This window comes from Oryzias latipes, chromosome 7, assembly GCF_053564925.1.
Source record: "Oryzias latipes strain Hd-rR chromosome 7, Olatipes_Hd-rR_3.1".
Lineage (NCBI taxonomy): Eukaryota > Metazoa > Chordata > Actinopteri > Beloniformes > Adrianichthyidae > Oryzias > Oryzias latipes.
The window spans coordinates 24,151,848-24,273,511 of record NC_136243.1 but is presented as its reverse complement, the minus strand read 5'-3'; the positions used below and the strand labels follow the sequence as shown (position 1 = coordinate 24,273,511).

The window sequence follows — 121,664 nt, the reverse complement described above, 5'->3', positions numbered from 1 at the left end:
GTAATGTGAACCCCCCCACCGTGCGGAGAGAGCACCGCCGGGCCCAGGAAGCCGCCACCCCGGGGACACGGCCGCCGTTACAAAGGGGCCCGTACCCCCCACCAGGGAAGAGGCAGGGGACAGATGGACCCAGGTCCCACCTTCCTTGCAAAATGTGTGTGCGTGTATGTGTGTTTGAGAGGGTGTGTGTGTGCATGTGTGTGTGTTTATGTTGGGATGTATATATTGAGGGGGGAGGGGTGTGTGTACTAAGGGGGGTGCAGTTAAAATTGGCGGGTAGGGCTATTCAGTTATTTTCTGTTCGGAAATTAACATGTATATTGACATTAATAACAATTAATTTCTTAATTGACATTAAACTTCAGATTTGTACAGTTTCCTCCAACTTCATACTAAACAGCAGTTCTTAAACTCTGACTCAGTTACTGTAATAAAATAGAAATAACCAGGTGACTATAAAGATATGGCTGTCAGTACATGTCTCACTTTTGTCTAACTTGAACACCTGGATTTGATTTATTGCTTTTACACAAAAGGATTTTTGATGTGAGTGGCAGTAATACTTGAGGGAAAAAAAACATACTGATAGCAATTGGTTTTATGATACAGAAGAAAAAAAAAAGGTACAGAACCTTCCAAATTCTTTAAATTTACAGTTCACATATTTTCAGAAACACATCTGTCACAAATAAATATCTAAATCAGGAATGCTTCCCTTTTATTTAACCTGACCACATTTAGAAAAAGTATTCCTGGGCAAGTGGGGAAAACAAAAAGGGGCCCTATTTCATAAATATACATTTTTTATATGGCAGCTTTAGCATTGGGTTATAAGATAGTTGGTGGAAAATGACGTTTTCTGGTTTTAAGTTACCTGAAATGGTGGAAATGGAGGGATGTAATGCCCTCTCACCCTTCAAAAAGGCAAACAATTCAGAGCAATTGAATGGCAAACAACATAAGAGTGGTTGAGTGTGTGTGAACAGCAAAACTCATTAGCGGTATGTGAAGCAGCATATGTGCACTGCACCCTAAAACGCATTTACACAGAACGTCATGGTTCTCTGACATAAATTAAAGAGTTATTGATTATTTTTGTCGACATAATCTCCATCACCAAACCCACATCCTGGCTGCTAAACTGCAGATATGTGGAATTTATCCATATTTTCCTCCAAAATAACCCGTTTCTCTGTCACCTTGAGCCTGCTTTGTCATGCTTGTGTGGTTGCTCTAAAGGTCACAGCTTGTAGCTACTGTCAGTAGCTGTCATTCTTGCACACTTCCTCCCTTTTTCCTGCTCCTCCTCTCCTTCAAGTCTTTTTTTGTCTCACATTTCTTTCTTTGGCTCTGGAGCAGGGATCCGAGTAGTATATTTTTTTTATTCTGGACTTTCAAAGGTTAAATAATAGAAAAGTAGTTCAGATGCAGTGTATATATATATTTATCTATATATGTATACATATATAGATATAGATATAATATAATTCATAGTTTTGATGCCTTCAGTGTGAATCTACAATTTTCATAGTCATTAAAATAAAGAAAACTCTTTGAATGAGAATGTGTGTCCAAACTTTTGGTCTGTACTATATATATATAGACATATACATATATATATATATATATATATATATATATATATATATATATATATATATATATATATATATATATATATATATATATATACACATACTATATATATAGAGAGAGAAAAAGAGAGAGAGAGAGAGAGTGAATCAAGTCAAGTTAGGACACAGTCTCTTTTCAATTACAACATTATCCGACAGTTTGTCTATTTGCTTTTTAAGGCAAGACCCATCACCCACCAGAGACCATGGATACACAATCTGTTTCAATTTAAGGTCAACTAATTAACAATGTTTACATTTTCAGTTAGAACGAATTAACTGCTTTAGGAAAAAGGAAAACAGGAGTAAATTTTGTTAATTTTCAAATTTTCCTTTAATGCCCATTGCAGAGCGTATAAAGAAGATTTGAGTATCAGTATGAGACAGGATAAATAATGAAACGTGCTGCATTTCACCACACAAAGAGAACGGCCTGACATGATTTCAGGGATCAGGTTTGAGTGAAAGGAAAGACAAAGAGAAGACTTACTAAAGAGACAGCAAACACAGGTGTGCCGTTTAATCTGTTGGGGAGGTGTGGGGTAATCATGGCAAACTTTAATCAGTTAAGATCAATTATTCATGGTCAGGGGCATAGCGAGCTGATTTCTAAAATGCCCCTTCTCCCTTTCTCCCTCTCTTCCTCTGACAGCCCTGTATGAATTATTCAAGCTGCATTTACAAAAAGAACTCCATCTCTGATACCTGATCAGTCAGTTAGAAACATTATGCAACAGGGATTGTCAATTAAAAAACTAGCACAAAGTATTTCCTTGTTTGTAAACAATAAAACAGAAAATGAAGCATCAATTAAAAAAAGTGACAGGAAAACCACAAAAATGTGCTTCAAAAAGGAAAAAATCTTCAGTCGACCAGGATTAGTCAGGATCATAATTGGTGTTTGTCAGCATGTCATCTCATCATCCATCGAGCCGAACCTATGGTGTGCTGGATCAGAGCAAGACTTTAAACACGACCCACTGCAATTCTTTTTAGTGTTCAGGTCATTTCTTGCTAAAACAAAAAATTATTCAGAATACGTATGGGTTTCATTTCTTTGTTGTCTGTTTACGCTCACTGCTCCATCACAGGGTGCTGCAAAACATTTACTGAATCTTCAAAGCACTATTAAAGGACCCCAAATCCATGACTGGAGAGAAATACATGTTTACAAGTACAGTACCTAATCTGACAAAAGATGGAATCTAACAATGATTTCTGCACTGAATTCAAAGGATATCTCATTGCTGACATCACTTAACAGAAACTGTTCGGTTTCCTTATTTCCATTTTATTCGTTAACACATTCTGACTTGTGGTTTTTCCTGTATTTTTTAATGCATTGCCTCCAAAAAACAGTTTATAGTCATATCTGGGTAAAGACAAGGAATATTTTTATTTTAGACATGCTTGCACATAATTAGAGATTGATCACCTCTGCCACGTCTCATGCTAGCACGTCACTTTGAGTCCTCCAGCTTTATTTACAGGATCCATGAGGTCTCACAGGTTCTCAAAGATTGAAACCACCAAGTGAAAAAGTAAGTCCCAAGAGTGACTTCTTCAAATACTATCTCCATGTTAAAAAAAAAAGAACTAAAAAAAACTGTGTTCACTTTGTGGTTAACCCTTGTGCTATCCTATGGGGTCCAGATGACCCGATCCTTACATTGATGTGTTATCCCTACATGACAAAGGTGGATAAAGGTGAAGAGGATTTCATTTAATACATGGGCACCAGTGAAGATCACATATCAATAAAGAAAAAAGGTTTAGCACTTGTGGGGTCCAGATGACCCTTCTCCCAACGTTAAAGTGCCTAGGATAGCACAAGTGTTAAAAATCAAATCCTAATTAACTGAGGGTCATGAAAGTGCTGACACTTTCAGTACATCTTATCTTTTCTATGCCAGAGAATGTTTTTTTGCTTGCCACTTTGTAAAATAATTGGCAATGCAGGCAAAAGCCACAAAGTGCCCTAATGTTGTTTCCGTATTGTGAACCATGTTTTCCGTTGCAAGTATGGGCATTTATCTTGGGGATTTTTATCTTACTTTAGACAAGTAGTTTAGGTTAATTTCTGCCTGTATAAATAGTTTAGCATTAGTATAAATGAATTCGTGGCTCATTTGAGCTCGAACCTCGCAGCATTTTAAGCAATACTTGAAGAAAACTCCCTCAGCCGAACCCACTATTGTACATTCACCCAAAGCCCCTTTGAAGCCCGTTGAGAGAACTGTGTTGTAAAACTGGGCTATATAAATAAAACTGAATTGAATTGAAATCAAAGAAAAAAACCTCTCTTGGGTGTTTGTTACCTACGGAGCCCGTGTCCTGACATTAAGATATAAAAATATATCTTGTTCCCACAGATTAATATCTTGTTCCCACAGATTATTATCTCGTTCGCACGAAATACTATTCCGTTCCCACAAGATACTATTGCGTTCCCTCAAAAAACTATTCCGTTCCCTCGAAATGATTAACTCGTGCGAACGCAATAATTATGTCGTTCGAACGCAATAATTAATCCGTTCGAACGCAATAATTATTCACATCATAAGTCATTCACGCGGATATGCTCTCTGTACGCCGGCAAAACTAAGCCGCTTTCAGCGGTAACTTCCGTGTCTCTGTGACCCATATTCGTTCAAAAAAGGAACATGAAAAACAAAAATGATCACTTTATTACCGTCTCAATGAATATAAGAAAAATATCAAAAGATTTATGATAACTAGGCTGCTTTGTCATACGATAGCCCCTGCTAGGCTACCACTAGCTCCGCCGCAGAGCTCTTTGATGTATGCCGGCATTTGGGCAACTGGCTGGTCTGTTGTCAGACAGCTGATATTGTAGTTTAGGGTCGAATAGGAATAATAATATTCAGGACTTGTCTTTTATTAACTTTAGCAGTCAGTTGCTTTACATTCGAAGGCTATAAGGATACATGCTAACTGACAAGCCGATCATTGATCCTGTTATTAATTTACGTCATAGATTTACAGCAGATACCTTCACATTTCTGTCTGTGTGTGTCTCATTACATTGCATTGAAGACACGGAGGATGTTTAGAGAACAGATTTATTTATTTTAAAAAGCACAGAAGCATCCATCGTATTCACGTTCACATCATCTGGTACGCCCTCCGGTCATCTTGCTGCAAAAGCCGCTTCCTGCCTCTACTTCCGTGTCTCTGTGAACATTCAATAGGGGTAAAAATAAAACGTTTCCCAGGATGCTTTGCTGCCAATCATTGGCCAATCACCGTGTCCCTGTGACCAAGGTCTAACAACAAGACCAATGATTCGCAGCAAAGCATTCTGGGAAACGTGACGTACTGCTATTGTTGTTATGCTACGAGCTAAAGGTAAGTGCTTTAGGCGAAGCAGCCAGCTTAATATGATATTTTTCAGATTTTCATTGAGACAATAACAGATCGACCATTCTTGCTTTTATTTTTACCCCTAAAGTGATCATTTTTGTTTTTCATGTTCCTTTTTTGAACGAATATGGGTCACAGAGACACGGAAGTTACCGCTGAAAGCGGCTTAGTTTTGCCGGCGTACAGAGAGCATATCCGCGTGAATGACGTATGACGTGAATAATTACTGCGTTCGAACGGATTAATTATTGCGTTCGAACGACATAATTATTGCGTTCGCACGAGTTAATCATTTCGAGGGAACGGAATAGTATTTTGAGGGAACGCAATAGTATCTTGTGGGAACGGAATAGTATTTCGTGCGAACGACATAATAACCTGTGGGAACAAGATATATTTTTATATCTTAATGTCAGGACACGGGCTCCGTAGTTACCTGTATCTGTGAAAGAGAAATGAATGAGGAGAAATGCCTGTTTTACATTTTTAGAGTTTTTGTAGTCAAGTTTTCTTTTCATCTGCTTGAGGCTGTGGCACAGCTGGGAAGCCAAAATGTTCTGTTGTTGGGTTCTGCTTGTTGCAATCCACTTTAAAAAACAAAAAAAAGAGAGCACACAGAAACCCATTCCTGATTTCGTTCCCGTTGGCTTTTTACAGTCAAATCAAGGACTGCAGTATTGCCATCAGACTAATTAAATAATCAGAAACAGTTACTGCCACTTATCCAAGAGACCTATAGGAATTATTATCCAGCAAGCTATCGTTTCTTTACATTTTCCATTCATCTTTTGATCTATTGCAGTTTTTAGGCAAAATAAATAAATAAATAAATAAAACCTGTGTCGTTTTCTAGGACATAGTGTCTGCAGAGCAGCAGTAGATCAGTAGAAATTCGCTTCTGAGTTTTGAGCGAGACTGTTGGTGCGGAGTAAGTCTGCCTTCATTTTGCGTGATCCCTTTGTTTACAGTTCCTCCTGCTAACTTACAACCCCTCACAACCCCAACCTAAAATTAACAGTGCATCAAAAACAGCGAGCATTATTTGAGCTAACAAGCTGTACAGGTCTGAGCTAGATGCCAGCTTGAATGAGGAAAACGAAGATGTACATGGAACTAGTCGACTACAAGTGGATGCATCAGAATGGAGTGGAGCAGGGAGATTGTGGCTTGGCGTTGTAGATCCTTCGTCACACCTACAAGCTTTTTCCAACAGCACTTTGCCTCTCCTCCTGATTCACAACAATCTGAGAAATACTCTGAAATGCAATTTTAGAAAAATGCCACAAGAACCCATAATTTCCATTGGAGTCGATCTTTCAGATGTTTTTGAAAGTTTGTTATGGCAGTTTCAGGAACAGTTTTATTCCTGTGCAGCTGTTACTAAAATAGCTTTTTGACCAAATAAATAGTGATTAAATCATTCATATTTCCAACATTAGAATATATCATTTTTAGTCAATAGAAAAGGACACATTAATTTTGTTTCTATGTTTTTGCATACTTTTTCCCCTTCACAATATAAGAATTAAACAATAAAATTTGTCACAAAAAAGGGCTTAAGGTGTAAGCACTGCTAGAGAAATGTAAAATATTTGCTTGTAGATTTGGGATCCTGAAAAAATCTTGCGTTAATACATAAAGTAATTTGGTGCCATCTTAAATGTTTGGTGTGTTATCTTCTACAAGTGTCTACTCAATGTTATTTTTTGTAAAAACCAGGCCTTTATTGGTTGTCACTAAACTCACATATGAATAAGATACTTTAGTCTGTCTACAGTTTCGTACCTTCCAAACCTTCTAGACAACCAGCTAAAAGACCGATACTGAAATTGTAACTGGCTGACATATGTTCTTACACCTTCCTTATTATAGGACTGCTGAAGGCAACCCTTAAAAGTCTGCCTGAAAACTCACTAGTGCAAGAAAAGACGAGAAAATGGAATAAGTGTTCAATAGAGTCTGGTCAAGCAGAAAGAGGCAGATAAACACTCAGCGGAGGAATGAGAAGGTGTAATACATGCTCTGTACATTTCATCAATCTGCGGCAGACAACCACCAAACATATTTCACCAAATGATCACTCACAGCCATCAGAGGGATTTCTCATGTCCTCCCCTCCCTCCCCCTGCCCTTGAAACACTCTCTGAAGGCTTGAGGTCAAACCACATGTTCGCTGACTCCCGAAGTTCTGGATGGTTGCAGTTTTACCAAACAGCAATTAACTGACCAATTGAATAAATGGACAGAAAGAGCAGAAAAAAATCAGTCTCTCAGTGACCCAGGACTGGATTGATGGCATTTCACAATTGACATCTCAATGAAAATCTCCTATTGCACTGCAAATGCACAATTTCAACTTTCAATCTTGTGTTCTTATAATATTTTCTATCTTTAGAGTTTGTGCTTTTTGTACTCGCATTGTGTCACCAAACTGGAAAAATAACACCAAATACCGGTAGGTTGGTTGATAAAACCTCTGCTGAGTAAAACAAATTTACAGATACACAGGTAGACAAATTAATAATTTAAACTCAATTTTTCTGGATGTATGAAAAAGGCTAAATATAATTGAAGTGAAGGAGGAACTGAGGGAGCCTGAAAGAAAAAAATGAGCCAGATAAATGTATAATCTCAAGCACAGCATATGTGTTTTGGTTGGGATAGCCAGACAATCCATTCGTCCTTGTCATGTTGCTGTCACAACCACACGGCAGACGAGTGATGACCACCCTTGTCAGACCAAGTGCAGTCAGTCCCTCTCTGAATGATGGAAATGTACCGATGGTGGGATCAATTCCTTTCACTCTGTCCTCTTCTTCTCAGTTTTTTTTAAATGAGTGTGATAGCTCCGTCTGTGGGAGATTTGTGTGGGATTTCGGTATTATCTAAATCTTGATCCATACATTGGTGAAGTTTTCAAACTGACACCTGTCTGTCCTGTGTGTCACTGTTCAACCTTTTACCTGTGTGAGTGTCCATCATCTCTTTTGTTTGTCTGACCATGTGTGCTATGTGGTTCTTTCACAGTATAGCACAGGAGAGCATTGTCTGCAGCTTGGGGATGCTCTGAAAATGTCATTGTTTGGTTGTGCTGTGCTTTATGACACAGTTTATACAGCACCAATGATTTCTCTTCCCCAGCGTGGCCTCCTGCTTTGTCTTCCTGGAATCATGAACGGTAAATAAGTGGTAATGGGAGTGCATGTAAGGAGAAGTCAGCCGACATCTTTCTGTCATCACTTTATAAGGTTGTGACCCTAAAGCATGGTGGCACAGAGCTGCTAAATTATTCAGGCTGTGTCTCAAGCTCCGATCTCTGGAGAAGACGGGCCTCTGATTGCTGTGAGCGAACTGACTGACATTTGCACATGAAAATCGCCTTTGTTTCCCCCCCAAACAGCAGTTCTGCTGGAAGAAAACAGTGGAGGGACCCCAGCTGAGTACAAGAAGAGCTGGTAAAAAGCTATTACACAGCGGTGGAGACACAGCTTTTCAGGATAAACTTGAGACAAAAAACTCTTACAAATTTAGCATAAAGAAAGTATTCTAGAGGAAAAAAATGACAAAATTTAGTTAATCAATATTCAAAAAATAACAATGTAACAAGAATAATTGTTGGAAATGGAAAGACAGACCAAGAATATGGTGATTGGCTGAATATTTAATCAAGTTTCCACGAAGATCGTAGGTCTTATCAGCGTATGACAATCAAGCTGGTTGTCTTTTTTTGTGCTTTTTTCTGTTTCTGGTCAGTGCTCATTTTGGACAATACTGCCCCCAGATGAGAAGTTGTTGTAACTGCATGATGATTCCACATCTGTCACAACAAGTTGAACTGAGTGTTCTAGCATAAAATCAATCGTACACGACAGCAAATTTTTTTTTTTGGATGAGGAAAGTCTGTGCATGTTCCTGAGGATCTCTGAAGACTATCCAACAAAACTGCTAAACTCACTCTTAGTGAAACAGTAAATCAGACAAGGTTTGGATTAGTTGTAAACTGTTACAGCTAGGGTAACAGTGAACAGAATCCAGACTGTTAATAGTTATTTTGGCACATTAATGCTGGAGAGCTTTCATTAATCAGTCTTTACGGAGTTCAGCTCAAGTATGGGCGTGAACAGAAAAACATATCTGTGTGCTGAACCATGTCTCTGGGCTTAGAACTGATGGAGCTCGCATTGAGGGTGGGAGGAGGTGGAGGTAGAAAGGTGCAGGGGGGTAACAGATCCTGTGGGGAAGAGGGGGGGGAACAAAAAACAAGGCAGGAAAAAGAGAAAGAGAGAGAAAGAGGGTGAGCAAAAGAGAGGAGGGGAGGGTTGAGCGTCAGACAGATGACAAATTGTGATTAATAAATGTGGTTCAGGACGGCAGTGTGGAGGGTTGTTATTAATAGAGAGAATTAGAGTGGCTGTGCAACTCAATCTGCACACTGTCACTCTGCATCAGGCCCCATAATCAGAGCCTAATGAAACAGCACCGCACCAGGATGTAGACACATTCAAACTCGTGTGGTCCACATATAAATCTGTACCCGGTGATACAGTAAACACACACCCTCAAGTTAAATGAAAGAAATGCAATTCTTATCAGAGTGGAGAATTTCTATAAGGATATTAAAAAAGAAAGTACAAACTTTTATAAATAGTGAGTATTAAAGAAGTTATTTTAAAGTCCCACTACGATTATCTTTTGATCTATTTTCAAATTTTTCCCAGTGTTTTTTTTTAAATTATGATTATGCCATTTTTAGGCCCTTTTGAAAAACCTGTGACAGTTTCTGCAGGAGTTTATCATAAATTTGTCTCTGAGTTGTGGAACTGCCTGCCTCCTTTTCCCATCAACCCTTTGTTCACACTCTCTGCCGCTACCTTACAGCTCATCACACCCGCAACCCAACGTTAGCGGTGGAACAAAAATGGCCAGGAACACTGGAGGTGTCCAGACGTGCAGTTTTGAGCCAGATGCAAGCTCAGACGTGGAAAACAAAGATGTGTATGGATCTATTTGTCTGCAAATGGATGCTTCGGCACAAAACAGAGTAGGAAGCTTGTGGCCTACCTGATATACCCTATGTCACTGCTACAAGCCTTTTCAGACAGTATTTTTGTACACTCCTGATGCAAGATGATTTAAATAAAGAAATACTCTGAAATGCAATTTTAAGCTTAATTTTTTTATATATGTCCTCCATTATGACAAAAATGCTACATGAACATGTTTAAAACACAAATTTCCATAGAGTTGGTCTTTAATAAATATTGCATACGTGATTGCATAGTTTTAAATCTGACGTGGACCACACAGTGCATTTCTTTTCTTTTCTTATGATTGCAGGCTCGCTCTGTAAATGCTGCTGTGGATGGCTGACCTGAAGAATTTGTGGTTTAAAAAGACCATGTAGGCAAAACAGTCATAGCACAAGAGAAATGGTCAGAGTAATGCGGCCATAAATAAGCTTGTGTTTGTCTTTCTCCTGTTCAAACAAAAGACAAGAGAGAAAAGCTAGAGCTAAAATTATGCAACCATGCGCACAAAAGAGATTTATTCCCAGTCTAACGTGCTACATCAAATTATTTTGGACAAAACTAATAATTCAAAAAGTTGAACATTTTCTCCCATTGGCCATTTACCATAGTCTGTTTCAGTCACACTAAATATGCAGGTTACACGAACAAGGGAATAGCAGTGAATGCAAACAAGGTGAATTTCATGAGCACAACACAACATATTTCGATGTAGGAATGTCTGAATTTTATAAGGAAAAAAATCCAGGATTAGATGGGGGGGCTAAAACAGACAGACAGACAGGCAGGTGAAATATATAAGCGATTTCAATATTAATCACCTCAGTAATATTTAAATAGGCTCTAAAAATTCAATCCAGAGCATATTGCCTGTGATGGTTTGCAGTAATTATCTGAGCCATGTTTTAAGAACCTCAGAAAACAATTTTAGTGAACCAGATTAAAAATCTACAAACTGAGGCTAACAGGTATTTCAACTTTTTTGTTGTATAATGAGCTACTACTAAAAGCTACACATTCCTTGATCATCTCGTATGGACTATTTGCATTTTTGAAGCCCTTGGAAAGTCACATTAAAGACTTGTATCTGCCTCTGCGAGTCTCTAGGGATTACTGTGGATGATTGCTACACTACCAGACGGTGGTCATCATAAATGATGAGAGAGGTCAAGAGGGAGGTGGATAATAAAAAGGGAATCATTAATATTGTATGGAGACCCTCCCCTTTGCTATTGTCATTAAACTTTAACACTGCAAATCTGCCAATTTGATGGTTAGAACAGTTGGTGTAAAACTTAACAGACTAAAGTATTTAAATGATACTGAACTAATATGAGTTTTGGTTTTGGTCCTTTTCACTCAAATCAGGGTAGTTCTATTAGTTTTGGTCTAATGGACTTTATACCAGGCTGTTTTAAATATTCTTATCCCCATAAACCCACTTTGTATGGTCAGGTTCCTTTTTCTTCCTTGGCCATCATAAACTATTCACAATATTGGCTTCTACAATAGTATTTTAAAGATCCTCCATGAAGAGCATGGCCCCAATATACATTTATATTGACTTTTGGGTGGTTGGCTCTTGCTTTCCTGCTTGTGTATTTGTTTTCCTCTGTTGTCTCATGTGTTTTTTCGTCCCCTTCACCCTCAGTCACCAAAGAGTCCTGGATGCCTCTCGTTAAGTCTAGAAGGGGTCAATGCACTCCACAAACGGTGTCTAAAGGGACTTTTAACGATGACATATGACCGATCTAGCACCTGCAGTGCACTGAGATCCAAAGACTCCTCATCACTCTCCAGATCCTTTTCCGCTTCTTCTCAAAAGGTTAGCACGTGCTTTCCCTACTCCAGCATCAGGATCTTTCTGTTTCACCTGATCCTTTGGTTACCAACCCTAAAAATCAATTTGGTTCCAAACAATCGTCGAACCTTCAGGCAAACCTTCTCTGCAGCATCTGTTCAGCCTAATGCTATGTTCACAACAGACATGCAATGCACATTCAATAACATCCTGAATGCGAGTTCTTTAATGCGTTTTTAGCACACGGTATTCACACAGGACTGTCGCTACCCGAAACTAGCGTATCCACTCACAGTCGGAAGAAGCTGCAAATCGTGTACGTCTTGCTCCAGGCTTTTTCTTTGACAGCTCTATTCTGATATATGAAAGACTTGGTATCATATAATTACAGCCAGACTAAAACCACAATTATTAATTTCTTCTTTATGATTACTTTTTAAGCGGTTGGCACTTCTGTAAATTAAAAAGGGCGCTCCCCCATGTAACTCACTACTTGATACGAGTCCCTGAATGGTCAAATATCAACTGGTTTAACAGATTTTCTGTGGCCACACAAGTAAAGCTCCAAAATAGTCTTAAAATTTGCCTAGTGACGCTTGAATGCAAGAGTTTTTAAACATGGAAGCCCAAAACATGCATATATGTGTATTTACACAGACTTTTCATTGGAAGTGGTCGCTTGCAGAGGCAACATACTTAGCATAACAGCTACCTAGTGAATCTGTCTGGCAGACAGAGGTGCTGCTTTGCAAAATTCAGAATGGGGACCTAGATGAGAGGGAGTCCCTTTAATGGGTGTCCTACTTTTTGGATTCCTGGTTAAAGTTTACCAATAAATGATCAGAAGTGGAACCAAGTTAGCTCATAAAGTAACTCAGGGTGTTTGGCCAGTCAACATTCACCTCTGTGTGAATTTGTACCTACTTAAAATTAAAAATATTAATTAATTGTAATTAATTTTTCCAGGCACAACATTAAACACACCTTTTTACTGTTCCCTGTCTATATCTGAAAATATATTTTTAGACTGACAGACAAGAACGTATAGAAATGGAAAATTCTAACCCTGACATCATGACAAATCCCCTAAAATCATGCAAATATCAGGATTTTGAAATACATGAAGTTTTGCACCACCGTGAGTCACAAATGCATGTCCTTTCTCACCTAATGGTCTGTCTAACGTGACTGTGCATGCATGTGTGTTTGCTCCAATGTGCAATCACTGCATGTGCTTGTGTGTAGGATTTTTTTAGGTGAAGAAACAAAAAGAGCTGCACAATGTCTGGGGCAGGGTGTCTCACTAATGAGGCTTTATAGCTGTGGGATGCGAGTCACACACAGAAAATGGTCTGGGGAACATTTAGCATCTCCTCTCCATTCCTCACACATCATGCCAAGGAAGCTTTTACTTAGAAACCCTCCTATGTCCTCCCTAGCCCGGCATACAGAAGATGAAAACAAAAAATTCTGTCTCCGTCTCACAATACGGAATCAAACATTTGGCTCGCTGGGAGTTTGTCTCTAACAACAGGTTGAATGTCAGGCTAACGAGATCCAGACAGGAGACATCTGTGAATTTTAGCCATTAGTTTACTCAGAAATAAATGTGAAGATTTCAAAAGCTAAACTTATTACCTCAAAAACTAATAAAGTGATTATAACAACCAGTAGACAGAAAAGAGAGACACTATTTGAACAAACTATGGGTTAAAGATCGGTGGGGAAAATATATCTGCTGATATGACATAGTGATATGAGAGAAGGAGAGACGGGGGAGAGAGGGAAGGAGGGTGCAGGGGGCTGGGGGTGGAGAGATCTAACAGGTGTAGACCGGGAGTGAGCGCGTGGACCAAACGCTTGGAGACGCGGAACAGCGGACAGACGCATCCCGGACTGCCGCGCTTTTCTTTCTGGAATTGAATCAAAAAGTGCTTCCCTGCATTTAGTCTCTATAAGATTAATTCCGAAGAAGTTCAAAACGTTGAGTCTTTATTTTCCTTGCGCAAAAAAACGATACGTTAGGCAGGAAAAATTAAGCGCATTGCGCTCTGATCACGCATCACTTTCTTGGCAACTCTTGCGCGTCCTGTTGGCTCTTCACAGGCATTTTTTTGGAGCGTGGAAAAAACTGAGTTATCCCTTTTTGGATTATTATTGAAGGAGGTAAGTTGCTTTCTTCTCCCAGAATAATGTCTACATAACTCGTTTTAAATACTTTATGAAGTTAGTTAATAGAAAATGATATAAATGTGAGATTAAATGATGTTTTTAATATTTTTTGTCTGATATAATTTAATTAAAAACCTTAATTTGATTTAATACAATCATGCACATTTTATCTTTTAAGTATTTTTAAGTAAAAAAAAGTACATTCATATGTTTATCTTAGACCTTTTTGTTATATTTTTCAGATTCTCTGGCCTGGGAGGAATTTTTCTGAAGTCCAGTTGAACAACCTTTTGAAAAAACAAAATCAGGACACCCGCCAATGATTCTGTCAGGAAAAGATTTCTGATTATCCTTTTTTTGCACTGTCACAGCACAAACCAAGACATTTTTATTAATTGAAGTTGGGAGCTCTGTAGTGAGACCTAAAGGGGTTTTTGTTTTGGAAAAAAGTAAACAAACATAAAGCAGTAAATTGATTGAGGGGCTGAGCTGAAACGGACTTCAAGTCTAAGTTCAAAAATATATTAACACATTTTAACACTTTTATTCTGAAACTTTGCAGAGTAATTCAAAACTGCAAAATCAAGACAAAACTTTGAAAATACATTTTTTGCTGTAGGTTTTCCATTAAACCTTTTTTTCAAAGTACATTCATTCCGATTAGATGACACTATTTTTAAAATTAGTTTGGGCCTATCGGACTTTTTCTTTTTTTAATTGACCCCTTGGATCTTCTCTTCCATTTATTTATATTTCTGACCATTTGCCCTTTTCTTCCACGCTTGTTCAAGAATCCTGCTGACCATCCCCATACTTCTTGTCAGCTTTTCATAACAAACTGATTCTCTGAGAGCCTTCATCCTGGCCGGCAGTATTCCCGTCAAGGGGGAAGAGGACTTCCTCACGCTGGCCGTGTCGCGGCTCAGCCAAAGGAAACGTGTCATAGGAGCTGCTGTAGGTGTAGCCATGGTTCTAATACTGTTGGTGGCCATTCCTCTGCTGGTCCACACAACCAAAGGGGGTACCGGAGGAAGTTCAGAGAGCCATTACGAAATGCTTGGAGACTGCAAGATGGTGTGCGATGCTTACCCTACATTCCAGCCAGGTCAGGAGCTGTCGGCTGTGTCTCCAGCTCCCCAGGATTACTCTGGAAAAAAGATAAGGTCTGGGCTTCGGGGGCCTCCAGGCATCCCTGGACCACCAGGAGAACGTGGACCCCCTGGAGAGCCAGGCAAACCAGGGCCACAGGGGCTCCCAGGTCCAGGCCCTGGAGGCTATTCTCCTTCAGTCTACACCCCCAAAATTGCTTTTTATGCAGGGCTACGAAAGCAGCACGAAGGCAATGAAGTACTGAAATTTGATGACGTGGTGACCAATGTAGGTAACTACTACGAACCGAGTACTGGAAAGTTCACCTGCCCGTTGCCTGGTATCTATTTCTTCACCTACCATGTTCTTATGAGAGGTGGGGACGGGACTAGCATGTGGGCAGACCTGAGGAAGAATGGACTGGTTAGTAAAAGTGAATATTTGTGAGTGAGTGAGTGCATGCATGAACGTCCATGGAAGATACCAGGTGTGTCAGCATACAAATATAACCATGTGGCCACGCAGCAGATTTTCGTCAAAGTTGATCATTCTGTTTCTTCATTGACTCACCTCTTCCACGTTGTATTCATAGCACATTCAGCCTCAAGGGTGGCAACATGACTGAAGAACGAAACAGCCGCCCTTTTATTCATTAAAGGGAATTCAAGCTATACAGACCAAAACTGCAGCACCAGATATTTGCACTCCCTCATGCACTGTGGCTACATGACAAGTGGTAGAATGCAGGCATAGCTTCAAAAAAAAAAAGAGCGGTCTAATTAGTAAGTATCATACACCCAGTTTGATTATCGCCTCAACAGAAGTGCAAAAGAGCACAGTAGAAAATGTCTGTCAGAATCTCAAGGAGTCAGTTTACACTTCAGCTAAATAAATAATGAATTCATATTGACAGTCCACTCATCCCCTCTCTCCATCCCCAGACACTAATTAAAGACAGAGGGGCTGCTGGTCGAAACAGGAATGAAGAGGTGTGATAAATCACAGGGTTTCATCAGAAGAGCCCAAATTCACCAGACATTCTTCTAGTGGCTTTTTTACACTCATTCATTCATCAAGGTCTCAAAATGCAAATGCTTTCTGCTTAAATCTCACTTTCTGGCCAAGCTGAGTGTAGGAATGCGCTCACAAATGTAACCTGAGCTCACGTAGTGAATCACCACGGTTACACAGACGCAGCCATGGATGTCATCAAAGCATGCAGATACATGTCAGGCTCCTGCCTTTTGTGCTGTGTTGTCATTCAAGTCAATTTTATTCTGCTAAATAATTTATTCATCTTAAATTGGATGCCCTGGATACCCGTGATACTTTCCTATCCAAACCCTATCCCAGCTTGTTCATTGATTCTCCGTTAATTATCTTTTTCCCTCTGCTCAATTATTCAATTTCATCTAGGTCCATATGACATCCGTCATGCAGCCCCTTTGAACGCCTCTGTTAAATAGAGTGCCCACTTAAAAGGGATCTATTTAAACAGAGGTGCTGGTTGATGAAAATGAGTGTAAATGAAATTCTGCAGAATGCCTGATCATGTTTGGAGTTATTGAAGCCCTAAGGCAGACAGGTACTCTGCCTGAGGCTAGTCAGTGGCTGGGGTTTACTAAATGGGGACTATGCTTGCATTTTTGACCAAAGAATCAAATAGAGTTTTTTTTTCTTTAATCATAGCCGCAGGTGCTCAGGCTTTATTAGATAGTTGGTCCCCCAGCTGTGATTTTTTTAAACCACTTTAAAAGGGTCATCAAAGGGTAAAGAAAGTAAAACAAAGATAATTCCTACTCCTTTGTTTATGTTGCAAAATAATTAATTTTTAAAACTTAAACAATTAATATTGTACTATTATAAGGAGCAAAATAATTTTAAATTGACTTGGTAAAGAGTATTCAACAAAAAAGATTGGACAGATATATGCAAAAAGGTTCTCCTGAAGATTCTCAAGGCAGAGCACTACAGGAGGACAGAGATTATTTCAAGACTGAGGTGGGGCAGAAGAAGACAGATGACTTAATGGAGGTTTGGAGGCAGTGGGCTGGTAGACGAGGCACCTGGGAGGCTGGCGTTGAAGGCTGAGATGAAAATGGGCAGGTCTTGGCTTGACAAATGATCAAGGTCAACCAGAGAAAAATATATTTTTTAAATCAATTTTCCATTCATCTGTTGAGTGAACAAAGGGGCTTCCTGAAGATATCTTAAAAGCAGTTGACTTGTTTGAAACAAAATCTTTTTTTTTTAACTCTAAATTTCTACCTCTGTGAAGCGAACGTTGCATGAAGCTGAGTCAAGATCTTAGGAGGAGGTGCTAACGGCAACAAAGCTTCCCTAGGATCTTATGGATCCAACATCCATTACTGACACTAAATCCCCACTTTGTAAAGCCCACCTTCTACCCCTCAATCTAATGTTCACAAATCATTGCAGCACAGCGTCGTACCAGAGCCAGGGGAGTCGTGATTGAATGCTGTTGCACTTCAGCTCTTTCCATCTTTATAATTGAGCTGTGGCATTTTGATTGACAGTCATATGATCTCCTTTGGCAGATTAACCACCTGTGTTACCTCTACTGAACATGCACAACTTTATTTGTGATCCGATTTGAAAAAAACGCTGGACATTTTTTTCCTCGTGATTCTTGTTGATGGATAGTTCACTTAGCCGTCCTTAAAATTAATCAATAGAAATATTTTTTGCTGTAATTGGAATTATAAATGCATTTAACCAGAGCATGCATCAATTGCAGTCATATATATGTGATTTGTGCACAGCTTCATATTCCAAAATGGTTATTATTACGGCAATGCTGGCCTGCATCTCTGGCTTTGAAGAGTGGTGATATGTCAGGTGTATCTTTTCTGCACATCATCTCCTGTAACTCTCATTAACTCATCATCAGGCTGCTCATCCAGTCATTTACATTTTTACCTTGCTCCTGTGTGTGCTAGGCATTCTCAATGCAGCATTCTATGTAGACAGATAGACTCGGCCTCAGCTCACTTTAATCTCTCCCATGATTTCTCACCTGTCCAAGTCTCCTTTTAATAGCTCAGCAAAAGGTCAAGTTATTTCACACAGTAATGTTAAAATGTCATCACTTGCTGTAATGACCTGTATTAACTTTCCCAGGAAGAAGACGTACTGTAGATGTGCTGCAGGTGAGATAGACGTATCTCTCAGAAAGGCAAAGTGTTAGATACACAGCAGACCTGTAGGAACAAGAAGCTTTTGTTTTTTATAAAGGTTCAGGACAGATGTAAATAAAAATGTGGGTGTTATTTTAGATGATAAGAGAAGCTAGTCTCTTCATGTTGCACACAGGTGTCATAGACGGCAGGCTTTAACTATGAATGTCAGGTAATAGCAATCTCAGGCATGGTTCAATGCTTAAGCTGGTGCTGCCATGTAATCCCTGGGCTCCCGAAGGATAGGGAAAACCTATTCAATAAATATTCTATTTCCACAACATCACCCCAACCCTTTCCCCTCCCTCCTGCCATGTGCTGGAGTCCCTTAGGTAAGTTTAACAGCTACTTTCCTATTGTCTCCACTCTAAGAGGTCAGTACATCACAGTGAATGAATCCTGTCAGTTTTATTACCACTGGAGCAAAGCACCCCAGATAAAAACAAGACTTCATATACCCCCACATCTCCTAGGTCTCACAAAATAGCTTCGCTTGATCAGTCTGTTACACTGGGGCCCCCCCACCTCTTTCTTCAACTCTTCCACTCCTGTTTACCCTCCCTTTTCTTCATTTTGTCTCCCCATGTCTGTCTTTTGCGTCGCGGCTTTGCTTGTAGACAAAACGACACAGCAGCTGCACCTCACACCACTTCTTGATTCTCCTCGCCTGTGGCCCTCTGCTCCCAGGCGTGTTAACAGGGGGCTGTATAATGAAAGGGCTAGGCAGAGACAGAGACAGCCACAGGCAAGCCCTGGGGGCCCTAGCCGCACGTCTCACAACCCTTTCCAACTGCAGGATCAGCGCTGTGTGCTGCCTGGTTCATGCGGATCAGTCGGTGTCCTCCAGCCGTATCCATCTCCTCTGTCTGCTTCCTGTCCTAATCCCGCCACGGCTCCCTCATGCCTCTCTGTCTGCTACCCGCATTAATGGATTGCTAGAATTATTTCTTCAAGCACACAAAGATCAGCTCAAGCATCAATTCATTTTGCAGATAAAGGAAAATAGGTAGGCCAAGAAGAGAAACGTAATGTTACAGCATGGAATAAAAAGCATTTTTGATAGGGCGGATCCTCTGCCATCTCTGTGGAGTTTGGCCAAAAGTAATGAATAGAGTATGTTTCCATGCTGTCAATAAAGAGTCACAACAATAACTTCTATGTCAGAAGCAGCCAAAGATGTAAATGTGATATTAGCTGTCACTACACATGTCAAGGACAACAACGTAACCTTTGCAAAAGCCAGTGCTCTGGGAATCTTCCTCAGGAACTAGTCTTTCAGCTTCATAACAAAAGAGTAGAGTAATTAAAAAAAAAAAAAAAAAAGCAAAGCAAACTACCAAGTTTTTTTATTTTTTATTTTCACTCTTACCTAAAGTAATTAATAAAAAAAAAGTTAGAAGCTATGCTCAAACCATCATTTTTAAAATAAAAAATTTCAATGAATCTAATTTTCATGTAAAAGTGTTCCCAACATAAGAGCAAATCAGAGCAAATCCTCAATACATAAAGGTAAAAAATGTTTGGTAGTCAAACTATAACTAGATAGCCCTTAATAGGGGTAAAAAGAAAACAATAATTCATTTTTTGGTTTGGAGGACAATTTGTAATGATATTGAACAGAAATTTACACTTAACAGTAGCAAGCTCACTGTTTTGAGTACAAATTACATATTAAAACATAAAGTTCATTCAACGTATCAACAATTCAGTTTTCAGTCTGCTCACTGAAAATATTAAATCCTTTCAGAAAACCGAACAGAATTAAAAACAGCCCTAACAAGCAAAAGTAAATTATTTAATAATGAAATCCGACAAAGGAATGTTCAATTACAAAAGCAGCCAGTTGCAGTAGTGAAACAAAAGCTGTGGTCAGTTTAATCGAGTAGCTTTTAAGCTTTTCACCCCTGGGAGACCTCATTCTGTTCTTAATTAAATGGGTAAGATGTGGAGAGGACTCAGGCCTGCCTAAACAACAGGCCACTATCAAGGCGTATATCTTAGAAAAAGCATCCAGTAGTTGTCTCTAAAACACCTTGAATATTGTCTCGACAAAAAAGGCTGAAAATGGTGGAGGTGGTGGTGGAGGGGGGGGGGGGTACTCCAGGGTAAATAAATGGTAAAACGATATGTCCAGACAAGGTAAAATGAATTTACCCGGAAGGTGGGTGAGCAAATTTTTTAGCTACAGTAATTCATGCTCTGCTGCTCAGCAATTGGCATTTTCAAACTGATGCACGCTCATTGGGGAGAAAGGCTTGTCAGGGACGTGGCTGACATGATGGTGGTTGAGTTGCAGATCATATTCAGGGGCTGTCAGGGAGAAATGGTGGCCTGCTCGAGCGCTGACATAGATTGAGTGCTCCCAGCGTGAACGGACACTGAGCCAGACACAAGGCCACTGATGGCTGACATATGCCTAATGATTAGAGCCGCTGCACCAGAATTATTGGCACATCCGATTCATTATTGTTTTTGTTAGTTATCATTATTCAAGTAATGTTTCTTGGTTTTAAAAAGTTGTTAGATTTTAAAAAACTACAATTTGAACAATTGAAATTCCTATTTTGTGCGAAAGCCCACTTGGCCTGATCACAATTAAAAACAAAAACAAACAAGAAAAGATTTACGGTAGTGTTGTTGAGTCAATACCACCAAACTCATGCAGAGCATGCATAAGTGAAACTGTCTCACTGTGGCACAGCCACTTAATATCATACATATTGAGTTGGCTCAGCATCAACAGCAACAGGTCGATGGGTGAGGTTGGCAGTGATGCTGCTTCTCGGCCGAGCTCACTAACCTGTTATCCCCTGGGAGCCTGCTTATCTCCACAAACCAATCAGGTGCTCCCCTCTCACGCCTCATCTCATCTTTAGCTGACCAGTGAGAACATGGCTTGCTGGAGTAGTTTTCTTCATTACAGGGGTCACATCTCCACTTTATGAGTTTAATTTGAAAGTGTGAAAGAGTTTCTTACTAATTAGTGCTTTTGAAGTATTCAGCTATTAAAGTTTTTTTTTTTTTTACAAAAAAATTAAATATGAAAAAATATGAACAGTTTTATCTTGCAACTTTGTCATTTTTCTTACAGTGTTTGTCCTCTCTTGGTGACAGGTACGAGCAAGTGCTATCGCTCAGGATGCTGATCAGAATTATGATTATGCCTCCAACAGTGTAATCTTGCATTTGGACGTGGGTGATGAGGTGTGTGTGCAGCTGGACGGAGGAAAGGTCCATGGAGGAAACAAGAACAAGTACAGCACCTTCTCTGGATTCCTCATCTACCCTGACTGAAATGGAAAAATAAGAAAAAAACAAAAAAAACCCTAATGTTTGTATGCAAACTACTGCTCATTTCCAGATGTGCAATCTATACACAAAAAGCATCAACACACAGGCATGCAAGCAAACATACAAACGACATCCAGGATGTGAGATCTCGATAGATTGCAAAAATGACAAGTAAACTGAGTAATACTGTATGAAATTGAGCCAACTCTTACGTGCAAGTTTGAATTTAATATGTACACTGTATGAGCAAATAATGAATTGCTAAGGCTTAAAAACATTTGAAATACAATCCATTTCATTTTTATGGAAATTGTTATCCCAAAAGTATCAGATGTGCCACAATACTTTGTTTTTATGCATTCGTTAAATTTCATCTACTTGGAAAACAAAATGGCAATTTACTCTTCACGTCAAATGCTTATATTTTTATCTTACAATGGGCTGCTGCTCTTCTGCAGTTTAATGTGTGACATGTGAATTACAATGCAAAATCAGAGTTTGATGGAGGACATTTGTTAAATGATTGTTATTTGTCTCTTATGTGTGTGTGTGTGTGAATGAGTGTATAAAGACTGTAAGATACAGGAGGAATAAAACTAATATATTACACATTTAAAATACCTTTTTAGTTAAGAGTTGCCTGAGAAATACTGTACATTACGGACATTTTACAACAATTTACACTGCCATGTGTATAGTACGTTTATTTTTGATGGAACCCGGCAAAGTGTCATAATGTGAACCAAACCCAGCAACTTTGAAATGGGTTGTCTGGCAAACAATAAGTGGTTGAGTGGCAACATTATTATTAAAACATCTACCGTGTACCAACCATTCTTGTGTACTTTCCTGTTGTTTTAAGAAGGTGAAGGTCACGCTGAACACATTGGGGAGAATTTTAATTGAAAGAAACATGCAGTCCCCGTGTTCTGTTTTATTTGACCACTTGAAGTGACGGGTGCATCGGATATAAGACACTTTGTAAGGTGAATGCACAGCTCAGATCGAAGATGACTGCAGCCACCGCCTGATATAACATGGATTTCCAATATTTCTTAGAGTCCTAGAAAAAAAAAAAAAAAAAAATATATATATATATATATATATATATATATATATATATATATATATATATATATATATATATATATATATATATATGGCCATGTAGAACTCCAATTACAAACAAATAAGTGAAATGTTTGCCAAAGCCAGGCATTGCGTTTTACAATTGCTTAAAAAAAACGTTAAATTGGAAAAAGTACTATTTTTGAAAGAACTGAACGATTTGAATATTAAAAAAATTACTAAATGATAAAATACATTATTGGAACCAAAATATCTTAACGCCTTGATGCCTGAATTTATTTCCCAAAAAATAAAAATAAAAAAATCTCTTGAGTTTTTGCTTTCAAGTAGATGCAAAATTATGGTAATTTAGCCGCCAAAGTGAACCATCAACAGGCAACAATGGGTTAAAAAGAAAATTATAGCAAATTGAGTCTAAATACGTTTTGAATTTGTTTTCTTTACAATCTTACAATTTAAAAATTATATTTGCTTTCAATTTTAAATAATTGGGATTGTTTCTTGCATTGAAGAACCAAGTTAAAGAGCTGATGTCATTCCAGATGTTAAGGATTGCTCCTGCGCAAAAAAAAAGAGCAGAGAAGCTGCATCGTAGCCGGGCCCAGCCTAAGGCTTTCTCTACTGGCAGATTCTGGCTGAAAGTTAATTGGACGGGGAGAGGTCTGAGACAGGATGCGTTGAGGCCCATTAGCGATTCCCCTGTCGAATGCAGAGCCACGAGGATCACAGACTCACAAATAGCAGGATTAAAATAATCAATAGCCTTGACATCTATCGACCACACACATATACACACACCCAGTAATTAGTGGACAACCTATTCAGGAGTGGACTACAACACCTTCCCTAACCCTACCTCACATATAAGCTCCACACTCCAATGGCTGAGGTGCCTAATGAGGGAAAATAGTTGTGACTGGTTGAGAGGAAAACGAAGGAAAAAAAGGTCAGGAAGCTGCTAAGCAGCGCTATACAGCATCTATGTCAATGCTGCCTTTATCCTCAAGACAAAGAAAGAAACCATCTACATTTTAAAGAAAACTTAAGGTTTTTAAAAAGAGTGATGCAAATCTAAGGAAAAAAAGTATTTTAAGTATTCTAGTAGCAATAAAAAATGACTCATAAGCCTGAAAAGAAGATCATGGGCTTTATTTTGACAGTGACATGGTGGCAGCAACAGTCAATTCCAGCAGCAACACTGCCCTCTTGTGTTGAAGGATATGACAGCAGGGAACCAGCACACCAGCTTCTCTCAATATATCAACAAAATTGCCATAAATTGTAACCATGGAGACTGATAACTCATCTGTAAAACTCTCAAAAGTATGGCTTTTGATACACAGATTTTATTTTTGATCAAAAACAAGTTTCTATTCTGCATAGGAATAGAATTGCTAATGACACAGATGGTGTTTTCTAAAGGGTTTTAAACATTTATTAAAGGTCTTATCCAATGCTGACAGTGATATCAGATCAATATTGTGACCACTGCTCTTTATTTGGGGGGGTGGGGGTGTAAAGGCACTTCTTAAATTAAAATAGCAGGACAAATTCATGGAAAGTTTTACATGGGTACTGAGAAAGCTAAATGCATAAAAAAAAATAAGCAAGAAAAGGAAAGAAGACAAAAACTTGAGTGTTCTTCCTCTTCACCCGCTCATAACCATTCTGACCAGTTCTGCAAGAAAGACAAGGAAAAAAAAAAGTGAGTTTCACTGTCAAAATCTAGGAGACCCACTCCAACTACAGCATGCGGGGCTAAGGTCCTTTCGTCTTCAAGCTTTGGTGAGCCTTGGTGGGAGATGCTGCATTTGGAGAAAGATCCCCCATATTCTGCTCAGACAGAGCAAAGGCGGTCAAGTTAAAAGGGATTCTGAGAAACAAGGGAGGCATTTATTTCTATTTCCCATTCAGCCAAAGCAGCTGGCCCTCTAAGATCCTTAGAAAGTTGGTTAGAGAAGCCATTCTCGCCGTTTGCCTTCCTCTAGCTGAGAAGCAGAGAAAAGGGAAGAGGATCAGTTGAGCTACAGTCCAGTCAGAGCGGCCAGCTAAAACTCTCCATCAGTACAGAGTAGAGAACAGTCTGCACATCTGTTAGTAGAAAAAGAGGACCGGTCCACTCTCTCAAATCTGGTGGGTTTTAGGCTATAAAATGTCTAAAAGCAAAACATCTGTAAAACGAACATTTATATTACCTCGGAAACCAGCATATATAAAATCTATGCACTATAACCAACAGCATGCATTAAGAATAACCAGCACTCCATGTTGACAGTGCCCACCCACCAGACATTCCCTGAATAAGACCGGAGTCCTCCCTGTGTGTCCACCGCCTCCCCCACTTAAACCAGGGGAGTCGGACACACGCAGAGACGCATGCTGCAGCAAGGCAGAGGCTGCAGGAGAGGGACAGCAGCAGGAGGCCAAACATGTGTCAAAGCCTCAGGTCTGAACGGGACGGAAAACACCAGGCTTTCCCACAGTAACAGCTAAAAATCTATGCCAACTACTTTACAAGGCCACATTGTTCCTGTTCACACGTGTGAACAACAGTACAAGACATGACAGAAATCAGGACTAATTTGTTTGGGTTATTTAGCAACAGCAGGAAAGCCTGGAGATGCCATCCAAAGGTAAGGTAACCGTTATCCTCGAGGGATAAGTTTGTTTACATGTTGCCCATACCGGCCCTTAGCCTGACAGGATGTGGCGCACAAATGCTGTGGAGGAAGAAGAGTTAATACACCGTCAGCAGCTTACACTAAATCACACCTTCTTAAAGGACACCATGAAACAGGACTGATTAGAAGAGGTTATTAAGACGCAGTCATGAAATGTAGTCAAAGGGTCTTGTTTGGTGTGGTGCTATAATTTCCTTTCTCTGTGATCTTTATTTCAGACAATATTGTGGTCAAGTTTGATGAAAAGAATTAGTAAAAAAATAAATAAAGACATCCAAAAATGAAATGACAGAAGATACCACAACTTTTGTGCAGTGATGTAGTTTCTTTTGTTTTTATAGAGATTCACCTCTTCTGTTAGAGTTTCTAGTACAGCTAGGCTAATTTAGCCCAAATATTTCATTTGTGTTAAGTAAAAGTGCTACCAACATACTAGAGCAGCTCAAATGTGTAATTCCAACAGCATTTCTGCACACAAACGCACAAAGAACGACATTTCATGTTTAGATGGTGTGTTGCTTTAAGTCAAACAAATATAGCCTGAAAATAGGCTTTGATTTTCCAGAAAGTGCAAAGATCGAGCTTTAGGAATGTAAAGTCCGGTTGATGGAATGACAAAGCAACAGGGGTGACCCGTCACGACGACCATCTTCTGTGTAAGCCTTGCGGGAGTGAGTGACAGCATGGATGTTGGGTTACCTTAAATGGTTATGTTTGATTTTTCCTGCTGTAACGACTGCAGCTATTTACCCTCCTAAAATAGAATCTTTTAGCAGGTTAATTTAGTAAAACTAAACTGACGCTAAAGGCACAGTTCTTGATGGAAGGATTCTTTAAATTGTCCACTGCTGTGCATGAATGATCACATCACTTTACTGTGTGGTTTAAATTCCAGATCTTTTCTTAATTAACAATCAAATGAGATGAGTTTTAGATCAATAAAACACTTCAGTTGAAAAATAAACAACTGCCTTTTGACCTACATGTTTTTTGTCCAAGATTTTTTTCTTTTCTTACATCAAGCAGTGAGTTTGTTTGCAAAAATCTTTTTTTCTTCATTCATGTTTAATATTAAGCAGCAAAACAACACTTGCATGGAAGGCCTTTAATAATTTTTCTTATCAGGGCAGATATGCTGAAAACAAAGAAAACAAGCCAAGCTGATGCTTGATTCTAGTCAAAACTCTCTTTTGTCATGTGTGCTTCCTTTAGTCCTCACCTTCATAATTGATGCATCCATTTGCATCTTCATGTCCTGCCAACAGCGTCTCAACTTCTTCCTCTGTCATTTTCTCACCTAAAAGCAAAGGGGACAAACCTCAATCAATAAAAAGATTTAAAACTTACTTAAATTACTTTAAACTATTGAGTATATTAAGTTTAACAATCATTAAATCTATGCAGTGTAAAAAAGTAAGTTCACGTTATTTCCTTGTGATTATTCTGGCAATCTTTACATGGAAACAAAAGTGGTAACTTGCCTAGTGTTGTGAGGACATGACGTAGTTCTGCTCCCATTACTGTGCCATTGCCTTCCTTGTCAAACACGCGAAGTCCCTCAACAAAATCCTCCATGGAGCCCTGATCTTTGTTCTTTGCAATGGCCTGGAACATGGGCAGGAACTGCTCAAAGTCCAGCATCTTGGTGTTCATCTCTGCATGTAAGAAAGGGTTTTTACATAAATGTAAAGTCACACCTGGTGTCAGCAGCATTTTAAGTATTAGTTTTAAATAGTGTTTTAAAGCTACATAAAACCTCAGTTTTCACCTTCAGCCTTTGGGTTGCCCAGGACTTTGAGCACCTCGGCGTTGACGGGGTTTTGTCCCAGGGCCCGCATTACATCCCCACACTGGCTGTAGCTGATCTTGCCATCTCCTGTTCTGTCAAACAGCAGGAACGCCTCCTTGAACTCTGGAACACCGACACATTTGACTAATTAGGGCAAAACAGCCTGATTTAGAGAAGAAACATCTCAGAACCACAATTAAATGGAATAATAAATGAAAACAGATTAGAAAAATGCATTTATCTTTTTAAAATAATAATTAATAAAGATTAATAAAGTTCATCTTGATCTTGAAATGATGAGGAAGGTTTTGAGAGTGAAGAAACACACCCAACAAAGCATTAGGGCCAAATAACAAAACTTACATTTTAAAATGTATACTTAACCACATTTGGAATATTTGCAGTAGGGCATGGCATAAAATGCATACAGTTTGTCGTTTCCTAATAACTGCCATTATGCTCAATCTCCTCTACTTCCTTAATTTAGTCAACGGACTTGTTAGTAATCTGACTTGTCGTTGCAATTAAACAGCTTCATATTAAGAACACATCATGCGTAGCTGTTTTGGATTTAAAGCACAACATGCCATGAGTTGTGTTTAAAAAACAACTAGTTTGTCTAGCTAGCAGAAAGAGCTCCGAGACATCTGACATATTACGTTCAACCAATCAGATTGCTTATTCCTTTACATTTTTTTAAACGTTCAAAAATCTGTTGAAACCCAACAACGTACAACTGTTGGACTCATTTTCAAAAAAACAAGATCAAAGGCAACAAATTATTTTCTCACTAATAAAATATAAATAATTATCAAGATTTATTTTAGCATTTTGATATACAGTACACAAAACAGACTAATATGCTGCAATAAGCAGATTTTTTCAAGATAAAATTTGATTAAGGCTTCAATCTTTTTAAAAGTTTTCTTTTCCAACTGTGCGATTTCTTTTTACAAATTTGAGCCTTTAAATAACCTAATCATTAACAGCAAGACAAGAGAATCTATTAATTGCAGTGTTATCGTCAAGTGAACTTTTAAAAGTCAAAACTATTGCACTGTAAAATCCCTCTATTGAAGTCATATGAATAAAGTGCTTTGCGTCTTACTAGGAGTAAGGGTGGGCATGAAGATGGATTATGCAATAACTAGGCAGCAGGGGTTTCCTAATGTTATGCAGTGAGCTGTTCACCAAAAAAGCTCAATAGCTGCTGGGAGTTTTGCTTTCCTGTTCTAAGGAATGTGCCTCTTCCTTTCAGGCTACTAGTCCTTTTCCCAACACCATATTTGGTATTAGAGGAGTGGAGCAAAGGAGGAGAGTGAAAGCAGCCATGGCCCATTATGTCAAAGAAGATTAAACAAAACAGCTGCATGATCCACCCCTTTATCTAGCACCAAAAATGGGCACGCTTCAAACCAACTGGAGGGAATAAAAACGTATTTGTGACAAAAGCAGGACTCTGGAAAAGCTCTGGTGGATCTAGACTTATTTAACAGAGAAGGACACAAGCTATGCTTAAGTTTATATAGACAATGGCCAGACATGGCATCAGAACAACACACGATTCCAGACTCATAATGCGCCTCGTTCGCGTTTTAAACAGGTTTTAATTCTGAAACTGACATGCAGAACACACCCTGCACACTCAGTCAGACCATCCTGTGTTTTTAGTGTACGACGACCCTGCCTCACCCACTTACCGTGAATTTGGTCCAGGTTAAATTCAATCTGAAAGGGATAAGCAGGAGCAAAGGGGGTAAAGAGATGAAACGTGTGGAAATAAAGAAGAAACCAGCCTAAACCACGACTTCTCTGCGACATGCAGATAACTAACAGCATACAGACAGTAGTAGAAACACAGGGCAAAGTCAGTGCCTTCACTGCTTCAGGAAAGAATGGGAGCCAAGCAAACAAAAGCCGGGTAAAATGGAGATGTCAAGAAAAAAGTTCAGAGAAAACATAACAACTTACCAATAATTTGGTCTTCCGAGAAGTCAGACTGTTCAGGAATAAAATGAAATGGGATGAAATGTCTGCGCTTATTTATCAATTAGATCGGTCAACTCAGCCAATACGGTTTTATTGTTAATTAAATGAACTATAGATGCTATAGTCTCTAATGGTGTTGGTCGTATAAACTGCGACTTTATTTCTAACGTAGTTTATCGTTACATCGCTATTATTATTCGCATAGAGTAAGCTAATGCTAGCTTAACAAAGTTGCACTTCCGCTTACTGGAGTCGCGAGCAAATTCGGACAATCGGGTCCATTTTGACGCATTTTACGAATTGATACGGTTTTCTTAAAACACGAACAACCATCTTCATGGCTGTGGCACTTCCGCCAAGTCAAACTGAACCTATAAACCCACCATTATTGCGTTCGTTGAGGTTCGCCCGGGACGAAGGGAAGCCAAAGAATGCACAGAGATGAAGAGAGAGGGCAGGGTTTAAAAAAATGAACTGCCGTGCGCCGTTACGTAAATGACGTAGCAAACGACGTCGGAGCTTCATGGCAGCCAGAACTGCTGCACTCCATATATAGAAACGAATGAGGTGTCCTTTGTGTTGCAGATTTTGTGCTTTGAACATACAAATTGTACACTTTTTGCTGAATAAAGCGAATATTCACATTGTGTCACAATTTAGTCTAATACTATTTTTGACCTCCACCTTTAAGAAAAAATATGCAATTAAGTGACTTTGCTACAGTTTTTCTTTAATAAAGTAAATTTTTGCTGAAAGTACGATTTAGTTGAAGGCAGTGAAACCATGAAATGAAGCAGATTTCTATTTTTTATTCCTCTGGAGGGAGGCAATGTTGGCCTATATAGCTTCTCACCACAAGCTAAGGAGGCCAGCCTGCAAAATGATGCAGTTAATCTAATGATCATGCAATGAAGGTGCAAGCAAAGCTGAAGTGCCAACAAAGCTGAAATAATGTTTATGTGGGGCATGGTCTTTGGTCAATGGGAAGGTAAAAAGCTTCTCATTCCTTTATATTTCACAAAAAAAATTAAAAATAAAAAAGTGATTTCTCATTATGACAGTGATCATTTTATGATACATTTTCCCTAAGACTTCATCTTTTTTAATTGTTGTCACTTAAAACTGATGATTTTAGAATAGCACCACATTGCTCTTTGTAATCAATGCAACTTCAGGAGCAGGCCAAGTAAAGATGAACCTGATTTCTAGAAATTGTTGGATCAGGCAACATCTTACTTTCTTTATGGAACACACTAACTTATAATTTCCAACAGTTTTGTAGAATCCTACACATTTTTTGCCCCATATGACATTGAGTCAATCTAATGTTAAAGCTGATGGAATTTCTGCTGGGTTTTTGTGCTTTTCTTTGCCTGTAGCAAATCATTTGATCTGACATGATAGGATTGCTCCTTATTGTTCTGAGAAACTCTAAAATCTTTTTGCTTTACTAATGTAAATACCGTGCATGCATCAATGCTGCTGGTATGAGCAGTGACCTAAAAACCACAGTGTAGTTACAAATAGTGAACCAAAGGTCTGAAAAATTGAGTATTTATTTACTATTTGTATTTTAAAAAAGTCTCATCTTGTTACACCAAGTACACATTAGTATATTTCCCTATAATTAGACTGTTCAGAGATTGTCTGGTAAACCAGAAAAATAACAACAATTGAAAGAAAATATTTGTACAGGATCATATTTATTTTTAAATAATTTATTTTTAGATCTTATATTATTTATTTTATATTCATATTACCACTTGTATTACATTTCTATTTACTTAATGTATTATTGTTTTATATTTCTATCATTATTTTACATTTATTTATTTCTACATCTTATTTATTTTCATTTGTCAAGTCTTCAGCCGTGAGACTCTTATAAAAAACATTTTTAGAGGACATATTACCGTACTCTTTTTCAGTCTGCTTGTGAGAATTTTGAAAAGATAATACTTTTTAGGAAATGGACAGCATTTCTCATGTTGGAAAAAATCAGTTTGAGCTTTAGTCTTTTCTCTCTTTGTAGAAAAGAAATGGCTCACACTGCAGAAGGAAATAACCCTTTTACAAAGCAGGTCAGTGACTGACAGACTGACAGCAGCTGCTCCCATTTCTACACTAAACTCTGCTGTATCTAAAATCTCTGCAAAAGGTTGACAGAGAAACTCCTCATCAATACCCATATTCTTGAATCTGCTTTATTTAATACCTTTCATAATAAAGCAAGCAAACAATTTTAGTTTAAGCACTAATAATCAAACATATTAGAATTGGTTATTCATAATTTCTGACTAAGACACGCATGTACATAGGCCAAGTAATGTGTTTTAACGCCATATTTAATAAATGCCCCACATGAACATCATTGGAAATGTAAACTTTAGATGAAACACTCACCTCCAAAGTGCTGGGGTCAAATGGTATATCTGAAGGACGCAACATCCTTGGTTTCTGCTCCTGAACTGGTTTTGGAGCTGTTGTGACTGCAGGCAGAGAGGGGAAAGGAGGACCGAGTCTGGGTTGGGTCACAGGTGAAGAATCCTTCTTAATGGAGGGTTCTCTTTTAGGAGCCATTTTCCATATTATGCGCGATTTGGAGTTAGTAACAGATCAGTGCAAAAGCTGCAAAAGTGTCTGCTACAAGGGGAAGTATCAAGCAACCAAAGTAAAGTATGTCAGCTGTGTGAATCCCATGGCGGGGAGGGGGAGGAGAGCAAAGCTGTGATACTGATGCTGCTCAGAGACTAGTCGGGTGGATGAGGCAGGGGTGGATGTATGGACTAGTGTGTGAGTGAAAGAGCTAGGCAAAGTGTGGGAGGAAGAGAGCAAGAGAACAGGACAAACCAGGGACAGATTTAGCCAGGTATACCCTACAAAATGTTGGGATTTGGTAGAAAATTTGTGTGGGGGTTTGTTTGGGATAAATGGGGGTGTGAGACGGATTAGAAGTTATTTTAGATCCACTCACATCTTACATCTTTTGTCTAGGTAAACGGCTCAGTGGAGAACCCAAGAACATTAAGTGCTTGGTCTTTTTGACAGACTCCACCTGAATAATCCCATAAACGATCAATGGTTGATATCAAGATTGTCCTGACCCACAGCAGTGATAAAACCTTTGCTTTGGTTTTTTGTTGCTTTGCTCTCTTGAAGACCTCTGATAGTTCTGAGCTTATACAGACATTCACTGTGACATGTAGTAATAATCTATTTGCTTTGGACCTACCACCCTTAGATTTTAGGCCTCATTATGTTTGAGTAATTTCCATTTACCTTCAACAGGAAACTATTACAACAAATCTACTAAATTTGAACATTCAGATGTCAAGAACATGTTTGGCTGGTTTAACCCTTGTGCTATAGATGACCCCCACCCTTGCATTGACGTGTTCTCCCTGCCATGACAAAAGTGGATAAACGTGGAAAGATTTCATGTAATCAATGGACACCAGTGAAGATCACAAATCATTGAAGAAAAAAGGTTCAGCGCACTGTCTAGTCAGTGGGTCTAGATGACGCAACTCCCAATGTTAAAGTGCCTAGGATAGTACAAGGGTTACTATCATTGCATTTCATTTAAATTAATTTGTAAATTGCTGGTTTACAACAGTGGTTGTCTCAAAGCGCCACACTAAAAGCAAAAACATCAGAAAGGGCTTTATTAATTCTTATTGTTATAATCCAAGACAGTTCAGATAATCTTGTTAAAAACAGATTATCCTTCTTGTATATTAATGGCCTATAAATGACCAACAGATTATTCAAAGAGGTTTACAGTGTAATTCCTATACATTATACAAGCAAAAGGCAAAATCTGTCTACTGCATAATTGCAACACCTGTAATAAAGTCTAAACATTGTCAAAAAAGATGTCGCCCCACTCCAAAAACTGAGCTATAATAAAAGATGAAGCTGGCTGCTCCATGCATTGTTTAGCTTTTCTAACTACTGTCTGTCCGTAAACAGGCAGAGGGCTGGTCCCAGATACAGCAGGTTTATTAGCTCATCTTAAAGTCCATAAAACTAAATCAGGGTCAGGCAGGCAGAGGTAAATAACAAGCATGGGAAAGGAAACTAGAGTCAGGACCCAGCAAAGATTCGGGGCACATGGCAGGGAAACAGAGTCAGAGGCAACAGGGGCAGGAAATCAGAAGATCTGATTCAGCTATAACAGGTGGTACTGCAGACAGAATGGTACAATTAATACTTCACACTGAGTGAGTCGCAGTGCAGTGCTTAAATGAAGTGTGGGTGATTGCACATGAGAGTTAGGTGTGTGCGCTTGGACTGCTGGGATATGTAGTATTTTAACTCTGGAGATAGTCACCGCCAATGACCAGAGGGGGAGACAAAGCTTTGACTATTTACAGAAACACACATTCATGGAACCAGGACATTATAATAATAGATTCGTGTTTTTATGAGAATTAAGTTTGGCGTGGCATCATAAACACCATTGCACTCTAGTTGTTGTTAGAAATTGAACTTGAAAATAAAAAAAATCCATCAAAATAGTTTAAGGTTTCTCACAGAAGGAGTTCAAGAACCAGAATAATGCTATCCCACCATATTGTGACTGTCATCTGTTTCTGTAAATTCTATTTATCTGATGCTTTGTGTAGATTAAATGTTTATAACTAAATACTAACAGGATATCTTGTCCTCCTGCTGAACCAAAAAAAAGTATTTTGCGTGGTTACCACTAGATGTCCCTGTCACACAACAAAAAGACTTAAGTATTATTCAAGCACTTCAACTCTATCTATCCATCTATCCATCCATCCATCCATCCATCCATCCATCCATCCATCCATCATTGATTGGATTAAAATTTTGTGAATGGTAAAGGACAGATTAACATCTTCCAGCGTGGTTCTGCTCCCTTGTTCAGTGCTTATTGATCCAGTCAGCAGATTCTGGGGACAATTCGTTGCTTGTTCAATCAGCCTTGACATAACCATGTAAGTGTGTTGTTGTGCCTTGAGACAATAGTGATCTAGGGCTCTTGCTGGGAGACTAACGGTGCTTCTGCTGGTAGCTCAGTATCGCAACCAGCAAAGTGTTGATTCAATTAATTAAAATGAAATAAAAGAAAATCTCTACCACTGTAGTGTGTGTTAGTCTGTCTGCAACTTTTGTATTTTTGCAGTTGACATAGCTGCTTGTAAGTCTGTTGAGTTGACAGCATAGTGTCCAACAGTTTAAGAGGATTAAGGGGACCTCACGTTTTCATCATCATTTCCAAATAATCCACCACAAAAGCCTAAAACCACAACAGGCTAGTTATGGGGCTATTCATGCCATCACCAGTTTCCCACAGACTTATTATGAAATTAGAACAATCTTCTGTTTGTGTATTTCCAAGTGTCTTTGTACAAATGTCTTAACTGAAACTTAATGAAATATTCAACATTTAAATAATTTCTCTGAGCAGTTCACATATTTTCACTTTGGTTGAAAGAACAGATTAAATTACTTCAACTTAAAGGAGATTTTTCAACAGACATTTGACTTTCCCAAAATGATTAATGAAATTATGGCAGCTCTCCCACTTAATGCCATTCAGACCCCCCCTTGCAACAGCAAATCTCCAAACCACCTGATTTATTTTTAATGATATTACACCCTCAGTCGGCTGTGTCATGGTAATAATCGAGGCTGCTCCAGCTGCCTCTAGATCACATTAGCCAGGCTTAATATTGACAGTGCCAGGCCCACTAAACAATGAAGCTATAGGAATAGGGAGCTTAGAGGCAGCCTAGCCAGTGGGTATTCTGCAGGAGGTAGAGGAGGTGTAGGCCAGGATGCTCCAGTTCCTTATGCCCTGGAGGATGGTTACCATCATTAAGCTTCTCTTATAGTTCTAGGGAGCTTTAAATCCACCTCTAACAGATCTAGGCCCCACCCAGTCAGACCCATAACATCAAAACCAAACCAATGGGGGACCATGAAACTAGTGGCAACTTGATTCCCTGCTATTATCTCACCGCGTGGTGAGACTTGCCAAGATGACAGCTCAGCCCCCCCACATGGCGTAGATTCATGCTGTGGCAAAATGTTTCAATACGGTTCAGGGAAAATGCAGACATCAGATTAAAGAAGCTATTTTTCTCACTCATGCGCTTAAAAAAATAATTTCAGTGTGCTCTAAAAAATCCCACTTCAGTGGTTGGAGCTGATTGGAGTTGTGCTTTTATGCCTTTGACAAATGTGCTTTACAGGCTGGTTCCTCTGTTTTGCATAATGGTCACACTGGGATTCAGACTTGGCCACTTGTGGGATACTTGCACCTGATCATGTATACCGTGGTTCTTGTAGACTATCACACCTTCACAGTTAATTTGCCCAATTAAAGATCACCTGTGTTTATCGCATCAGGTTGTTCATTAAGGAAAATGTCCTTCAACGGTGAGACTTTATCTTCTATGCCAAATTGTCGTTTGAGTCAGACAGGGTTTTGTATTGTGGCCCACAGATTAGCGTCGTTGATTAGTGGTTGGGTGTAATCCTTTCAGGCCCCCTCTCTCCAAAACACCCCTGGGATATGCCTATCTCCCTGAGGACTGGCAGCATGGCAGATGGATCCTCCTCCCCCCTCTTGTGCCCCCTCCAACAGCACACCCAAAAACAGTGTTGATGTCCTGGGATGTAGGTTGTAAAGTATCCTGAATATGAAACCACAGGCACCTTTGTTTAGTGGCTTTCTCCCCACTTAGTAAGAATTGCCCTCAGGCCAGATTTCTATTCTGCAGCCACATTTCTGCTCAACTGGAATGTTTTCCAAATGCATTAGCCCAAAGGAAGAGGAATAGGTGTCAGACAATCTGCTCTTATTGTCAAGATGTAATGCTTCCAAATTTTACCAGAATTCTTTGTGCAGTTGAATGTTGACTTAATACATGAATACACAATGAGTTTTTAAAACAAAAAGCTGTTGTTTCACAGTTGGAACAAATAAATACATTTATATCTGCAGTTTTTGTTGACTAGACTCAAACACAATCTTCTTTTTTTGTTTAAAAAAATTGCTTCTGATTAAAAAAACTAATGAACTGAGATTTGTTGTTCATTTTTAATTTTTATGTTTCTAATTGGATCAATAACTGTGTGTCTGTGATGCGCAACCATCCTTCAATTAGGAAAGCATGGAAACTAATCATATTCAGCATCAAGAACAACAAATGAAATGAAACACAACTTCCAAAGAAAAGCATACAATTTAAGCTCACTTGAACGTCTAATATATTTAACATTCATTAATAAAACAAGAACTATAAAATAAGGAAAATGCATTAATTCCACAGAGTCAAACTTTACCAAGTTAGTCTGACAACAATACAGTGTCAACTTTCCATTCTGTGTCACGTTGGCTCCTATGCCTCCGCACACCAACTTTTTGCACAAATCCAAGCTCAGTACATCTTTTGTGATCACTACAAGGGGCTCAGCTTTCTGAGGCACACCAAAGAGCCTGTGTGTAGAGGTTTAATTCCTATTGTTTTCATGCAGACTTGGTGTTTGTGAGTGTGTCTGTGTTTCAGCGAGAGGGAGAGGGAGATATAGATGAAGAAAAAGACAGAAACAAGGACCCATCTGTCAGCGTAGTTCACCAATCCCTCCCAATCCACTCGGAGTCCTTGGGGACAGCAGTGTGAGACAACTCACTTGTGGCACCACTTTTTTCTGATGCAAAAGGGTTTTCCTATTTGCAAAATAACTGCTAAATACAATACTGACACTCTTTTGGTATTTTTTTTAAACAAATGTGTTACAAAAATTCATGTGCAAGTTTCAGCACAATAACACCTTTAAAAACGTAGGAACCTTTAGCTGATGTCATGGTCGATTTGTTAAATTATTATGAAAAAAAATCCAAAATAGTTTAAACCACTTGATTTAAAATCATGCAAACTCATCACAAATAGTTTTAGAGGACATATTCACCATGACCTCTTTCACAACGTTGGTTATCTGTTACTGCTGAAAAATGGGAGCAGGCCAATTCCCTCTCCGTTACTCAGACAGTCATTTGGGAAACTGATGGTGACCGTGGGAGACAGGGAAGCTCCAATTCCCCATTCAGGTTGCAGGTGTGTTGAAGCCATTGGCGCACTCATGAGACAGGAGGTGTGTGTAGGATCCGTGTTTGGGGGTAGAAGTGCGCGTACCTGGGGACCTTTGGGCACATCATATAGCCACGCGCACACGTTTACGCGCCTAAGCACAAATGCAAAGGCTAATCTCTGCCCTGACCGAGAGCGACGGAGAGCTTCAGCCAAGTGGATAAATGTTGTTTCAGCACGTGATATCATCTTGTGCTGAAAGCGTGTGACGCTTGCTCATCCAAGCAACAGATGCCCCCCACCCCGCGCTTCCTATTTTGGACCATCTGTTCGGTTGTATGCTCAATAAATCTTTAGAAAAATGGTTTACCTGTTTTAGCACGTTTTATAAGACATGGAACTAGATTATAGTCTGAAGATCAATAGGAGACTCAGAACTTTGAAAAAAAAGCCTAAGCGCGTCTTTGCGTAATCGCGCGCACAATGGACTGATGCGGGGGCACGTGCGACTCGCGAGACCCCGGCTGTCAGTGGCCGGTTGTGACAATAGACTCCCACTGTGCACGAGGAATGGCGGGCTTTTATGAAACTCTAACATATGCAAAATAAGTTATGCGATCAACGTGGCTGCACAACCAGAGAAAAAAAGCAAAACAAAACAAATAAAAACTTCACAAGAACATTGAAAAACTGCATGCGTAAAAGTTCCAATTTGGGAAACTTTGTTTTCATTATTGCGCCCCTCGATTCAATAATCTGATTGTCCTTCGGGGCAGAAAATGACGCCAAAATGCAACACAGAAACTGCATGACCGGGTGAGTAACGCACACACCTGCTCTCTGCGCACCAAGCTGTCAGAATCACTTAGATGAGCACGCAGGGAAGAGCGTCTCTTAACTCGGAGAAGCGCATGCCTACACCGAGTTTAATTAAGTGGAACATTTCTAATCCAACCGCCTAATGACGAGATAGACAATCGATTAAAGTGGCTCTTTGTTAATGCACACCCCAACAAAACTGAGCAGTGGAACTTATTATGCTCGTGACAAAAGACCCAATCCGTTTTAAAGTTTTAACAGACGTAAAAGAAGATATTTAATTTTTTTCTTTTCGTTATTTATTTATTTATTTATTTGGATGGGAACAGTTTTTGTGATGCCCGTGGTTAACAAGGTAGAATAAAAAATAAAAAAAACAGACATAAATCATAAATTTGGAAGTCATTAAATACAATCATAGAGAAAAACAAACGTTGACACCTAATGCCTCCAGAGCAAATAAAGATGCTATCTTAGTTTATTAAATCTTCAAAAGATTTTAAATTTTATGATTACATTTGTTGTCCGATTACAAAACGTTTATTTTGTGTCTTGACAAACCTGGTGTGTCGTTTAACATTCGTAAAAAAAGCGAAATTGAATGTGCCTTCACCTGAAATCGGGAACATTTTTACATCAGTTAATCTATTAGATTTGAACAAAACATGCGATTCTAATCAAACAAAGACACAAAATGAAATGATTGGCAATTCATAATTAAAGTAATGTGGCGCGTGGCTTTTGTGGAAAAAACCCTTTGTAAAGAATGCGTTTCTTTTTGTATAATTTGTTTATGACTAATTTGTTTGTTCATTTTAATAGGACAGAAGAAGATAAGAAAACTTAACACAAACATAAAAAGTTTTAATAATTCAATATATGAATAATTACATCTAATTAAAAGGTGTTCATTTAAAAAATAAACTGCAGATTTAATGATTCATATATTGTGAATATGCAATGATCTGAAATGAAATGATCTGACGTTTTATTTTATCATTTTAAAATTTGGTAAGTCGACAAGGAAGACCCAGAACCCAATTCAACCTAAAACTACATCAAAGCATCAAATCATTCTTGAATAAAATCTTTCTAATTGTTTTTTTCCTCTAGTATTTTGCGACTGCCAACCCCTCAGTCAGTGCTCCCGCACCTCCATAAAGGAAGGAAGGCTCTGCGTGTGCCGGAGCCCTCTCCTCCTGTGTTCTGCAAACATTTGATGAGGTGGAACTCTTGGTCACGAGCCCGCCACGCGCTTTTTGATAAGTTGGAGATGGGTGGGCGGCACAGGGAGGGGCTTGCCCCTCTAAAGGCTGAGCAAACTCTGCCTGGACGAGCCAGTCAGATATGAAAGTTCTGCGCGCTCATGGCTTTCTGACAGAGCAGAACGGTTCGGGACAGAGGCGGATGTGCGCTGATACAACCCATCTTCTTTGGGATTACAACTCACTTTGCGGCTTTTCTAAAATCAAACCATTTATTTTGTTGGCAAATTGGAGCAAATCGACCACTGGACCCCAAAACAGGTGAGTTTGCACGTGTGCAAGTTTTAGGTTCAAGTTCGATGCAGACGAAAATACGAATTTTAGGAACTCATAGTCACACACATTTAACTTAACCACCGCGAAGATTCACACAAAAATATAAATCTACGAATCTAATTTCTTCCCCCAATTTAAATTAAGTTAAAATAGTTTAAGTATGGAGTTCATTCATTTCTTACATTTAAACGTCCAAATTGTTGTTGTATACTTTGTGCCCCATATTCGAACTATTCTAACAGCGCATAAAGCCTTAATCCACTTCTTTTAAGATTGAAACAACAAATTCAATACATTGAATGATCTGGTTCCCTTTTTTTTATTTTTTATTTTAGTAACAGTCCAAAAGAGACAACAATTAACTCTTGTTCTTTTATAACCCAAGTGGGCGTGATGTTACATGTTTTTTTGATTGTGTTCCAATTTAATCTCTGACCTTTGTATGCTGAGTAAATCCCGCCGTGTCCCAGATTGGCAGCGTCGCCTCAGCGTGCGCAGCAGCGGGGGACGAGCAATTCAGCACTCTCATCCCACCACAGCTCCAAATCCTTTTACATGAGAATGCCACTTTACTGCACAATAATTATCAAATGGATTCTTAAAAAATGTAGGGAAAAAAATCAGTGAGAAAAGAGCAGTGAGCTGTCCACACTGCAGTGCTGAAACAGGCGCTCTTTCCATTGCATCTGAGACTAAAAATGCGCAATATAGTAATAATAACAGATAAAATTGATTATTTTGGTTTCAGTTCAAATTTAAAACCAGTTTTTTTTTTAACTTTCAGATAAAATGATGACCAAACCCTTTGGAAAAAGTGGGGATATGAACGATCTTGTTAGCTCCCTTGGATGGCTGGAGGAGGATGGCAGCTCGCAAGATGGAGATGAAAGTCCAGAGATGAGGGGGCGCCATGGCCTGAATGTAGGGGGCCGTGTCCACTCCTGCACAGAACTGGGGAGTGAGGACATGGATGAAGAGGATGATGATGAAGAGGTGGGACCAAATGGTGAAAATGCTCCCAAAAGGAGAGGTCCGAAGAAAAAGAAGATGACTACAGCTAGAAAGGAGCGCTTTCGTGCCCGCAGGATCAAGGCCAATGCCAGAGAACGTTCTCGAATGCACGGACTGAATGATGCTCTGGATAATCTGCGCAGAGTCATGCCCTGCTACTCCAAAACACAAAAACTGTCCAAGATTGAGACTCTACGGCTGGCCCGCAACTACATCTGGGCTCTGTCTGAGGTGCTTGAGAGTGGTCAGTCCCCAGAAAGTCTTGGGTTTGTTGAGATGCTTTGTAAAGGTCTTTCACAGCCTACCAGTAATCTTGTGGCTGGTTGCCTGCACCTGGGGCCCACTCCAGTGATCCTTAACAAGCTGGAGGACAAGAGCGGAGGCCCAGGAATGGGTGGTGTGGTTGCTGGACATCCACTTAGCTACCCTTCCCCAGGCCTTCCCAGTCCACCTTACGGCTCCCTGGAGGCATCCCATCTCCTCCATATGAAGGGATACAAAGGCCCTGTTTACGACAACCCCTCACCAAATGAGTGCAGCTCTGGCACCCCTCCTTATGATGGGCCCCTCACTCCCCCCCTCAGCATCAGCAGTAACTTTGCCCTGAAGCAGGAGCCTTCTCCCCATGAATCCGAAAGGAACTTCACATCTCACTCTGGCCAGCATGCTCACTTCCTCCCATCCCACCATTATACCAACTGCACTGGCAGCCTACCAGGAGGGCCTCAAGGCCACCAAATCTTCCAGACATCACGATATGAGCTGCCTCTGGACGTGACCTTTGACTCCTTTCCTCCCTCTCACCTGGTCACTTCTCAGATGGGCACCATCTGAATGGGACAGGAACAGTGAGTGACTCTTTCAGAAGAGAAGAGAAGAGAAGAGAGGTGAAGAACTGATTGCTGATAACTGCTGTAAAAAGATTCTTTTATAGAGAAAACAGTTTGCATTCATGCTGTTTGGAACTCTGGGAGAGCTTAGAATGCTCAGAACGAGAGAGTCTCAGAATAATTTCAACTTAAACTACCTGCTGCAAACATGCACCCTTAAAATGTACGGTCTTATTTATTCTTATTTTTTATTGATATTATATTAGGATGTTGTTTTTAAAAAAAATTAAAGTAGCTCCCTCTGTTGTTTAAGAGTGGAACTGAGAATTAGTTGGATAAATTGTTTGGAGCAGCTTGAGTTCAAATATGAGAGCTTTGATACAACATTTGGAAGTTTACATATCAAAATGATCAAAAAGTGAATTGATTGAAACTGTGCACTGGGGTCAACTGTCAATGTCCTGATTTTAAGAAAGCAATGCATTATTTATAAATGTATTTATTATTTATTTCAACACCATTTAGATTCTTCTCAGCGCTGTTTTCATTTTACTGTCTTCTTTGTTTGTTACCATTCTTTTTGTAGCTTTTACTTTATTTAAGATATTTATTTGATGTATTTCAGGTACTTATTTTATTGATGTTTTCATTTTTGTCTCAGTGTACTGTCAAAACTTGGCTCTTTCGCACTTAATTGAATAAATATTCTTATACTATATGCTATTTCCATAGTAACAAATGCTTGCCACGAGTTTCAATACTTTCATCTAGTTTTTTCGGTAAATTTCAGCATAAATGCATCTTGGTCCCATTGTTAAAGTTACATTTTAAGTTACAACTTACTTTCTGCACACAATAAACTTGTTACACTGATCAAATGAATTAAATGAAAGACACCCCCCCCCCAGATGTTATTAAAAAGACAGAAAAAAGTCAGAAAAATAAAATTATAATTCAGTTTTTTGTATGAAATAATTGAATCAGATGTTGCACTAATTTTCTCTGATTTTTAATAGATGCAATAAATATAAAATGATTAATAGAATGATAGAAAAACACTAAAGAATTTAAATATTATGAAGCCAGAAAACAACCACACTAAACTTTTTCGAGTGATGGTGGAAGACTTTTCATACAGCTAAATTACATTAACTTCCATAAATTTGCTTTTAAAGCACAATTTTTTCAACACATTTACTTTAACTCACATTTTAAACTAAATCGATAAAACCTATAATGCTCTGAAGCTTTTAATTTAGCTTAAAACGAAAAGAAATTTCATTGTGTTGAAGGTGACTATTGCATGGTGTGTGCAGTCTGTGCATGATGCCATTTGAGGGCTTGCGAGGGGTTTATATGAGGTCATGCATGAGGCAGTTGTGGGCCATGGGAAAACAGCTCTGGGGAACAGGTGAATGTGTCACAGAGGCTTTTCTCGGTTTCTGTCGTTCACTTTCTCGTGCACATGTCCCATTTCCCCATTGAGCTCAAGCCAAAACACTGCAGGGCGAGGACTTGTTTTAAAATATCTCCATAATGGGTAGAAAATGTGTGGGTTTTCTGCTAAGAGGAAAAAATAGGCTTTTTTAAAGACAAGCTCTCTCCTGGAGATGTCTGAAATATGTATATCGGTCGACTATTTACCAAAGCATCGCTTTTGACTTCTGGGTTCTGAAAAAACATGATTGCACTTGAGAGGAAGAACATCACAGCAAAGTGCAAACACAGAGTCTTGAGAGTGAGAGCTGCTGTGTACCTATGTATTTTTTTTCCTTGTAGTCCTTCAGACAATTAAATGAAGTGCCCCCCCCCCCAAACTCTCCAAAAGGTTTGTCTTTTCCAGTTCTGGAAATAGTGCAGAAAGGCAATGAAAGAAAAGAAAATGATTGTTTTAGCGGGCGCCGCTGGCCCATTGTGAACGCAGCCTGTTCTTTCTCTTGACCTGTGACCCGTTTTGTTTTGCTCTTCTCGTGTGGGGAGGGCAGACAGCTGGGGGATCTGCAGGGGGCTGATGGACAGCTGGGCCAATTTGGGGAGAAAGAGGAGTGTAAGAGCATGAGAGAGGAGGATGAGAGAGGGAAAGGGGGACTGTGAGGTGGAGGGAACAGGAAAGGGCAGGCGAGGTGACAGAGTTCCATGCTCTTCATTCAAAAGTTTGTCCCAAGTGCTCCTGCATGTCAGCTTTGGGATGTGAATGAGACATAACGATACAGACGTTTGGTCTGTGAGAAAGTGCTGTCAGAGTTAGCTGGCACACAGCCTCTTTGTGCATATGCCACTTTGTTACAACAACCCTGGTGGGGGGCAGGGAATGTAAAATATCCACGAGAATTCAAAACACGAGTTGGTGGAGATCATCAATGGTTCCGACAAAATGCAGCGGCTAAATTCGGCTAAAATCTGTGGAACTAAGAAGTCTAGGCACTGAATACTTGATTTTTATTAAAATTCTTGTTTTTACTTTTAAAGTCCCACTCCAATCAACCTTTGATCTATCTTAAAAGCATTCCTAGTGGCTTTTTGGATCATGATTATGCAGTTTTTAGGCAAAAATAAAAACCTGTCTCGTTTCATAGGATATAGTTTCTGCAGAGCGGCAGTAGTTCATCAGAAAATTTGCTGTGGAAAGGACTGTTGGAGTAAGCCTGCGGTCATTTCCCATGATCCACTCTCTCCTGCTATCGTACAGTCCAGCAACGCCCCAATCTAACAATAGCGGTGCAACAAAAAAGGCGAGCAATATCTGAGTTATCTAGCCTTACAGTTTTGAGCCAAATGCCAGCTCAGATGAGAAAAATGAAGACACTCATGGATCTAGTCGTCTACAAGTGGATGAACCACAATGGAGCGGAGCAGGGAGCTTGTGGCCCGGCAACTGCAGTTTGTATGTACAAACTACAAACTTTATCAGACAGCATTTCTTCGTCTGCTCTTGATTCAACGCGATTTGAATAAAGAAATACTAAGAACATGTTTAAAAACACCAAATATACAATTTTCCTTGGAGGGGCTCTTTAAGTCACTCGCAGGTACTGCAATTTTCTAGTTTTCCTTTGAAATTTTTCTCCGGACTAGCTTGTGCCACTTGTTCCGAGAACCAAATGGAGGTTTGGCAACAAAACATTTAAATCCAAGATTGCAAAATACAAACAGGATATCATCATAAACTCAAGGTGAGTTGAAGTATGAATTTTGGGATGGGACAAGTGCTTCTTCTGTGATATAATGGAATAAGTTTCTTGTAATTTGAAGTCCTTCATGATGACATCTTGGCTGTGCCAGCGGGATGCAACTTGCTCACGTTTTTTAGAGTTCTGTTTGTTGGACCAAAAACCAAATAAAAAGATGACACTATTCTGAATCCCCGAAAAATCCTTTTAAAGGGTGCAAAAGCATAAAGTTTAGATGTTTGCATGAAACCACAGTATACCTTTTATTGAAGACAAGGCTGATACCACAAAGAGAAGACATAATTACAAATTCTAACCATGTTTAAAGCAGGATAAAGCTGGTGCTCTTTTCCTCTCATTCTCCTGTGTTTACGCTTTAGTTTCTGTGTACAGCAGACTTAATCCATGAGCCAAACAAGAGTGGCCCAGACTAAAATGAAAAAAGGGCCTGATCTGTAGGAGCTCGATGCAGGGATAAAGCATTGTGATTAAGACTGTATTAATGGGGCCATGGGAGGCTGGAAGGCTTTAATCAGTGTCTGTGTGCCGATAATCCCCCTGCCTTTAAGCTGGGGTGAACACAGCGATCCTCCCACCCTTGGGTCTCAGCATGGAGGCACACAACACTTGTGACTGGAGGGTGCATGGGGTCATGGGTGCCCAGGTTGAGAGGTGGAGCACCCTGGATAGGGAAAAGTCGCTGGTTGAAGATACATAAAAGACATGATGAAAGATGGCACTAAAAAGATGGCAAGGCTGGTGCTGAAAATGCGACTCTAAACCAGATTTATGTTGAAGTAATGGAAAAAATAAATACATACAACATTCCACAGTCCCACTTTTGGACAACTTTAAAAATACACATTTTCCTCAAACACGAAATTTAATCAAGACAAAAACCTATCAGTTAAAATAGAAACACATACGAAAATGAAACAGAAAGAATAAAAATAAAATAAAGAACAAAAATAGCAAAGTCAAAAGTGTGTTTTAAAATATAATAAAGGAGAAAAGAAATGAAGAATTCAAAATATTAGGTTTATTGTTGTCATTGTCAAGTACAACGAAATTTAAAAATGTTCTCTGGTCAGTCCATCATTCATTCTGTTTTTAAAACATAAAAACATAACTTATACCTAAGAGCTTTAGATTTAAGTAAAAAAAGATGTGTGATAAAATAGTCATTCAAAAAGATTTGCTTTCTCAAACAGTAGTTTGAATTTAGGCGTTAACTTTGTTGATTTCTAAGTTTCTTTTTTTTTTTTTAAACATGTGCTTCATTTGTAAATTGACTTTAGTTTGAAATACAGGTTTATATTTGATACAGCTTTCTTTTGCATATCCTAACCATTTTCAGGATGTTTTATTCTAAAAAATAGATATCTACTGTAGACGAAAGCACAAAACCGTTTGGCAATTTTATATGTACTTGGGAACGGACCGAATGGAAAGTCTTCCAGGTTCATTACCTGTGGAAGTGGGCGTTAAAGGTGATTACCTAAGGATAAAGGGGAGGGAGACCCTCCCCACTCAAAGTTCTTTCAAAGTATTAGGGTGTAGGAGTTAAAGAGCTTCTAATGGGATCTGGATGCTGACGTGTTTACCATGCCCCCCACCCTCTGCAAGCCCAGTGCATTGTGGTAGTTTCGGGGCTTTAGGACACCACAATGGGCCGAGTGAAGGGACAGATGGAGGTCTTTTTGGAGGAGGGCACACATGCACAAAAAACAGGGGGAAAAAAAATTCACAGAGGTAGGAGGGTCATGATGTCTGAGAGAACAGGCAGCCGGCATACCCAACTGCGGACATGGGAGAGCATTAGAGGTGAAGGGGGGGGGAACAAAAAACAATTTATCAGTAAACATATGACTTTGATATGTAGTCACTTTGAGAGTTCATCTGTCTGCCGACTGCCTTCAATTTTAAGCCAATATGCAGAATTTCTTGAGAAAAATTAAAGGCTGAAATTGAATTTTTAATATAAACAACCCTAAAAAGCTCATGTTCACTGCAAAATTCTACACAGTTTTTTCTGCAATTTTAATATGAATGCAGTAAAAAGCCATTTAACTTGAAAATATAGAAGGCATCAAGTGACTGACAGATTCTTGAGAGGAGACTCCAAGCCCTGGAGGAGGGTATAGAGGGAGGAACTGGCGGTAGGAGCAACAGATGGGGTCTGATGGATAGCTCAGGTTGTAAAGTTTCTGTTTGTAACATCTGTCCATTTGTCCATCTGCTACACTTGTGTATATTTTGTTTAGCTGAATCTCATTAATTAGAAAAGTACACTTAAGGTCATGATGTAAACTGTCATGTTTTATTAGATCGGAAGAGCCAAAAGTTCAATCGCGTTAGTTTAAAATTTTGACTCATTTCAGTTTTTATACCACTAAGTGTTTACCGTTAACCCATACCCATGGTTTAATGACACTGATGTCACCCATGGGGACATCCCATAGGTGACATCAGTGTAACAAAATAATCAGAAATGGATTCTGTGGCCCACTTGGTTTGTGGTAAAATACACAAGTCTATTTTTGAGAAAAAAAAAACACAATGGGTCTGGGTTCTTACGGGTTAAAACTGACAGGCCAATTACACAGCTATTTTCTATACAATGAAGTGGATTGGGGATTTATGTGATTACTACAAGACTTAAAAAATAAATTAAAATCCAGCTTTGCTTACTTGATCAGTTCTCTCAATCAAAAATGACATGTTAAATTTTCCCTTACATTGCATAATGCATTGTTGCTTTGCATTTACATCATGTATTAAACAGATTTTGCACCAAAATTCACCTTTAGAATGACGTTTCAAAATTGTTCAGTTTAAAAAAAAAAAAAGACAGTTTTATTAAAATTGTTGCATCACATAGGAGTATTTTACTTTTGTCTAAAAATATTCTCTTCAATCCCGTTTGCATTGAGCGGATAAAGGAGAATTAAGCAGCTGATCTAGGCTCAGTGGCCAGAGTGTTACATTAGACGTTAATCCAGAATAGAGGAACATTGGAGAAGGAACAGCATCTTTAATCAAGTACTTTATTCATTTAACTCATACATGACCTGAAGCCAAAATGGGGTTTCTGCTGCATTCAAAATACATTCTTCCATAGCTTTGGGAAAAAAAATTTAATGTTAAAAATTCAAAAACAAGTGTAGCAGCATGAATATTTGTTGCATTGTCAGCTGCCCAATCACTTCCAACGTTTATTTTTATTTTATTCTTAGGTGTTTATGAAGTGTCCGGGCAAGCTCTTGGTCCACACTGTCCTCTATATGTAACAGATGTTACTGGGGCAACAGTTGGTATTCAAAAGGAGGGGCTCCAGGCCATCTGTCCAGGGTCAAGGTTTGAAAAGACATTGTTGAGATGGTGGTACATTCATGAAAATGGTGAGTCTTTGGTTGGGAAAAAGGAGGAATATACCCTTCAGTGTAATCCCTCCCAATGTGAATTTTCGTTTTAGTTGGAATTAATTACAATTTTAAGTGAAACTGAGGACACCAAAGCCCTTTTAACGTGACCAGATTACAGTTCAAGATCTAAAGCACCATCTTGTGGTTACAGGTGGTACTACAAAAAATGAAGCAATGCTCTTTTTCGCTCAAAATAAATTCCTGCAGGATCAGGAGTTTCGTGAAGAAGAAAAAAAAAAAGAAATAGTAAAAATCATAGGGTTTCTAGCTGAGATTTCAGCCCTTCAAGAACATGATTCATGTCATCACGCAGTTGTGCCATCTTCTTGTGACAGACTTTCCTCTGGATAAAAAAAAAAAAGACAAAATAAAAAAAAAGTCATAATTTTCTAAACACTTACCATACTTATTTAAACTGCATACCAGTTTATAGGAAAGATTCTTACAATAAAGACTTTGAGCCTTTCTTTTTCCAGGATAAAAAATTCAGACACTGTCAGCTCATTGAAGATTTTCTTCATGGATAAGAATCCACAGTTTGGGGAGCGTTTTGCATGCTCAGTCCTGATGGCATATTAAGAATAAAAACTGTTCATACAAAAATGACCAAGGTTTGTTCTGTTTTGTTTTTGCACAGTTTAAATAAACAGTTATTTATAAACTCATCCCAACATGCTTCTTACCATGGATCGTCATCTGGTTCCCAGCCCTCCAGCTCGATCAGGCAGAAGAAGCAGCAGGCAACATCAGGTTCATTCTGACTGGGGCAGTGGACAAACCCAGCTTTAGCCATCTGTAAAGGCAACAATAAAGACATAGCATAGGGTATGAATGTTTCTCATTGCATTGTAATATTTCTGATGTACTTGGATATTGGCGGTCTCGTAATGACAGCAGCAGAAGATTCTGTGAATAATTGTTACCCTTTTTGATCATTTCCAAATTAAATTAATGAGTTGTGAACGATATTTCACTAAAAACAACTTATGTTTAGGCCACAACATAAGTTTAGACATATTTCATCATTCAGTTAGTAAGCAAATGTTGCTTTTATATTTAGAAAAATGAATCTTCAATATTTATGGCTGCCGATGCTAGTCACTATTCAGTCACTGAATATGAGTGGGGTGTTCGCTGCTGTAGACAAATCCCCAAACTAACCTGCAACTTATTCGTATATCATTTTTTAATCATCATGTCATGTTTTTGGTAGAGTGTGCGTGTGTTTTTATTTTGTGAAGTACTGTGTGTTACTATGCATGAAAAATGCTTTAGAAATAAAGTTTAATTTGATAAAGTTTAGAGGCCCGCTTACCTTTTCAGGTGTGCAGTTGCATTCTTCTCTGAAAGGCCAATCAGCAAAGCTTTGTTCCCTCAAGTCCTGACAGTACATTTTCTCATGTGTGGAGAATCTCTCTGTCAACACCTCTATGCTTGCCATCCTTTCACTCTACAAAAAACCCACACAACTCAACCCAACAAAAGTAAGTTTCACCACATCCCTCTGCTGACATTCAAGGCTGCAGGGAAATTCTTCACAGCATTTTCCAATTTTGGCTGATTGCACCCAGCCCAGCTTGAAGTTGCTGAAGCAAATGTAGAATCATGATTCAAATCTGTTGGTTGTTTTTTTTTCACAGAGTATGTACAGTAATGTAACAGTTTTATCTGAAACGTTCTGCTCTTAATAGTATTAATAATAATAGCATTCCTTTTGCCACAATACTTCAAAGACTATCAAAAGAATAATGTTTATTTTTATGCATCCTTAACAGAACAATAGCGAATCACCTTTTGAATTTAGGTATTTTACCCAGACAAAAAGCCATAAGGCGATTCAGTTATTTTTTCTAACTTGTTCCACTCAGCTGAGTGAGACAGGAGCTGAAAAAACGTTAATTCATTTATCTTCTAAACCTGTTTTGTCCCTTTTGGGATCACAGGGCTGCCAGAGCCTCTCCTGGCCGCTTGTGGGGGACATCTTGGACAGGTTACCAATCTGTTGCAGGGCTACAATCACACACCCATATTTACACCTATAGGGGCAAGTCAGAGTAACCAATTAACCACATTTTTAGACAGTGGGAGCAAGCCAGAGTTGTCAGAGAGAACCAACGCATGCACGGGGAGAATGTACAAACTCAACACAAAAATGTTCCCCATTGGTATCACCCAGGAGTTGAACCAGAGACCTTCTTGCTGTGAGCCAAGAGCGCTAACCACAGCTCCACAGTGTAGCTTCTCCTTAAAGAAAGAAAGAAAGAAAAAAAAAAAGCTGAGATAATAAAAAGCCAGAAATGTAACCTGAAATATACAAAAGCAACATGAAAATCTATTATTTATTTATTTATTTATTTTAAGTCGATTTTTTGTATTGCTTTTGTATTTTTCAGTTTAAAGTTCTGGCTTGTTATTAACTCCTTGGTTAGATTAACAATTCTCCAAGTAAATATTTAAATAAGCGTAATTTATTTTATATAACTATCAAGGCTGGACTTGTGGCATTTAAGTGGATGAGCAGGCTTGATGTGTATCATCAGTCGCCACCCATTATGAATAAGGAAGGGGTTTGATGAGATCATGTCTAGCCAAGATAGGAGTTTAAAAATGGTCTTTAATTCAAAGACAGTTTGACCTCACATTGAGTGATCTTTATAAATGCCCTCCAAGGAAGACACTATGTAAGGAATCATAAGGAGAGGAAAATACTTCCCAGAAATTACAAATGTCAGACATGCGTTAAATTTTTAATGCTTAAAATCTTCTTCTTTTACTTTTGGCTTTTCCATTCAGGGGTCGCCACATCGAATCTATGGAAGCAATTCTGTAGTATAATTAAAAATAAAAGTCAATACCAGAAATGCTTTTGAATTTTCAAAATGAAGCTGCATTTTTTGACTCAAAATTAAAATGAAAAAGCAATCACTCAAAATGATTTTCCTTTTCTACTTCAACACTGCTTATTCTGTCACTTAATTAAAATAATAAAGAAAATTGTATTTTATATTTCATTTTCAAAAAGTTCTCTGGTAAATGTGTAGCAAAATTCATGTAGAAATGTGTAATTTGACAATTTAATGTATTGACAGAAATGCTTTTTCATTTTCAAAATGTTACTGCATCAAATGACTCAAAATTAAAATGAAAAATCAATACCTCAAAATGCTTCTTCATTTTGTTCTTAAAAAAACGCTTATTCTGTGTCATAATTAAAACGAAAATGCAAAGAGGTGGTATTTGACATTTTATTTTCACATCCACCCTGGGAATAGTGTTGCATAATTCAATTTGACTTAGCATTTTCTCTCCTCTGGACATAATTTCCCCATAAAGATGTATTCCCCACTTATTTATGTGGATTTTGGATGTTTCTCTTTATAGTAGGTTAAACATCGAACAATGGGGCACTTGAAGTTATTATGATGACTAAACCACAATAGTAGTAGGTTTAAGGGCTGTCATCTAGACTTGGTTTTTACAGTTGAAGACATTTCACCTCTTATCCGAAAGGCTTTGTCAATTCTGTCAATTTGTCGAATTGACAAAGCCTTTTGCATAAGAGGTGAAACGTCTTCAACTTAAAAAACCAAGTCCAGATGACAGCCCTTAATCCTACTACAGTGATGGAATCAACCTGAAAGAATGAGAGTCTTCATAGACACATTTTAATGACAAAAGATAATTGATAAAATACGGTATGTAAAGGTAGTGGTATCACTAGTCAGGAGTGGAAAGAATTTGACTTGAAATTAATAGTCATTTTTTTACACTTATAAAACAAGTTAGGAAAACTGGAGCCAACCCAGCTACTGTTGAGTAAAGGCAGGGTACACTTTGAACAGGTTGCCAGTTGCCACACACTCACATTCCCAAATAGGTGAAATTTAGAGACACCTATTGACAAATGAAGCATCTTTTTGGACTGTGGAGGGAGCCAGAGTGCCTGGAGAAAATCTGCATAAGCACGAGGAGAACATACAAGCCCCACACAGGAAAGACCTAGCTGGGATTTGAACTCAGACTTTCTTACTGTGAGGCAAGCATGCTGACCACAACAACGCCGTGCAACTGGCTGCACAATACTGCATTGCTGGATCTCTCTTTTCCTGTATCTCTTTATTACTAAAAGATGTGTTACAAATCTTCGCTTATTTAACTACATCCAGTGCATCGAGACACAGCAATTTGTTTTAGTTCAGATTTTAAAGCACTAAGCTACAGAACTTTTGACAATTTTGAAGCTTTGTACTGAAAGAAAAATACAACATTTAAAACCGTGAAGAAACAATTTTTTTCCTTTAACTAAAATTGATCTGTTGGGGGAGCCGGTTTAGCTCGTGCTGGTTTGCGGCGCCTGCCGTCCGTGAAACCAGGGTTCGACTCCGGGCTACTCCCTGTTCCCTTCTCTACCTCTGCCGGTTCCAAGCCCGGTTTGAGAAGGTTGCGTCAGGAAGGGCATCCGGCGTAAAACATTGCCAAATCTACCATGCGACTCGTTCGCTGTGGCGACCCCTGATGGGAGAAGCCGAAAGTGGAAGAAGAAGAACTAAAATTGATCTGTTAAGGTCAAATTTTTTATTTGAAGTAAATATATTACTGGTACATTTATTTTGCTCATCCCAAGTGGGTTTCTCTGTAAAAAACAAACACTTTCAGATGTTGCCAAATGGATGTTTCTGATTTGCATTTCAGTTTTCAGATGCATCTTAGTAATTACTAGGACTGATGATTTCCAGAAAACCAATTCAGTCATTCAGTCAGATGCTGTGTTGAAACATTTCCCAGTGTGCTTATTACAGTGAGAAACGGGGACAGCCATGGTCTGCTGTGTGTCTCTGTAACACGACCCCCTTCTGGCTCCTGGGTGTTGAAATGTGCTCACAGCTGTACACTGCTGTCCCTTTTACCCTTCTAACCTTATTTTTCTGGAGACTTCCCACTGAGGTGCTGAAACTCACTGGAACTGCTTATAAGACAGAGAGAGCATGTTTGTTTGTCACACTTCCAGTGGCCAATACTTAAGGTGATGCAGAAAGAAAAGACTCACAGAACAGCACGTCTGAGGTGAGCCGACCATCTCAGCTCTGAGAAGCTTGTATGGTGGTGAGTGGCTGCCTATTGCAGACACTGCAGGTTCGCATTTATGCATGAACTTCGGCATGTGAGTGTTACTGTAGACAGTCTGCATTTTGTCAACATTTTCACAGTTTTTCTAATTTTTAGTTTGACATAGAGGCAAAGATCAGCTGTTCTTGCTCTATGAGAAGCAGCCCACATTCTAATAACTATAGAATATAACAAACATTTACTTTGCTAAAGTAAATATTTTTTTACGTTAGCTCATAAAACCTCATTTCACTTCTTATGCCACCTCTGACACTTGACTCCCTTTCTATTCCTCTTCACCTTCCTGTTACAAAAATAAATCTGCTCTTCTTTATTCTAACACAACTTTGTTCATTTATTAATGTCCACAAAGAGAAGCTTTTAGAATCTCTTGCCCCATCTCTGTTTTCACATGGACCTGTCAGGGAGCAGAAGCGAAAGAGGGGAGGAGAGATCCAGAGACGGGAGGGAACTGAAGCGATGTGCGCACAGTTTTATTCCTGCACTGCTCCTGACATTCTTTAGATGATTGTAACTGTAAGCGTTTTCCCCCCTTCTTCCAATAAAGAGGCTTGACCAGACCCAATGGTAGGAGAATTTCATAAAGGCTCCAATGGCACCTTGTAATGTTTGGAGTTGATTCAGTCGGTGAGAGAGGGAGCATTTCAGGTACAACTAAATGTGGAACACAGGTAAGTCATGTTTGAGTTATGAGTTATGTTTGCTTCCATTTAAAGTCCCTTTTATGTTGCCTTTGTGCAGATTATATTACAGGATCACATTTCTGTAAAAGTGTTTTAACAGTTAATGTATGAAATTCCCACAGTCTTGTGCAGCTATCAGGCTGGCACATCTGACTGTGTTAGTATGAGCTAGTCTGCCTTCTCACTGTGCATGCGCACATTTGCACCTTGAGCTGTGCAAATTGTGTTTAAGTTACAGCGCACCTTTTATAAGCTTATTTGTTTAAAACGTCATAAAAAAGAACGATAAGCTTTTTCGGAGGGAACACGTTTATTCAGCTGCAGAGATATGAGGCTTGTGTTTTTGCTGTGAGCTGAGAAATGCCTGAGCTTCAAATACAGATATGACAACAGAAAAGCTCTTTCAGTTTGTTAAATTCTAAACTGCAAAGCCAAATACAAGCTGCAGCAAAGGTTTTCAAAATGACCTCTCATCCCTGCAGTTGTGCTGCAAACGCGCTATTTGAGTATGTCTGGAGAGAACGACAGCCTCTCCTCTGTAGCTGCTGCAAAAATGTCAGGGGTGTGTGATAGTGTGACAGTCAACATCAACATTCTCCATCTGTGTAGGCAAGTGTGGATTCACAGGATAGACACACCCATCTGTGTACACACATCTACACATATCTGCACACCCATGCATGGGAAATTTTGCTTGTATACCAGTTAGACTAAAAACAAGTTACCTTGTAAATCAGCATTGTAAAGAGAAAAATTTCCTAAACTATTAACATCCCCTCTTCTTTTTTCATCTGTTATGAAAAACCTGTAGTGAGGAGAGCTCCAGTTTTATGAGTAATCATTATATCAGAGCATCCTGAGTGATCGATAGTTTACTAAAGGAGAACGTGAGCACAAGAAACACACTGCTGGCCACATTTCCTGCCCACGTTCACTGCGGATCAATACTCTAAATTTAGTGAGATGATTATCCCTCGCTGTGGCAAAATGATATTCTTGTCAGACTTGCAGGCTCAGGCCTGCTCAAGGGGAATGCAGAGGTCCTTGTGTTCAAGCTTAGCCGACCAACATGTTGCCTGGCCAAATGATCTTTGACCTTAATGGAGAGCCTCTAAATTCACCACCTCAGAGCCAGGAGACACCCAAACCTTAATAAATGGCTTTGGTGTTCTGGGATTTTTATTTTCACCGTGATTTAAATCTCCAAAATAAAATAAGGAGAGCTAAGTAACATGAAAATCTCGTGATTCTTCATGGTGAAAAATTGAAAAAAGTCAACTGATGCATTTTGAGAGTGATGTTAGTTCATTTTGAGAAGATGAGTTGTAATGTATTTGCTAAATTTCCCACCTGTAGATTTGCTTAGTTTCCCAACAAATTGAAAAAAAGCATACATCTTGAGCGTAAAATTTTGAATGGTAGAGCTTACAAATCTAATTTTTCATGTTTTTTTCACCCCTTGGGTTGGTGGAGCAAATATTAAGATTAATGCTTATAACTCTTTATACTCTCAATAAAAAGATCAATAAATGTTTTTCAGGAAGATTACCAGCCTTAACAACTTAATAACAGTTCCGTTGAATGGCTTAAATAAGGCCTTTTAGATACTGTCAGACAGACAATCAATACTGAAACCAGCCGTGTCTCATGCCAGTCAGGTCCTGTAAGTGTTGACATGGCTTCAAGAACAACCTTCTCAGTTTACATTCTGGCATCATTTTACATAGTGGAACCTTTCCAGGCGGCTTTCTGTGTCCACTGGGAGCTTTGAACAGAGCTGAGACAAATATCCTGTGTTGACAAGGCTATTCCAACAGAGGGCAGCAAAACTACTTACCACAAGCAAGTCTGAGTCTCCTTTGAATTCAGCTTCAATCTAATTTAAGGAAATGGATCTAGATTAAGTTTTTATTTTTGATTGAGAAGAAATTATGGTGTTAAGATCAACAGTTCAGCTTTTCTGAAACTCATGCTTGGCTACATAGTTGAAATCAAACTAGATTAAGTGCGAAACAGTGTAACATGCCGCTTATAAGGACAAAGATAAGGGTTTCTTGCCATTTGTACGTGTAAAACAAGTAACTTGGACTTTTTCACTGGCAGCTCTCAAGTCAGAGTGAATTACAGAAGGACCACAAAACAAAGAATAAATAAATAAATAAATAAATGAGGAATAAACTTTAAAAAACAGAGATGAGTAAAAAATATGAATGACTTGCAGAGAGACATAATGCATTCATGACCAAAGGTTACTGCAATGTCTCAACCTTTTTCTATATTGCACGTTTTGTCATGTTTGTGATATTGTGGTTCTTAATTGTTCATTGTTCACGTATTGTGGTTGTTAGTTGTTCATTATCTTTACTTTCAAATACTGCTATGTACAGTAAGAGGAGTGCAAGCACAACACCTCAATAAAAGCAAAGCCAAACATTTTGGAAACCATCTGTGCAACAAGAACATGTCAAAGTTCTTAGGATGATCTTTACTGTGCTGTTGCTGGAGAATAAAAACCTTATGCCATGTTCATATGGGGGCATTTCTGATTGCGTGTTTAGCCCATGGTGTTCACACTGGACAACTAGAGAGGGGCTTCACCTTCTTCTTGTGCCACTGTTCACTAGCACATGTATGCACCTGTAGTTAAAAGCGGCATGAAATGTCAAAGAGTAGCAAATATCCAGAATCTTGCTCCAGACTTTTTCTTTCACAGCTCTATTCCGATATATAAAAGACTTTGTGTCATGTATTTACGGCCGGGCACAAACCACAATTGTTAATTTTTTTTTAAATTTCAAACAGTTGTCACTTCCATGAATTAAGAGAGATGCTGTCCAAAAGTCTCTACAAGATCCGAGTCCCTAATTGGTCAAAGCTTGACCTGGTTTAACTTTAAAAACATGTTCAATGGTTGCACTTTTTGTATGTGGAGTCAAAAAAGAGTCTTAAAAATGTGCGCAGCCATATTTGAACTCGAGAGTTTTAAACATGAAAGCCGGAAACCAGCATGTACATAGACTTTTCATTGACATCCGCTTGAAAGCATATGTTAGCTTTAGATCCAAACAAAACCGAGAGCCGTTCATAACTACTGCTATCACTTGTTTTTGTAGGTTTTTTGTACATTCTGCCCGACGTTTAGTCAATTTTACCTTGAATTTATGTTTTTATTTTATAAAATGCAAACATTAAGCACACAATTTTTTCTCTAAGTTTCTAAGTTTCAGAAATAAAGTGTTTATTGATCAGATTCTATTTTATTATTTGTTAGGCTTCTCATACCTTTTCATTCTCAGTAAGTAACTAAAGTCACTAAACAGTCTTTTGTAAATAATTAGGGGCTTTACTAGTAGGCTATATTTTCAAGTCAGCATGCCAAAAACTGAATGGAAGAACTTCTTACTTTGTTCAGACACAAAAACAATTGCATAGGCTTCATATTTTACCTGAACAAAAAAAATGGGAAAAAAAATTCTAAATTGTCCAAATTATTAGACATTTTACATAAAGTCAAGTATTTTTTAAATACGGCTACATTGTATATTCTATATTGTTCCCTCCTAATGCCTTATTTGACCTATTGTTTAGAAATCTGGGGGCATAGTTACAAGTCAAATACAAAACCTATTTTTATTCAGCAAAAAAAGCAATTAGAATTGTAAATCACTCTTCATACAATCAATCCACAAAACAAATATTTCCAGAATTAAGGGCACTAAAATTTTTGGATTTAGTTGATCTTAGTACTGGAATTTTTATGTTTAAAGTTAAAAAACAATATGTACCTGCCAAAATACTGAGTTTGCTTGAAATTAAAGTTAATAATTATAATTTTCGGGGTAAAGATATATTTAAAAACAAAGTGGTCAGAACTAATGCAATTAGGAATAGTATTTTTGTTCAGGGGGTCAACATGTGGAATTTATTATCCGAAGATCTGAAGACTGCAAACTCTATAAATCAGTTTATGAAAATGTATACATTTAAAATATATCAAAAGTACCTTCTGGACTGAGAGACTCTTGTGGTTGGGAGGTAATTTTGAGAAGTGTTTTTGTTTGTTTTTTCCTTTTCTTTTTTTTTTTTTTAGGTTCTATCAATTTGTAGGTAGATGTTTGTAATCAGGAAATAAGCCTTGGCTTCACCCGACACATTTTTTGGTTAATTTTGTTCAATGTTTATGTTTGTGTGTTTAACATAACCGAAATAAATGTCTCTCTCTCTAAATTAAAGATAACACTTTTAAACATCCACTCCTTTGAAAATTGGGTTTTTGGTTTTTTATACATGTTCTTCTGGCATTTCCTCATGGTGGAGACATCTAAAGAAAATTAGGCCTACATTTTTGATTTTTTTTTAATTCAATTTGTGGTTAAACAGGAACAGATGAAAAGTGCAGTTTAAAAATTTTAGTAGTGACGTAGAAACTACAGTCAGTGGGTCACAAGGTCCCTGCTCTGCTCCATTCAAATTCATCCACTTGCAGACAAATAGATCCATGTACATCTTTGTTTTCCTTTAGAGCTGGATAGCTTAAATATTGCTCACCATTTTTGTAGCACCACTAATAGGTTGGAGGTGAGGGGCTGTGAGGCAGCAGGAGAGCGTCAAAAAAAAAGGATGATTGGAGGTCAGGGTGTAGGCTTACACCCGCCAACAGTTCCACCTACAACTCAGAGGTTCTAATGAACTACTGCTCCTCTGCAGAAACTATGTCAGATTAAAACACAGGTTGTTGTTTTTTTAATTTTGGCCAAAAACCGTATAATCATAATTACAAGACCACTGGGAACACTCTTACAAGAGATTAAAAGATGATTGGTTCTTTGAAGTAACTCTAAGCAACTGATAAAGTATTATCACTTTAAGTATCTTTAGAAATTCAAAATGTATAGTCAAAAGACACTGTCAGCTCATTATTCATGTACAATACATTTTGACCTGTCCTTTCTTCTTTTTTTCCAAAGGAGACAATGGTTGGCACATTATTTTATAGCTGAGTGGCTTTCCCTGGTGCTTTCTGTTCTACATTTGTCATCACCTTGGTGCTCATGTAGACATTTAATGTCATATTTCCTTTTTCAGAGGCTTTCATCTTCCCGTGTCCCTTCACTTCCCCCTCCCGTGTCTTTTCCTCCCTCCTTCTCAATGATACTGGACCTCGGTGCTTCAATTTCACCCTCTCATCATGACATCCATTAAAGTGGCGCTGGGCCCTGGGCCCCCGTTGGCCTGACAGCACATTAGCACTCGCTCCATTGAACGCCAACAAGGGCCAACTAAATTATTGATACCAACACAACTAATGAGGAAACCCTATCTCAACTTTTTTTTGCAGACAACCGTTTACACTAGCCGTTATGGAATGGCCAGAACATTAAGCCACTGTCTGTTAACGATAATTACTGTGAAATTTGCAAAAAGTAATATATTGGATCCACGGTTCATTTCCTGCAGACACTGCGTTCCTTTATGGTTGACTTCAGAACCTATGAGCTCCATCTCTTCTGTCTGTCCTCAATAACTAGTGTTTATTCTACAGTTGTAACTCCATTATTCTAGGCCTTAAGTTGTTTGCTTTTATTGTTGTTTAATGTGTCATACCTCTGTGACAGCTGTTAAAAAGGAAAGGTTTGTAAATCTCCATATGCTCCATAATACCAGCAGCGTTTTTCCAAAGGATTCTACACAATCTGTAAGAATCTGAGTAGGGATTTGTGATCTATGTCAGGCAGTGTTTACATACATTAGCTTGGATGTATGCATTGGAGTTGTGGTGCAGAGAGGTATTGGAGACGTCAGCCCACCTCCTTAGTATTCACTCCAACACTGTGTGACTCACAGCCTCAGCCTGAGAGCTTGAGAAGGGTGGTGGAGAGAAAGGACAAGAGGAGGCTCCATAAACATCAAGCCGTGTTTTCTGTAGCCTTGGGCTCACGTGGTTCTGTCTGCATGCAAGCATGCCCACCCCAGGGGATTAATTTCTTGACAGCTTTTTTAAGCCATCTCCTAAGCACTCCAGCTTCTCTAGAACATCATGGCTGTGTGATTTTTCAAAATGTCTCTCCCCAGCTATCCTGTCGTCCCTTTTTACAAGTGAAAGTAGAGGCAGACTTTAGCGTTGGAACATGACAGCAGACATTATTGGAGAGGTTCCTTCGTGTGGAGGAAGTGGACCATAAAGCAGCTGGCTGTGAAGCTCCTCTTTAATTAGTGACTCTGCAGCCCATCTCTTGCATGTGTCCACTTTTCTGTCCTTTTCTCGACACTCCATCCTTCTGGTTGTCTCGTCTCCTCACTCCATCTCGCTTTGTCCCTTTGCCAGTTTGTATTTAGTTTAATCTCCACCCCTCCTTCTTTTGCCTCCTCCGCTCTGTCGCTTTCCATTTCATCTCTCCTTTCGGTGCACACCCCCCACCAAAGCAAGTCTGACTTCCGTCCCTGTGATGAAAGCGCAAACATTGATAAAATGCGGAACTTTTCTTTGCAGGGTTGTGAGAGGCAAGGAGAGAAGGACAAAGTCACACCGATAAAAGGTTAATCCTATAACAAGTCCACATATATGTGGAGTCAAAGGACAGAGCAGGGGGGGGACAACAACAAGTGCACCCGTCGGATCTGCCTGATGGGTTTTTTGACAGAAAAGAAAAAAGAGGCGAGCATCTGTAATGAGAAACACTAACAGTGGTGTTGGAGACGGCATTTTCAGTCAAGCTGCATCCCTCCTTCATGACTTCCACTCTGCATGATGACAAGTGTCAGCTGCTGCTCCCATTGGTTGAGCCTGCCACCAATCAGAGCAGAGGCATGGAAGGCGCCTTTAGGTTATTCCCAAACCCCCCACTAAAAAAAGAAAAAAAGAAGAAGCAGAGAGAGGCAGACAAATCTTGAGTGGGAAAAAGAGCATGTGCTTTTAAAAGAAAGACCAAAGCAGCCACTGACTTGAATGCAAACTTCTGTTTAAAGCTTTCTGTGAAATGACATATTTTAGGTGACGCTGCTCATCAGCTGTTTGTTGGAGACCACTGCATTTCCTACTCCTGGCTGCTGTGGAGGAGATGATCTTGGCTGCATCCACCTTCCCCCCCCCACGCGAATGGCTGTCACACTTTAGGCTCCCCCTCCTCTCCCTTTCTCTCCTCTTGTGCTCTCACTCCTCTGCCTGCAAGCACCTCCATACTGTCCTCAGGCTTACCTGAGCCACCACTGCAGAAACACTGGATTCCCTCCTTCACACACACACACTTTCTCCTCCTCCTCCTCCTCCTCCTCTTAACACATAGTTTTTTACCTGGAGAGGGCAGGCACAAGGGACGGCATGTGCAACAGCCGCAGCAGAAACCTCTCCTCACATCAAACGCTGCTTCTCTGAGTTTCCTCTGTCTGGAGAGAAGAGGGGAACTCTAAATTTTGGATCATTGTCTTTTAGCCGTAGTTGGAGAGACGGGTGCAGTGAGGGAACACTTGTCTATCCAGAGACACCAAAGGCAACACACACACAGCATGATTTTGGGTGAGTTGTCGCTTTTTGTGGTGCATGGGATTTTGGAGAGGTCAGGCATGTTGTTGTATCACTAATCCCTACTTAAACTTGGCCAGCAGCAGCAGCTCCTGATTAATAATGCGCTCTGCTGAGTTTTTATTCCATGCAGACATCTGTCAGTGCGGAGCTCTGGGATGAACCTTTGCATGATGGTTACTGCTTGTAATGACTGCAATAATGTACCATTACTGGTAAGGTGTGAGTGATGACGAGGAAGGTCAAAGTGTTTGGAACTGGACTGTATTATTATGGGCTGTTTGGTCACATGACCAGACTCCACCATTCTAGGAGGTGTAGTGGCCTGGCTTATTCTTAACTTAATAGATGATGTGCATATTTACCTCAACGGTTCGTAAAAATGTACAAGTTAGCCATCAGATTCTGTCTAAAGCTTTGAGTAAGCTGCTCAAACAAATTCAATGATGTGAATAAGATTTGTGATTGTACGTTAGGCAAGTAAAGAAAAAGCTGCTCTGAGTCAGCTCCGGGTTTCTTCATTAGTATGCTGGTCTCATAGCAGTCATGGTCAAATGGGGGGATTCTGTGTACTCTGCAGTGTTAGTTTGCACATTTATATAGAAGAGGACTCCAGTGATGTGAACATGACCTGTGTGATGTGAGAAAAGCTTGTGTGTGTTCATAAAGCAGTACAGCACCTGTGACTGCATCCCAAAGTCCTTTGTTTGGGGCTGTTTCTCTGAGACTGTGAGTGTGTTTTTCTAGTAAATGTGCGTTTGAGTGTGTTGCTATGTGCTCTGCCAGAGAGCACGCTTTGTTTTAACGCATGCCTGGACTGATTCAGCCGCAGCTCGGCTCCTCTGCCCTCCTGGCAGGCATGTTTTTCAAGAAGACAACTTTAATGATTATAGGGAGTCGTGTAGTCTCAGTTGTGAGACTTTGAAATGTTTGTGACTATATGCCAGTAATGCTCACACTTAACATTACTGTTTAACTTCAAACCTTTAATGTAAAAGAAATATATATTTTTAAATCATGGTTTTAATGGGAATAGTCCACTGTTTAAAAAAAAAAAAATTTAGGTTGAGTTTCTTAAGGTGGTTAGAAGCGAACAATTACATGACTTGAGGCTCTTAAAGCAGTCAGGCAAGTACTGTCTTGAGTTTGTTGCAGGTGGTGGCAGCTGTTTTTAAATGATATTCGACCTGGACATGTTAACACCAACACAGCTCTACCAGTGTAATGGTTTTAGTTTAAGGTAGCGTGTGTCAGTTTCCTCTGTCTAATACTGCTGGCGCCTTGTGGGGAATACTAAAGAATGCAGCTCCTGAACTATGTGCAGAAACAGTGAATGCTTTCTAACATATATACTCTTTTTAATGACTTCAAACAATTATAGAGGGCTGAAGCATTAAAATAAGTCACATGTTTTGAAGAATGATACGTATTTCAATTTTTTTTAATCACATTTGCCAAGAAAAAAAAAAGCTGGCCTGGACCTCATTCTGTGAATTTGTTGCTAGTTTCTTTGGAAAGAATACATGTTTCCACCTTCTGTCACAATTTCTAGTTTTCCTGATGATGTGGCCAGTGACTGATACGGCATGTTGGTCTTTTTATCGTCTGAAAGTGGAAATGTTATTGCAATGACCTTTAGTGTTGTGGCACTGACGGATCTTGAGCTGCCACCGGCAAATTCCTTGATTTTAAGCTGATAGGTTCTAACTACGTGGTAAAGATATTTAAGTGTGTTTGTTCCGGTTGAGGATGCATGTGGAAACCGTATGCATCACCAACTCTGCTGCGTAGCTTCCAGTCTTTTCTTATCCTTTGTTCTCTGACCTTGACAGAATAACCATTACCCGTCCTGCTCTGTCCTGTCGTTGTGATCGGAAGTCAGTCGTAACTTGTATTGAAGGCATTATGAGGTCCTGACAGAGGACTGTGACTGCAATGACAGTGGTGACAGTATTGATGTAAATAATGGCAGTGGAAGTGTATTGGTGCTGCGCTTCACAAATCCATGTGTGCATCACCGAGGTTTGGCGCTGCTGCAGTTGAGAAGGATTTCAGTTAAAGTGTTTATGGCGCAGTAACAGACAATTTTATTGCTTGGCTTCTGTTAGCAACTGTCTTTCAACTCCCCTTAGAATTTCTGTGATCATCCAAGACACCATAAAAAATCATCTCACATGAGTAACCAAAATTTGGATAAATATTACTTTTTTGGGGCACTTCAGTCGTGTCTCATAAAGAGTTGTTTTGTGCTTCATCAGTCACATCCATTTGCGCTGAGGCTGACTTCCTGACCCCGGGGCCAAGCAGTCTGTGTCTTTGTCCTGGTAGATGTGGCTAAACTGGTCTCATCTGTCCTCAGAATGCCCATCTCTGTGTTGACTTGTCTGTATGGGTGTTAATCATTCCATTTACCTAACCTTCCAACTCCACATTCTTTAAAGTCTGCATACCTGGTTTCAGGGGTCAAATCAAGGAGACACAAAAGAGCAGCTTTCTGAACAAATCAGCAGTTTTCTATCTTCTCTAAGACTTAATTGCTCTCTTTTTTGCTTAAAGTGACAGGAAACTAACAGTCCCTTATAGTCCGATTCCGATCATCTTTTGATTTCATGTTAAAGTGTTTCCAGTGGTATTTTAATTATGATTATGCAGTTTTTAAGCAAAATCAGAAAACCTGTGTCATTTTCTAAGACAAAGTTTCTGCAGAGCAGCAGGGGTTCACCAGAAATTTGACCCTGAGTTGTTGAGAGTAAGCAAGCAATAGTCAAAAAATAGTCTGAAATGCCATTTTAACCTTATTTTTCATTAAATGTGTCCTACATCATAAGAAATATACTACTAAAACATGTTCAAAAAAACACCACAAACACAAATTTTATTTGTGTGGGTCTTTAAATTACAGATTTTGCATTTAAAAAAATGTGCAATTCTCTGCTTGTTTCAAGTTTGATGTTGTGATTTGTGCCTCAGGGCTCCAGAACTCCTGGCTTCAGGTATCTGCTTGTTTTTTCACAGATCTTTCTGGCTCTCTTCTATCAAAAGGGGTTGTAGCTATAATACAATAATGAGTTGCTTGCATGCTGCACTTGACCCACCTCACCCTGCAATCATTCCTCCGTGTAGAATGAAAAGACTTATTCCCGTGACTATAATTAAAATAGGTCACACATCTCAGGTGTGACCTAGAGTACAGAATTTATGTGGCCCTCCTCTGAGTGGAGATCCCCTTAAGTGCATTTGAAACCAGTGTCCTGTGCTCTTATTAATGAAGCACTCTTTTTCTCTTCATGTCCATCTGAATTTTAAGTTTGTGAACAGATTTCACAGTAAAAAAAACACTATAACAGCTCACTTCACTCATTCCCTTCCTTCCTTGCCCCACACTATTGCTCCATTTGTTTATGCTGCAGTGACTACATGTCAGCAGGCTGTCAATATTGCCTGTAAGAGTCTCTAATGAATAGGCCTGTTATTGGACTGGTGGGAAGGCAACCTATTGTGTCTGTGAGGGCATCAGTTTGTGTGTGTGTGGTCAACCCAGTGTGTGTAACACTGCAGAGCAGAGGGAGGAGGAGGTATGTGCTTCTCTGACGCCCACAGCTTCATTGCTTCACTGCAGTGTCCTCTGTCAAAGAGCATGCAATAAAACTAAAGGCAGCGTCATGCAGGAGATTCTCAGTGACTAAAACTTCCAACTTTTTTTTGCCATAAATAAACCAGAGTGCCAACATATTGAATGTTTTTGAATAAACTGGAATGTTTATGTATTCAAAACCAGGGCAGCCACCTGCCATCACCAGAAGAATGCCACCGCTGCTCCGTGAGGCACGGTGGTTCACCTGAGCGTGATTGTGTGTCACATTAGTGCATTCACAAAGGCAGCGGGGCTTATTACTGACTGGGAATCCCAGGGCTACAAGACACCTGGGAGTTAAAGCTTGGAAAATGTTCTGTATGCTTCAACAGTCTCTCTGATCACAAAGTGGAAAAAGAAACAGACGAGTCTTCTCACTGAGACGCCCTGCTCTTCACAAAGATGCACAGTTGTTTCTGTCATGTAGCTGTTTTTTCTTTCCTTCCTTGCATCTCTTCACTTTTAAAACTGTATTATTTTATTTAGACAATTTATCAAGATCTCTTTTTTTTTAGCACATATGTAACACCATCTGCTCTTTTATCCTAAAACTTTTGCACTTGAATTCATGTTGGAAGAATTAATTCTGTCAACTTTTGAACCACTTTAGCTTCAATATTTGCCTTGATGCTAAATGCTTTGTTGTTTTCACGGTGGCTTGGCCCCTATTCATATCCGAGATTTACTATTTTTTTAAGGTGCAGTACAAAAGCACGCTTTAGGTTATTTATTGTTTGTTCTTTGTCCACATATTTTATTTGCACAGTCTAAAGTCAGATGCATTTTTACAGAGATCCTGGTGTAGTAGACTAACAACAAACATTGTAGATGTACAAGACAGTAAGAAATAGACACCCTACAAAGAAATATGTTGATTTTATTCAGAGAGGGTACAGATCAAACTACCACCCTCCTAAAAATTGACGAATCAAAAAAGATAACTCAGTAATTCCATTCAAAGACGAAGACCCACAGCCTCCCAAATGACAGTCAAGTGTGAAAAGGTCATGGAAGCACATTTGGCAGCAACAAATGCTGCATTACTTGTGTCTGCTTTAATTCTGTAGGTTTAGAGGGGAAAAAAAGGCTGAAACCAGAGAGAAGAAGAGACACAGATAAAATGGAATGAGAAGTATCCTCACAAAAGAAAAGATACAGGTCACTCCTGTTCTACAAAGGGGAAGAGGAAATTCCTGTGAGTGCTGTTGAGATAAGGTTTCACACAAAGCCCGAATGAGAAATCAATTCACCTTGAGCCGCAGCAAGGTCAGTTTATACTTCCACGGCTATAGACGAGAGGCTAATGAGAATTGAACGGATAGAATAGGTGAATGGAGAGAGCAAAATGAACAAACAGTCACACAAAAAGGCTAGCAGTACCGGATTGCGAGGCATCTTAGCTGTAAATTGCTTACTTGCTCGCTTCCCTGCCTGCTTTGAGCACAAAATTCTTGGATTTGACTCATGCAGTCAGGAAATGCGAGCAGTGTGGTTGTGGCACTGGTTGGTTATTGTCCTCTTTTTACCTTAGCCACAACGGTTCGGTGCTCTGTGACCTTGTCAGCTTAAGCGACCACTGTTTAATTGCTATAGTAACAAAGTCATGCTTTCACTTCCAAGAAGCTCCAAGTTAGCTTTTAATCCTTTCTGTTACATAAAGGGCTCAAAATAGCTCAAATCTTAACCCTGAACACCCTCCTTTCCTCCAACTAATTCTCATGCAGTGTATTTTAATGGTCTAAATAACAACTTATAGAACGCCAAAAACTCTAGTGTTAAAAGGTGGCAGTAAGCGGAGCTCAGACTTGCCCACTGTGGTATCTTGCCCATAGATAACTACTGTAGCTGCAGCTTGCAGAAAGGATCGGAGTAGCTTTAGCTCAGTCTTGGAAGAGGGCCGGGGAAGCTGCAATTGTTGGTAGTTATGGGATCCGCGTGGCACTGGGATTAACGCAGGCGTCTGGTATGCACACCTGTCTTCAAACAAGCTCTCCATTTAACAAGCAACCCTACCCCACAGTTAGCGAGAAGCAGCAGGAGGAGCTTTGCCAGAACCTGCACTACAGCTCCCTGCCCTTGCCTGAGGGGGAACAGGTACAGAGAAGAAGGGGGTGGGGGGTGCCAGAGGTTTGATTATACAGATGTAAGGGACACAGAGGTAATAAGGTACCTCACCTCAGGTTTAACATTCATTTGTATATTGTGTACATTCTTTTCATGTAATTTGTCAAAGCGTTAAATATTTTTTTCGTTGAAAGATCAGAAATAGGAATGACTCGGTTTCACAAATATCTAGATGTTTAAAAATAAAAAATAAAATAATGCAATGGTCTTGAGTATAAAAGTTTGCTCTGGATGATTTGAAACTCTTATTTTTGTGTGTGCTTTGGAAAAAAAAAGATTTTTATTTTTTTATTTTTAAAGAAATCTGCAGTGTTGAAAGGATTAAAACAACACATTTCCATAAAATTAGCATTGTCACTATAGTGTGGTTGACCCTGTGAGACAGGAATAACAGCAAAAACATAAGAAGCTTCACATTGCATATTTCACATTCATCTTCTACTGTTCATTCCCTTTTTTATGCATGGGGCTGCCAGAGCCTATCCCAGCCACTTGTGGGTGAAGGCAGGGGGCAGGCACCAGTCTGTTGCAGGGTAGAGTGTCCACAATCACACACTGACACCTAGGGACAATTTAGATTAACCTATTAACCTATGAAGCATGTTGGGAGTAAGATGGAGTCCCTGGAGAAAGCCCATGCATGCACGGGGATAACATGCAAACTCCACACAGAAGGGTCCCCCATTGATGTTCTGGTTCCAGCCGGGACTTGAACTGGGGACCTTCTTGCTGTGAGGCAAGGGCAAGGGCACTGACCACTGCGCCACCATGCGGCCCTAATATTTGATATCCGGAAAAAATAAAAAATAAAAAACACATATTTCAGATGCATATTTTTCATCTGGAAAAAAATGTGTGTTGCCTTGTAGTGGTTTCTCCTTTCTAGTAGCACAGATGCCTTTTCAGCATGTGAAGGAGCAACATCTGCCAGCACAGAGTACATCAACATGGCTGGGTTTCTGTCGCCATCCTGAATTTTCTCATTTTGCCAGTGATGGCTTGTGCAAATGTGAGAGATTGTATTTACTGTTGCACTGAAGATGGTTTTTGTGCCTGTGCTGGGCCAATAATCACCAGCCAGCCCCTGCTACAAATCTTCATTAGGGGATTAGACTGCTGGGTGACAGCTTGTGTTCTTTTGCTTTAACTGGAGTCTGTACATCCAAGGCTTTCTGTCCGAGACTGTCTAAATGCCTGTGTCCTGAACTTGCGGGCATGGCGGCATCCAACCCATGTGTCAGAAATTCATTCTGTGGAATAGCAGCAAAGGTCTGACACTGTTCATCAGTGTTTTTGTTTCTGCGTTCTTTTTTAATTAGATGTGTTAGTGTTAAATTTCAACATATTTTTTTTCAGAAATCCTTAATCTAATTTTTTTTCAAACTGCTCTCTGTCTGCAGAAAAGGTTATTACTTGTGAAAATTGAGATTATAGGACATCTTATACCGTTGTAGTAACATTGCAAAGGACTCAAGTTTGTCATGCGACTAGAAGACAAAACACCTTTTTTTGACTAAACTTGACTTCTCCTTTAGAACTGGTAAGTCGTTAGTGAAGATTCAACCCTGGATCTAAATAGGAGTCTAAATGTACATTTTTTACACTAACAGAAGCAGTGACCCCAGTGACCCACCAGGCTTAATTTGAACATAAACACAAGTGGGACTTGACTGTAATGTTTTTTTAGGATTTACAATGTACCAAAAATTGTGCATGAAAAAAAATAAAAGGAAATAATAATATCCACTGTCAAGGGATTTTATTCAAGTTGCACACAGAAGTGCCAGAAAAACCTTGTGACTGATTGTTTTTTTTGTTTTTGTTTCTGTTAACATTGTCTAAATAGTAAAATAAATAGTCAAACCATGAAGGAGAGAAATGATTAACACACAAGACAAATAGCCCAACAAAAAACTAATGACAAAATTAAATTAAAAAATTGTATAAAACATTTTTCTAGTTGTTTTGCTTTATTAAAATGAGTTTAACAGTACAATCCATAGAGTGTTTGTTTTATTGTTTTTTTTTTACCTTTGGTACTCCCAGAAACTATATTCTTGTTAGGATTTATGTTCATTTTTTTGACTATTGGACACATTTTGATTTGCTGTTGTTAGGAGGATAAAGTTTATAGATAAAATATATATCAATATAAAGTGACTGTAATATGCATTGGTAATTCATGTTTGGTGGCCTTCATCATCATCATCATCAACTGTAAAAGACAGAAGGTTAAAAAAAGAATCCAGGAAATTACAGTGTTTGATTTTGAAATAACTAATTTGTATTATGGTGCAGACAGGTCAAATGTTTTGAGCTGGTTTTCACCAGGTTTGCAAACACTGTAGCTGCTATTTTTGCCTAGTATTGTTTTAAATAATTCTCTAACAGACATTCCTTTAAAAAAAAGTTTTTGCAAATGTCTAAAATGAGGTGGAAGAACTTGAGGCTGTTGGAGCGAATAATGCCCCCTCCTTGTAGGTTTTTGTTCACACCAAATGTATTCTCCTGTGCATAGTTTTATTTTTTCATTAAGCTTAAAGCAGAGCGTTTTAAGTATTCACATGCTGTCATCATTTTCCTTTGAGGTACATCGGCCGCCCGGTGGGAACTTACACTCAAGACAGAATAAATTAAGGTCACAGCGGGGAGAGCAGAGCCAGCAAAGGACAATGCAGTCTGCCAAGAGTGTCTGCTAGTGGGCATACTTTTTGTGTATTTTCTAACCTCTAAATAGTGGCATGACACCAAATTAGTCATTGTCAAATGGGGCGTGTAACACTCTAAACAAGTATGTTTGAAGGCTTTTGTGGCAGCATGTAATAGAAATGACATTTCTTCTTTTACCTTGTGTGTCATCTGGGCTTGTGTCATACCTAATACAGACAAACTTTCAGTGGTTGGGAATTGTTTTTCCATGTATAAATAAATTGATTACATACTTAATGAAGTTATTCAGATTTCACTTTTGTAAATGTATTGAGGTTCAATTTTCTTTTAATTTCAACAAAAAGCTTTTGTTTGAGACTTTAAAGTACCACTCCGATAATCTTTTTAACTATGTCAAAAGTGTTTCCAGTGGTCTTTTAATTATGGCTATGCAGTTTTTACCCAAAAAGCTGTCGTTTTGTACACCCTAGAAATTATTTACTTGACACTGAAAAAAACAAGGCAACATTTTCCAAGCACTTTTTGGTAGTCTACTGAACAAAGTGGTATTTTGAGTGACTGAAACTGAATATTATTGACTTTTTTCTAATAAATAATTTCAAGTTAGGTCAACATGAAAATTGAGAAAAAATGTTGGTACTTGTAAAACATTTATAAATTTGAGTAGGTATGACCTATTAAAACTAGGTTGTATGTAGCAATTTGTTTTTTTTTTAAGTAAAATTTTTATTAGAACTGAAAAGAATTTAAAAAATACTAAGATGTCCTCCAGGACATAGTTTCTGCAGAGCAATAGTGGTGCATTAGACTATTGTGGGGAGGGCTGTGGGAGTGGAGTAAGCCCACCCTGACTTCCCGTCACCCATCTTTTTCTCATTCTCCCACCAGCTAACAGCCTATCACATCCCCAACTAATAGTACCGGTGCAGCAAAAGTGGCGAGCGATATCAAAGCTATCCAGCAGTACAATTTTGAGCCAGATGCCAGCTCAGATGAGGAAAATGAAGACTCACATAAATCTGTTCGTCTACAGGTATATGAATCAGAATGGAGCGGAGCAGGGAGCTCGAGGCCTGCCAATTGTAACTTCTTCATGAGAGCTACAAGCCTTTTCCAATCTGTTCCTGATTCACAAAGATTTGAGTTAAGAAATACTCAAGAAACACAATTTTAAGCTTAATTTTGAATATATATTTACCTTATCATGAAAAATCGCCACAAGAACATGTTAAAAACAAAAAAACAACCCATCTAATTTTCCACATTTTGAAAATTGCTGCTCACCTCTCAAAACTAAGTCTTGGATTGATACCATTCTTTTTTATGGAAATGTCAAGAACATTTGGGCTTTCATGACCACTCAGCTTGGGAACCTTTAAGTCTTTCAGGAGTTCTGTGAAATTGTTTTAACCCTCTGTTTTCTTTGTTACAAGTTCAGGGTGAAACTGTTCGTATGCTTAAAAATGGATGTTTACTCAACACATTAATGATAAGGTGAAAGTGCTGAAAGCAGGCTGCGGGAAGAAAGCATTCAGAAAATGAGGATGTCATGATGCTTCGTCCACCTTTCTGCACTGTTGAGGCATCCATGTTGTCACTCTAGTTTAAATGGGTCCAGAATTTCAAGAGGGCTCCTCACCGTCAGCCTTGGCTATGGACCTCCCCTCAAGGGCAGTATCATATTTTGCCTGACTCTGCACGTTTGTGTAATCCATAGCTGCAGGGACAGTGACCTTCACAGCACGCAGTCCCTTAGCAGGCTGTGATGTAGTCAGAGGACAACTGGCCGAACAAAAAGGGTGCGTGAGCAGCAGACAGCTTTATCCAGACAATGAGCCTTTAATAAAGACTCTTAACCAGATACTTTATCGGATAACTTTACTGAAAAGTATTGATTTTGAGCATTTTATGTACATTTAAATAGTTTAAGTCTTTTACAAAGGTGAAACTAATGGATGTGCATAGTCACTGCAATATTACTTCAATAGGTCTTACCTTAAAAAAACATGGGTTGACAAAGGAAAATCAGTTTTTTTCTTTTGAAGTTAAATTTTTGGGATTCTAAGGGAATTAACTGTAATTTTGACGCAAACATTTGATCAGAAAAATTTACTTCTTGGTCACATTTTCCCAAGCATCCACTGCTCTGTTCGGGTATAGGAGAAAGAACCAGAAAAAGCTGTTGGCAGTTATGTGAGATGATGACGCAGCCAAATAAGTCGAGTCCTCGCTCATGAATGATGCATTTCCCTACTAGCCCTGATAGAGAAAGACGGAGAAGCTGGATGAGGGTGTCATGTGTGCATGGTGCAGAACAAGGTGAAGCTTTTTATGGTCTCTTGCACTCTCCCCCACCCACTTACTGCTTTTGATTCCATACTTTGATCTGTCCATGAACAAATCTGCACTGAATTATGGGTTATTCGTTGGGACAGTTGCACTTTCTAGTGTATTGGTAGCAAGTCTACCCATATAGTTGCTTAAAGCCTCTTTCTGCCTTTCCTCCACTCTTTTTTATGCTTTGTCATCACTCCAGCACCTATTCTCTGCTTTTGCAGTCCTTCTGCTTTTGTTAAAAACAATCACTGCAGTTTCCATTTCACTACCTGATGCAGCCGCAGTTTGAGACGTTGATCGCAGGATGTAAACTGAGAGTAAAGCGAGTGGGAGTTGGAAGCTGCAGCATGCAAGGCATTAACGGGAGAAGCTAATGGTTTGCTGAAGTTGTCACTGTAGCGTCACATCTGTTGATGTCTTTAAGCCTCAGCCAGCATGCCAACGCATCCTGTCAGCAAGACCATTTGAGTGGCCTCACAAATGCAGCATACAAACAAGTGTAGAAAGCTGCATCACAAAACATCACTGAAGCTGAGGGTCAGCAAAAGTATCCGCCACACCGTTTTTGATTTTATTTGCCATCAGTGCACAAAATATAGGGTGGAGCAGAAAGAAACAGAAAAATAATGTTTTTAAGTCTTCTGAAAACTGCTGTGCACCCACTGTTGTTGACACTCAAACCCTGCACTTAACAGCACCTTTGGGGACTGCTAATGCAGCATGTTTAATATAGCTTAACAATTTCAGGTGAAGTTTTGACGTAAACTTTTCTCTCATCTTTTGCTTACTTTGGCAGTAACTTTTTCATGTGTGGTCAGAATCAGCAGAAAATCAGCCATTCACGTTTATGCCACAGCTTTCAACTGGATGTTGATTACCTTATGGCAACATGCAGCGTACCTTATCAAAAGAATTTGCATTAAGGCTTTCCTTTTGAATTTATCGTTTGTCATAGCAACATCAGTTTTTGCCCGGGGATTGCATAGAGGATCATTAAATCTGAAACTCAGTTCTTTTTCATTTGTTTACCTCAAGACAACGGAGCGGGTGTATTAGTTGGAGGTTAATTGATCCGCATAAAGTGTTTGGTTAGGGGCAAAAGCCACTGTGATGGATTGCAACACTTTACCTATGAACCAAGCAGGCAGCTGAATAAAATGTTATGCATTTAACAATATTATTGGATAGGTCGCTAATGTAGTCAGCTGTGGTTAAAGGGTGTGCATCACTAAAGCAAACACATCATGTTAACTAAACTGATCCCATGGCACACCCACATGGACTCTCAATTACATCTTTTTCATTATATAAATGCATTCTTTTTGTTTGTGACAATAGGGAAACAGAAGTCATAACACATTAGTTATAGCCCTTGTATCACTGTAGAGATGTGTCGTTACGTCTCACTCTGCTTTGCTAATACAGCCCTGGATGTGGATCAGAGACGAACAAAAGATTACAGTGTTACAGAATGGGTTTTTTTTAGCAGAAAAGTTCGACCATTGACTGAAACTTGAGAACTGGACCAAGTAATCCATCCACTGTTAGATTCTGGAAGTACCCACCAGCTCCAACAAGCCAAAAAAACCATAGACTTCTATTGAGAAAATAAACAGCTATTACTCAGCTTTGATTTGTCAGAATAACCATTTTAGCTCCGGGTTTATGCAAATCATATTTATTTTTCTGTAGTGCAAGTTGTTCAAGATCTAAAGTGGGCAATCAGATGCCTTAATAAAAGCATGTGGTCTCATGTTATTCAAAGCGTTTGATTGACAGATTCTCCAAAGTCCATTTTCAAGTGGTAGGGGTGTAAACTTCCAAAAACCTCCCTCCTGATTGGCAAGAGTGGTTGCCATAGAAACCTTGTCTGAGACCGACTCAGACCAATCATTGCTTACTGACCACGTCTGGATCCAACGTCTATATCACGAAAAAATGGGGACTGAATTGGTTTAATTTTGTTGCCAGAAGGGAACCTTTTTCTAAAGGTGATGTCACACTCACTCACTCCATATGGCCCTCTACAGTAAAGTCAGTGAGCACCACAAAGTCACTTTAGAGTTGGACTTGAGCAGCTGCACAACAGGGAGTAAAGTTTCAAATGTCATCAAAAGTTCATATTGTGTTCTGGGAAAAAAAACAAGGAACATATAAAAGAAACAATTTACCACACAAAGATCTGGTGAGAGAGAAGCTGCTGCATAGTCATTAAGAAAATCAGCAAATGTGAAATTTGACCTTCAACTATAATTTGCATGTATACAGCTTAAGAATAAAAAAAGATAAGTCTTTATCAAAGACTTCCATTGACACACGTCTAAAGCGTCTGCAGAGAAGCAGACGCTGTTCATCCACCAATTTTACAACCATTAAGATGAAATATTATGCAAATGCATCCCGAATGTTAGTTTTATTGGTGCATTAGTGAAGTAGAAAGTGCCAGAGGGTGTAAGGACCGTGTGTGTGTGCATGTTTTGCACATGTGCGGGGTGCTTAATATTCAACTGCTATTCTTTTGTGGCAGAAAGCTGACTGTTTTTAATTCATGTCCCTTTTTTGTCATAATTGATGATACTTCTTTAGATACATATAAATATTTCTAAACGATCATGCAGAAATCATTTGCACATGGGATAAAAATATACTGAAAATTCTGGGCTGAAATTTGGGAATTTGAAGTTGAGAGAACTGTAATGTTTGTTCCCAAAAAGGCACAGAACCACACTTTCAGTCCTAATTATTTGCAAGATGGACATTACCTAGAATATATTCAACATGGCAGAAGAAGCTCATACACAATATGTGAAAAATGAGTCACGGATGTTTACTTTTGTCACAAAAATGAAATATCAGGCAAAAACAAATGTTGATCATAAAAGATCATAAAAGAATTGCTTTATAGTACAAAGCAATTCTTTTATGATCTCAAATGGATTTTTGAAATAACAAGTTAGCCTCAGAGATGAATGTAAAAATTTTTTACAGAAAGAGAAACATGTTTTTGTATTTACAGTTAAAAAGTTCAGCAATAATTCGCACCTTTAAGCTCCCTCCTTAAAAAAGTGCACATTTTGGATTATCGTTGCACCCAAAATTTACAATCTTGTTTTCTGAAACCAGAAAGTATGGTGACAAACCATTAAAGCTTGTAATGAGTACAGTAGCATGTGACTTACTGACAGTTATTGTCCATACAGTTCCAAAAATAATGAATTTTAAAATGACTGCAATATAAATAAAAAAAGAGGTTGTCTCTGCAGATACAGACACTTTATAACTCATAGTTCTGTAATAAGTGAAAAACATTGAGTCTTGCTTTAAATATTTTTTTGGAGGGGAGGGGGTATTTGTAAATTATTGTGAGGTTTATACAAAATTCCACTTGACTTATTTGCCACTTTTTCTGCATTGGAGCCCCTCAAAGGGCTTTATGTAACTAAATCAATAATATTAAAAAATAGTTGTTAAAAATAGCAACTGTAAAACATTAAAAAACCAGACCACTCATAGACATCCTGCAAAACAATCAGTCATTAAAACCAAATGTGGATATGTAAAAACTACTTAAAGGCTAAACTAAAAATTAAAGTCTCTTTTTTCTTCTTTTTCTAAAAAACCTCTAAAGTGAATTAAACCCTCACATTCTTCCACAGGTGAGGTCCACAGTGCTGAAATGTGGTGTCACTGTGTTTTTCTTCTGACTTTTGGGACCACCAGCAGACCTGCACCTGGGGACCTCAGGGTGATAACAGTAAAATCTGATAGAAATGAATGTCCAATCCCATTCAAACTTTTATAAACTAATAAAAGAAATTGGGAGCCATCAGTGCAAAGATTTCAAAATTAGAGTAATGAGCTCTTCGTTAAAAGGGGTGCAGCCAAGTGTTGAACAAGCTGCGGCGGATTAATAGTATTCTTCTTAACGCCAGAAAGAAGTGCATTACAATAATCTATTCTAGATGTTATAAAAGCATGTATTAATATTTCAGCACTGGCACCAGCACAGACATTCAGACTTTTAGGGTGATTTTTGTTTTTAATGTTTATCTCTATCTGAATATGGAAATATTAGTGCTTATAACATATTTTTTTATATATTTAAATTATTTAAAACATATCATATTAGGTTTTTGCAACCAGATTGTATATTACAATATAATAATATTTCTATGGTAAGAACTAATGTCTTTAGCAATTTGTTTGTAACAAAAAAATAGTGAGCAACTTTTTCTCTCAATGAGGATGTAAAACTGTGTACTAATGATCTTGTACTCTGTATCAAAAATATTGCAGAAAAATTGGTAATCATCCAGTATTAAGATACATCCTAAAAGTAGTTGGTATTCCAGACATGTTGCTGCTTGTAGTTTGTAACAATAAATTCATTATTTTGGCTTATTCTTGCCAAGTAAACTATTTGGTTCAGATGTACCCACGTTCTCAGCATCACCTTAGTTTTCCTATAAATGGACTTGTATTTCTTTCATGCACAGACACAGATGTTCACATGCAAGCATGCTGGCCTTAGAATATTAATTTAGGGCTGATGACGACGATGGTGCACCACCGTGGCACACTGTCGAGCAAGAAAAAATAATAAAAGCAAGGGAGACTGAGGTGGTTGGGATCAGATTTGGATGCATCAGAACACCCACCTTTCCTGCAGTTCTCCACCACCTTTTCTACTGCAGAGAAAGAGAGGGATGCAAGACTGAAAGCTTAACCAAATAACTGTTTAAATGCGTATGTGCTCAAATGGCTTTCACAAAAACATGGAAGCACAACAGACTCAAACTGCAGGAATACATATCAATAAATGTGTGGAGTATTGCTCTGCTGGTCCAAGACCTCTGTTATGAAACACTACTGGAGTTTCTGCTTTGATCGTTTTCCTGCATATTTAATGTGATTTAAGGAAATATACTAAATCAAACTCGATTTCCTGCTTGGCATGGGGTCTGAACTACACCAAATTCAGATATACAGAGATGTGTTCCAGTGCACCAGCACTCTTATTTATTTTCTCCCTGTTTCCAAAATCCTCACTTTTAAATCCTAATCCTGCACCAGTATCTTTTTGCACGTCGACTTCCACTTGCTTTATCTTCTCTGTCTTACTTACTCCCCCAACACCCCTCCGCTTTGTTTCCCTCCTTTTTTCCTCCTGCAAGCTTTTGGTCCAGTGTATGAAGCAATTACAGAGATGATATCCACTGTCAGTCAGCAGCTCACAGATGAAGCTGGGCCTCTTTAACATGCTAATGGAACGCCAGATTCAATCAGGGCTTTGTATGGCAGAAGGGAGGGCAATGCTGTTCATTAAGAAGGGAGATCATAACAATGAAGCCCAAGCTGCAAAAACATGCAGCACCTAGGTTGGTACATGAATCTCTTATACCTGCTTTTTCAAAAGACTCTACACCCGTCCAGTCCCCCTCTTCAGGTCTCGGGCTAAAAATGTAAATAGAAAATTGTGTTTTTGTTTTTGAAGATGATCAGAAATATGTAAGCGCAAAATTATCTGTGCTCGATGAAAAATGCAGTCAGTCACAAAATATTTTAGTTTAAGGAAGGAAAGCCCCCTCATTTACTGCTCTTAACATTGACTTTGCAGCGTGCAGTCTTGATTAGGGGTTTGTTTTCAAAATATGAGCTATTTATTACATTTTTACATTTTAATGGACCCAAAACAAGTTTGCCATTAGAATATTTCCATTGTAACAAAAATGTGCCACTAATGTTGCATTAGGTTTACAAAGCAGTTTAGGACTGCAGATGCATCGATCGGCCCAACAGGCTGAATATCCATGTGGTAGGTGTTAGAATGCCTGTTTACATTAGTTCTTATTGTGGAACACAGTCTTGAGTGATGATAAGTTGCTACCCAACAACTTCCTGAAATTAAACCACTGAGATGTTTCTCTCTTGACACTTATCCAACCAGTATTTGCTTTCCCATCTCATAAATTCCAGCCACTATATCCCCGTCCTCCGTTCTGCATGTCAGTGTCACACTAAGCGATTTCATCACAATAGTTATTGATCTGATGTAGTTCAACCTGTCTCACTCTTGGTCCAGTGAGTGGAGGCCATTACTCTCCTGCCTGCAGTCATACTCATGCTATATGTACAGAAAGTGTCTTTTGGTAAAAATTGAAGCTTATCTTTAGAAGAAAAAAAAAAACAATTCAAGTGGGTATACCTGTTTCTCAAAAATATGACTTAACTTTTCATCAATAACAATAAACTTACCAAATTAAGAAATAACTCCCAAAGATCTTGACACAAATACATCTTCATTTTTCACCCATTTACATTTTGGCTGCATCTGACATCACTGAACCCAAATCCAAAGATACATCAGTTATTTAAGAAATAAAGACAAATAATAAGGTGCAGTTCTGTAAGATATACTGAGATCAAAGTAAATATTTTTGAAGTCTGACAGTAAAAACGTCAGTTTGTTTTGTAGGTTTGAACTCTTCTGGACTGAATAGAGACTAAACTGCTTGACAAGCCTGGCGAATAGCTACTCGTTGACTTTACCTGGTTTTATTACTTTTGTTTTGGAACAAGTTGGGGACTTGAAGTTTCAAGAACTTCCCTTCCTTGACTGAGCTGACAATTTATTTTGTAAATCTATTTCTTTATCTAAAGGGGAAATAAAAACTTGGAAACATTTAGACAAACTGATTCTTCAAAAACGTTCTAAGTTCCACTAAAGCTTCAGAAAATTGTTTGTGAAATTAATGGAACAATTTTTCAAGCTGACTCCTGACTGTTCTGCTGATTCAGCTGCAGCGATGCATAATGCTTTGGCTGCAAACTGTCAGTCTTCAGCCGTCACCGTTAAATGTGGATTATTTTAGCAGCATGGCCAACTACTTAAAAGGGGGTCAGAAACCTGGGGGAATACTATTTTTTTCCAAAACTGTTTAGTTTCATAAAGGTTTCTCTGTGATGCAACACAGCTGTCCATTTTAACAAGCTTATTGCAGTATGTTTGGCTTCTGATATCCTCATTACTCTTATTACCATGATGCTTTGAATAGCATTTCAAAAGCCAAGCGCTTCTTTCATCCATGCTGTGCCTTGTTGAAGATCTCTCTATGGAGTTGTGATTCATGATCAGCTTATTCATTGTGCATCAGAACCGGAGAAGCCAGGATTCTGTGTGTTACAGTGATCGGTTTGTGCTTCATGCATCTACAGACCAGAGATTTAGTACAGCCTAGACCAACCAAGCTCACTGAATAATGCATCAGTAACTATCATGGAAAAATATGCTGAATATGCTTGGGCTGGCTTTCAAGGTACAGGAAGTTGTATGAAGAAGGATAAAGCTCGCTCTTGGCCTCAACAGCATGAATGAGACAACCAAATGAACATATTTCACTTCATTTGAACAAATAAGCTCAGCTTTAGTTCAAGGAGGTTTTCCTGCTTCATTAATAAACTATGAGATGAATATCAAAGGGAGAACTTTGTAAATCTTCATTGCTCCGACCCTGGCAGCCTTCTCCAGCCGAGCATTTTATCTAAATAAATTACTCATTGACTCTTAAAGGCTGCAAACTTTCATTGCTGCTCGGATTTTTCATACATGAGGTGAGGGACGCAGAAAAAAACGAACCATCATTTGTGGTGACATCAATGACAAGCGACATTATAGAGGACATCTCCCAGCACTTTAAGAGATTGGGCTTTAGATGAACAGACACTGATGCGTTAAAGGACATCCCAGTTTCAGTACACGCCATGTTCAAAGACAATAAACTGAGGACCTGATGTGAAAACAGCTTGTCAACCCCCATGACTCTTCCTTCCCCTCTCCACTAGACCAATTCTATAAAGCTCAAAACCCTCAAGATGGTAAAGAAGGCAAAGACATAAACTGGGAAAATAGCAGGAATGTCAAAAAGTGTTTTGGAGCACAGTTTCTTATGGTTTTTTTCTTCTTTAATCCTTTAACACATATTTCTTCGATGCCCCATGGCTCCCCTTTTAAGCTTCCCTTCAAGCTGGGGGTCTAATCTCACAAAGGATCTGTTTCCTTTGTTGCGCTCCTTCCAGGTGTAAATAGGCTGATCCACCAGTTTTTTTTTTTAAGTGATAGAATTTCATACCTGGGGCCACTGGCATGTGGGAGGTGCCTGGGAACAAAATCACCAGCCATTGTTGCACCTGGGTGTGTGATCAACAAGGGACAAAGATGAGAATATGGGGGAGAATTGTCTGCCTGGGTGGGGGCAGGGTGGAGGACATAAGTGGGAGCAGATTTGAACAGGCGGTGGGGAGGTAAACAATGCACAGCAGAGAACAGGTGGAAAGAGGAGGAGCGATGGAGAGATGGCACATAGTTTGTTGTGCTGTGTCCTTTTTGACAACCAAAGTCACCTTGTTCCTTCTACTTTTGTCTCCTTTCAGTTGTTTTTCCTCTTTACTTCTAAATTTTGTTGGAGTGAATTGTCCGTGTTCTTCTTCCACTCTAGAAATGAGTGAACCCTTCTTACTGTGGTGAATTCATTTGTCCTCATAGCAACCCCACAATCCATCTATCACTGACAAACATTGCCTACAGTCACCAATATTCTTGCACATTTAGGAACAAAAACTATGATCATCTTTCAGACCTTGGTACCTGTCAGCTAACTTGATAGCATTTATGTCAAAAGATAAGGACCAAAAAAGTTGGAAACTTGAGAGCAAAAAAGAGCAGAGAGTAGGAAAACTGAAGCAGACCAGAAAACAAAGAGGGATGGAATGTGAACTCTGTTGATCAGGTTTTAAGGTGTTCTTGTACAAACATGTACTGTTTAATAAAGTGAAAAATTAACCTTGTGATTTGCTTTCTTTTTTACTTTGAGCTGCAAGGTAGTGTAGTGAAGCACTGTTGTTTTACAGCAAGAGAGCCCTGGTTCAAACCCCAGCTGGGTTCTTTCTGTGTTGAATTTGCATGTTCTCTCCTTGTATGTGTTAGTTTTCTCCAAACACTCCAGCTTCCTCCCGTAGTCCAAAGAAATGCTTCAGAGGATAAATGGTGACCTTAAATTGTCTCTTAGGAATGGCCAAGTGTGTGCGGCCCTGCAATGGACACGTAAACTGTCCAGGGTGTACGCTGCCTTTGCCCTAAGGGAGCTAGGATAGGCTCCAGCAACCACCAAGACCCTGCAAAGGACATAGTGAGAATAGAAAATTGATGTTTTAGTTTTACTTCATAGGCATTAACACCATAATGGCCCGTTTTTAGAGTCTGAGCAACCTTCAATTATTTACAATTTGAAATATTTTCAGGATTTGATGTAGATTTATCACAGATGGAAAAAAAACTACAAAGGTTCACTCAAACTTGATTCAAGGCTGCTAGGACTGGGTAAAAAAAGGGTTGAACTGGGCATTAAAATGAAATACTGACAATAATGCAATGCTCTATGGGTGGACATAATTTAAATATATTTTGTTCAAAAAAATCAGATGTAGATCTCTTAAACATATTTTGTGCTTTAAACTTGCAGTTTACAGAAGTGTTGCCATTGATCTTTATATACAGTTCAGAGCTGCACTATTTGCCCATGACAGTTATGTATTGATAAATCCATACTGGACATACTGGATTTGATCATGTTTTTTTAGTTATGTTTTTCTAGTTTCTAGTTTGTGAGATGTTTCAAAACCATAGCTTTGTGTGCTTGACTATCCTCGCTGATAGTGATGATCAGGCAGGAGAGCAAATTTATTCCTTGAACTTGAACACAAATTTTCCATGGCAGCACTAGCAGAAAGGAGCCATACAACCTCAGATGGAACATTTAAAAATTTTGTAGACTTTTGTAGTTTTGTATTTCTTTCAGTGCACATATTTCTCTGTGGCTGTAATGAAACATGTCCTGGCAGGGATTACAATAATTACTAAAGGTTAAATTTGCTGTACCAATGGAAGTGTTGGCGCAAGTTTGCAGCAAGCCTAGGTCAAGTACTGACTTGGTTACCTGCAGAAGAATGTGTACACTTTCTTGTGTTTGTTTTATGCTCTGATTGTGACCCTAGCTCCATGTCTGCCTCTTCTGCCTGTGAGAAACAACACAGTCCTGTTGCTCTTCTGTCATCAGCAGGCCTCGCTGTCCCCTCCCATTACCACTGACAATTATTTATCTGTCATTCTTGACCTCAAAACAGCATAAACACTCACTGTCACCGTCCTTTACAAACTCACAGATGTCATACTTGCTGAGTCTTGCCCCACAAAATATTATTTGTACAAGCCTTGTACGTCAGACTTAAGACCTGATTTACTGAGATTCCTGATGAAAACCTCAAACGTGTGAGCAGAGAAAAATAAATGCTGTTAAATTAGGATTAGCACATAATCAAATTGCACAAAGGATAACAGGTGCTAATAGCAGCTTTTAAATCATAATTTAAAGTGTGCTATGGATTGCACACATTAAGTCAATGCCATAGAGTAGAGAAGATGGTCAAGGACTCCAATGCTGCTGAATCAAAACAAACGGTGTGCCGCCCCCGATGACTGTCTGGCATCTATTACAAGGCCCTGCAGTTTTCTGTGACACACGCTTTACTGTAGCCCAGACTCGACAGCCAGTCAGCCTGTGTCTGTGCTGATGATGGACAATGATGGCTTCAAAAGAAGGATCAAAGATGGAGCATAGGTGATGATGTCAGCTGCCCCAAAGCGCATCAAATGAAGCTTGGAGAAGGTTAAGAACAAAGGAGAGATGTGCAGCGGAGGAGACATTTGACTGAAATTAACGTCAACTTTAATCAGTACGACCAGTTCCACATCAGCCCTTGAGTCACCTGGAAATTCCAAGATCACAAAGCTCGAAATGCGATAGCCTTTGCCTCCCGCATTCCAAAAATTTTCAGATGAAAAGACAAGATGCGCCCTATGTTGTGCCAGTCTGCCTCTGTCTTTCAGAGGTACCAAATATAGATTTAAGGCAGAAGCTAAAACCCTGCTTAATTTTTGATAATGCTAAATAATCTATTTGCATCTTTTTCTTACGGTTGTAGGTGCATTCTGCTAGAAACTCCCTTTCTGCTTATTCAACAGAAGCAAACAAAATGGATTGTGTGAACTACTTTGCACATTTAACAGAAACGTTCTGGCTGGTAAATGAAGTGCAACCTTTATTGCATGTGCTGTCAAGTTTGCACATATTTTTAGCTCACAAACCTTTAGTAAATCAGGTCTTAAGTTATGCGTTACTTCTAAATCACTTAAAAGTCAAATGGGGACAAAAAACACATTGGAATGTCAAGAGTTAAAAGTCTATTCAAGCATCTTTTTGTCAAGTCTTACAATCCTTTATGTGCTGGTAAACATTCAGTTGTTCCATTATGGATTTATTATCATTTAATTGATTTAAGACAAAACAGTCACAGACAGTCGAAGTCAAGTGGAACGTGCCAGCTATGGGTTGTTTTATGCGCTTTTACTCCAGAGGTCCAAAGAAGGGAAAAAGAAGAATTCATGCTTGCAAGGCTGAATGAAAAAAGACAGAGATCAAGATCCTTCTGCCAGATGAGCATACATGTAGGTGCACGTCAATGTTTGAGTGCCAGTCTTTGCGAACATATATTCTCTAACTACACAAGAAACTAAAGTTCACTAACTGGATGTTTAGAAGCCAACCAGAGAATTATCTGGCGGATTAAAGAGGTGGTCATCTGCTGCCAGGTTTCAAACTTGTTTACCAACCAGCTTGTGTATATTCTGGAAAATTCTGTTTGAGGGTGTGTGTGTGCATGTTTGTGTAACGTCAGCGGTAGGTAGGGTATCAAAGGCAGACTATTTTCATCACATTCCAACCCATTATTTTTGCATTACACCTCCTCCCCTGGTGCTCATCTTTCTTCCCCCATCATTCAAAGAATCCACTATGTGTGTGTACATGCACGTGTCCACCAAACAGTCAGACTGGCAATTAAGTCTTCCTAGGCTTCTTAGAGGAGATCAAACCAGAATCTTTTGGGGGGTCTTTTAAGGCCTGCCGCTGTCATATTTCTTCACACAAGGGTGTCATTACCAACACATCCAATCTCTCATTGAAGGTAATGTTTCCCTTCTGGAAATTTGAAAACTCTTCCTCAAGTCTACCTTTTGTAACCTACTTCTACAATAATACCAACAAAAAAGTCAGTAAACCAAAAAGAAAGTCAAGAATATGTCAAGTATGAGCAAACAAGAAACACATGGACAAAAATAAAGAGTTACATAAGCCTAACAATCTAGTATGGAGACTTTTTTTACATGGGGCGAATGTGTTCTTGAATATCATATTTCAATCATGTTTGCAAAAGTTTGGGTGACCCACTTTTATTTTGTGTGATATTTAGTATATTCATCTTTCAAACCCATTGTACTCCAATCCACAGTGCTATAACAAAACTGCTCAAAGTGGAACCAAACATCTTAATCCATAGACAACAGAAATTTTACAGAACAAGCAACTGAGCAAAACTCACAATTTTCACCCAATGCTTTGCATATGTTGAAGTAACATTTGAAATCTCCTTGTTGTGCATACATTTGCATAAAGCTGCCACAAATCCAGAAAACATGGTGGAAGACTAAGGCACACAATTGAGTGTCATTTCTCAGTTACTAATCTCTCATAAAACTTTAGACTATTTACTGAAGCACACAGTTAGTTAAATAGTTACTTATGCAGTCAGAGAGGCCAATAATTATATTTAACAAACGAGTTTCAACTTTCCCAGCATTCCTCTGCATAACCAAACTACTAAAATGAAGCATAACACAAGCGTTTCCTGAAAGCAAATTAAACAGATCTTTATCTCAACCAACAGTCAAGTATGCATTTTTTTTAATGTTAAAGGGAAGCTAAAAAATTCACATATGATGATGGAAAAAGCAAGATAGAGTGAGCTTTTGTGCAAACTTCTCTTTTTTTTTTCTAACAATCATTTTAATGACCAGAAAATGGTTCAAAGAGCTCAGCAGCACACTCTTGTGGTTGCATGTTTTCAAATTGCTTGATGTTTTGTGGTTTAAAAATGGAAAAAACACGTGTTGCTTTGTGGTTTCTCTAATGAGCCACATCCCTACCTGAGAAAGAGTCTTAATGGGATGCTTCGTACCTCGGGGAGAACAGGACAGCTGTTTGGAGGTGGAATTCTGCAGCAGTCTGTAAAACTGTCGTTGATCCTAAATCTGTTAGGTTTTGCATGCCTGTCTGTGGAAGAGATAGACAGACGTTTATATTTTACTTGCCCTATGATTGACAGAACCTGAAGCTGGTTGGTGTAACATATAAATCACAGAAATGTTTTCTTTATGTCCTCTGACTCAAATGTTTATCAAAAAAAAACAAAGTGGGTAAGTGGAGGTGACACTTTGTACTGATATCTTTTAAACTTTGGTCTTCAGTGTGTCAGATGGAAAGAAAACCTATGTAAAATATTACTTATTTCTCTACTGTGTGCTGGGTTTCTGGATGAAATTGTGACGCCAATCTACCCCTGGTGATAAAGTGACAGAATGTCTCAGGGCATGTTTTTGGCTATTTTAAAAGTGGTGGTCTTTTATTTATGACTATGTTGATTTTAGTGAAAATAAAAATAAAAAAACCTGCATCGTTTACTAGGACAGTCTGCAGAGCGTCAGTAAATCATTAGAAAATCTCCTCTGAGCTGGGATGGGACTGTTGGGACGGAGTAAGCCCACCTCCATTTCCCATAATCTGTTTACATGCTCTCCCAGAGCTTACAGCCCCTCCAAAACCTAACATTACAGGTGCAACAAAAATGGCGAGCAATATCGGAGTTATCTAGCCATGCAAATGAGCTTAGATGAAGAAAACAAAGATGTACATGGATCTGGACGTCTACACGTGAATGCATCGAAATGGAGCAGAGCAGGGAGCTTGTGGTCTGATGATTGTAGCTACGTCACAGCTACAAGCTTTTTCAATGGCATTTATTCATCAATAATAATTGTGAAGAAATACTCAAAAATGCAATTGTAAGCTTAATTTTCTTGATATATCGCATCCATCGTGAGAAAAATGCCACAAGATCATGTTAAAAACACCAAAATGATCATTTTCATCAGAGTGGGTCTTTAGGTTATTGGTTTGCCAAGACTGCTCAAATCAACATGAACAGCTGTAACCAATTCATTTTCCCAACAACCATGTTTTCATCTCAGCCAGTGATTGTTAGCAGTGAGTCAACAACTGGGGACCCCTTAACAACACAGTTGAAAGTGTAATCTAAATAAAAGATGCCTGTTATTTAGCATCATTTTATTCTGTTATTGTTCCAGCTCAAGCCACAAAAGCATCATTGACTATCTAATCAATGAAAACACTTTAAAGATAAATTACTGATCCGTTTCATTACTGAAACTCCTCCATAAGTGTGACCCATGATCAGCTGCTTAACACACGAGTGACGAGAAATCACATTCATCCCTAATAAACTTGATGCACGTAAAACATGAATTTGACGAAGAACAAAATGTCAGAAGCTCTGACCAATTTGTGTCTGCACTGTGTAACTCTACCTCCATGCTGAAATTAACCGGTCATTCCTTCACACAAGGCAAAGCTGTGTAGGCAAAGAATTCACTCTGGACTTCACATGAGGGCAACAAGCAAACAATCTCACTGACAGATGAAATAGAGAGCTGTAAACACAAGTATGCCCCTGTGAAGCCAGGGAAACGGAAAAGAGTGGCAGTTTTACTTAAACACTTAAACTGGAATGTACAAAACATAACAATAATGATCAAAGCATTCAGTTATTGCTGAACCAGAAATGCTTTGAAATCATTTTTGACTTCAGCTCCCTGAATATAACATCGATAATATTTTATGTAAACTTCAACCTGTCTCTTGGATCTGATTCCCACCTGTTTGTTTAAAGAGATTTGCTCTTTATTTGATATACATTAGATATTTGGTATTTGTATATGTTCTTATTAACAGGTCACATTGCTTTGGTTTAACATTGACAGCCATTAATCCCAACGTTGTAGCTAATTACATATGATTTCACTTTGGTTTCTAAAGTTTTTGAGAAATTTGTTGCAGATCAGTTGTGTGGCTATTTAACTATTACTGATTTCCTTGAGGAGTTTCCGTCAGGATTTAGGTCATATCAAAGCACTGAAACAGCTCTGCTGAAGGTGATCATAGATGCAGACAGTGGACTTGTGTTTTGTTGGTCTTTTAAATCTCAGTGTGGCTTTTCACATATGAATATACTATTGCATTTGCTTTAAGGGATTCTATTTTTCTTTTACTAAACTCAGATACAACTCAGGTTTTTGGTCCTTGAACTCTAGTGAATCATTTAGTATGAATGTACCAGTGTATCAATGTCATTGGAACAAATTACATTATTTTGGTCACCAGTTCTGCTGTCAGTATTCTTGAAATCATTGTTAATGAGCATGTGACTTTTAACTTTCAAATCAATCAAATTTTTAAAAGTTTTTTTCTGTTACTGCCACATTTTAAAAGACCCACTCCAATCCTCTTTTGATCAAGCGTTCCCACAGTTGTCTTTTGATTATGACTATGCCATTTTTAGCCAAAATCTAAAAGACCTCTGTCATTTTTCTAGGACATACCGGTAGTTTGTGCAGAACAGCAGGAGTTCATCTGAAATTTGTCTCTGAGTTGTGGGCGGGAAATTGTTGAGGAGAAATGTTATCTTTCACTATTTCCTTAAACGTATTCTGTGGAAGCCACTTTGGGTTTCAGGTCTGTTTCTAATCCTCCATTTTGAAGGATTTCCTTTCCTTTCCACGGTCACCTTTTGCTGGTTTAGTAGGTCTACAGGGAATACACAAAAAAAAAAATCTTCAATGTTATTTGTTGGACACCTATAAGCCATTAACCCACAGTAAAGATAATCTTTATTTGAATGATTGAGATTCTAACAATTATATCTCTAGATCATAAAAATAGTTGAGATCTATCTGATATTTTTCATGACATTTTGAGACAACCTTAGTTGTGAACTGGCACTTTATAAATTAATTAAACTAAATTTCATTGAATTGAATTGATGTTAGCTAGATCTCATCCTGGTTTTGGCTTTGGAAAAAGCCTGGCAAGCCAATATAAATCCCACAAGAGTCACTCAGAATGTGGGCAACAGCCATTTCAAACTGTCAGACTGTGACTGAGGAACTGCCAGTGGTGTTTCGAGTGTCGAAAACTGTGAGCCAAAGGCGAAAAAGGACCCAGACGAGGTAGATTTTAGAGAAGAATCTCCCATGATTGGTTCTGTTTCTAAGTCATCTCACTAAATAAAACGTCCTCCTCCTAATATTTGCATAAGCCTAAGGCCAGGCTTTGCAGAGGAAGCTGTTACTTTGATGTTTCAATGCACCAAAAGTACCAGGAGGACTGAAATGAATCACAAACATACTGGAGATTTGTCACAGCACAAACTGCAAAGTTTTAAGAAAACATGCATTCCTCATTTGTTATTTTATTAATTCGGATCTCTTGCCATGCATTTGATATTATTGGCACATCTGGTTCAACATGAAGTGCATCATCAACAAAGACTGTAAAGATAGTATGCAGTGATGTATTTTCATTCCTTTGGCTAATGTGGAGGACAGGTGCAAGCTGCACAGCCCTGCAGAGAGGCAAGCTGCCAGCCTCGCTGTTTCCCTCCTTCTCTAAGCTCCGACTGCCAACAGTGCTGGCACATCTGCACTTGTCCGGCCTGGCTGGTGCCTCCTACTGCTCCAGTTGTTTTCCTGAATCGACCCAATGCCTCTGGAGAGGAAGGTTGAACACAATGTGGCACAACCTGCACAGCCTGTTGGATCCTCTTCAAAACATGAAAAGATTCTCCTCATCTAAAAAAAAGATTTTTCATCCCCTTATGCTGTGTGAAATTAACAGATACTGTTGCTTTCTCATGCAAGATTTCAAATTTCTTTTTTTTTTTTCAGGAGTAGATTGTGGCTGACAAAACTCTACAAATATTACTATGATTATTGAATGTTTGAGTATTTAAACAAATAGAGGGGATTTCAAAAAAAGGTAGGGACATTTTACAATGTAATATATTAAACTGTTCTCTTGCAGACTAAAAAGGAAGTTAAAAATATTGTAAACCAGAGGTCTTTTACATTGGATTTTCCTTTTGCGTACTGTTATAGAAAAAAAAATATTGTTTTTTTGTTTTTGTTTTGGGTACATTGTAAATTCTGAAATGTAAGCACTAAGACAAAAAATAGGCTAACAAATTGTAGTTTTGAAAATATTGTTTGTATAAGATTTTACCCTTATCTTGTATTTGCTGAGTGGAGACGGAAGAAGGAAAGTAACCAATGGTTAATTTATTTTGGTGCAACTTAGAGAATGATATATATTTTTTATGTTAGTCCCCTATTAATATATGACATTTGTAAGCCAACTTTCCTTTTAGTTGTTCTCCTCAGCATGTGCTCATAGAGAGCAGGCTTTGCCTTCTTTTATTTGGTTATATTTGCCAGTAACCCCGGTCCATAATTTTATTTATGACCTTCCACTATATAGTGTATGTCAATATTTAAATGAAAATTCTGAATAAAAATAATATTTTTGAGTAGGCTGCAAAGGTTATAAATGGCCTTCTCATGTATTTAGAAGATAACCTGTATTTTAGACCAGCACTGGCTTCAACAACAAGCTTGGCTGGAATGTCTCTTCATCTCAAACTTCCACTCAAGTTCACTCAAAGAAAAAAAAAATCACTATGATAAATTCAATATTCTTTTATTAATATATAGGCACTAAAAGCTCCAACTGTGTTTTCCCATTCAAATGCATTAATTTACACTCTCAAACATCTAACATTAATATTTCTCTTTTAATGCACAGCCCTACATGACCGTCTGCAAATAAGAAAACTGTGATATAAGATCACATTCTTAAACTTGATTTACCACTTTCTCCTGCATTATTTCTCTTTTCACACTGAATATTTCTGAAGACATGGTGTGCAGTAAGAGTATTTTTTAACAGTTTTCTAAAGAGAAACATTTAGGCAGCAGTTTTAAAAGACACAAACAAGAAACAGGAAATTTGACATTTCAACAACACCAGTAGTTCCTTTCTTTGGAACCTGAACATTTTTGTAATTTTACATTTTAAAGCATTTATTGTAAAATTGCTGTTTTGCTGAGGGAGATTTTTGTCCTCTAATTTTGCATCAATGAGCCAGAGACTGTTTGTGCAGCAGAACAATAAAATAAAGGCACAGACTAACATCCCTTTTTTACTTACTTTCATATTCATCTCAGTCTGCAACGAATCAGCAGCAGGTATGTGAGCCCTCACACACCTGCTGCTGATTAACTAATCAACAAACAAGAACAGAAAATGAACACAAATATAAAATAACCCATACATAAAACTTAAATAAAAAAAAACTGTGCTTATTATATACAATTAATTCTGTGACTGTCGATTTTCTATCTCATTATCCTGTAAAATCCTGCTAAAGAAATATTGGGAAATAGTAAAAAAATTATCCACTTTTCCCAATTAGTAACTCACTTTGCATTATAGTAATACAATATTATATTTAAAATGGTTCATCTTTATTTATTGAGCTATATTTTTCTCACTCATTCTTCATAGGTAACAAAAATAGTGCATTTTTTTGTTGATGGTGTGCCGACTTTTTTTGATGTATGAACTAAGTCATGCAATTTACTGATGACACTCTAATGTTTTGACTTTGCGTTTTGACTGCCCCACCCCCATCTCCCCCTTTCTAACCCCTCATTCCCCATCTCTAACGTCCCACTCCATCTCTATCTCTCTTCTTTTCTTCTGTCAGGGCCAACAAGGAATGCATACTAATGTAATTATCATACATAAAGATTAGCCTCAAATACAAAAAAGGTTTACAAAAATATACACTCTCTTTGTCTGAAGATCCATAAACCCTATTGTAACAGTAAAATCTGTCCAACACAAGAGGCCTTCAGCTCTGGTCTCCTTGCTCAGCTGTTGGACAGGACAAGTTAAAGAAAATGTTGTCACTTTACATTCAGTGTTATTTATGTGCTATTGCTTCTGTTGCCTTTGGCAACAAAATCCAGTCAATGTCAAAAGAAAACTCTTAAGGAGAGATTTATTTCATGGGGTAATTTAAGACGTGTACACTGGGAAAACTCACTTTTGCATCCGTCCCAAGAGCACACTTGTCCCTGGTGGGTCAGACTCTTTTTTTTTTTTTTTATTCTCAAAGGACAACTGCGCTCCTCACTCATGTCTTGTCCCTGAGCTCCATTTACTTCCTTAGAAATCAGGCTCTACTGGTGCAGCAGAGACATGTTGTGTTCCCCTCTCAGACAGTCTCTCTGTCTGCCTGCCAGACGCTGCTTGAGCCACTGCCGCTGCTCAGGTGTGGGCTCACCATGGAGCTGCAGGCACCACTGCAGAGCATGTTCAGCTTGGAATAACCCTTTCAGGCAAAACACACACATACTTGTAAAAAGAGGCAAACGCAGGGAGAACATTACTTCCTCTCTGCAAACAGCATTTCGGAAGATCTCATATAAAAACTGCATGATGGTTTTTAATTCCTTTTTTTTTTCAAATGAAATTGTCAAAACAGTAATGTTTATTGTTTAAGATTAGGAAATGCTAACTACTTTGTGAGATAAGACTCGAGGGCGGGACTGCATCAGCCACTAGCCAGGAGACACTAAACTCGCAGTGGGTTTTGGCGTGCATGAGCATGGTTTTGTGCACTCATAAATGTGTTTGCATTTCAATAATTTGGTTTGCTTAGTGGGAGAAGCTCTCATGCTGAACTAAAGGTAATGATGCAGTCCTTTTTTACCTCGGGGTCTGCAGATGTGCAGCAGAAGGCAGCTGAGCTTCAGCTGAGACAGCACTTTCACTTCAATTCAACAAAGTCAATCCCTCTATCCCTTCCTCTAATCCAAACTTTTCAGACTCTATCTAGTTCCATGGTATTCGTCCATGCAGCAGTCATATTATGCTCTGTGATCATTCTCAGATGGCGTTAAGCTTGTAGAAAATGCGAAGGTGTCAAATAAGGCTCACATTAGCATGTTAAAGTGTGGAGGCAGGTGGAAGTACATAGCAGTGGAGTGCAGAGCAAGAGAACGCAAGTAAATAAGCAGAAGAGCAGCTTACAGCAATCCCGAAAAGGAGAGGAGCACAGCTTTAAGTCTTGGAGGAATTTGAAAGCCACAAAAATCCAGTTGCGGATATTAAGAGGCTTAATCTAAGAGCTTGCCGAGGCTGAGTTTTGCTGTGTGGGCCCCATCACTATCATCCTTGACAGAGGTTAAAGAGGAGACATAGGGGAATAAGGAGGAGAAGAAGGCAGATTTGAGGAGAAAGGCAGTTGATTATCAATAAGACTGTTTTTTTTGTTTTGTTTTTTAAGACTGTTTATATAGGTTTTTGCAACAGAAATAATTGCAAGTTTAGTTAAGAATATGTTCTCTTTGTGTGTGAATCAAGTTCTGCCCTGTTAACCATGCTATATCTAGGCCTTGTTAATAAAAGCAACGGTTGGAGATGATCTAAAGCAGGGAGCATGTGTCGGGCATGAGCACAGGAATTAGAGATTCATGACTTATGATTCATTAAAACCATAATTAGGCTTAACTAAGTAATCCAACTGTAGTGCACAAGTCACAATGATATAGAGTGACGGGCTGAGCTGAAACTCATTAGGCTAAAGCTGCAGATGACTCCCAGAAGATATAAATGAAAACAAAGCAGACGGTTGGGCAGGTGGATAACAGGTTTTCTCTTTGCCTCTTTGACATTCTTTTGCTCTTTCTTGGCAATTGTGCTTCATGTGATGTGAATCCTACATAATGTCATATATTCTTTTTTGCAGACTTGTGCACTCATCAGAACAACTTTAAAGTCCTTGTTGCATGTTTTTCTCGTGCTTGCTTGAAAAGCTTGAAACTGTTTTTTTTTTGTTTTGTTTTTGGTACCCCGAGTCTTAATCTTGTAACAAAGAGTTTATCAAATTATTTCAAAGTATTTTTCCTTTGAAACAAGCTTTAATTATGTTTCCTTGGTAGAAAATTAAATAGAACTGTTGTGTCTGTCTTTCACTGCGTTTAGGAAGTATCAACAGGGCTGGTGCAGCAGTGCCAACATTCCTCCGGACCCCCACGGTGATCCAGCCCCTCCTGGACATGAAGCCGTTCCTGCAGTTCCCCATGGAAACGCCTCCTCCTCCACACAGCATGAACCTCTTCCACAACTTCAACACAGTAAGAGCGGATGCTGACACAAACATTCAGAACTTATTGCTACAGCGATGAAAAAAAAGGGATGTCCAAACGTTTCAAATGTATCATCCTGGATAGATTAAATATGCTATGACTTTACATTTCATCTGTTTCTGCATATTGAAACACTTAGGGGACACGGGACACTTAGGGTTATAAACAATCATAGTGACAGAGACTGCAGCACGACATTAACACACCCTGTGCCCTACTCTTGAAATCAAAGGTCACTAATTAAAGAGCAGCTCTGCGGCCAACTTTAGAGTAACATTCCTCAAGCATCATGGTCTTTGTGATGTGGTATATTTATTTTTTGGTTTGATGTTTTGTTAACAGAGAGATCTTTTTTGTTCCCTCTTCTCTGGACTCAAACAAGATGAACTTCTAGAGACATTTTCCATCACAGCAGCTCAGTATAAACCTCCACACAGTCAACAGCTCTCTCTTCAGTAACATGTATAACCAAACAATTAGTATGGACACTACACAGTCACTGCTATGCCTGAGCTCTGTCTCTATGTGTCATCTCAAATATTTGACTGGAGTGCTGGAAGGCAGCACACCATTTGCCTCTGACAAATTGTATATGTCTGCTATGTGCTTTTATCATTCTGGTCATGTCACTGTAGGCGCAGCAGCAGAAATGCAGACATTGGGACCATAAAGTCACTTTAATAGCCCACAGTGGGTATTGGTTTGAATGAAAGTCTTTTGCCTGCCAAACGGCACTCAGTCCAGCAGACTAAAATTATACAATCACTCTGCTACCACGCTTGCCTCTGTTAGCACTGATCCCTCTTTCTTGTTCTCTTCATTTTGTCTGCAGCAGTCCTTTAGGGTTTAGCTCTTCTCTTTTTGTAGCATCCCTCTGCTCCTCATCCTTAACAAAAGGTTAACTATGTCTCGGGTTCCACAGGGATACTGTGATCGTTAATAGATGTTGTTGCTGATGGCTGAGCAGCAAGAATGTGTTTTACAGCCATGTGGCCAGGAGATGGGGCCAAGAGAGAGGTTTGGAGGACAGACTGACCTTACAGATTTCCTATATGTACTGGTCCATAAAGCAGAGGCAATGCTTCTGCTGTACTGTCCTGAAATCAAACTGTTGTTTGATTTAAAAGGCTAAAAGAAGATCATTCGTAAACCACTTAGCAGAACTGTAGCCAGTGTTTGTGATCCTGGGATGGCAGAACATATCAATTTGGTTGTTTTAGTTTTAACCGTTTTCTGCTCTGTCACTGGCATTGCTGTATCAGAGGCTTCTCTCTGCATGCGTTCAGATAAACACACTCTTTTTAATTAGGTCACTGTATCATTGAAATGGGAATTGTTAGTGCACTGAGCTGGCAGCTGGTTGATCGTTTTTCCCCTTTAATCAGCGATGTGCTAAGTTTGTTCAGTCTTTATGAGAATCTATTTTACATAAAGGGCTTTTAGCCCAATAACAAAGAAGTGGCCTCTTTCAAAGCCATAAGCAGCCTTAATGACACTCAAATGGTATTTGTTCTTTTCCTGCTTGCCTCTCTCAATGTGCCTGTAGACAAGTGACAATACTGAATTGTTGATCCGCAGACGAGAGGATGTCCAGACAGACACATGTATTTTGTACACCAAGTAAGGCCACTTTAGCACAGGTTGCTTCGTTCTGAAGATGTACAATCTCACGGAGGTCTCCCTGATTCTTAACATGACTTGTGGTGAAGCCCTGATCATCTGACTCAAGTCTCAGAGAAAACATTTGCGTCAATTTATAGTTACAGTGTTTTTTTATGTGCTTTAAACAGCATTTTTGTTCAGTGAGATGAAAACATCTCAATTAATCTGATGGAAAAACATAAGTCACTGCTTAAAATCATCTTCTGTGTTCAGTTTTTGCCCAAAGACACTGAAATCTTGAAGAGCTGAACATCACAAACGTCACAAACATGAGCACTTACTGTACTCTTCCTAAAGAAATTCCTCTGAGGAGTTCGTGAATGGGTTGACATCATGTCTGTAATGGTCATTTGTCTTGGACCATGCAGTAGCGTGAAGGTCATTTCACTGTTCTTGTGAAACAACAAGATCGTTTTTTGGTTTGTGATAAATGCTTGGAATGTGGACGTTTGCATTGAAGAGAAGTGAAAATACTCATTTCTGGAATTAAAATCTTTTATCAGATGCTGACATAAAACAAACAAAAACACCAACTGTCTTGTATTGGAAGGATGCTTGGAGCCACAAATACGAACTGCTTTGCAGCTTTTCTTGTTCAACTTAAAAACGTGGCTTTAGCACAGCAGAGGCTGTGTGAACAAACTTTATTTTCCTTATAATTAGGAGAGAATGAAAGATTTGACTCCTAACAGATCTGGTTTATTTTAGAAAGTGGAGAACATTTAGATTAAAAAAGCACCTTGGTAGATTTAGTCAGTGTACATGAGGAGAAAGGAAGAGAGTATAGAGAGAAGGGGAGGAGAAAAGTGGGAGAGAAGGGAATAAAGGGAAGCGAGAGGCAGGAAGAGGAAAAGAAGTAAAGGAGGGGAGAGGAGGAGACTGAACAGAAGGGACAGGCACTTGTTAGGTCCTGCACTCTATAAAGAGAGGGAGAGATTTTGTTCTTGTTTTGAACAAGAAAACAAGAAAACTATATCTTACTTGGCAATGAGACATATTGCATGAGCTTTATTTTTTGCATTTAACACTGACAAACTGGTGGACTCAATGGGTGAGGAAGGTGCACCACATACCCTCACCTTCAATCAGGCTGAGACCCAGACACTCTCAGGAGGATCAATGCAGCTTCAAGCTTCTGCTGACACAGAGGAGACAAGGGTGAGTACCACAACACAGAGTTTCTCCCCTCTTTTCCTTTTTTTGTGGTCACCCATCCTAATCCGGGAATAACTCAAAAGTACTCCAGGAGTTGTACTTCAAAGGCTGCTTTGAATTGGCATATATTACTTAGTCTGCCAGAAGGATTCTACTGAGAGTGCAGAGCAGTGCACTCTTATTGTGTCAGGAGGAGGTTGATCAAACATGGAAAAGAGCACTGATGAAACTATCCAGAGGACAAAGACTAAAGTGAGAGGTTTTAATATATGCATCTATTGACCGTGTGAGGCTGTTGACATGATCACTTCCTGACGACGGAGTCTGTGGTTTTCCTCAGATGTGGCACATTTCCATTTAAATATTTTGCCCACCAGGTCAGGCTAGCTCTCTTTTTAAGGTTTTGGTGTATCACCACACATTTCTTGTGAAAACAAGACAAAGCAAAAAGCACAATTACCGACTTAAGCTGAAGTGTGAGTTTTGGAAAATCCCTGTGCAGTCACAGAGCTCCACTCCGGTTTCATGAGAACATGTTTTTGGAGCGCATTAGAGAAAGAGGTTACGTGAGCTGCTTTCCAAAAAGCTTGTTGGCAGCTGGGTTTTTGACAAGTGGATGAACCAGAGCTGACTCACGCCCAGCACACTGGGCCGACTGGCCGGAGAGAAACCCCATGATTCATGCCTGACATTCACTCTACACCAGGCCTGTTCAGTTTCAAATTAAACTTGAGCAAGAAAGCAGAGGTTCGCATTCTGACTCTGGGAGCTTTGATCTGAAGGAACACTTGACAAAACCTGCTGGAAGTTTTGCTGTGACTTAAAAGTGACACAAACAAATATTTTCTTGTTTGTTTTCTGGTGATGTAGTATTTACCAGGGCAAGAAATCTTTAATTTTGTTATTTATCAATTTGCCAAAAGAAGCAATAAAGTAGCTTTGTCTGTTTGCAAGGAAGAGAAAACAATGAGTTGTGAAACTTTGGGAAAAGAGCCAAAATAAGATAAGAATGAGCAATGTGAGGATGTCCAGTCAGTCTTATTTTCCTCTATTTATTTCCCATTTTTCATCCTTTTTTTTCTATATCTTTTCCAGTTAATCTTTATCCACTGTGTCTATCAGTCTAGGTACGTTACAGTACTTCAGAATAATGCAAAAATTATTTTTAGCTTAGGAATTAGGACTTTTTTCGTACTTGTAACTTTCGTTTTGTACCACTAGCTTATGTTTTGTAAGTTATCCTGTTGAGACCTGGCGTCCACATACGAGGAAATCACATTGTGGGTTTTATTACGACTGTAATCATCTGATAAAGACCTGTGACTGAAATAAAAAAGGCATATTAAACAAGAGCTTGGATCTCAAGAGGTGATGTTTTGTAACTTACACACATTTTAAAAATACAAAACAAAACCGTCATAATTTTTTTTTTACCATATTTGGGATGCATGGGTTTGTTTTGTACCTGTAGCCTGGAACATGAAACTTGGAATTTGTATTTTCAAAATGTGTGCAAGTTACAAAACATAACTTACAAATACAAAATGTAAGCTACAGGTACAAAACAGAAGTTTCAAATACAAAACTGAAGTCCCAATTCTAGTTTTATAAAATCAAATAGATATAGTCATGCAAGCTAAATAAACCCTTTTCCTAAATCAGTGCTTTTGCCTTTGCATTGAGACTTCCTTTCTATTTTTTTCAATGCATTTGTTTATTTTGAACTGATCAAATAAAAATAAAAGATCATAAACAGGAGTATAACAATTAATGACAATATTGCAAAGTTCAAAAAGGGCTTTTGATCATGTGTAACAAATTATTGAGTCTAAGCCCTTTAAATCATGCAGTTAAAAGTCAAATGAATTCTTCATGAAAATATTAATGTGGGGGAAAATGGGGCACATTGCTGCCTCTATGTCACAATTTATTTTCTTTGAAGCTTAAGTAAGCACAAAATGTCAGCTGTAACAGATGAACAGGGAAAAGCTGTGTGATGACAAACTGAGGATGCTACATGTCCAACTTAATAACTCCAAGTAAATCATAGACTAATCAATTCTCCTCCCATGTTTTTTTAAAGTCTTGTTAAAAAGCCTATTTAAAGCCTAGCGTGAAGCCATTCAAACTTACCAACTCGTTGTTTTTATCCGATGGGAGTTTTTGTTGTTCTGCCTCCGAGAATGCATCAACCTCCCTCATTATTTGTTTTCTTTAATTAAAATATTTTTCTATTTTCGGTTCTGTTTTTTCTTTCTGTCACTCCTCATGTAATGGGGTCATTTATATCTTTGATGGGACTGTGGCTGTTGGGTGGCACTCTGTGAGATAAGGAAAGCTTGGCAGTCAGCCTCACAGAAGGCAGTAATGAACTAAACTTTTGTTTTTCAAAGACTGTTGAAGAACTGTACTGAGCATTCATTCTCTCATGACCTCTTTAGCTAAAACACCATGCATCAAAGCGTATCAGTCCTGCCAGCCAGAAGTTTATTGTTCCCTTTTTTATTGCTCCTGCACTCCTAGACATTCATTTTTATAAGTGTTGCTTGCTTCGACTGCAAAGACGAATTGTCTCCAATGGAAATCTTCATCATCCATTGAGTCCAAATTAATTCTAAGGTAAACTTACCACGATTCCTGGATAAATTTAGCTTCAAACACAGATAAACAATTGGAAAGGAGCCATTTTACTTCAAACCACACTGGGTCTTTTGTGTCTAGGCTAGATTTATGAAGGGATTATACAATGACATGTACGATGTGCTGCTAAGTGAGTTAGTTAAATTTATACAAGGTGCTTAACACCAGACGAATGATTGACATCCAGCCTCAAACAATACCCACAAGGACAGCGGGAAGCTGCAGCTTGTCCAAGATCACAGTCATAACTTTTGGTTAGAGTGTCAACACTTCAGCTTTACACAAACCTACACATTCAGCGAAGCTTGGGAAAATACTGTAAACATTCATGTCAGACTCCGGGAAGGATGTGAATTTAAGAGTCCAAACTTTATGAGATGTACAGCTCACTTATCTTTTCCCTGTTATTTTTGTATCTTCATCTGTCAGATGGACCCTGTGCAGAAAGCTGTCATCAACCACACCTTTGGAGTTCCTCTGGTAAAGACCAAACGACCCGTCATCTCTTGCAACGTCTGCCAGATCCGCTTCAACTCTGAGGTACAGGAACATGAATCAAAAACAATCATACGCAGAATTACTCCCATTTGCTTGACGTTGTTTCAATGGATATAAATCTACTAGAAGGAAGTGTGTTCCTCTGTGTTTACCCTAAGGCAGAATGACAAGCAGAGAATGTGGTGCATGTTTTCCTCTTTGTTTCCTCTGGATTTTTTTTTTTCTTAGACTCCACTGGAATTTGTATCAAGGCAGCTCAAAGTGCAGCTGGGTCAGCTGCGATAACTTTCAGTTAGATGGTAAACATGAACATCTTTAGAGAAACACATCTCGAGGAAATAATCATTTTAAGAGTCTCTGTTGGGGTTTTTTAGTTTGTTATTAAAAAAATCATCTGTTCCTCCACTTGGATTTCTTTGTGTAAAAGGTTTATGTCATCCAGAAAAAAAAAGTTCAAGTATTCATAACTGAGGAGTCACACACAAAAACAAAAATGGCTCAAAAGTATTAAATTTGGAGCCATTTCAAAACCCCTCTTCTCTTTGTTCCAAAGACAGACAGGATGGACACATGGCAACATCAGCTCTAAATGTCATGTGTGCAGTGTATAATTTGGCTGTGATTCTCTTAGGTCCAGAATTCAAAGCCGGGGCATGCATTTATCTACATTACACAACATTAAGGAGTGGATCGGTGCTATATATAGTCTTCAGAGCTACAATCATGGTTTCTGTGGGGCCAGGGAGCTGCAGGGCTGTAATCTTCTCTTTGGAGAGTTCTCTGGGTTGTATCTTTACAGGCTGCAGGAAACGGTTAAACAGAAATGTTTATATATAAAATACTTTGAGCCCCACTGCTAGAAATAAAGTACCAACTTCTTTAGTTTATTCGTCTTGCAAGTACAAATGATCAAAGTGTTGGAAAATGTTGAAAAGTAATTCATTTTAAGTCCAAAGTATACAAATAAGTCACACATATATTACTTCTTTCCAAAAAGAATTTACGTTAAAGGAGCACAGTAATTTAAATCAAAGTTTGAAGGTATTTAATTGGATGCCCAGCCTTGCTGTGTCACTTCTTATCAACACCTCATTATTTCAGCACAGTTTCCTGATAATAAAGTCAAATTCTACTCATCTTTATCTCAAGCAGACTTTATATTGTGCTACTGTTTCTGGATCTCATGAAGCAAACCTATAATTATGATTTTTTTTAAATCCACACCCTCTGGGGCAAATGGGTGGATTGGAGTGTGGTGGAGACTTTCAATGTCCTCAGCCAATGGCAGCAACTTTAAAAAGAAATATCTGTTAAATTTCAGTTTCATCATTCTTAAACTGATTCCTTTTGAATTAAAGAAAGACGGTTTGAAAATAATAACTCAAACTTTTTCAGATCATGCTGTGTTATGGAAAGAGGGAGAGATCAGATCTGTTCTGTTCCACCAATATAATCTTCTTCAACACTTTATGGGGTCAAGCAATTGTATTTACTTTGTGTGCTTTGTTACTAAGAGGCTGCAGGGAAAAAGAAATGCGATTTAATGTGGTTAATTATGTTGAGGAAATGAAAGCAAAATGACAAACACAAAAAAACTATTCAAAGTTAAATCAGTATAAACATTGATTTAAATAAAAAAGAACCTTGGTTTCTTTATCACAAATGTTTAATGGATGAAATCTTCACTCCAAAGAACTTTGAGGTGCATATGCTGTTTCTGGGACATGTTTAGACTTTGTCCTTTACCAGGTTGTTTTGTTGTTGTTTGTGCGTTGACACACTTGCTGAAAATCTACGTTTTGTCTTTACCATCTAGCTTTGCCCTTTAGTGCTGTAGCTTTGTCCTTCCAGCTGTGTCTGTCCTTTTCCTCAGTCTGTATCTTCCTTAGCACCATCTTCGTCATTCTGCTATCTGTCTGCCTCTCTCTCTTACTGCATTATTTACATCATGAAAATGCCTAAATTTGCCTGCCACTAGCTTTTGTAAGATGCATTCATCAAGGGCATGGATTAGTGTCTTCCTCTGATGGGCCCCAGTGAATCCTGGGAAATTGGTGGAAAGGGACTTGGAGGGGGAGGACAGGAGATGATGAGAGGGGGGATTTGTGCCCTCTTTTTCCCCTGCTGTGCGGTTGTGCAACGTGCTACAGCTGTTTTATGCAGAATAACCTTGGCGTACTGCATCAGTGGCATCAGGGGCTCGGTGAAGCTGCATTGAACGACGTCACAGCCGCTGCAGCAGAGCAGGCTGATGCATATCGTATTGTTCTTTCTCCCGCTCTCTTCTCTTCTTTCCTTTTCTTTGAGTTTGCTTCTCGATTGTTCCCCTTTTCTTTCACTTTGTCTCAGCTGAAGATCCATTTTCACACTTTGTTTGAGTGCTAAAAGATTCCCTTGAGGGTGATGAATGAGTTTTTCCATCTGCAGTCTTTTAGACATTGCAACACAGTCATGTTCTGGGCTCTCTGATAAATTTGCTCTTTTTTACATAAACCCCGTTCCCCGTGCAGCTTTTCGAAACAGTTTTTTTAAGTTTCCTGAGTGGGCACATAGTGTGTTTCTTCCTCATCCTTCCATCCAACCTCACAAAACAACCCGTTTGGCACTTGATTCCCTTCAGCAGTGAAGGTAATGTGAAGAGATTCCGCGGCTGCCATGTCACGCATTACTGTCTCTCTGTTTTCCCCCATTCAGCTGGGAAATTCTCTCAGAAGTCCTGAAACTCTGTTCCCTGCAGCTCCCCTAAACTTGGTCTGCAGGCTTTGCAGAAGACAGTTCTGTAAAGCTGCTTTGATGGAGAAAAATTATCAGCGTGATTTAGCAAAGTGGGATTCTCTGACAGGCTGCAGGCTGTGCTTTAAGTTCTCCGTGACAGCCCAGGCCATTACACATGCATTCACAGATACCAACATGAGGAAAGCACGAACAACTGAGCACAGTAACATTACTCATCACCCCCTGCCTGCTCTGCTAAGCTACATGATCTTCACATGTGAGCTCTTGATCAGTGTGATGTTCCAGGTGTCAGTCAAACTGTCCAGACCTTCAGTACTCAATGTTACTGCAGTGTGTTTTTTTGTTTTGTGGTGTTGTGGACTGTGTGTGGCTGGTCAAAATAGACAGAAAGCACATTTCCCTCAGTCCTAAACAGTTTCTATCCATCAGCTTATAAAATTGTTGCAACTAATCATGACTTAGAAAGCTAAACAGCAACACAGATCATGGCACTCCTGTGCATGAGTCAAGTTTGGTGCAGACAGAAAGAGTCTGCGCCTGCATGGAAGCTGTCTTTTGTTATCGAAGGGCACATTAACTAAAGTGTGTTTGTTTACTGCCACCCTCTGTGAAAGCTGGACTTCAGAGGACAGCTTAGTACGAGGGCCCTGCAACTCATTTAGTGCTGCTTCTGACTCACATACCTCTGTGCAAAGACACAGCAGATCCCACCAATGTCATAGTGGTCTCTTGACAGATGACTCTGAACAAACACATCATGAAGCAGTTTGTCTGTCATCAAGAGATTAGCTTCACCAGCATACATCTCTGCATCTCTTTATTTGCTGGAAAGCAGAACCTCCAGTCTTAATGTTTTCATCCTGGTGCATAGACTGTTCTACTGACTTTTACCTTTTTTTTCACAATTTGACCAAACAAAATCAAAAACATACATTTTCTTATCTGAAAATGATTGCATTACCATGCATCAACTAGCTCCAAATTAATGTGTACTGTTGTCACAGAACATCTTTTAGGGAAAAAAAAAGCCTTAAGTCTGGAAAAGAGAATTGGGTCTTCAAGCACATGGGGTATCATAATGACTCTGAGTTCAAATCCTGTTAGCACGTCTATCAGAAACACTTTTATCATGAAAGTTGAGTGCTGTTGGGGTTTTCTAGATTTTTTTAAAGAGCAGAAATTGTTTGGTGGAGCATCAACATTCTTTGAATATTGGCTAATAGGCTTGTCTGATTTCCTCTAGCAGTGAAGACGCATGCAAACAATAAAAGAGGTTTTTGGAGAAAACCATTAAATATAGACATTAAAAAAATATGCATCTTTACTATGGAACATTCTAACAAAGTAACCTCAAACATTAAATCTAAGTTGTTTTCTGTTTACTTATCACCACATTAAAGTTAACTTATGGTTATGTTCTTGGGTGTCCTTTTGCCTGCATCCAGACATGAATTCTAATAAGAATGTGTAGAGGAAATCAAAGATCAGAGTGTTGGCAAAGAGATGTTCTTTTTTAACAAACAGATGGAAATAGTTAAATGGAGAAGGATTCCAAAATCTGAGAGCATGTAAAGAACTTGTAAGCAATCATGAAGATTGATTGTTGTGACAATACAAAAAAAACGTTGATTAAGTTTCCAAAGCAGTGATTTTCATCCTCTTAAACAACATTTTTTCAATGGATCTTAGCATAGAATAAAACGGTAGAATAAACAACCTTGCATGATCGGCATGACTGTATTTGTTTTCTGGCATAACTGTTCTTGTTCTTTCCTTCCCAGAGCCAGGCAGAGGCCCACTACAAAGGAAACCGCCATGCCAGGAGAGTGAAAGGCATCGAGACCTCCAAGAGCCGTCCGCAAGAGAGGGACAAGCTTCACAGTCTACCCCCCACTTCATCCCCATCTCCCCCTGGAGCCCCTGGAAGTGCTACAGACAGTGAACCCAGCAAAGGGGGTAAGTGAAATCACTGCAGGAGGTGGAGACAATATATATATGTATATATATAAATATGAAAGTGTTTGTTTGAGTTGAGTTGTAGAAACAAAAGTCTCATTTCTCACAGGAAGTTTACAGTTTAGTTGAAAAAAAATGAAAGCCACTCCGGGTTAATAAAAGCCTGTAATCACAGCAGCTGGATTACAGGCTGTGAGCCAGGAGCTGTGGGAAAAATGCTCTCTGTGTGGTCTGTAGCAACAAGAAATGCCATTTGTTTTTGTAGAGAATCTAATATTTCTGCGTTTAAATTGTTGTGAATCAGGAGCAGATAAAAAAAATACCATTGGAAAAAGCTTGTAGTTGTTATGTAAAAACTAGTCGGCAGGCCACAAGCTCCCTGCTCTGCTCCATTCCGACCTGACGTTTTGTCTTCCTCTTCCGAACTGGAATCTGGCTCAGAACTGTATGGCTGGATACCTCCAATATTCCTTGCCTTTTTTTTCTTTTCGCTCTGCTAATGTTCGGCTGGGCACATGAGGGGCCAGTGGGAGAGTAAACAGATGGATAATGGGAAGTTGGAGCGACGTTGCTCTGCGCCAACAGACAAAATTCTTTTTCTTTTTTTTTTATTCTGGCTACAAACAACATACTTATAATTAAAAGACCACTGTGAACGCTTTTAAATAGATCTTCAGATGATCGGAGTGGGACATGAAGGGTTCCATACAACAGTCAAATGGAAAACAGCCTGAGTGTCTGACTAGTTAGACAGGTTGTGGGTAAAAAAGAACCTTTGTGTGTCTGTGTGTGAATGTGTGTTTTTTAAACTGGCCTGCTTCTTGATACCATGTAATTTGCCAGAGAGCCAGAACAAACAACAAGTCTCCCCATGGTGTTAATGAGTATTTAGACTAGACAAAATAAAGATGACACCAGTGAGGAACAGTCTGATAAACCTGACTGGAAGCCAGATTTGGAAAAGATGTAGACAACAGCTGAACTGATTTTCTTTTAGAGTGAGCTAATTGGTCAGAAAGAATCTAAAAAATTTCAAGCTTCAGACTCTTCAGCTGTAGCCTTGTTGTCTTCCGTCAAATAAGCTGAATGAACTCGTCAGACGCTTGTACTGGAGTCCATTATTTTCAGTTTGGGTGCATCTTTTGTCCTCTCTCTTCGTAGAACAATTCTATCCACTTACTGTTACTGTTACTGTTTTTACATCAAACACCAGAGAATAAATGGATCAGCCATGTTAAGGTGACATTTACAAAGGCTTTTGTGGCTGGCTGAACGCCTGACATTTACATCATATCGATAAGACGCCAAAAAGCAAACAACATGTATTAAAGGCAGCATTTCTCTGGTTTTCTCTCTAGAAATGTATTTCTACTTTCCCTATTTTGAAGCCCAGTCCTTAAAGCCCCACTCCAATGAAAATTATGTTTTTAGTGTATTTAACAGGTCCTTGTAGCATTTTTCATGATATAAAATATTTATAAACAAAATTCAGCTTAAAATTGCATTTCTGCGTATTTCTTTATTCAAATCAGTGTGAATCAGGAGCAGACCGAAAAGGCCCATCGGAAAAAGCCTGTAAAAGTGACATAGGTACTGCAGGCGGTAAGCCACGAGCTCCCTGCTCCGCTCTATTCTGATGCATCCACTTGGTTGGTATTGTGAGGGGCTGTAAGCTAGTGGGAGAGCCTGTAAACAGATGGATGACGGGAAGTAGGAGTGGGCTTAAAACTTAAAGGCAAATTTCTAATGTACATGTGCCGCTCTGCAGAAACTATGTCCAAGAAAACAGCAGTTGCTTTTTTAAAATTTTGGCTAAAAACAGCATAATCATGATTAAAAGCCCACTGGGAACGCTTTTAAAATAGATCAAAAGATGATTGGAGTGGGACTTTAATCAGTCTATGTTTGTGTATCTTCCTGACACAAACTCCAAGAACATCAGGAGCCCAAAACAAGCCTGCCATGAAAAAGATCTGAAAGTAGAAACATGTGAAAGAATGCCTTTTTCCATCCAGGCCTCTTTCTCGTGACCCTGGAACCTTTCCTCCTCCTGATTTTGCTGCATGGTTGCTTGTGTGCACACCCGTTTGTGTGTGCTCGTGCGCATGTTCTCAGTATGATCTTCAGCTCCACTGTAGGGAATCAGATCACTGAGAGCACACAGCTGTGTGTTTTCTCGTCTGGGGAAAGAATAGTCTGGGGGACAGATACTATGAGGTTTGGACTTTACCGCCTAAGGCGTACTTCTCTGGGGTGTTTACCATGAATGTGACAAAGACACATTGGGTTACATGAATAATTCACTATACAAACAGTGTGGTTTAGCCCACTCAAAATACACTAGAAGAAGTAAGTTTCCCACACAAAGTAAACACCAGCAGCTGATAATTCCTGTAGGTGGTTTTGGTGATTTCTGATTTTATGCAACAAGACTTCTGAGATATTCAGATATTTTGCAGAGTGTCATTGTTATAGTGACCTTGATATTTTATGGTCTATCACTTCTCATTAGGATAATAAATGTAGTCAGAAGTGATAAGCATAAATGTGACATATTGAGACCAAGCTAAAGGCTGATAAAGTAAAAGGCTATGGCTTGCTGTCTGTCAGCTCTGTGGTATTCAGGAATTTTACAGCCCTCAAACAGTTAGTGGTTACTGTTGCCCCGAAAGAGAAGGTGGTGTGATGAGGGTTTGGCTAGGCCTGCGGTTAGTCAGTTGGACAGCTGTTATATTGGAGAGAAACTGTTCCACCCTCCCTCATTCCCTTGTTCTCTATCCCTATGTTGCCTGACACTCCCACTCTAATGAAGGGCCCTGTTAAAACCATGCAGATATAATAGCACTGTGTAGTCCACACAAACACTCATGGGCAAGCACACACCCAAGGTCAATTAAACAGATGACTTTCATGTGAGAGCTTGAGTTGCATGGCTGTGGACCAAGCATTGGATCAGATTACACAGAGCTGGTGCTCCTTTTTTTGCTGTATTTATGGGTGGTCTTAACATTCTCTGGGTATTTGCTAAATCATTATTTCTGCCATGAATTATTTTAGAATTCTCCATGAGACAATGATGCCTGACAAAACATTATCTGCATGACTGTGCACGTCAGGGTTAGAGCACAGGCCGGGATGAGAATAGCAGCCAAATACATTATAAATGTAAGAACAGCATTGGGTTTCGTGGATCTTTAATCATTAAAATTGGGCATAGTGGACAGACGAACGGCAGACAGAGACATTCTGCTTTATACCCACACACACATAGAAAGGATCTCATCGTCAAACTATCATCTGCCGTGTAATCATATCCCTGATTAGCCTCTTAGCATTTTTCCTTCAACAGAAGGTCATGTAATCTATTTACTTTTATGCAGCATACATTATTACAGCAAACCCCTGCATGTTCTGTGTTGGATTTAGTTATATATGCATGAATTTTAAAATTACATTTAAGAACTTTTAGGGAATAATAAGGAATAGTAAAGGATGCCTTCTCTTGCAGAAAACTTCGGTAGTTCTTGTTGTGCTGAACATGTTTTACCTTGGAAAGTAGACTTCACAGGATGTAGCTTTAATTTGCTGAAGTGGATGAAGGAAGTATATACACACCAGGCCACAATGTAAAGCATCTGGATTGAGTTTTCTCCTGCTGACCTTTCTCAATGAATAATACCTTCTTCTGTTTGACTATGAGGTCAGCTAGCAGCCAAAGCAGCCAGCTAGCTCCTTTTTCAATGATTCATAGGACTTACAGAACGGTCATGTGGGAGAGTACCTACGTTTACAGAATCTGAAGGCATGAAATGTCAGCATGATATCTCCGATCTCTCATGGATTTCCCTGATATTGGTCCTGAAATGATTCATGACCAAATTCTTTGGTATATGTCATATGTAATTGTAAGCTAAATCACATTTTTTGCATGATGGGGAGTCTTGTTTACAGTGCAAGAGTGAAAAGAACTGCCATGTGTATTATTCTGGCTATTTGCTGTTGGGAGAACAAGTTCTGCAGTTTCTCAGCCTCCTGAAAACTGTCATATTATGAGTCAAAAAGTCATGGTGCATGTAACGTGAAACAGCTCTTTGATCTAATGAACTCCTTTATGCTGCATGGTATCAGAAAAAAAAATATTCTTTTGGTTTTTATCCCAACATCTGTTTGACAAATGCTCCTAACAGCCACTAGATCTGCAGTGGAAACTTCCAAAATGCTGAGAAAAGGAATTTTCACTTTGGAAAGCAGTGGAATGGAAAGCACGCACAATGGCATCTTCAGCACAGATGATGTGAAGGAGAAAGCAGTCCAAAAATAAAGGACGCCAAATGTAAAAGTTCAGCGAGTTAATATTAGCTCACAGTTTCATCAGATTTACCCAACTATTCTCACATTTGCCACATTTTTGATCACAGTTAAATCTGAAATTACTGCAAATAAAAGTGAAAAATGTTAAACGTAAGAGAGTTGACTTAAATCAATATATTTAAATATGTTTATGTCCCAATGTTGAAACATTGAAAAGTACTATTTCTATTAATTAATTACACTTATAATCCCTTTTAAACTTTACATGTCGTATTTATACTTCATATGCAAATGAAATATTATTTTATGTTTATTATTTATCTTTGACACTGAATTGAAAATTTCAATTTAGAGTACACAATTATATTAACATCAAACATTCACTTTTAGAATTATAACATTAAATACATTTCTGAAAATAATCTGATTTACCAGCTCGATTTGATTTTAACATTTAGACTTAACATAAAACATTTAAGTTACAGATCAACATTTAAACAAATGTATCTAACTTTAGATTTAGAATAACAGTTCATCATACACTTAGATTCATTATACAGGTGTATATCTAAAGGTTTTAATTTATATTTAGAAGTTACATTTAGATTTATAAGAAATATATATATATATATATATATATATATATATATTTATTTATTTTCTTTCATTCAACATAAAGATTTACATATACATTTAATATTTTTGTTCAACCCTTTATATCATATGTTGCTAAATTGCAACAAATTAATATGTCCAGGACTCAACTTAATTTAGTGTCACCTTGAACTTAAAAAAACATTAAAAGATATTTTTGTATATAATTGGAAATAAATACAGGCATAATTGGGTTAATATATATGTTAACATGTCTTCTTACCATTTAAATCAACATGCTTTTAACTAACAGATAATATTGTTTTTAATCAGTCTGTCCTAAATTTGATTAAAAAAAATAGAGCAAATGTGAGAAAAGATGGTTCATCAGATCAAACTCTGAGTTAGTTGTAATTAGTTGAGTTATCACAAACAAAATACAGACATTGTCTCATAACATATAAAACAACCAATTTGAAAACAAACAAAAGACAGCAGCGCTCAGGTTACACAATGACAATGCATTTAGGAATCCATACAAGGAATTGAAGCAGTTAAAAGTCAATATTTGTTTTCTTCCCAGAATACTGCATGGTATCCATTTAATACCATAATCCTGTGAGACTTTTCCACTGCCTGCCCTTGGCGCTACATCCTGTGGAGTTTGGAGGAAGGCAGTCTTGTGACTGTTTATGGACGAGACACTTCGAAATACCCCACCCAAATTTAGGGAGTCTGTTTTCAGCCAGCACTATTTAATGAAATACAAAAGGCTTTGCACAAGTAAGCGGCTGAACAAAAAAAAAAAAAAAATGCCACAAAGATGGACACGAACAAGCTGTGAGATGAAAGCTGGTGTTTACACTTTAAGGCAATGACGAAGGAGAACTGAGTAAAAAAAACTTTAATCATTTTTTTTGAATGGTCAACATTAAATTGTGGTAAAGCCAATGTCAGCGTTTTTCTCCACAGGCCAAAAACAGCAGGTGTGTGGGTGGGAGTCAAAGCACGCTGCTAATTCTTCTGGAAATATCTCCATACCAAGACAGCCCTTTAATAAAACAAATCTCAAAACGCATTTGGCACATGCCACCACTTAAAGGCTGTGTTTTCCCTCCTCAGACCACTTTATTTTTAACCTCTCGTTTGTCAAACATAACATACAGCAGGGAAAAGGAAAGGTAGTGGTTAATGCTGGCTTTAATTAATTATGCTTTTCTGGTCTTCCATCCTCAGGAGGCTTTTCTGTCATAGTTTTCCTTTTACTGGATGCAGAAATAAACTACTTACAATGTTTTAGGAAAGTATATTTTCCTTTTTTTATCAGTTTTGTTGGAAATAATTGGATGCAGACGTATAAAATCCCCAAATAAATGTTTTCTACTACCAAAAATGTAAATGACTGCCAATAGTTTTGTAAAAAATTCTCCTTGAAATTATTATAACTCATCAGTTTGCAAACTTCTTTTCTGTGACCTTTTACCCTTCAAACTTCGCCAAATAGAGGTTTGCTCCTTAAATGTTGAACGTTTACATATAACTCAGACCTGTTTTAATACAGAAAAACGTAATTGGTCAGTTTACTGCTTTAAATTGAAATCCAGTGTCACCACTTTTTTTTTTTTTTTATCATTTTATAATTTTGTGACTTGTTTCATAGGGGAGATTGTGTTCCTTTTTTCATGCTGCTCGTTTTCTTTTTCTCTTCCTTTTTCTTTCATCTCTCTTTGTGTAGACGAAGTACAGTCTTTATCACACATAAATGGGTCCCTACTGACTTCAGGAGCCCTTTCTTCATTACCAGCCTCACCCACTCCACCCATGGACTCCCCTGTGCCATCAGTGTGTTCTCTCCTTCCGGCGCCCACTCCACCCCTGAACCCTCCGTCCTCCTCCTCCCCAAACTGTGGCAGCAGCAGCACTAGTTCTGATCAGCCAGGATCTGGACCTGTGGTTGCAGCCGCTGCTGGCACCCCGACCTCCAGCAGCCCGTCTAACCCAGAAACAGAGGACGACAAAGCCAAGAAGCTGCTGTACTGCTCGCTGTGCAAAGTGGCTGTCAACTCCTTGTCACAGCTTGAAGCCCACAATAAAGGTAGGTGAGCTCAGAGTTTCTGAAAACCTGCAATCTAGAATTGTTTTCCTGAAAATAACAATTAAATAATTAGTTGTGGATTAAGTAGTAATGAGTTACTGAAAAGTCCTTATATTTTCAGATGCAACTTCAGTACAGTAGCTCAATTGCACTGTTTATGTTGGAAACTCTACATGAATGCGAGTTTGGCAAAGAAAAACCAAGGCAGAATATTCATGATCATTACATCACATTAAAGACACACTCCAAAGAAAATCACGTTTTTTCAAAATGCTCTTGTGACATTTTTCTCATAATTGAGGCTATATAGAAAATTAAGATTAAAATACCATTTCTGAGTTTTTCTTTATTCAAATTACTATGAATCAGGAGCAGACAAAGAAAAAGTCATTCGAGAAAGCTTGTAGCTGTGACGTCGGTATAGTCGGCGGGCCACATGGTCCTCGCTCCATTTTGACCCATGTCCCTCTTCATTTTCCTCATCTGAGCTGGTATCTGGCTCAAAACTGTACGGCTGGATAGTTCTGATATTAGTCGCCATTTTTATTGCAACACTAAGAATAGGCTGGGGTGTGAGGGGCTATGAGACAGCAGGAGAGCATATAAACTGGGTGACGGGGAGTGGGGGCAGGCTTACTTCACGGCAACTGTCCCGGTGAATTTCTGACAAACTACTGCCGCTCTGCAGAAACTATGTCCTAGAATATGACAGGTTTCTTCTTTTGGTCTAAAAAAATGGCATAATCATAGTTAAAAGCCCACAGGGAACACTTTTACAACTTATCAAATGTGACTTGAAGACATTTTTGCCACAGATCCGCAGATTAAGTTTCCTTGAGATGAGTCACAACACAGAAATAAATTCACTCAACACAAAAAAAGCTTTCACATAAACTTTGATGGCTTTAGACATTTCTTTTCTCAAAGATAATCCCATGTACCACCTGAAAAATGCAGCTGATTTACACCTGATAAATTTAGCTTTCAATTCAAAATATTACATCAATCAAGCAGTGTCTATCAGGACTAAAACAAATATGAAAGAAAGTTCGGAAAAAAAGTATAGTCTCTCCCCTGCATATTCATGAACTTTTTACCAGAATTTTGTTCTTTTAACAGTCTCAGAGCACATGTACGTCTGACTGCAAATGTTATTTAAATTGGCAGTGCAAACAAGCATGGTATATGTAAACTGTTCTAGATTTTATTTTAGCCCATAACTACAACCACTACACCAATAAAGGGTAGAAAAACTGAAACATGTTTCTGCTTTTTTTTTTTTTTTACATTCATAGCCGAATTAAAACTTTTTTGTGAAATTAGTTGGGATTTCTTTTTTACTACCTTAGATTTTTACAAGGAGGGTCTCTGAATTTCATCTATTTGCGGTCTTTGATAAATAAATGACTTTGTCAGTGTCTCAGGTTAAGCTAATAGAATTGGGCACTTAAAGGAACACTGATAAACAGATAAATGACCTGTTTGACACTGACATTCCTGGCCTCTGTAATCTAGAGTACTGTTCTCCTATGGTTTCAAAAGGTTTGAAAGGGTCTCACTCTGCTAACTCATGCACACAAGCGGTTAGCGCACTCATAAAAGACAATTGTATTTTCTTCTCTAAACATTAAAACAGGTATGTGTTTTACTTCTGTTGTAGACATGGAAATTAAAATTAATGTAAAGGAAAAAAATATTTCCCATCCTATTATAATGAGACATTTAGCCCTTATGTGTCCTTAAATGAAAAAGATAATTAAATCCTGGCCTTTTTTTAAAAACAGATGAACAACCTTATGTTTGATTAGAGTAGATTTTTACTGAATCTAAATGGGATTGAAACTGATTGAGTGGTTTTCTGACCTTAGTGGTGTTCTGCTCTGCATTTAGCATCCCAGGCTCCAGTCTAGCACCTGTTTCCCATCACAAAACCAGCGAGTCTGTAGTTCAAAGGTGCTCGTTTGATAAAAGACTTTCCTAAATCCAAATTTCTGACTATTTATTGTCTTCTGCTCAGCAGATGACTCCATCAGCTGTTGCAGAGTTGACTATTTTATTGTAAATGTGTATGTAGTTTATTGATCTTATCTAGGTGAAGTTATTTTCAAAAGCTGGACATTTTCCATTCAAAGCTTCCTGACCAAAAAAAGTTTCCAGCAGTTTTGCTAAGATGATGTAATATTGTTGTCCAAATCCTGACCCCAGTCTCGTTGAAATGCACTGTCAGGATATTGCAGAGAAATGTACAGCAGCTAAAGTCGGACTGATAAGGCCATCAAGCCTCAAACTTGTGTCAAACCAATGATGTCTTGCGTTGGTATTTGTATCTTTTTACCTGTTGGTAAAGCTGAAAGGAAATAAAGGATGTTCTAATACTTTAAAATATAAAAAAAACAGAATATAGAGAGGGTTGCTTTATCTCTCATGGATTTCCCTGATATTTCCTTTTTGTTTTTTTTGTGTTTGGTAATTCAAACAATAAGATTAGAATGCAAACAAATTTAAATTACCACAATAAAAACTATGAACTGTAATTATGCACCGTTGCTGATTCCTGGCAGCCTTGAGCACTGAGATCCAGCTTCCTTGGCCAGACATGACAGCACCAACAATAACTTCCTAAGAAGTCCAATCAATATCCTTGCAGTAACTATCTCCATATTGGGAGAAGGACAGACATCCCTGAGTGCCGTATGTTATTTACTTTTGTGTCTGCTCTAATTAAATCCACGTTATTTCTTTTAATGGCAAATCAATGACATTTGCCTGTTTGACCTTTTTTACTCTGGGTTTGTGTGTTCGTTTAAAAGCTGTAAAACTGCCAGGGTTGAGATCTCTGCTCAGAGTATACTATCAGCTGCTTAGTTTGAAAGATCAAGCCCAAAAGAAAAGTTAGAGCAGCTGTGAGTACTAAAATCTGGAAATAATCATATTCGTCCATACTTTCACTTCAAAACTGTAGATGTTTGCAAGGATTAAAAGTGAAAGCATATGTCATGCAGATATCAAGGCGTAAGCAGTGTACAGGTAAAGAACAGACTGCCCTTTAACAAAGGAAGGAAGCCGAAAAGATGTTATACCAACATTTGTTCAACTTCCTAAAGTAAGCTGCAATACTTTTTGTTGGTACACACAAATCAAATGTGTTTTATTTTTTTCATGCCACATAATGTTTTTTTTTACCTTTTATCACCACATCTTTATTAAGAGTTTTTAAGGATACATCAAACTCAGTGCTAATAATAGATTACAGATTACATACAGAGGTCACTTTAGTGACTATTTTAGATATAATCTGGATGAGTAAAGATACTGACCTTATATTATGGATTAAATAAATAAACAAATAAGAAATATATGACTGCCAATATCTATTTTTATTTTTTAATTAATGTATTTTTTGTAAAATATAGCTGCTTAGTCTGTGTATTTAAATAACTAAAAAATACAAATTCACAAATAAACATTTCTGTTATTAAAATTGGTCTTTGTGTTCAAGAAGCCAATTACCTGATTTGATCAAAGTCTTTCATTACATTAAACAGGGTCTGATAACCTTTCACAGTTTGTACAATATTTGTTTTTTACAAAAGCACTTAATGATGTGTGATTGTAAACATTGATGATATTTTACTTTAGGGTGTAAAAGGGTGACCCCTTTGAGAAAAAACCCGAATTAGTAAAATTAAGCTATTTAATGTATTTTTTTATTTTTTGTTGTTTTTTGTCAGAGCATAAGCAGTGTGTTCTTACAACAATATCCTTGGACCAAATGTCAAACATGTGAATTAAAAGAGCTAAAAAAATATTATTTTTTCCCCAAAATATTTGATATTAATTAAAAAAGAATGCAGAATCCAGCATTCTATGGTGAAAATAGTAAAGCAACAAACATTCTGAAGCTGTTTGCTGCTTGATTACTGCCCTCTAGTGGTGAAGATTTTACCTTACAATTTCATTAGCAACCTCTTGTTTCTGTCCTGATTTTGCTTCTCCTTATCAGATAATTCAGTCAGTGATTTTTTTTGTTGACCTATAAAAAATAAAATTAATTCTAAAGCAGAAATCTTTGTTGCAACAAGATGCTGTCTAATTTCAGGTTGATGGAAAAACACAAGTTCTCCAATCTGCCTTTTCAGGCTCTGTATTAGCTTTAATTTTGTTTTATCATTGTGGTTATTATAATGTTACTGATTTTTATTTATTTATTTTTATTTTCCTTTACATGAAATAATTCTCTGCAGGTACTAAACACAAAACTATCTTGGAGGCACGGAGTGGGCTGGGCCCCATTAAGGCATACCCTCGCCTAGGCCCCAAGCCTAATGGAGAGCAGGGAGGGGGGCCAGTGGACCCCAACACTCAGGAAAGAACCTTCCACTGTGAAATCTGCAATGTTCGGGTGAATTCTGAACTACAACTCAAACAGGTAGGAGATCAAAGACATTTCACAGACTGATGATGAACGTACTGTGAAATTAAAAGTTCAAATCGCACAGATCCTGTAATATCAGCGTAGTAACATCCAGACACTTCTTGGTTAGTTTTTTCACATATACAGTTTTTATGTTTATAATTTTGTACTCAATGATCTACAGAGACAGATAAAATCTCTTATCTGCTGGTTGCTCCAAAAGCAGATCTCTTCTGCTCTCATGGACAAATCCCTCAACTAGTGGAGTTCCCAATGTATCATGGATACTGTAGGATTTGTAAATTGCGTTAAACTATCCACTGAATTTTATTCCGATTAAATGAATTAAGTAGAAAAAGATGGCTGTGACTTTGTGCCTACAGACTTTTCATTAATAGCTTTTTCTATGAAACACATGAGAAACCGTATTTTCCGGACTATAAGTCGCCCTTTTTTTCATAGTTTGGCAAGGGGTGCGACTTATACTCCGCAGCGACTTATATTAGAAATAAATTGAAATAAATTCATTGTTAACCGTCCTGTTATGTTCATCTGTGAGGAACAGAGATGATGTTACTGGGTCAATTTGATGTATGAGGTATGTTAAGTGTTAAGAGTATGTTAAGTGACTCAGAGAATCAGCAAACCTTTTTTTACAATAGGATCTTGAAGGCTAAAAACAGAATATTCTATTTTCCAATGATTTCATAGATTAAGAAATGCAATAAAAATGACAACTGTTTCTACAAATACAGGATGAAAACAGAGTATTAGTTTGCCAAAGATGCTTCATGAAAAGAATAAATAAATAAGTATGAGAAAGAATTACTGTGAAATTATGAGATAAACAGTCTGCTATCATTGTTTCATATGAGGTTGTGAAAGTTATTAGTTCTTGGTCTCAGATTTTGTCAAATAAATTTCCAGTCAAAATGCGACTTACAGTCCAGTGCGACTTATTTGTGTTTTTTTCTACTTTATAATGCATTTTTGGGCTGGTGCGACTTTTACTCTGGAGCGACTTCTAGTCCGGAAAATACGGTATATGAATTGAGGTGTTCTTTGTTTGCAGCACATATCAAGTCGACGGCATCGGGATGGTATGGCGGGAAAGCCTAACCCCCTCCTCAGCCGACACAAGAAGCACAGGGGAGCTGATCTGACGGTAACCTTTCTATGTTTCTCTTTTTTTTAATCAATTTTAAGACATAATTTTACTAAATCAAGTACAATGCTTCACACTTGTGTCTGCAAAAGGTAAATTAGGCTGTGACAGTAAAACACTTCTAAGAAGTGTGAACTGTGAAGTGTGAAGTGTGTTGGTACCGATGTTACCATTACTGTTTACTGAAATCATGAATGAATGTTTTCTAAAGATAACCAATCATTACTAGGCACTGGATTTTGCTACTTGAAAAGAATCTATCGGATCAGAACCGGATTACAAAAACTGTAAAACTATAAAATGACTTAACTCAGTAGGGGATTAGATAAATTCGCTTCTTCCCACTCCTTTTCGAGCAATAAATCAACCTCTACTTGACTTTAGTTAATGCTCACTGTATTTTATTAAGCAAATGTGATTTAAGTGACTTTTTTGTTTTGTTTTCAACATTACTGTAATGAGTTGGTAAATACGTGTAAATTCTTTATTGCTTTGACTACAATGCTTGAAATAAATCAAATCAAATCAAGATAGTATGCACCATTTAACATTTATCAATGAAATCTTGAAACACTGGAGGAACTAAACTACTTTTGTAGAGTTTTACATCAGGTCCTACACTGTGTGTAGATTGTTGGAGAAGCAGGTAAAAGCTAGAATTGGGGTGTCTGAGTCCAGTCCTCGAGATTCTGCATCCTGCTGGTTTTTCAGAAACCCAGCTGTACCTGCAGCTGATTCTCTGGATCAGATGTGTTTTTCCAGTGAGAAGCCACAGTGGCAGGTTAGGTGGAAAACACGAAGGACATGAAGGACATAGGCCTAAAGTTTGACGTATGGGAGCCTGATGATAGGTAGAGGGAGGACAAGCTGGTTGGACACTAGATAGAACACTATTGTGTGATGTCTGTAAAGAAAATGGTAAGAGTGTAAAAGTTAATTTTAAAACAAAAAGTAGCACTTGAGACCACTGAACTACTGCTAACCTGTTGTAAATGTTATAGTTGAAAACTTAACTGAAATGAACTTCAACCCTTTTTTTGACTTTACCTGGAGCTAGTATTCTATTTCAACTTCCTCTCTGTCTTGTTTTTGTGATTTATTTTAGTCTTCTTTGAACTTCTCCAAGGATCTCACCAAAGCTTTGGGTGCAGGGCTGTTGCCCAACCCTTTGGCTGTTGCAGCCGCAATGGCTGCTGCAGCATCCTCAAATCAGCTGGCTATGCGTGCAGCTGCTCCTGGGCACCATCCGCACCCTCATCACCTCTTACAAGGCCACCATCTGAGCCACGCTATCCTGAGACCGGCCCCCGGGCCGATCCGCACCACCCATGGGCCGATCCTCTTTTCTCCCTACTGAAACCTCACCGTGGGATTTTAGCCAGTCAGGAACATCCACTCCAAAAGCACACTGTGAAGCTACAAAATGATCAACAAACAGCAACTGACAGGTGGAAAACAATAAAAAATACTATCATTTTCAAAACGAGGGAAAGCAGCAATGAAAGGAGTGTTACACCCCTTTTTCCCTTTACCTGAAACTCTCCATTCACTCTGTATTTTTCAAAAACAATTTTAGGATCTGCAGGTGGAACAAATGGAGAGATAAAATACTTATGCATTGAACTCCCTTTTGCTTTTCTCACTTCCTTGGGTGTACCCTTGAACTGTGTTCCGAAGAAATACGACAGACCTTTCTTGAAACTTCAAACCACGCATAGTGCAGCAACATTGCTAATCCGGGCCAGGCTGCTTTCCTCTGTCACCACGACATCAGCGTGTTCTCGTCCTATGCACATCAAAAATCAAGACAGTGATGTTTTGTCAGTAGGGTAGCAGCTTTCATCGGTATTTGTATGCGCCACATGCAGCTGAGGCAGCCTCCACGGTACTGTACATGTCCTGCTCCAGAGGTCAGCTGCTCTTCCATTTGTGAGACTACATTGCGAAATGCAGCATGACTTTGGCTGACGAGCAGGTGGTACTCATGTCTGACAGGATGGTTATGAGAGCAGAACAACGACTGGGGGGGGTTACAGTCCTTTATCATTTCCGGAGAGGTGAGGTGAGAGAATGACTGGCATGGGTCAGTGGATGGATTGACCACAGGCAGCATGCAGTCCTGAGCTAGTCTGCTATTTAAAATAGACTGTACCAACAAAAGCCTGCTGGAGGGCGTATCTGCCAACCTCCATAACAGTCAGTCTGGGCTCAGCTAATTCAAAAGGGGATGAAGAAGCAGCAGAAATCAGTTACTGGTTACACTCTATGCTTCTGTATTTATAAACTGGTTTTAATGTTTAGATTTATTCCTTTTTCAGTGAACAAATTCTCTATTAAAGTGCAACCAAGCACGGCAATATAGAGGGCATGGGTAATCTCTTTGCAATGTCAAACAGAGTTGACATCCTCACCTCGTCTTGGTCTTCATTTTCAGGCTCATTCACTCTGTAGATGTGCAGGTATGACTTAGATGTGACCCTGTGTTCCGATGGATCTTCTTTTCCATACATCTTCCTAATAAGGCTCTGCAGGAACAGGATTTTGCATCACTGTGTTGACCCCTCCCATTCTTGTGCAGCCCTCCTACTCCTCACCTAACTGGCATCCAAAGGTCATTTAAGTCAATTATAGAAAGGCAAATGTGGCAACTGGCAGAACATAACAGTGAAAGAAAACAAATTGTATCAAGGGAGATGAAAGCCAAATAGATTCTAAGAAAAATGATCTTGAGCTGGAGCGACAACCGAGCCAGAAGCCAAGGGGAAGCCACCCCGAGTGGGAGCCGAGACGCCAAGCTCAGAGCATCTCTTATTACTTCCTGTCTTACAACTGAAAGCCATGAAATGCACCATGATTTGTTTTAGCTTTACAAAGAATGGTAAGCACTTTGTTTTTATTGGTTTGGACTGTTGGTCTGTGTTTATATCACACATAAAATTAGCAAAAATAATAAATACATGAATATTTTTGTAGGTAGCAAATATTATTGTCATCCATGAAAATAATTAAAAAGTGGGGGGTGGGGGGGGGGGGTGGAATGATTGTTATGTGCTCTGTAAGTAATCCAGACAGATTGTTAAACATTGGAGAGCCACAGAAACTATCTTGACTGACAGCTTGACATAACAACCCCTTCCTGAAAAGGTGTACACTGTGCCCTTTCATTGAGAAGCAATGAGCTCTTATGTCTTACCTTTGTTTGAATATTGCAATGCAATGAGCAATTTTTATCAGAGTGACTTGTTATCATTGTGACATGTTGTGACATGTTGTCTGGAGTCATGTGTAAACCTGGAGCATGCCAGCAGACAGACTTTTCCGTTCTTCCATGGGGAGTTCAAGTCCTCCAGAGGGTTGAGGGTGGGGGGGTGAAGCAGCAGATGGAGGGCTAGCTCGACACAGGGACCGACCCTTCATATTAAAGGGCCTTTTAACAATGGGAATCTCTGCTTGGGGAACAGGGTACAAAAAACATGCATCAAGGGATCTGAGGCAGATGACCTGTTCAACAGGATCAATTTTGTTTGCATTTGTTTGTTTGTTTTGTTTTTTTCTTTGTGTGAAAAGTGTCTCCAAGTGAAAACCCAGTGGAACATTACTAACGCCATTGCTAAAAGAAGAAGTTGGCTCTGTCGCCCGCTTCCACCATTGTGCTCTTTCTTTGTTGCAGAGAGTCCTCTTTAAATTCATTTTGTGAGTGAGACAATATTCCAAGATTTGTGCTTGACTTTCTGTTGGTGTGTAAACTGTATGTATTCTGGTTTGTGCTGCTCTCTCTCCTTCTCCTGAAGAGAAGAGGCAGCCTGATTCAATAAAGTGGCCTAACACTAAATCAAAAATCAGAAATCTGTTGGCTTTAGAGAGGCTAATCAGCTATCAACGGCTCTTTCATAGTACTGCATTGTGGTCCAATCAAGGTGGGTCAGTCAGCACCAGAAATACGTTCATATTGTCGTTGACATGTTCATCACGTGGTAAATGCCAATGAGTCATTCTCATTATGCACATTTGGGAATTAAATGTTAGACTCCTGTTTTATGAGCAGGTACATCATGTTAGCTGTGTTTAGGCTCCTAGCCTTAGCCTTATTCTGCCCTCAGTCTCAGAGAGATGAAGAGGCTTTGGTGTAATTTCATTTTGCCAATAAAGTTATTTTTGAACTTCATTATCTAAGGGATGACAAGTTTGTATGGCGAACTGTAGCAATACCTGAATCATTCTGGCTACTATCGTTTTTTGCAATAAGAAACTGAAATGTGTATGTGAGTACAACATTATAAATGTAATTTAAGTGAAAAAAAATCTATGGGTCTCAAGAGAAACCATGATGGTAAAAGTAAATGTCAATAAAATATTCAATGTTAAAGCAGGTTGTTTCATTTTTGTCTCGGTTGTTTTGTGAACCAGTGTAGCCAAGTGGATTCTATCACTAGGGAGAATTCTTTGGGTGCATGCCGGATTTGCACATGAAAGCTCAAAGCTGTTATAATTCAAATTGACGGGGCCTGATTCTGCTAAAAACAAAAAAAAACAAAAAAATCAAGTTTGGCTGTTTGTGATGTTGCAAAAATACATTAATAGAATATATGGTTGAGGTTGTCTATATATAAAATTTGTACTGTTACATAAACCATCACTATACTCGCTTTTCACTAACATTTTAGCATTTATGCATCAACATCCGCTGTTCATTATTGTGATGAGCTCCCACGTAGAATCCTTTAGTCATAGGTGTAGTAGAGAGCAATTGCATGGTTTCGTTTATGCCAGAATAATGGCTGCCTGTGTATCATTAATGTTCACTGAACATGTCTGATTGGCAGATTGAGCCCGAGGTTAATAATCAAGTTTATTTTTGTCCTTATGTAATGCAGGACAACACCAACCATGTGCAAGCTGCATGTGCACTGAACTGGATGCTTTATTTTAATCCACAGAGTAGCAGTGTACAGACAACAGAGACAAACTATTTTTCTTTGTTTTGGTTTTTTGGTTGTTTTTTTCCCTTTTACAGTTTTTCTTCTTTGACAACACATCCCAT

General features: G+C 38.7%; 5 protein-coding genes across 14 annotated transcripts; 3 read left to right on the top strand and 2 right to left on the bottom strand.

Moving 5' to 3' along the window:
• The first annotated feature begins 13,677 nt into the window (after positions 1-13,677).
• On the top strand, positions 13,678-22,429 carry c1ql4a (complement component 1, q subcomponent-like 4). Its single transcript, XM_004070440.5, has 3 exons — positions 13,678-14,012; positions 14,261-15,530; positions 21,419-22,429. The coding sequence occupies exons 2-3, from the start codon at positions 14,985-14,987 to the stop codon at positions 21,596-21,598; spliced, it is 726 nt and encodes a 241-aa protein (XP_004070488.1). The 5' UTR covers positions 13,678-14,012; positions 14,261-14,984; the 3' UTR covers positions 21,599-22,429.
• A 1,389-nt stretch (positions 22,430-23,818) lies between these two features.
• Positions 23,819-31,800, bottom strand: zgc:153867 (myosin light polypeptide 6). 6 transcript variants are annotated; one of them, XM_020704640.2, is made up of 7 exons: positions 31,547-31,800; positions 28,855-28,882; positions 27,134-27,277; positions 26,847-27,020; positions 26,585-26,662; positions 25,357-25,404; positions 23,819-24,362 (listed from the first exon to the last, which is right to left on the bottom strand). In XM_020704640.2, exons 1-6 carry the CDS (start codon positions 31,721-31,723, stop codon positions 25,376-25,378), a joined length of 630 nt encoding a protein of 209 aa, XP_020560299.1. In that variant the 5' UTR covers positions 31,724-31,800; the 3' UTR covers positions 23,819-24,362; positions 25,357-25,375. The 6 variants fall into 6 exon arrangements, with proteins under 6 accessions (XP_020560299.1, XP_020560298.1, XP_078806766.1 ...); XM_020704639.2 differs by having other exon boundaries at positions 25,370-25,404; XM_078950640.1 differs by lacking the exons at positions 28,855-28,882; positions 31,547-31,800 and adding exons at positions 29,126-29,153; positions 29,527-29,659.
• Positions 31,801-39,358: 7,558 nt separating this feature from the next.
• On the top strand, positions 39,359-42,152 carry neurod4 (neuronal differentiation 4). The gene is made up of 2 exons (XM_004070444.5): positions 39,359-39,557; positions 40,357-42,152. The coding sequence occupies exon 2, from the start codon at positions 40,362-40,364 to the stop codon at positions 41,415-41,417; it is 1,056 nt and encodes a 351-aa protein (XP_004070492.1). The 5' UTR covers positions 39,359-39,557; positions 40,357-40,361; the 3' UTR covers positions 41,418-42,152.
• Positions 42,153-47,616: 5,464 nt separating this feature from the next.
• birc5b (baculoviral IAP repeat containing 5b) lies at positions 47,617-50,252 on the bottom strand. Its single transcript, XM_004070445.5, has 4 exons — positions 49,324-50,252; positions 48,692-48,801; positions 48,455-48,572; positions 47,617-48,351 (listed from the first exon to the last, which is right to left on the bottom strand). Exons 1-4 carry the CDS (start codon positions 49,447-49,449, stop codon positions 48,262-48,264), a joined length of 444 nt encoding a protein of 147 aa, XP_004070493.2. The 5' UTR covers positions 49,450-50,252; the 3' UTR covers positions 47,617-48,261.
• Positions 50,253-53,616: 3,364 nt separating this feature from the next.
• On the top strand, positions 53,617-120,989 carry znf385a (zinc finger protein 385A). Of its 5 annotated transcripts, none has more exons than XM_011477078.4 (8): positions 53,617-53,806; positions 93,234-93,385; positions 99,284-99,394; positions 103,870-104,044; positions 110,685-111,044; positions 115,289-115,473; positions 116,531-116,623; positions 117,729-120,989. In XM_011477078.4, the coding sequence occupies exons 1-8, from the start codon at positions 53,794-53,796 to the stop codon at positions 117,978-117,980; spliced, it is 1,341 nt and encodes a 446-aa protein (XP_011475380.1). In that variant the 5' UTR covers positions 53,617-53,793; the 3' UTR covers positions 117,981-120,989. The 5 variants fall into 5 exon arrangements, with proteins under 5 accessions (XP_011475380.1, XP_004070746.1, XP_020560300.1 ...); XM_004070698.5 differs by lacking the exon at positions 53,617-53,806 and adding an exon at positions 61,006-61,331; XM_020704641.3 differs by lacking the exon at positions 53,617-53,806 and adding an exon at positions 61,473-61,552.
• The last annotated feature ends 675 nt before the right edge of the window (positions 120,990-121,664 follow it).

What these genes read in the sequence shown, in the direction of transcription:
- neurod4 (XM_004070444.5), top strand. Translation starts at nt 40,362, where the DNA reads ATGATGACCAAACCCTTTGGAAAAAGTGGGGATATGAACGATCTTGTT.
- znf385a (XM_011477078.4), top strand. An exon ending in GCTTGAAGCCCACAATAAAG is followed by an intron (nt 111,045 to 115,288) that starts GTAGGTGAGCTC and finishes AATTCTCTGCAG; the next exon opens with GTACTAAACACAAAACTATC. An exon ending in CTGAACTACAACTCAAACAG is followed by an intron (nt 115,474 to 116,530) that starts GTAGGAGATCAA and finishes CTTTGTTTGCAG; the next exon opens with CACATATCAAGTCGACGGCA.
- zgc:153867 (XM_020704640.2), bottom strand. Translation starts at nt 31,723, where the DNA reads ATGGCTCCTAAAAGAGAACCCTCCATTAAGAAGGATTCTTCACCTGTG. An exon ending in GGGCAACCCAAAGGCTGAAG is followed by an intron (nt 27,021 to 27,133) that starts GTGAAAACTGAG and finishes TCTTACATGCAG; the next exon opens with AGATGAACACCAAGATGCTG. An exon ending in TGGATGCATCAATTATGAAG is followed by an intron (nt 25,405 to 26,584) that starts GTGAGGACTAAA and finishes CTTCCTCCACAG; the next exon opens with CATTTGTGCGCCACATCCTG.
- birc5b (XM_004070445.5), bottom strand. Translation starts at nt 49,449, where the DNA reads ATGGCAAGCATAGAGGTGTTGACAGAGAGATTCTCCACACATGAGAAA. An exon ending in GAACCAGATGACGATCCATG is followed by an intron (nt 48,573 to 48,691) that starts GTAAGAAGCATG and finishes ATATGCCATCAG; the next exon opens with GACTGAGCATGCAAAACGCT. An exon ending in AAAGGCTCAAAGTCTTTATT is followed by an intron (nt 48,352 to 48,454) that starts GTAAGAATCTTT and finishes TTTTTTATCCAG; the next exon opens with AGGAAAGTCTGTCACAAGAA.
- c1ql4a (XM_004070440.5), top strand. Translation starts at nt 14,985, where the DNA reads ATGGTTCTAATACTGTTGGTGGCCATTCCTCTGCTGGTCCACACAACC. An exon ending in ACCTGAGGAAGAATGGACTG is followed by an intron (nt 15,531 to 21,418) that starts GTTAGTAAAAGT and finishes TCTTGGTGACAG; the next exon opens with GTACGAGCAAGTGCTATCGC.